This window comes from Coregonus clupeaformis, chromosome 19 (genome assembly GCF_020615455.1).
Source record: "Coregonus clupeaformis isolate EN_2021a chromosome 19, ASM2061545v1, whole genome shotgun sequence".
In the NCBI taxonomy this organism is placed as follows: domain Eukaryota; kingdom Metazoa; phylum Chordata; class Actinopteri; order Salmoniformes; family Salmonidae; genus Coregonus; species Coregonus clupeaformis.
In genome coordinates, this window is record NC_059210.1 from 18,872,715 (window position 1) to 19,016,893 (window position 144,179).

The following is a 144,179-nucleotide window of genomic DNA, read 5'->3' on the forward strand; positions in this document are numbered from 1 at the left end:
TGAAATCAAACTGTCCACTTAGGAAGCAACACTGATTGACAATACATTTCACATGCTGTTGTGCAAATGGAATAGACAACAGGTGGAAATTATAGGCAATTAGCAAGACACCCCCAATAAAGGACTGGTTTTGCAGTTGGTGACCACAGACCACTTCTCAGTTCCTATGCTTCCTGGCTAATGTTTTGGTCACTTTTGAATGCTGGCGGTGCTTTCACTCTAGTGGTAGCATGAGACGGAGTCTACAACCCACACAAGTGGCTCAGGTAGTGCAGCTCATCCAGGATGGCACATCAATGCAAGCTGTGGCAAGAAGGTTTGCTGTGTCTGTCAGCGTAGTGTCCAGAGCATGGAGGCGCTACCAGGAGACAGGCCAGTACATCAGGAGACGTGGAGGAGGCCGTAGGAGGGCAACAACCCAGCAGCAGGACTGCCACCTCCGCCTTTGTGCAAGGAGGAGCAGGAGGAGCACTGCCAGAGCCCTGCAAAATGACCTCCAGCAGGCCACAAATGTGCATGTGTCTGCTCAAATGGTCAGAAACAGACTCCATGAGGGTGGTATGAGGGCCCGACGTCCACAGGTGGGGGTTGTTCTTACAGCCCAACACCGTGCAGGACGTTTGGCATTTGCCAGAGAACACCAAGATTGGCAAATTTGCCACTGGCGCCCTGTGCTCTTCACAGATGAAAGCAGGTTCACACTGAGCACGTGACAGACGTGACAGAGTCTGGAGACGCCGTGGAGAATGTTCTGCTGCCTGCATCATCCTCCAGCATGACCGGTTTGGCGGTGGGTCAGTCATGGTGTGGGGTGGCATTTCTTTGGGGGGCCGCACAGCCCTCCATGTGCTCGCCAGAGGTAGCCTGACTGCCATTAGGTACTGAGATGAGATCCTCAGACCCCTTGTGAGACCACATGCTGGTGCGGTTGGCCCTGGGTTCCTCCTAATGCAAGACAATGCTAGACCTCATGTGGCTGGAGTGTGTCAGCAGTTCCTGCAAGAGGAAGGCATTGATGCTATGGACTGGCCCGCCCGTTCCCCAGACCTGAATCCAATTGAGCACATCTGGGACATCATGTCTCGCTCCATCCACCAACGCCACGTTGCACCACAGACTGTCCAGGAGTTGGCGGATGCTTTAGTCCAGGTCTGGGAGGAGATCCCTCAGGAGACCATCCGCCACCTCATCAGGAGCATGCCCAGGCGTTGTAGGGAGGTCATACAGGCACCTGGAGGCCACACACACACTACTGAGCCTCATTTTGACTTGTTTTAAGGACATTACATCAAAGTTGGATCAGCCTGTAGTGTGGTTTTCCACTTTAATTTTGAGGGTGACTCCAAATCCAGACCTCCATGGGTTGATACATTTGATTTCCATTGATAATTTTTGTGTGATTTTGTTGTCAGCACATTCAACTATGTAAAGAAAAAAGTATTTAATAAGATTATTTCATTCATTCAGATCTAGGATGTGTTATTTTAGTGTTCCCTTATTTTTTTGAGCAGTGTACTAACCACAACCATTGAGGAGTATTTCTGTCTGTAATAAAGCCATTTTCTGGGGGAAAACTCATTCTGATTGGGTGGGCCTATGCCCTCCCAGGCCCACCCATGGCGGCACCCCTGCGCAGTCATGTGAAATCCATAGATTAGGGCCTAATGAATTTATTTCAATTGACTGATTTCCTTATATGAAATGTAACTCAAATCTTTGAAATTGTTGCATGTTGCGTTTATGTTTTTGTTCAGTATAAATACTTTGAGTTCAAGCCTATGGAGCTTTTTTATTAATTATTAAAATACGGGGCCCATAAAGCTGCCAGGAGGGCAGCACAGGGGAGAGGTAGCTACCGGATAGATGTCCTCATGGTCTGCTAGAACCGAGGGGCTCGGTGTTCTACCCCAGAGGAGACGGTAACCCGGAAGATGTCTCCTTCAGGAGACCTCTTTTCTTTTCTTTTTCTTTATTGTTTTAAATAAACACCCTTTGAAACTGAGGTATCAAACTTGTGTCTGATCTGTGTAAACGTTTAGATCAAACCCCCTGGTCTGCCACAGTATGTATGGTTTAGAAAAACTTGATAGTAGTGATAGTGTCTGCAGTAGTAATGGTTGTGACTAGTTATAGTTTGAAAAGTTATAATAGCCTGAACGTATTTTTTACATTGTTGTATCTAGCTTGAATGATTTAAGAGTTACTGTTAGTGGGTTATATTATGCAAATGTAGGCATATATACAGTGGGGAAAAAAAGTATTTAGTCAGCCACCAATTGTGCAAGTTCTCCCACTTAAAAAGATGAGAGAGGCCTGTAATTTTCATCATAGGTACACGTCAACTATGACAGACAAAATTATTTTAAAAAATCCAGAAAATCACATTGTAGGATTTTTTATGAATTTATTTGCAAATGATGGTGGAAAATAAGTATTTGGTCAATAACAAAAGTTTCTCAATACTTTGTTATATACCCTTTTTTGGGAATGACACAGGTCAAACGTTTTCTGTCTTCACAAGGTTTTCACACACTGTTGCTGGTATTTTGGCCCATTCCTCCATGCAGATCTCCTCTAGAGCAGTGATGTTTTGGGGCTGTCGCTGGGCAACACGGACTTTCAACTCCCTCCAAAGATTTTCTATGGGGTTGAGATCTGGAGACTGGATAGGCCACTCCAGGACCTTGAAATGCTTCTTACGAAGCCACTCCTTCGTTGCCCGGGCGGTGTGTTTGGGATCATTGTCATGCTGAAAGACCCAGCCACGTTTCATCTTCAATGCCCTTGCTGATGGAAGGAGGTTTTCACTCAAAATCTCACGATACATGGCCCCATTCATTCTTTCCTTTACACGGATCAGTCGTCCTGGTCCCTTTGCAGAAAAACAGCCCCAAAGCATGATGTTTCCACCCCCATGCTTCACAGTAGGTATGGTGTTCTTTGGATGCAACTCAGCATTCTTTGTCCTCCAAACACGACGAGTTGAGTTTTTACCAAAAAGTTATATTTTGGTTTCATCTGACCATATGACATTCTCCCAAATCTCTTCTGGATCATCCAAATGCATTCTAGCAAACTTCAGACGGGCCTGGACATGTACTGGCCTAAGCAGGGGGAAACGTCTGGCACTGCAGGATTTGAGTCCCTGGCGGCGTAGTGTGTTACTGATGGTAGGCTTTGTTACTTTGGTCCCAGCTCTCTGCAGGTCATTCACTAGGTCCCCCCGTGCGGTCTGGGATTTTTGCTCACCGTTCTTGTGATCATTTTGACCCCACGGGTGAGATCTTGCGTGGAGCCCCAGATCGAGGGAGATTATCAGTGGTCTTGTATGTCTTCCATTTCCAAATAATTGCTCCCACAGTTGATTTCTTCAAACCAAGCTGCTTACCTATTGCAGATTCAGTCTTCCCAGCCTGGTGCAGGTCTACAATTTTGTTTCTGCTGTCCTTTGACAGCTCTTTGGTCTTGGCCATAGTGGAGTTTGGAGTGTGACTGTTTGAGGTTGTGGACAGGTGTCTTTTATACTGATAACAAGTTCAAACAGGTGCCATTAATACAGGTAACGAGTGGAGGACAGAGGAGCCTCTTCAAGAATAAGTTACAGGTCTGTGAGAGCCAGAAATCTTGCTTGTTTGTAGGTGACCAAATACTTATTTTCCACCATAATTTGCAAATAAATTCATTAAAAATCCTACAATGTGATTTTCTGGATTTTTTTTTCTCAATTTGTCTGTCATAGTTGACGTGTACCTATGATGAAAATTACAGGCCTCTCTCATCTTTTTAAGTGGGAGAACTTGCACAATTGGTGGCTGACTAAATACTTTTTTTCCCCACTGTATATAGTTATTAGTTCATAAAATGTTAATGTTTGGTGTATCTAGCTTGAATGGTTCAAGAGTTCCAATTATTATTGGTAGTAATTATATGCTAATTTTGCACATTTAAGTAGATATAATTTATAGCGCAGACCAGAGCTGGACCAGAGCTAGTGCAGACCAGAGCATTAGATGTGGTCACAGTAGTGATCAGCAGTTGTGTAATTGTGGTGGTGATTAGAAGTGTGGTCAGTAGTTGTGTGGTCAGAAGATCTGTGGTTGTGGTCACTAGATGTGGTCAGCTGTTGTGGTCATCAGTTGTGTGTTTGTGGTCAGTAGTTTTGTGTTTGTGGTCAGACGTGTAGTTGTGATCAGTAGATGTGGTCAGTAGTTGTGTGGTTAGTAGTTGTGTTGTGGTCAGTAGTTGTGGTCATAAGTTGTGTGGTTGTTGTCAGTAGTTGTTTGGTTGTGGTTATAAGTTATGTGGTTGTGGTCAGTAGTTGTGGTTGTGGTCAGTAATTGTGGTGGTCAGTAGTTATAGTGATTTAGATGTGATCATTAGTTGTAGGGACAGAAGTTGTGTGGTTGTGGACAGTAGTTGTGTGGTTGTGGTCACTAGATGTGGTCAGCAGTTGTGTGGTTGTGATCAGTAGTTGTGGTCAGTAGTTGAGTGGTCAGTAGTTGTGTGGTTGTGGTCAGAAGTTATGTGGTTTTGGTCAGTAGTTGTTTGATTGTGGTCCCCAAATGTGGACGGTAATTGTGGCCAGTAGTTGTGTGGTCAGCAGTTGTGTGGTCAAAAGTTGTGTGGTTGCTGTCAGTAGTTTTGTGGTTGCTGTCAGAAGTTGTGTACTTGTGGTCAGTAGTTGTGTGGTTGTGGTCAGTAGTTTGGTCAAAAGTTGTGTGGTTGTGGTCAAAAGTAATAAATCATGGGAATTTGAAGAGCTATGAAGACATTCTCTCCTGCGAGTCAAGCGTTGCTAGGCAACAGTAGCCTTGGCAACATTACTCCCTTTTGGCTAAAGAAAGCGTGAGAAACATGCTAACATACTGTACGTTTGTGCCTTAATATTAACTAAATAGTGCACTCTGACCCACAAAACTTATTTGCTAGATTCATGAGTGTTAGACAAAGCATGGAAAATGAAATTCTAAACGTGATAGGCCGTCATTGTAAATAAGAATTTGTTCTTAACTGACTTGCCTAGTTAAATAAAGGTTAAATAAAATAAAACAATTAATAGTTTTATTCGAATTTGAAGCTGTTGGTTAAAAAATATATCTGCTAGCTTATGACATGATTTACTGCAGCTGGTAGATGCTATTCATAATCTGTTTTCGGATTTGACAAGCAGAGAAGTAGGGGACGATTTCATACCCTCTATGTTTTTGTCTGTCATGTTTGGAAAAAGTTGGGGGAAAATGTGGTAATGCAGTTACTAAAACAACTGTATTGTTAGATCCGTAATGGACGTTTTGGATCTGCTAACATTTGAATAGCAGAGAAGTAGAGGAAGATTTTGTACTCTTTTTTTTTGTCTAACTTGTTGGGGTAGTGGTCAAAAATGGCAGTTGTTTGCAAAAAAAGTTACAGAAAATGTTCTTGATGCGGTTACTAAAACAGCTGTAACTTTTATCAGAATACAATGTTTTGTTCAAATGCCATATTTGAGTAGCAGAGAAGTAGACTAATATGGAAACGCTTTAACGTTTTATCTAAGTTTTTGCAAAGTGGAATAAGTTGCTTATTTGTGTGAAAAGTTGCATTATTGCATTTACAGTTAATGGAAGTTGGAAGTGATGATGTCACAATGGCGCCTTTTAGAATCTTCAGGAAATCCCATGTAAGCGGATGGAGGACAAAAAGGAGTCAAAAAATGTTTATAGCTTCAAAAGTATAAAATATATCAAAAAGTTGTATACAAGCACACTATTCCAGACCGATCTTCACGTTTTAAAGTTTGAACGGCGTTTCTAGCTTAAACTGTGTATGAGGAGTAATATTAACTAGATTGTAAATGTACAAGTAAAGTTGTGGGGCTTGCTTTAACATTTAACATTTACATTTAAGTTATTTAGAAGACACTCTTATCCAGAGCGACTTACAAATTGGTGCATTCAACTTAGGATAGCCAGTGGGACAACCACCACTGGGGGAGGATGTAGAAGGATTACTGTTAGACTATTCCTTTAAAAATATTTGTGTGGTAGTTGAAGAAGTTGAAAATGTTTTTCTTAAGTGAACCAGTAAAATATAGTCATAGTTACATTTAGTAAAATAATTGGTCTGATTACTTTGATAGACTACTATATCAACCTTATTACTTTGGACTGTGCGGCAATTAGATCACACCTTTCATCAGACATAACTACACTTAGACTACTACCCTTTTATGCACTTTATCCTACTACAATACCACAGTAAATGCAAATTGTTATACATTTACATTTACGTCATTTAGCAGACGCTCTTATCCAGAGCGACTTACAAATTGGTGCATTCACCTTATAGCCAGTGGGATAACTACTTTACAAAATGTATTTTTTTTTTCTCTCTTTCTTTGGGGTGGGGTAAGGGGGGGTAGAAGGATTACTTCATCCTATCCCAGGTATTCCTTAAAGAGGTGGGGTTTCAAGTGTCTCCGGAAGGTGGTGAGTGACTCCGCTGGCGTCGTGAGGGAGCTTGTTCCACCATTGGGGTGCCAGAGCAGCGAACAGTTTTGACTGGGCTGAGCGGGAACTGTGCTTCCGCAGAGGAAGGGGAGCCAGCAGGCCAGAGGTGGATGAACGCAATGCCCTCGTTTGGGTGTAGGGACTGATCAGAGCCTGAAGGTACGGAGGTGCCGTTCCCCTCACTGCTCCATAGGCAAGCACCATGGTCTTGTAACGGATGCGAGCTTCAACTGGAAGCCAGTGGAGTGTGCGGAGGAGGGGGGTGACGTGAGAGAACTTGGGAAGGTTGAACACCAGACGGGCTGCGGCATTCTGGATGAGTTGTAGGGGTTTAATGGCACAGGCAGGGAGCCCAGCCAACAGCGAGTTGCAGTAATCCAGACGGGAGATGACAAGTGCCTGGATTAGGACATGTGCCGCTTCCTGTGTAAGGCAGGGTCGTTATCTCCAAATGTTGTAAAGCATGAAACTACAGGATCGTGTCACCGCCTTGATGTTAGCGGAGACCGACAGGGTGTTGTCCAGGGACACGCCAAGGCTCTTTGCACTCTGGGAGGAGGACACAACGGAGTTGTCAACCGTGATGGTGAGATCATGGAACGGGCAGTCCTTCCCCGGGAGGAAGAGCAGCTCCGTCTTGCCGAGGTTCAGCTTGAGGTAGTGATCCATCATCCACACTGATATGTCTGCCAGACATGCAGAGATGCGATTCGCCACCTGGTTATCAGAAGGGGGAAAGGAGAAGATTAGTTGTGTGTCGTCTGCGTAGCAATGATAGGAGAGGCCATGTGAGGATATGACAGAGCCAAGTGACTTGGTGTATAGCGAGAATAGGAGAGGGCCTAGAACTGAGCCCTGGGGGACACCAGTGGTGAGAGCACGTGGTGCGGAGACAGATTCTCGTCACGCCACTAGGTAGGAGCAACCTGTCAGATAGGACGCAATCCAAGAGTGAGCCGCACCGGAGATGCCCAACTCGGAGAGGGTGGAGAGGAGGATCTGATGGTTCACAGTATCAAAGGCAGAGGAGAGAGAGTTAGCTTTAGCAGTGCGGAGAGCCTCCGTGACACAGAGAAGAGCAGTCTCAGTTGAATGACCAGTCTTGAAACCTGACTGGTTTGGATCAAGAAGGTCATTCTGAGAGAGATAGCAAGAGAGTTGGCTAAAGACGGCACGCTCAAGAGTTTTGGAGAGAAAATAAAGAAGGGATACTGGTCTGTAGTTGCTGACATCGGAGGGATCGAGTGTAGGTGTTTTGAAAAGGGGTGCAACTCTCGCTCTCTTGAAGATGGAAGGGACATAGCCAACGGTCAAGGATGAGTTGATGAGCGAGGTGAGGTAAGGGAGAAGGTCTCCGGAAATGGTCTGGAGAAGAGAGGAGGGGATAGGGTAAAGCGGGCAGGTTGTTGGGCGGCCGGCCGTCACAAGTCGCAAGATTTCATCTGGAGAGAGAGGGGAGAAAGAAGTCAAAGCATAGGGTAGGGCAGTGTGAGCAGGACCAGCAGTGTGATTTGACTTAACAAACGAGGATCGGATGTCGTCAACCTTCTTTTCAATATGGTTGACGAAGTCATCCAAAGAGAGGGAGGAGGGGGGAGGGGGAGGAGGATTCAGCAGGGAGGAGAAGGTGGCAAAGAGCTTCCTAGGGTTAGAGGCAGATGCTTGGAATTTAGAGTGGTAGAAAGTGGCTTTAGCAGCAGAAACAGAGGAAGAAAATGTAGAGAGGAGGGAGTGAAAAGATGCCAGGTCCGCAGGGAGTCTAGTTTTCCTCCATTTCCGCTCGGCTGCACTGAGCTCTGTTCTGTGAGCTCGCAATGAGTCGTCAAGCCACGGAGCAGGAGGGGAGGACCGAGCCGGCCAGGAGGATAGGGGACATAGAGAGTCAAAGGATGCAGAAAGGGAGGAGAGGAGGGTTGAGGAGGCAGAATCAGGAGATTGGAGGGAGAAGGATTGAGCAGAGGGAAGAGATGATAGGATGGAAAAGGAGAGAGTAGCGGGAGAGAGAGAGCGAAGGTTGCGACGGCGCATTACCATCTGAGTAGGGGCAGAGTGAGTAGTGTTGGAGGAGAGCGAGCGCGAAAAGGATACAAAGTAGTGGTCGGAGACAGAGGGGAGTTGCAGTGAGATTAGTAGAAGAACAGCATCTAGTAAAGATGAGGTCAAGCCTATTGCCTGCCTTGTGAGTAGGCGGGGACGGTGAAGTCAAAAGAGGAGAGGAGTGGAAAGAAGGAGGCAGAGAGAAATTAGTCAAAGGTAGACGTAGGGAGGTTAAAGTCACCCAGAACTGTGAGGGGTGAGCCATCCTCAGGAAAGGAACTTATCAAGGCGTCAAGCTCATTGATTAACTTTCCAAGGGAACCTGGAGGGCGATAAATGATAAGGATGTTAAGCTTGAATGGGCTAGTGACTGTGACAGCATGGAATTCAAATGAGGAGATAGACAGATGGGTCAGGGGAGAAAGAGAGAATGTCCACTTGGGAGAGAGGAGGATTCCTGTGCCACCACCCCGCTGACCAGATGCTCTCGGGGTATACGAGGAGAAAGCAGTAGGAGTAGCAGTGTTTTCAGTGGTAATCCATGTTTCAGTCAGCGCCAAGAAGTCGAGGGACTGGAGGGTAGCATAGGAATAGAGTATAATAGAGTAAAGAAGACTAAATAAACGTTATTCTTTCACACCGGATGTGGATTACAGCAGGAGGTTCATGAAGTCCTCTCTGGGCTGGAGGGGGATCGGTGGGAAGAAAGAACCACTGGCCAGAGAAGGCAAAACCCATTCCCTCTGAGCACCTCTGCCCCCAGGGGGATAAACAAGTCAACAGAGCATAGCATACATCGGAGTTACATTATTTCAAATGCATTTGATGTTATTCTGCTTTCTCAATGTACCTGGACTTTAGTTTTTGTACACTTACATGGAGAGGACGTTTAGCTAATGTAAGCAGTGAAATGTTATGAATGTTTTGGTCAAGATTCATACCTGAGAGATTTCTGAAATAAAAATCCAGTTGGGTTGTGATAGCTGTAGCACGTCTGAATGGACTTTGTGGTCGAGAAATGAACACTGCATCCAGCAAGGTATTTTTGTTGTTGTATTTTTGTGTTTAATTTTTACCCTCTTTTTCACCCCAATTCCGTGATTACGATCTTGTCTCATCGCTGCAACTCCCCAGCGGTTTCGAGAGAGGCGAAGGTCGAGTCATAGGTCCTCCGAAATATGCGCGATGAGCCAAGTAAAGCCCACCCGGCCAAACCCTCCCCTAACCCAGACGATGCTGGGCCAATTGTGCGCCGCCCTATGGGACTCCTGGTCACGGCCGGTAATGACACAGCCTGGGATTGAACCCGCAACACTGCGATGCAGTGCCTTAGACCGCTGCGCCACTCGGGAGGCCAAGGTATTATTTTCTGTGGTAGCAGCTTGTATCAACTACACGTACCCTTTCTCGTGAATCAACATTAAGATGGGTTTGATTGACCTGGACAGCAGATCCTCATTGAAGTCACCACAGACGATGATCGGATGATGATTTACGATAGCCAGAGAGTCCAGGAGGTTCACAAGATTTGGGCAATGCAGTAGTTCGGTGGTCTGTAGACAGCGACGATCAATGCATCGACTGGGACTGTGAGCTTGACTACCATGAATTCCAAGTTAGTCACATTCTGTATGTACTGAATGTTGTTACATTTACATTTGCATCATTTAGCAGACAATCTTATCCAGAGCGACTTACAGGAGCAATTAGGGTTAAGTGCCTTGCTCAAGGGCACATCGACAGATTTTTCACCTAGTCAGCTCGGGGATTAGAACCAGCAACCTTTTGGTTACTGGCACAACGCTCTTAACCACTAAGCTACCTGCCGCCCTTTAAGGGAGTTTTTCACGTAAATTGCATATCCACCTCCATGTCTGTTGGACAGATGTGTGTAGTTTGTGTAAGATGCTTGTCTGTTCCGTTTAAACATGCGGTAGACTCCGAACTGTGACGAGTACTGAGGATACGAAGAGGCAGGAAGCAGTTGCAGGAATCAACAATGTAAAGGTTTGCTTAACATTGAGCAAGAGAACAACAAAGCGCGAGTACAAGACATGACACTAACAATCACACACAACACAACACTGAACAGTCCAGGGTTATATAGGGTTGGTGATGAGATGATGAGGTGCAGGTGCGCTGGAGGTGATTAGGGTGCATTGGGTTTCCATTCCGGTGTTGCCGAGGTGGTGCGCTCAGACCAGTGGCTCAGTAGACTGGCGAATCAGAGCGCCGGAGGGGAGCAGCAGGAGGAGATGTGACACTAACTGTAGATTGTCCAGAACCCCCCCCAAAAAAAAGAGCCAAACAGTTTAGTTTCTGTGAAACACAAAATGGCCGCAAGAAACAACTCATGGTGCAAAATGATGTCATCGATGTGTGCAGACAATTCCTCCACGTTGTGGTGAATAATTGTGAGCGTTGGGTGTAGAGTCGTTTGTGGCATTGCATTGTCAAATGTAGCTTTTCTCATGTTATCAAATGAGGTACATATTTCCAGGTCAGAATATATTTTCTTCTCGTCAAATTCGGTGATGCATAATCCACAGAGCGAGGTAGTTCGACTGAGTGCGACGTATGTCATGCCTGGTTCGAAAATACGCTTGAGTGAAACCACTGCAGATTCCATCGTCATGCTTTGAACCTTATGTGTCGTGCAAGCAAAGGCCAGTTTTCTAGGGAACTGACAATGAGCTACTCCCTTCCTGTTCAGATTTTCCTAAATTCTCTGTATGTACACCAGGTTTTCAGGTCCACAGTGATTCTGGCCTGCAAGTGGATTGTCGAACTCAAGACCAAGCATGTGTACTGATGAAATGTCGTCCTGCGGGTAACTATCTTCACAATCTTGCCAAACAAGCCATTTACCAGTCTGTCATCCGTGTCAATATCTATTGTGAGCATGACGCGAGCGCCCTCTGCGGCTTGTAGTTTGTTGGGCAATTCTTGTGTGGTACCTTTAAAAGGAACGGCTTGCCTCTTCATCTGCCCTGTTTGGGGATCCTTTTTGTAGTCATCTGCTTCAATGTTTATGATATTGGAATGGAGTGCCAAAAATGTGTAACACGTCAGTTGGACAATCAGATGGGTCGGTCACTGCCTGGCCAAGCAAAGCTTTCTCGCCGTCAGATAAGGCTTCCCCTTTCCATTTGACGCGAAGCAAGTTCAGCAGTTATGCAAAGTCAATGTCCTCTTTCTGTCGCATGACTCAGTTGGGGTTACCATCTGAAAGTTGTCTTGCCAAAAGTCCAACACATGTTCTTCAAACACGCACAGGGGTTTAGCATGTCCCATCTCCCATAACTAACACAGATATTCCTCCAAAAGGTTTCTTGCTACCTTTAACTTGCTGCAGTCTCCAGTTTACATAGGCAAGGATTGATTTTGAGACCATTGACACCTCATCAATGATGATAATCTGAACATTCAATAGTTTTGCTCATCAGGATCTACTGCCTGACGTTCCATAGCGCTTTCTAACTGGACCAACTTTGATGTGGGTGCCAATGTTGTCCATGCATCCTCGGAGGGTCCGTTTTGTTCGAATGCCTCGATGGCCTTATCTACTGCCGTGTTGTGTTTCTCATAAGCACTCTTGTTAAGCATAACGATGTCAAATACCAAACAAAGTAAATCAGTTCCCGGTAGTTTCACACAGGCACTGGTGGAAAATTCTTGGTAGGTGGGGAAATTATCAGATTTCAGCTGCGAATCTGCTCGGTAAGGGAGGTAGAGTTTCAGCAATGTACCGTAGAATTTCTCTGGATGTGTTTCTTACGAAAAGCGTGCAAATGTGATGATTACAGGTTTCCCTCTTGTACGCTTTTGGATGTGTCCAATGTCGTTCAGAAGTGGCAAGACATTTAAACAATGTATCTGGTTACAGAATATCTGGTCACCAAATGATAGCATCTCCTGTCCGATGTCTGCTGGTTGTAAGCATGTGTCTAGGGCAATACCAGTAATCTGCTCATTGCTGGCCTGTTCTAAATCCTCAGGTGACTGATAAGCTTTGGCGTTGTTTTCACCAGAATGTGGCACATATGTGTTTTGCTGCTCTGAGGTCTCAATTTCATCCATTCTTTGGTCTCCTGTGTCAGTGCTTTCATCAACGTCCATCAGGTCAGTTGCATCGTGTGAGATCGTCAATAGTTTGGTCACGAGCTGAGGCCTCATCTCTGTGATATATTTTTATACTCAGAGTGGACCTCTTTCAGTTTTGTTAAGGCGGTCAGTACTTTAGACATGTTGAGTGTTTGAAACTGGTTGTGGCCTTTGTAAGTCGTCTTTTCAGCTTCACCTCAGCTGAGATTCGCTGTTGGTTCTTGGTAAAGAATTCACTGTTATCTCCATCTCAGACATTACAAATATCACTGGGCCATTCACAGCATGTTGCCATCCTTTGGGAAGTGCAATAATCTTAGCAAATGCTATGTACTTGGCAATGATGTGTCTCAAGTATATTGAGATCGCTAAATTCTGAGGGAATTGGAGACAAATGCAATTTGCTGACCACAGAAATAAGCGGGCATGCTTCCTCTCATCAGATTATCATGGCAGCTGTGACAGATCCACTCGTTTCTCTTCTCAGCAACAGTACATTGCTCGACATCTGTACATTCATCAGTGCAAACATAAACATAAGATCCTGTCAAGCAAGTGGAAAGAAGATCTGGATTTTTTTGGTAGCGTGCAAGTTTGCATGATTTTACTTGATTTGGAAACAGTGTCCTGTGGCAGATTGTGCAGACCGATGTGGGTCCACTTTGTATCTTTAGTTTGAAAGAGGCTATGGCTATCTGGATTAAGTGGTTTGTCATTCCAACTGTATGTCATTGCTCTGGATCGTTTTACATTCTTTCCTGATGTAAAAAGTTGTGTTTAATGTATTTTCTTTGAATGTGCAGGGCACAGCGCATCTTGTGAAGCATCCTAAAAGCGGGTTCACTTGCATATCTGTTCTTCATACGTTGTAAAATGCATTGTTTGTGACAGAGTCTCAAAGATGTCACTTAGTTATTTTACTTCCAGCGGAAGATGGGGTTACAAGCATATTGTGATGGCGCCGAAGAAGATGGCAGCCGTTTTACAGCCCTCTAACCAATTGTACTATTATGTGAATTTTTTCGCGTTATTTGTAATTTATTCTGTACATAATGTTTCTGCCACCGTCTCTTATGACCAAAAAAAGCTGGATATCAGGAGAGCGATTACTCACCTCGTATTGGACAAATATTTTTTCTTCAATGAGTCAGACACAAAGGATATCCTACAGACACCCGACAAGGCCCAAATCCCCGTCATTCACATGAGAAAGAGACAGAGATATTGTGGACGTAGGTCGGGGTGCCTTGTAATGATCCGACAGCGAGCGAGTAAACTGCCTCTTCCATCAATCCTATTAGCCAATGTTCAATCATTTGAAAATAAATTAGACGACCTACGATTACGGTTATCCTACCAACGGGACATTAAAAGCTGTAATAGATATACGCTACATCGGCAGGATTGAACGGCTGACTCCACTACGACAAGGGGTGGCGGTCTGTGTATATTTGTGACCAACAGCTGGTGCATAAAATCTAATACTAAGGAAGTCTCGAGGTTTTGCTCGCCTGAGGTAGAGTATCTCATGATAAGCTGTAGACCACACTATTTACCAAGAGAGTTTTCATCTATATTTTTCGTAGCTGTCTATTTACCACCACAAACCGATGCAGGCACTAAGATTGCACTCAATGAGCTGTATAAGGCCATAAGTAAACAGGAAAACGCTCATGCAGAGGCAGCGCTCCTAGTGGCCGGGGACTTCAATGCAGGGAAACTTAAATCCATTCTATCTAATTTTTACGAGCATGTTAAATGTACAACCAGAGGGAAAAATCTGACCATAACTCTATCCTCCTTATTCCTGCTTATAAGCAAAAACTAAAGCAGAAAGCACCAGTGACTCGGTTAATAAGGAAGTGGTCAGATGACGCAGATGCTAAGCTACATGACTGTTTTACTAGCACAGACTGGAATATGTTCCGGGATTCTTCCGATAGCATTGAGGAGTACACCACATCAGTCACTGGCTTCATCAATAAATGCATCGATGACGTCGTCCCCACAGTGACCGTACGTACATACCCCAACCAGAAGCCATGGATTACAGGCAACATCCGCACTGAGCTAATGGGTATAGCTGCCGCTTTCAAGGAGCGGGACTCTAACCAGGACGCTTATAAGAAATCCCGCTATGCCCTCCGACGAACCATCAAACAAGCAAAGAGTCAATACAGGACTAAGATTGAATCGTACTACACCGGCTCTGACGCTCGTTGGATGTGGCAGGGCTTGAAAACTATTACAGACTACAAAGGGAAGCACAGCCGCGAGCTGCCCAGTGACACAAGCCTACCAGACAAGCTAAATCACTTCTATGCTCGCTTCGAGGCAAGCAACACTGAAGCATGCATGAGAGCATCTGCTGTTCCTGATGACTACAGTGAGGGGAAAAAAGTATTTGATCCCCTGCTGATTTTGTACGTTTGCCCACTGACAAAGAAATGATCAGTCTATCATTTGAATGGTAGTTTTATTTGAACAGTGAGAGACAGAATAACAACAACAAAATCCAGAAAAACACATGTCAAAAATGTTATAAATTGATTTGCATTTTAATGAGGGAAATAAGTATTTGACCCCCCTCTCAATCAGAAAGATTTCTGGCTCCCAGGTGTCTTTTTATACAGATAAGGAGCTGAGATTAGGAGCACACTCTTAAAGGGAGTGATCCTAATCTTAGCTTGTTACCTGTATAAAAGACACCTGTCCACAGAAGCAATCAATCAATCAGATTCCAAACTATCCACCATGGCCAAGACCAAAGAGCTCTCCAAGGATGTCAGGGACATGATTGTAGACCTACACAAGGCTGGAATGGGCTACAAGACCATCGCCAAGCAGCTTGGTGAGAAGGTGACAACAGTTGGTGCGATTATTCGCAAATGGAAGAAACACAAAAGAACTGTCAATCTCCCTCGGCCTGGGGCTCCATGCAAGATCTCACCTCGTGGAGTTGCAATGATCATGAGAACGGTGAGGAATCAGCCCAGAACTACACGGGAGGATCTTGTCAATGATCTCAAGGCAGCTGGGACCATAGTCACCAAGAAAACAATTGGTAACACATTACGCCGTGAAGGACTGAAATCCTGCAGCGCCCGCAAGGTCCCCCTGCTCAAGAAAGCACATATACAGGGCCGTCTGAAGTTTGCCAATGATCATCTGAATGATTCAGAGGAGAACTGGGTGAAAGTGTTGTGGTCAGATGAGACCATAATCGAGGTCTTTGGCATCAACTCAACTCGCCGTGTTTGGAGGAGGAGGAATGCTGCCTATGACCCCAAGAACACCATCCCCACTGTCAAACATGGAGGTGGAAACATTATGCTTTGGGGGTGTTTTTCTGCTAAGGGGACAGGACAACTTCACCGCATCAAAGGGACAATGGACGGGGCCATGTACCATCAAATCTTGGGTGAGAACCTCCTTCCCTCAGCCAGGGCATTGAAAATGGGTCGTGGATGGGTATTCCAGCATGACAATGACCTAAAACACTCGGCCAAGGCAACAAAGGAGTGGCTCAAGAAGAAGCACATTAAGGTCCTGGAGTGGCCTAGGCAGTCTCCAGACCTTAATCCTATAGAAAATCTGTGGAGGGAGCTGAAGGTTCGAGTTGCCAAACATCAGACTCGAAACCTTAATGACTTGGAGAAGATCTGCAAAGGGGAGTGGGACAAAATCCCTCCTGGATGTGTGCTAAGCTGGTGGCCAACTACAAGAAACGTCTGACCTCTGTGATTGCCAACAAGGGTTTTGCCACCAAATACTAAGTCATGTTTTACAGAGGGGTCAAACACTTATTTCCCTCGTTAAAATGCAAATCAATTTATAACATTTTTGACATGTTTTTCTGGATATTTTTTTTGTTATTCTGTCTCTCACTGTTCAAATACACCTACCATTAAAATTATAGACTGAACATGTCTTTGTCAGTGGGCAAATGTACAAAATCAGCAGGGGATCAAATACTTTTTCCCTCACTGTATATGATCAAGCTCTCTGTAGCCGATGTGACTAAGACTTTTAAGCAGGTCAACATTCACAAGGCCGCATGGTCAGACGGATTACGAGGGCGTGTACTCCGAGCATGCGCTGACCAACTGGCAAGTGTCTTCACTGACATTTTCAACATGTCCCTGACGGAGTCTGTAATACCAACATGTTTCAAGCAGACCCCCATAGCCCCTGTGCCCAAGAACACTAAGATGACCTGCCCTGCCTAAATGACCACCGACCCATAGCTCTCACGTCTGTAGCCATGAAGTGCTTTGAAAGGCTGGTCATGGCTCACATCAACACTATTATCCCAGAAACCCTAGATCCAATTTGCATACCGCCCCAATAGATCCACAGATGATGCAATCTCTATTGCACTCCACACTGCCCTTTCCCACCTGGACAAGAGGAACACGTATGTGAGAATGCTATTCATTGACTACAGCTCAGCATTCAACACCATAGTGCCCTCAAAGCTCATCACTAAACTAAGGACCCTGTGACTAAACACCTCCCTCTGCAACTGGATCCTGACGGGCTGCCCCCAGGTGGTAAGGGTAGGTAACAACACATCTGCCACGCTGATCCTCAACACGGGGTGGTGCTCAGTCCCCTCCTGTACTCCCTGTTCACCCATGACTGCATGGCCAGGCACGACTCCAACACCATCATTAAGTTTGCCGACGACACAACAGTGGTAGGCCTGATCACCGACAACGATGAGACAGCCTATAGGGAGGAGGTCAGAGACCTGGCCGTGTGGTGCCAGGATAACAACCTCTCCCTCAACGTGATGAAGACAAAGGAGATGATTGTGGACTACAGGGGGAAAAAAGAGGACTGAGCATGCCCCCATTCTCATCGACGGGGCTGTAGTGAAACAGGTTGAGAGCTTCAAGTTCCTTGGTGTCCACATCACCAACAAACCATCATGGTCCAAACACACCAAGACAGTCTTGAAGAGGGCACGACAAAGCCTATTCCCCCTCAGGAGACTGAGAAGATTTGGCATGGGTCCTCAGATCCTCAAAATGTTCTTCAGCTACACCATCTAGAGCATCCTGTCTTGTTGCATCACCGCCTGAAATGGCAACTGCTCGGCCTCCGACTGCAAGGCACTACAGAGGGTAGTGCGTACGGCCCAGTACATTACTGGGCCCAAGCTTCCTGCCATCCAGGACCTCTATACCAGGCGGTGTCAGAGGAAGGCCCTAAAAATTGTCAGACTCCAGCCACCCTAGTCATAGACTGTTCTCTCTGCTACCGCATGGCAAGCGGTACCGGAGCGCCAAGTCTAGGTCCAAAAGGCTTCTTAACAGCTTCTACCCCCAAGCCATAAGACTCCGCAACAGCTAATCATGGCTACCTGGACTATTTGCATTGTCCCCCCATCCCCACCCCCTCTTTTACGCTGCTGCTACTCTGTTTATTATCTATTCATAGTCACTTTAACTCCACCCACATGTACATATTACCTCGACTAACCGGTGCCCCCGTACATCAACTCTGTACCGGTACCCCCTGTATATAGCCTTCCTACTGTAATTTTATTTTACTGCTGCTCTTTAATTATTAGCCTTTTTTTTGTTTATTCTTAACTGCATTGTTGGTTAATGGCTTGTAAATAAGCATTTCACTGTAAGGTCTAAACCTGTTGTATTCGGTGCATGGGGCAAATAAAATTTGATTTGGAATGTCAAATATTCTGGCTTGTTGAACTTGGGATGGTCTAGCAGTGATAGTGGTTACTCTCCTTCACTCGTTGTTTATTTATGCCTGTCCATTTGGTGATGGTAAATCACTGCTTAAATATATTGGCAATGGACACTGTCCAACTGAGCATATAACAACTTGACACTGGCAATACATTATACAGTGGGGGAAAAAAGTATTTAGTCAGCCACCAATTGTGCAAGTTCTCCCACTTCAAAAGATGAGATAGGCCTGTAATTTTCATCATAGGTACACGTCAACTATGACAGACAAAATGAGAATTTCTTTTTCCAGAAAATGACATTTTTAATGAATTTATTTGCAAAAATATGGTGGAAAATAAGTATTTGGTCAAAAACAAAAGTTTCTCAATACTTTGTTATATACCCTTTGTTGGCAATGACACAGGTCAAACGTTTTCTGTAAGTCTTCACAAGGTTTTCACACACTGTTGCTGGTATTTTGGCCCATTCCTCCATGCAGATCTCCTCTAGAGCAGTGATGTTTTGGGGCTGTCGCTGGGCAACACAGACTTTCAACTCCCTCCAAAGATTTTCTATGGGGTTGAGATCTGGAGACTGGCTAGGCCACTTCAGGACCTTGAAATGCCCGGGCGGTGTGTTTGTGATCATTGTCATGCTGAAAGACCCAGCCACGTTTCATCTTCAATGCCCTTCCTAATGGAAGGAGGTTTTCACTCAAAATCTCACGATACATGGCCCCATTCATTTTTTCCTTTACACGGATCAGTCGTCCTGGTCCCTTTGCAGAAAAACAGCCCCAAATCATGATGTTTCCACCCCCATGCTTCACAGTAGGTATGGTGTTCTTTGGATGCAACTCAGCATTCTTTGTCCTCCAAGCACGACGAGTTGAGTTTTTACCAAAAAGTTATATTTTGGTTTCATCTGACCATATGACATTCTCCCAATCCTCTTCTGGATCATCCAAATGCACTCTAGCAAACTTCAGACGGGCCTGGACATGTACTGGCTTAAGCAGGGGGACACGTCTGGCACTGCAGGATTTGAGTCCCTGGCGGCGTAGTGTGTTACTGATGGTAGGCTTTGTTACTTTGGTCCCAGCTCTCTGCAGGTCATTCACTAGGTCCCCCCGTGTGGTTCTGGGATTTTTGCTCACCGTTCTTGTGATCATTTTGACCCCACGGGGTGAGATCTTGCGTGGAGCCCCAGATCGAGGGAGATTATCAGTGGTCTTGTATGTCTTCCATTTCCTAATAATTGCTCCCACAGTTGATTTCTTCAAACCAAGCTGCTTACCTATTGCAGATTCAGCCTTCCCAGCCTGGTGTAGGTCTACAATTTTGTTTCTGGTGTCCTTTGACAGCTCTTTGGTCTTGGCCATAGTGGAGTTTGGAGTGTGACTGTTTGAGGTTGTGGACAGGTGTCTTTTATACTGATAACAAGTTCAAACAGGTGCCATTAATACAGGTAACAAGTGGAGGACAGAGGAGCCTCTTAAAGAAGAAGTTACAGGTCTGTGAGAGCCAGAAATCTTGCTTGTTTGTAGGTGACCAAATACTTATTTTCCACCATAATTAGCAAATACATTCATTAAAAATCCTACAATGTGATTTTCTGGGAAAAAAAATCTCATTTTGTCTGTCATAGTTGACGTGTACCTATGATGAAAATTACAGGCCTCTCTCATCTTTTTAAGTGGGAGAACTTGCACAATTGGTGGCTGACTAAATACTTTTTTTCCCCACTGTATGTGTGATGGTCACTGTCCCATTAAAAATATATTGGCAATGGGTATTTTACTCAGTGTTTCCTCTCCCTCACACACACCTAGGTTAATTTCAGCATGTCCATTTCGTGATGGAAAATCCCTATTCATATATATTGGCAATGGACACTGTCCAATTGCAGTATAGCATGTTGAAACTGGCAATATATATGTGTAATGTACACTGTCCATTAGCAATATATTACAATGAGCATTTACTATCACGAATTGGACATGCCATTAAAGGGCTTAAACTAATACAGTCCACTACTGGGACACTACTGTACAAATACAATTCAAATGTGCTGTCCTTTGACTGTTTATGATGATGTTAAGCAATGAGATGGGTTACTTGATTGCTGTCCAATTGCAATATGGTACAATGGCATTGGCCATATTATATATTCCAAGTTCATACTTCCCTTTTAGGATATGAAGGGGACAATGAACTCTCATCATATCGATATCTGGAGGGGTACCGGTGGCCCTGAACACGTGGCAAAATGAATTTTGCAAATTGCATGCAATGAAGCAGAGTTAGGGCATAACCTGTAAACCAATGTAATCCTATGGGAACAAAGATTCTCTTTTTTTATATTTAACTCTCTACATTCGGGTACATGTTGTCTGACTAGTACACCCTACTACCTGTCTGGCCATATTCTCTTTCAGTTGGCTTTAGTTCTGTGTTGATTGAATACATCTTTATCATTGAATTTCGTTTTTCATACAGTAAATGAAATGTTCAGTGTCCTAGTGTCCCTATGTGTCTGCTATGAGGTCGCTGAGCTGCTGGTGAGAGACGGGGCGTCGGTCAACGCAGCTGACCTGTGGAATTTCACCCCGCTCTTTGAGGCTGCAGCCAAGAGATCTGCTGATGCTCAAGGTTAGTCTTCCTTCCTGTGCCTTTCATATTGGCTCGTCAAAACTAATTGCGTTTGATTGACTGAAGGCTACAATATATGTATTAGCGTGGATATCATCAGTCTTTGGGCAAGTCATGAGGTTGTTAAATCATGTCCTCTCCTCTCTCACTCCTCTCCTTTCTCTTCTGCCCTCTGTCACTTCTCTCCTCTACAGCACATGCACATTGCAGCCCTTCTGATCAAGTTTAATGTGAATGTCACAGACAAGCGAGCCATCAACCCTCTCCACAAGGGAGCTCAGAAGGTAATGTGTTGTAGCTCTCTTTTTGCACAAGTGCTTGATTTACAATAACGTAATCTAGTCACTATGATTCCCATCCAATATACCTACTCATTCAAGGGTTTTTCTTTAGTTGTACTATTTTCTACATTGTAAAACAATAGTGACAACATCAAAACCATGAAATAACACATATGGGATCATGTAGTAACCAAAAAAATGTTAAACAAATCAAAATATTTTATATTTGAGCTTCTTCAAATAGCCACCCTTTGCCTTGATGACAGCTTTGCACACTCTTGGCTTTCTCTCAACCTGCTTCACCTGGAACGCTTTTCCAACAGTCTTGAAGGAGTTCCCACATATGCTGAGCACTTGTTGGCTGCTTTTCCTTCACTCTGTCGTCCGACTCATCCCAAACCATCTCAATTGGGTTGAGGTCGGGTGATTTGTGGAGGCCAGGTCATCTGATGCAGCACTCCATCACTCTCCTTCTTGGTAAAATAGCCCTTACACAGCCTGGAGGTGTGTTGGGTCATTCTCCTGTTGAAAAACAAATGATAGTCCCACTAAACCCAAACCTGATGGGATGGCGTATCGCTGCAGAATGCTGTGGTAGCCATGCTGGTTAAGTGTGCCTTGAATTCTAAATAAATCACAGACAGTGTCACCAGCAAAGCACCCCCACACCATAACACCTCCTCCATGCTTTACGGTGGGAAATACACATGCGGAGATCATCTGTTCACCCACACTTCGTCTCACAAAGACACGGCGGTTGGAACCAAAAATCTTCAATTTGGACTCCAGACCAAAGGACAGATTTCCACCGGTCTAATGTCCATTGCTCGTGTTTCTTGGCCCAAGCAAGTGTCTTCTTCTTATTGGTGTCCTTTAGTAGTGGTTTCTTTGCAGTAATTCGACCATGAAGGCTTGATTCACAGTCCCCTCTGAACAGTTGACGTTGATGTGTCTGTTACTTGAGCTCTGTGAAGCTTTAATTTGGGCTGCAATTTCTGAGGCTGGTAACTCCTAATGAACTTATCCTCTGCAGCAGAGGTAACTCTGGGTCTTCCATTCCTGTGGTGTTTCCCATGAGAGCCAGTTTCATCATAGCGCTTGATGGTTTTTGCGACTGCACTTGAAGAAACTTTAAAAGTTCTTGACATTTTCCGTATTGACTGACCTTAAAGTAATGATGGACTGTCGTTTCTCTTTGCTTATTTGAGCTGTTCTTGCCATAATATGGACTTTGTCTTTTCCCAGAAAGGGCTATCTTCAGAAGTAGGCATTTGCTTTACAAACTAAGTTTTTCCCAGCGATTTTATTTATACATTTGTAAAAGGCAGACTGCTGCAACAAACCATAGAAATGTCATCCATAGACCCATGAGTTTAACACTCACATTGCCAGGGTAAGAGGTTCCAAAACCCTTCTATGGATGAAATGTCCATGGCCACAACTCATTTTGCGCATGCTGACCAAATTGCGCCTTTCACGACTGTAAACAACCGGTAACTGCCAAAATAAAGGAAACAATTGAGTAAATGAAGGATGCAAAGTTTTATTGTGTGTGTGTGGGGGGTTCTCATTGTCATACAGTTGTGCCATCTCCCTCAATTGGTCGGACTTCAGTTGCAGTTCCTCTGACTGATGCCATTCTCTTTCAGACTACTGCAACCCCCTTCTGTTTCTCTCCAGCTATCCCCGCATGTCAGTCGCTTCCTGTCCGGGTTTTTTCTGCACCCTATGGTACTGGATTGTCATTCATCTTAGCTGGCGACCATAGTTCAGTGCTCGAGTGGCCTATTTTGAAGGGCGGCAGTTGCTATGTTTGCTGTTTTGTTCCTTATTGTTTAATTCTCCAAGACTTTAAATTCTTCTGCATAGTTGGGATTAATAATCTTTGAATAGTTAGTGAATTAACTTCTCTGTAAAAGAGGGTTCTTTCCATAGAACAGCCATCATTTCCTGTCATAAACTCCTGTCACGAACTCGGATTTCCTGCTGCCAGCTAGCTAGCTAGGTTGCAATGGAGCCTGCTTCGCCTGGAATAGCTAACGAATGTTTTAAGCGTTGACAATCTTGACAATCCGGAGTTCCAATGCGGCAATTGTTTGTTAGCGAAGGATTACAGGAATGAGGTGGCTATCCTTAGCAAGAACATTTCAATTCTGTGCAAACTTACGGGGAAAATACAAATTGGAACTTTCTCGTTCTCAACTCCTGTGGCTGAACGTCGCTCGGGCTTGATGGATGTATCCGCGCCTTGTCATCTGCCCCTATCCGAATGGCTTGTGCTACCTGGAACTTGCTTGCCAAGGAAGTCGTCTCCATCTGCTTCTTCTCCTCCATCTTGTAGTGGAGTAGACGGAGAACAGCGAGAGGATAATTCCAATCAACGCTGGTCCCATGTCACAAGTCGTGGAAACCGAAGGCAGCGGCATGCTGCTAAACAGACTGGAGTGCCTGCGAGACATCCGCAGCCTGATCTACCTGCGCCTTCATCGCTGGGACTGCCTGTCTGCGACGGCTGTGCTGACTCCAACAACGGAATGGGCAGATTTCCCCTTCTCTGTATTGGGCAGTTCAATGGTGAGAAATGTCTCAGTCCCTGAAGCGAAAACGTTGTGCTATCCAGGAGCAAGAGTACAGGACATCAATAAACTGCTTCCAAACATTACAAACCTGCATCAGGAAATTGAGTCTGTCATAGTTCATGTGGGATTCAATGACATTCAAAGGGCAGCTCAGAACAGCTGAAGATGGATTTTAAAGAACTGATTGGGTCTCTGCTTGATGCCAGGAAATGCCCCATAATATCTGGCCCTGTGCCCTCACTAAATCGTGGCATTGATGTCACGGTTTTCTAAGCCAGAACCCAGAAGCAGACCAGGACGAGGTGAGTTGAACGAAGGTGAGTATTTATTAACAGATTCAGAAAACGATGCAGAATAATCCAGGGGACAGAGCGGGCGGCGGAGATGAGTTGGTGGAGGTGAAGTGGCAGATCCAATGATGGCTCGGCAGCCGCCGACAACCAGGCAGGGGTTGGGTGAAGGTTCCGGGAGAATGACTGTAGATAGAAACAAACGGAGGTAAGTACACGGCAAGCCAACAAGGTGCAAAACAACAAAACTAACGCTAGTAACTCAGAGGCTGATACGCTGACAAACATACTGTTCATGGCTAACGATCCGGCAGGGAATGGATGTCAGGTCAGAGCTTATGAAGGGTGATGATCAGGACCAGGTGTGCAGATAGCTGATGAGATGCAGGTAATCGGGAGATCTCCCGCCTAGCAACGTCGCCCGGCAACCAGGCAGGGAGCGTTCAAGAACCTTCAGGAAACAGGAGATTCAGAGCAGAAAAATGGCAACACAGGCAGGAACCGACTCAGGACGCAGGGTTCATGACAGTACCCCCCCTCTGACGAACGCCACCGGGCGGACTACCCGGAGCGCCAGGATGGAGGCGGTAGAAGTCACGAAGGAGGTCAGCATCAAGGATCTGACGCCGAGGAATCCAACTCCTCTCTTCAGGACCATACCCCTCCCAGTCCACGAGATTCTGGAAACCCCGGCCCCGCCGTCTGGAATCCATAATGCGGCGCACCGTGTAGGCAGGACCACCTCCGATCATCCGAGGGGGAGGAGACATGAAAGGTGGGATGGACTGAGCGTTCTAGGTAACTTGAGTCGAACCGCAACAGTATTGATCACTTTCTCCACCACAAACGGACCAATTAACTTCGGTGACAGTTTCTTAGACTCAGTCCGCAGAGGAAGATCCCGTGTAGCCAACCAGACCCTATCTCCGATGGTATAGGTGGGGGCGGGAATCCGGCGGCGATTCGCCTGGAGCTGATACCGGTCAGAAACTCTAAGGAGGGCCTTTCTGGCCCGATGCCAGGTCCGGTGGCAACGACGAATGTGGGCCTGAACAGAGGGCACTGAGAGATCCTTCTCCTGAGAAGGAAACAAGGGAGGTTGGTAGCCATACAGGCACTGGAAGGGAGACATCCCAGTGGCAGATGTAGGGAGAGTATTGTGGGCATACTCAACCCAAGGCAACTGAGAGACCCAGGAGGTGGGGTTGGAGGAGACAAGGCAGCGTAGCGTGGATTCCATCTTCTGGTTGGCTCTCTCCGCCTGACCATTAGATTGGGGGTGAAAACCAGATGTTAGACTGACTGTAGCTCCAATGGCCAAACAGAAGGACTTCCAGACAGCAGAGGTAAACTGAGGACCACGGTCGGAAACTATGTCACTGGGCAACCCGTGGACCCTGAAAACCTCCCTAACCAGGATCTCGGACGTCTCAGAGGCAGAGGGAAGCTTGGAAATGAGTACAAAGTGGGCGAACTTGCTGAATCTGTCCACGATAGTCAGAATGACCGTGTTCCCCTCAGAAGATGGCAACCCAGTGACAAAGTCCAAGGCCAGATGCGACCATGGTCGCCGGGCAATAGGGAGGGTGTGAAGAAGTCCAGAGCTGGGCCGATTGGCACTCTTATTCTGCGCACACACTGGACAGGCAGCAACAAACCTCTGAGTATCTTCTCCCATGGCAGGCCACCAAAATCGTCTGCGAAGTAACGCCATCGTCCGAGCCACGCCAGGGTGACAAGCCATCTTGCTGGCGTGGGACCATTGGAGGACAGCAGAACGAACCGACTCAGGCACAAACAACTGACCGGGTGGACCGTTACCGGGACCGGGCTGCGTCCGAAGGGCCGCCATAACCTCCTCCTCAATCCTCCACATAACTGCTCCCACGACACAGTTCCGGGGAAGAATCGTCTCGGTCTTGGCCCCACTCTCCTCCGTCTTGGAGAACATCCGGGACAAGGCGTCCGCCTTGCCGTTCTTAGACCCAGGTCGGAACGTCAGGGAAAAATTAAAATGTCCGAAAAACAAAGCCCACCTGACCTGACGGGAGTTGAGACGTCTAGCCGATTGCACGTAAGCAAGATTCTTGTGGTCAGTCCAGACAATAAACGGTTGCTCCGCCCCCTCCAACCAGTGGCGCCACTCCTCCAAGGCAAGCTTCACCGCGAGAAGCTCCCGGTTACCCACATCGTAGTTCCTCTCCGCAGACGAAAGACGACGATAGTAGTAGGCGCAGGGATGGAGTTTACCGTCAGTGGAGCATCGCTGGGACAGGATGGCGCCAACCCCCACATCAGACGCATCCACTTCAACGACGAACTGACGGGCCGTGTCAGGTTGAGAGAGAATCGGTGCATTGGTGAATCGCCTCTTCAAATCCAGGAAAGCTCGGTCCGCCTCAGGATTCCAACTGAAGGTCCTGGTACTGGAAGTCAGGGCAGTTAAAGGAGCGGCCACACGGCTGTAATCCCGGATGAATCTGCGATAGAAATTCGCAAACCCCAGAAACCTCTGGAGCTGCAATCTCGTACCGAGCTGGGCCCAATCCAGAACCGCCCTAACCTTCTCCTGGTCCATCCTAATCTCTCCCCTGGAGATGATGTACCCGAGGAAGGATGTAGTGTGGGCGTGAAATTCACACTTCTCGGCCTTCACAAACAGGCGATTCTCCAGCAATCGCTGCAGAACCTGCTTGACATGCTGGACGTGGCTGGAAGGTTCCTTCGAGAAGATAAGAATGTCATCCAGGTAAACAAACACAAAAAGACCGATCATATCTCTCAGGACGTCATTCACCATACTCTGGAACACTGCTGGAGCATTGGTCAGTCCAAACGGCATCACCTGATACTCAAGTGACCCATCGGTGTATTGAAACCCGTCAACCACTCGTCCCCCTCTCTGATCCGGACCAGATGATACGCATTGCGTAGGTCCAGCTTGGTGAACACAGTAGCACCCTGTAAGGAGTCGAAAGCAGAGCTCATCAAGGGCAGGGGATACTTGTTCTTGACCGTGATATCATTCAACCCCCGATAATCAATACACGGTCGAAGAGAGCCATCCTTCTTACCCACAAAGAAGAATCCTGCCCCCAGGGGTGATGACGAGGGACGAATGAGACCAGCAGCTAGGGACTCCTTGATGTAGGTCTCCAAAGCTTCACGTTCAGGTCGGGAGATGCTGTATAACCGTCCCTTGGGATAGGCAACCCCAGGGAACAGGTTTATGGCACAATCATATGGTCGGTGGGGAGGGAGTGACAGAGCCCTCTGCTTACTGAACACTTCCCCCAACTCGTGATATGTTTCGGGAACCAGGGACAAATCTGAGGGGTTAGCCTCAATGACCTGACTTGGAACAGAATGGGAACAGGCAGTCTTGAGGCAGTTAGCATGACAATCAATGCTCCAACTAGTTACCTTGCCAGTCACCCAATCGAACGAGGGATTGTGTTCCTTCAGCCAGGGGTATCCAAGGACCAGAGGAACATGGGGAGAAGGCAGAATGAAGAATGAGATAACCTCAGAATGATTCCCTGACAACAGCATCCTAACCGGTTCAGTCCTCATCGTGATACGTGCCAGACTACTGCCGTTCAGAGTGGTAGCTTCAATGGCTTCCGGTAATCGCTCCTTGGAAAGCCCCAGCTGTTCCACCACGTCGGCATCAATAAAGCTGCCATCGGCACCTGAATCGACGAAAGCGTTAATCGCTAAACTCTGATTCCCGTTCATGAGGGTAGCCGGGAAATGGGGTCTGACAGGGGTATTGAGAGGTTGTAACTGGCTCGCTAAAAGTCCTCCCAAACTTAGCGAGCCGGGCAGTTTGACGGCCGCTGGGAACAAGTGGAGATGTAATGTCCCGAACTACCACAGTAGAGGCAGCGGTTGGTCTCACGTTTACGTTGGTGCTCCTCCTTGGTTAACCCGTGCCGCCCCACTTGCATGGGTTCAGAATCTGGAGGGAGGACCTCTCCACTAATCCCGTGTGATGGACAATGATCGACGCGTTCTGGTCCACCTCCTGACCCGAATGGAAACCGAGAAGCTGATTGATTGGACTGCTCCCATTGCTTCTCCCTCCTTCTCTCTCGAACTCTGTTATCCACCCGAATAGACAAAGCTACCAAACTGTCCAGGTCACTAGGCTCCGGATAGGAGATCAGCTCATCCTTGAGTTGCTCCGACAACCCCTGATAGAAAGCCGCTTGCAGTGACTCTTCATTCCACCCACTCTCCACAGCCAGTGTCCTGAATTCGATAACGAAGTCGGCAACTCTGCGAGCTCCTTGGCGAAGAGAAAACAGGCGTTTAGCTGCGTCCTTACCTCGGACTGGATGGTCAAACAGCCTCCTCATCTCTGCCGTGAACTCCTGGTATGACGCCATGCAGGTGTCCTGTCGTTCCCATACGGCTGAAGCCCACTCCAGGGCTCTACCACGCAGCAATTCAATAACAACGTCTATCCTAGCCTTGTCTGTGGCGTAAGAGTGGGGCTGTAGATCGAACACTAATCCACACTGCATAAGAAAGGAACGGCATCTTCCCAAATCCCCTTTATACTCATCAGGCGTCGGAACCTTGGGCTCACGGAAGGGCACAGCCCCAGAAGCGGCAGGCGAGAGGGGTGAAACCGGTGGTGGATTCTCCACTGGCAAACTGAGCTGAGCCTGGATCTTCGTCAGACTGGTAGAAAAGTTCCGAACCGACAACGCTATCTCCTGTAGCGCCGTGCTGTGTTGTCCCAACATCTTCTCCTGATGGGTAATGGCATGGCGAACAGAGTCCAGGTCCGCTGGGTTCATTTCTGGCTGGATCGTTCTGTCACGGTTTTCTAAGCCAGAACCCAGAAGCAGACCAGGACGAGGTGAGTTGAATGAAGGTGAGTATTTATTAACAGATTCAGAAAACGATGCAGAATAATCCAGGGGACAGAGCGGGCGGCGGAGATGAGTTGGTGGAGGTGAAGTGGCAGATCCAATGATGGCTCGGCAGCTGCCGACAACCAGGCAGGGGTTGGGTGAAGGTTCCGGGAGAATGACTTTAGATAGAAACAAACGGAGGTAAGTACACGGCAAGCCAACAAGGTGCAAAACAACAAAACTAACGCCAGTAACTCAGAGGCTGATACGCTGACAAACATACTGTTCATGGCTAACGATCCGGCAGGGAATGGATGTCAGGTCAGAGCTTATGAAGGGTGATGATCAGGACCAGGTGTGCAGATAGCTGATGAGATGCAGGTGCGGGTAATCGGGAGATCTCCCGCTTAGCAACGTCGCCCGGCAACCAGGCAGGGAGCGTTCAAGAACCTTCAGGAAACAGGAGATTCAGAGCAGAAAAACGGCAACACAGGCAGGAACCGACTCAGGACGCAGGGTTCATGACAATTGAAGGTTTCAGCAGACTTTTAGACCTCCATAACTGGCTACGTGACTATTGCAGCTCTGTGGGTGTAACATTTATTGACAATTTTGATTGTTTCTGGAAACAACCCTCATTTTATAAGTAGGAAAGGATCCACACAAATCATTTGGGTTCCTGGATCCTTTCACAGCCTTATAAGGCTGCATTGGGACAATGACTTATTAATGGCCCAGCTCAGTTAATCCCTACCTTTTGTGTCGCTGAGTTGTCATAATGATTCTGCAAATGTACGTTATCCCAGGGGCGTTGGAAGACACAATCTATGTAACCTAATTTATGTCCGTCTAACTGCCCTGAATGCCTCTGCTGATCCTACAGCTATTGTATGCAGTAATCATGTGCCTATGAACCAGAGTTCTACTGTTAGCACTGATGCAGTGTGCCCTAGTAGGAAGTCTACTGTGTGCAGCTCAACCTGCACTAACATAAATAACATGAGCATGTCTACTTCTGCAAAGCTTCCCAGTAAAGCAATGAAAACAATCAAGCATCCCAGAAAGTGCTAAAAAAATTGCCCACGTTAATGTATGTAGTTTAAGAAACCAGGTTCATTAAATACATTATTTGCTAGTAACCGATTTACTTTCATATTCTGACAATCTCTGAAACTCACTTAGATAACACCTTTGACACAGTAGTAGCAATACATGGTTATAACATCTACAGGAAAGACAGAAATGCCATAGGTGAAGGTGTTGCCGTTTATATTCAGAACCACTTTCCTGTAAAGCTTAGAGACGATCTCATGTTAAATACTGTTGAAGTAATATGGCTACAGGTTCATCTGTATGTAATGTATGTGATATCAAGAGGTATATTTTCTGGGTGATTTTAAATATTGACTGGATTTCATCAAGCTGCCCACTCAAGAAAAAGCTTCAAACTGTAACAACCTGGTTCAGGTAATCAGTCAACCTACCAGGGTAGTTACAAACAGCACAGGAATGAAATCATCAACATGTATTGATCACATCTTTACTAATCCTGCAGAAATGTGCTTTAAAGCAGTATTCAAATCCATCGGATGTAGTCATCACAATATAGTAGCCATATCTAGGAAACTAAAGTTTCAAAGGCTGGGCCTAATATAGGGTATGAGGTCATACAATACGTTTTGTAGTGATTCCTATGTTGTTGATGTAAAGAATATTTGTTGGTCTGTGGTGTGTAATAAGGAGCAACCAGACGCTGCACTTGACAAATTTATAAAATTGCTCATTCCAGTTACTAATAAGCATGCACCCATTAAGAAAATGACTGTAAAAACTGTTGAATCCTCGTGGATTGATGAGGAACTGAAAAATTGTATGGCTGAGATAGATGAGGCGAAAGGAATGGCAAATAAGTCTGCCTGCACAACCCATTGGCAAATGTACTGCAAATTGAGAAATCATGTGACTAAACTGAATAAAAATAAGAAACTATACTATGAAACAAAGACATTACAGTGGGGAAAAAAGTATTTAGTCAGCCACCAATTGTGCAAGTTCTCCCACTTAAAAAGATGAGAGAGGCCTGTAATTTTCATCATAGGTACACGTCAACTATGACAGACAAATTGAGAAAAAAATTTCCAGAAAATCGCATTGTAGGAATTTTAATGAATTTATTTGCAAATTATGGTGGAAAATAAGTATTTGGTCACCTACAAACAAGCAAGATTTCTGGCTCTCACAGACCTGTAACTTCTTCTTTAATAGGCTCCTCTGTCCTCCACTCTTTACCTGTATAAATGGCACCTGTTTGAACTTGTTATCAGTATAAAGACACCTGTCCACAACCTCAAACAGTCACACTCCAAACTCCACTATGGCCAAGACCAAAGAGCTGTCAAAGGACACCAGAAACAAAATTGTAGACCTGCACCAGGCTGGGAAGACTGAATCTGCAATAGGTAAGCAGCTTGGTTTGAAGAAATCAACTGTGGGAGCAATTATTAGGAAATGGAAGACATACAAGACCACTGATATTCTCCCTCGATCTGGGGCTCCACGCAAGATCTCACCCCGTGGGGTCAAAATGATCACAAGAACGGTGAGCAAAAATCCCAGAACCACACGGGGGGACCTAGTGAATGACCTGCAGAGAGCTGGGACCAAAGTAACAAAGCCTACCATCAGTAACACACTACGCCGCCAGGGACTCAAATCCTGCAGTGCCAGACGTGTCCCCCTGCTTAAGCCAGTACATGTCCAGGCCCGTCTGAAGTTTGCTAGAGTGCATTTGGATCATCCAGAAGAGGATTGGGAGAATGTCATTTGGTCAGATGAAACCAAAATATAACTTTTTGGTAAAAACTAAACTCGTCGTGTTTGGAGGACAAAGAATGCTGAGTTGCATCCAAAGAACACCATACCTACTGTGAAGCATGGGGGTGGAAACATCATGCTTTGGGGCTATTTTTCTGCAAAGGGACCAGGACGACTGATCCGTGTAAAGGAAAGAATGAATAGGGCCATGTATCGTGAGATTTTGAGTGAAAACCTCCTTCCATCAGCAAGGGCATGGAAGATGAAACGTGGCTGGGTCTTTCAGCGTGACAATGATCCCAAACACACCGCCCGGGCAACGAAGGAGTGGCTTCGTAAGAAGCATTTCAAGGTCCTGGAGTGGCCTAGCCAGTCTCCAGATCTCAACCCCATAGAAAATCTTTGGAGGGAGTTGAAAGTCTGTGTTGCCCAGCGACAGCCCCAAAACATCACTGCTCTAGTGGAGATCTGCATGGAGGAATGGGCCAAAATACCAGCAACAGTGTGTGAAAACCTTGTGAAGACTTACAGAAAACGTTTGACCTGTGTCATTGCCAACAAAGGGTATATAAGAAAGTATTGAGAAACTTTTGTTATTGACCAAATACTTATTTTCCACCATAATTTGCAAATAAATTCATTAAAAATCCTACAATGTGACTTTCCCTTTGCAGAAAAACAGCCCCAAATCATGATGTTTCCACCCCCATGCTTCACAGTAGGTATGGTGTTCTTTGGATGCAACTCAGCATTCTTTGTCCTCCAAGCACGACGAGTTGAGTTTTTACCAAAAAGTTATATTTTGGTTTTATCTGACCATATGACATTCTCCCAATCCTCTTCTGGATCATCCAAATGCACTCTAGCAAACTTCAGACGGGCCTGGACATGTACTGGCTTAAGCAGGGGGACACGTCTGGCACTGCAGGATTTGAGTCCCTGGCGGCGTAGTGTGTTACTGATGGTAGGCTTTGTTACTTTGGTCCCAGCTCTCTGCAGGTCATTCACTAGGTCCCCCCGTGTGGTTCTGGGATTTTTGCTCACCATTCTTGTGATCATTTTGACCCCACGGGGTGAGATCTTGCGTGGAGCCCCAGATCGAGGGAGATTATCAGTGGTCTTGTATGTCTTCCATTTCCTAATAATTGCTCCCACAGTTGATTTCTTCAAACCAAGCTGCTTACCTATTGCAGATTCAGCCTTCCCAGCCTGGTGTAGGTCTACAATTTTGTTTCTGGTGTCCTTTGACAGCTCTTTGGTCTTGGCCATAGTGGGAGTTTGGAGTGTGACTGTTTGAGGTTGTGGACAGGTGTCTTTTATACTGATAACAAGTTCAAACAGGTGCCATTAATACAGGTAACAAGTGGAGGACAGAGGATCCTCTTAAAGAAGAAGTTACAGGTCTGTGAGAGCCAGAAATCTTGCTTGTTTGTAGGTGACCAAATACTTATTTTCCACCATAATTAGCAAATCAATTCATTAAAAATCCTACAATGTGATTTTCTGGAGAAAAAAAATCTCATTTTGTCTGTCATAGTTGACGTGTACCTATGATGAAAATTACAGGCCTCTCTCATCTTTTTAAGTGGGAGAACTTGCACAATTGGTGGCTGACTAAATACTTTTTTTCCCCACTGTATATAAAGAATGATAGTAAAAAGCTTTGGTGCACCTTAAATGAAGTCTTGGACCAAAAGGCAAACCCAGCTCCATCATTAATTGAATCAGATGGCTCATTCATCACAAAACCCACTGATGTTGCCAATTACTTTAATGATTTTTCATTGGCAAGATTAGCAAACAAGTATAACTGATCAAATTATGAAAGACAAGCATTGTAATTTTGAATTCTGTAAAGTGATTGTGGAAGAGGTGGACATTTTTGTTGTCTATCAACAATGACAAGCCACGGGGTCTGACAACTTGGATGGAAAATTACTGAGGAGAATAGCCGACAATATTGCCACTCCTATTTGCCATATCTTCAATTTAAGCCTACTAGAAAGTCTGTGCCCTCAGGCCTGGAGGGAAGCAAAAGTATTTCCGCTACCCAAGAATAGTAAAGCCCCCTTTATGGGCCAAATATCCAACCAATCAGCCTGTTACCAACCCTTAGTAAACTTTTGGAGAAAAAAATTGGTTGACCAGATACAATGCTATTTTACTGTAAACAAATTGACAACAGACTTTCAGCACGCTTATATGGGAGGAGATTCAACAAGCACAGCACTTACACAAATGACTGATCGGCTGAGAGAAATCGATGATAAAAAGATTGTGGTAGCTGTTTTGTTAGACCTCAATTCGGCTTTTGAGATTATCTATCATAGTCTGCTGATGGAAAAACATATGTGTTATGGCTTTACATCCCCTGCTATAATGTGGATAAAGAGTTACCTGTCTAACAGAACACAGAGGGTGTTCTTTAATGGAACCCTCTCCAACATCCCAGATAGAATCAAGAATTCCCCAGGGCAGCTGTCTAGGCCCCTTACTTTTTTCAATCTTTACTTATGACATGCCATTGGCCTTGAGTAAGCCAGTGTGTCTATGTACGCGGATGACTCAACACTATGCATGTCAGCTACTACAGCGAGTGAAATCACTGCAACACTTAACAAAGAGCTGCAGTTAGTTTCAGAATGGGTGGCAAGGAATGAGTTAGTCCTAAACATTTCAAAAACTTAAAGCATTGTATTTGGGACAAATCATTCACTAAACCCTAAACCTCAACTAAATGTTGTAATTAATAATGTGTTAATTTAGCAAGTATTGTAAACTTTCATGGTCAATACATGTTGATACAACAGTAGCTAAAATGGGGAGAAGTCTGTCCATAATAAAGCGTAGCTCTGCCTTTTTAACAACACTATCAACAAGGCAGGTCCTACAGGCTCTAGCTTTATCGCACCTAGACTACTGTTCAGTTGTGTGGTCAGGTGCCAAAGACCAACCTCGGAAATGTACAATTGGCTCAGGACAGGGCAGCATGGCTGGCCCTTAAATGTACACGAGGAGCTAACATTAATATGCATGTAAATCTCTCATGGCTCAAAGTGGAGGAGAGCTTAACTTCATAAATACTTGTTTTTATAAGAAGTGTTGACATGCTGAATACACCATGGTGTCTGTTTTTAAAGTACCAACACACAGCATGTACACATGGATTTTGAATTGTAGATATGTGAAAGTAGAGAAAGTGGCCTGAGGGAACACACTTAATGTGTTTTTAAAAGTATTATGAAATGTCATGTAATATTTTAAATTGTATAGGACTGCCTTAATGTTGCTGGACCCCAGGAAGAGTGGGATCCTTAATAAATACAAATCTCAGGCATCTTTTCTGAAAGTTTAGCCAGGATTCTCACTTTAGGTAAAGTTTTTAATACAAATGTGGAACTAAAAGATGGGCAAACGCCTTAAAGGGGTGTCCTCTTATTGTACTAAGGCCTTGTTAGAAATTGATGAGGCGGTATACCAACAGTGGATGACTGACTTTTGTAAATTACAGTATTAGCAATAGGCCTGCAGAAATTAGTTTGAAAAGTGTTGATCAATGGGATTATTAATGAGCAAAGCTGTTTGAATCCACCAGCTGGTGATGTTATTTCTTTAACGTTGTTCACTAAATGTCTTACTTAAAGTTGATCACAGTAGGTTCTTTACATTTACATTTTAGTCATTTAGCAGATGCTCTTATCCAGAGCGACTTACATGAGCAATTAGGGTTAAGTGCCTTGCTTAAGGGCACATCGACAGATTTTTCACCTAGTCTTTATTTACATTTTAGTCATTTATCCATCTTATCCAGAGCGACTTACAGTTGGTGAGTGCATACATTTTTTTCATACTGGCCCCCCATGGGAATCGAACCCACAACCCTGGCGTTGCAAGCCCCATATTCTACCAACTGAGCTACAGGAGGCCTTTATATCAAAGGGGTTAATTGGATTGTTTACAATTATGTCAACTGGCAATGAGAAATACTTTGCGTTGATTAATACTTGGCCGTTGATCAATAACTAAGAACAGACTTCTTTTTAAAAAGTAGTTTAAAATGATTTACTGTATCAAAGGTACTTTGGAGTGACATGGTTAACTGTTTGGAAGTGATTAAAGTATCCGATAGTGTTGATGAATAATCAATGATCAAGCAATAAATGTAAAGTAATTAATTAACAATTAACCATCTATGAATCAACAATGAAAGAGTAATGGATCAACAATAACAGTTAAACAGTGATTGATCATTAATCAACACAGGATCACTGTTTAGAGTCAGTGTCCAAACAAGTTGCACTATTTAATTAATTGTTTTGTGAATTTGTAGAAATGGGCAAAAATGATTAAACTGTGATCAAATTGGTGGCTTAATCATTTAAGTAATGTACCACAATTGCAATGCTGATTGAGTGTGGAGGGAAGTGTGTTGGAAGCACAACATTGTCTTGAGGTGCTATCAACTTTTCGCCACCAGAGGGAGGACACGAGCTGTCCAAGTGGGGTATATTGCTGCGACGCACAGGGGATTATGTCATTTGCGCAACACAAAGGGTATACCCGGAAGAGTCGAAATCACATGAGATTTCGTTAAGGATGGGGCTTCTGTCGTGATAGAGTGTCTCTTTAAAAAAAAATTAAAAACACTCTGGCTAATTATTTAGGCTCTGAGAGAGCTCAGAATATGAGAACAGGAAAAATATGCCAAGGCTCTATTCCTTTGCTAACACAGTAAGCGTGAGCTCGTTATGGCATTTTCAGACCTCATGGCGGCGGCAATACTGTTATTTTATAGCTCAATGGCTATACATATACACACAGCCTCCTGTCTCTCATACTGTGTATCTCTGTGCCAAGCCAAAGAGGGCGTATCATGCTTATCTAGCTTTGGGTTGAAATGGAGAAGACACGTCCCCTTTTCCTTAAGTTTAACACCTTCACATCAACCTTCATTTACCTTTATGCAATTCGTTTGAGACACGGACAATAAAATTATTCAAATTCCAGTGTCATGCACTTCCTATCGATCACCCAAGAGAGAATAGAGGTTTCCAGATGATGACATCTCACGTTCAACATTTTGACCAAAAAAATATTTTTTTACATTGGAACATGCACTAAAAAAAAGAATCATAATATTCCAGTAGTTATCAGTAACCGAAGGAAGGTAGCCTATCGGTTAAGAGCATTGAGCCAGTAACCGAAGGAAGGTAGCCTAGCGGTTAAGAGCATTGAGCCACTAACCAAAATATTTCTGGTTTGAATCCCTGAGCAAGGTGGAAAAATCTGCCCTTGAGCAAGGCAGTTAACCCCCAACAACGACTGCTGATGACGTAGATATCCACTAAGGCAGGCCCCCCATCTCTCTGATTCAGAGGGGTTGGGTTAAATGCGGAAGACACGTTTCGGTTGAATGCATTCAGTTGTGCAACTGACTAGGTATCCCAATCTACCCGTTATATCAACAATAGTCTTAATCAAGAGTCAATTGACCATATTCTCATTCTCAATGGTCATCGAGCTCGGGAACTTCAAGAACCTAATCGCTTGTAAATGAACTCAAATCCACAAATACTTAATTCAAGGTTTTATTTACTAGACTAAATAATTTGGAAAAATTACGTAGTTAACAGATACAATAGTAAGGCCCTGTGTAGCTCAGTTGGTAGAGCATGGCGCTTGCAACACCAGGGTTGTGGGTTCGTTTCCCACGGGGGGCCAGTATGAAAATGTATGCACTCACTAACTGTAAGTCGCTCTGTATAAGAGCGTCTGCTAAATGACTAAAATGTAAAATGTAAGGCAGGGTATACAGTGGGGAAAAAAAGTATTTAGTCAGCCACCAATTGTGCAAGTTCTCCCACTTAAAAAGATGAGAGAGGCCTGTAATTTTCATCATAGGTACATGTCAACTATGACAGACAAATTGAGAAAAAAATTTCAGAAAATCACATTGTAGGATTTTTAATGAATTTATTTGCAAATTATGGTGGAAAATAAGTATTTGGTCACCTACAAACAAGCAAGATTTCTGGCTCTCACAGACCTGTAACTTCTTCTTTAAGAGGCTCCTCTGTCCTCCACTCGTTACCTGTATTAATGGCACCTGTTTGAACTTGTTATCAGTATAAAAGACACCTGTCCACAACCTCAAACAGTCACACTCCAAATTCCACTATGGCCAAGACCAAAGAGCTGTGAAAGGACACCAGAAACAAAATTGTAGACCTGCACCAGGCTGGGAAGACTGAATCTGCAATAGGTAAGCAGCTTGGTTTGAAGAAATCAACTGTGGGAGCAATTATTAGGAAATGGAAGACATACAAGACCACTGATAATCTCCCTCGATCTGGGGCTCCACGCAAGATCTCACCTCTTGGGGTCAAAATGATCACAAGAACGGTGAGCAAAAATCCCAGAACCACACGGGGGGACCTAGTGAATGACCTGCAGAGAGCTGGGACCAAAGTAACAAAGCCTACCATCAGTAACACACTATGCCGCCAGGGACTCAAATCCTGCAGTGCCAGACGTGTCCCCCTGCTTAAGCCAGTACATGTCCAGGCCCATCTGAAGTTTGCTAGAGTGCATTTGGATGATCCAGAAGAGGATTGGGAGAATGTCATATGGTCAGATGAAACCAAAATATAACTTTTTTGGTAAAAACTCAACTCGTCGTGTTTGGAGGACAAAGAATGCTGAGTTGCATCCAAAGAACACCATACCTACTGTGAAGCATGGGGGTGGAAACATCATGCTTTGGGGCTGTTTTTCTGCAAAGGGACCAGGACGACTGATCCGTGTAAAGGAAAGAATGAATGGGGCCATGTATCGTGAGATTTTGAGTGAAAACCTCCTTCCATCAGCAAGGGCATTGAAGATGAAACGTGGCTGGGTCTTTCAGCATGACAATGATCACAAACACACCGCCCGGGCAACGAAGGAGTGGCTTCGTAAGAAGCATTTCAAGGTCCTGGAGTGGCCTAGCCAGTCTCCAGATCTCAACCCCATAGAAAATCTTTGGAGGGAGTTTAAAGTCTGTGTTTCCCAGCGACAGCCCCAAAACATCACTGCTCTAGAGGAGATCTGCATGGAGGAATGGGCCAAAATACCAGCAACAGTGTGTGAAAACCTTGTGAAGACTTACAGAAAACGTTTGACCTGTGTCATTGCCAACAAACGGTATATAACAAAGTATTGAGAAACTTTTGTTATTGACCAAATACTTATTTTCCACCATAATTTGCTAATAAATTCATAAAAAATCCTACAATGTGATTTTCTGGAAAAGAAATTCTCATTTTGTCTGTCATAGTTGACGTGTACCTATGATGAAAATTACAGGCCTCTCTCATCTTTTTAAGTGGGAGAACTTGCACAATTGGTGGCTGACTAAATACTTTTTTTCCCCACTGTAGGTTAATGGAATACAACACAGTTATTGAGGTGAGAATCTCCACTGGTCAATATAAATTAGCTTCCGTACTCAACTCAGCACATACAACTGTACATTCACAAGACTTTTGAGGATGAGATGGTCTAATCAACTGAGAGGGAAAATATGAGGCTCCACCAACACCTGCTTTCACAACCGTGAAATTATAGTTTAATCAACCAGGAATCGCCAGTGGGGCTAGGCTATCAGTTCGCATCCGAATGTGGACAATGCAGAGACGGTATTAATCATGATATGTGATTAAGACTAAGTCTTACAATAATCAGTTACTGGTACCACTTTTACTCAGACACAGTGTCACACAAAGGGAAATTCAATGCAATTAAATATTTACATATTTTTTGCTGAGTGTTGTCTGGTTCAGTTGGGTTTCCGTTATGACGGAATGGTAAACGGGGAAAGGTTCAGTGGTACTGGCGTCGGAGCTCACAAGCATAGGAACTCTTATTTCGCTCAGTTCAGTTCTCAATTCATTCAATCCAAAGAGATATAAAGTTTGTCGAGGCACAAAAAAAATGTACTAGGGTGCAATACAATGTTCGGGTCCGCTTTTGGGAGAGATAAAACTCAGCGGTTCGTCATGAGTGAGCAGAGTGTGTTCGGCAAAGTTCCTCTCAGGTGATTATTCTGTCTAAACTGGATAAAGCTTCCTTGTTCTGTCTTTGGTTCCACAGAGATAGGATCATTCAACCCATGGGCGTGGCCTCGCCTTATTTGATTCGGAGAACAAAACACATTTCATGCTCATATGAGAGAAACCTGAGATTTCCTCATAAGTGTTCACAGAATGTTAATGTGTTTTTAATAAGAAAAACAATCTCTAGGATGAAGTACGTAGTCTGTAGAGTCCAAACGTGACCATGGTAAAATCCATACATTTTATGTTACAGAGAAATCCACATTATATCTCTTATGACATAGGAAAATCAGAATAAATATATCACATTGTTCTTCAGGTTATGTCAACATTTCATGAGTTCCAACAGTTTAATACATTGATAAGAAACCGTGTTTAAATGTCCTTTTTCACTCTTGGCGCCATTTTCTCTTTGTTACAAAGAGTAACAATTCCTGACTCTCCTCTTGGGATACACATGCAGATCGCGAGGTGGTCTTCTGACTTGCAAAGGGTCTGGTTTCTGTCTCTTGACCTGCTCAGGGCCATTCAGATTCGTGAAGCGAGAAGGGGAGAGCAGTTTATTGGTCTTGTAATGGGTTGAAAGGGGACGCTGTCAATTACAGAACTGTGGTCCTCTGTAGCTCAATTGGTAGAGCATGGCGCTTGTAACGCCAGGGTAGTGGGTTTGATCCCCGGGACCATCCATACGTAAAAATGTATGCACACATGACTGTAAGTCGCTTTGGATAAAAGCGTCTACTAAATGGCATATTATTATTATTATTATTAAATCTTGGCCTGGAATGTGGTACTCTGTCCACTCGTGGGCTTACATTACAACGCTGGCAATTTGTCTCTGCGTGAGGTGTAGGGCTTGCTCTCTGAGAATATTCTGGGAAGTCCGCCTTCCTGTTGCGCTCTCGTCACTCTTTTCTACTCAAACCGTGCCATCCCTCCCAGACTCCTGTCTCACTGTGGCAGTTGGGATCACCATCTCAGTTGGCTCTGTTCTGGTTTTTCTGCAGCGAGGCTTTAGTAATTTGGGAAGAAAGTGTCTATAAAATTCCATTGGGAATCCATCAATACCTGGATATTTCCCATTTTGTAGATTATTGATGGCCTCCAACAGTTCACCTGGGGTAATGTAGATCAACATTGAGCTGTGTCACTTGATCTCTATTTGTGCACAGTTATCCTGTCACTTCTTGTATGGTCAGCGCCATTAAATCGAACAAGCATTTTTTAAGAATCTCGAACCATTGGTTACAAAAAGAAGGGTTGTCAAACCAAGAGCAGTTGCTTTATGTATCTGTAATTATTTTATTCCTTAGATAATCACTTAAGGTGACTGCATGATAATATTGTTTTGTCTCACGGATCCGTTGATTCTTGAGAGATGTGATAACTGAGTCTGCATTGCAGTCTGTCGTTGGGCCAGTTTCATCAAAAAGCGAGTCCTTCTTCATTATGATCTGGGAATAATCATCCTCTGAGAACTCAAATGACTTGCTTTGGCACGCCATTTGAGAGTCTGCTAGTTCAGCCATAATGTCAAAAGACAGGTAGACTTGTGAAAAGGGAGTCTCAAAAAAGGAGTGCTGTATGGTAGAGAGTTCATGTACAAAGACTGAAGAACATACTCACATCCAGGTACTTTCAGGTTACTGTTCATTTTTTACAAGCTGGACATCCTATTAGTTCTCTGAGATACATTGGAGTAGAAATGGTCAAGATGTCACGCAGGGCAGGGGACATTGAGAGGAAACTTCTTCAAAGGGAATCTTTCTGGATCCACAGGCTCAACACTGTCTCCTCATGGCCTTAAAGAGGAGTTCGACTTAAAACCGTTTTTATAGTTCCAAAATGTCAGAATAATTGTTTTTTTATCATAATTGAATATTGTCTGTATATATATATATATATATATATATATATATATATATATATATATATATATAAAACTGTAAATATTGATCACATTCCTTGTGCATGATCATATATTTTTTTAACATTGAATGTTAATATTGTGAACCTGTTATATATTTTTACCTCCTGTTTCAGGAAGTGATGTCACTGAGTACTGCCCCTATATACTGTATAGGACCTTCCACCCCCACCTGGGATATGGATGCCTGATGAAGACCTAAGGGTTGAAACGTTGTTATAAATAAAATTACCTGGGAGCATGAGCAGCCGTGTGAGGCGTTTTACTTTCTGTATTCCATGAGTTTGCCTACAACTCCAGCACCTGTGGAAAGTACCTGGATGTTGATAGGAGTGATGCCATATCCAAGCTGGCTTCCCTTGGCTTCTTTTGGTGCGCCAGGACCATTCACAGTTGCGCTTGCTCAGTTTAGCTCAACGCTGATTGGCTAATGGTTAGGGAGGCCAGACACTCGCTGGATTTCCTTGCCTTCGATGCTACAATGCTACGGGCGGCAACAACCGCATCAGATAGGTGGCCTACGCGTAGAGAGACAGAGGGGCGCTGTTTTGCTTGCTCGGATGCTTTCTCCTGTTAGATACAGTCAGCCTCTTGTGAATTGAAGGAAAATGATTACACACAGAGGGACAAAATAAATAATCCAATTTTTTTACATTTTTCTTGGTGAATTTAAAAAAAGCCTGGCTTCCCTTGGCATGCATGAATGCACTCCAATGTTGAAAACGCAATGTTAAAAGCACTGTGTGTGTTTATCTCTAACCTTGCCAACAGGCAAAGAGCTATGACTGGATCAGTGGTTCACCAATCAGGGCCTTGCTTGGCAACAGTAACAATACGTAATGAAATGCTTTTTGGACACATTAATGTTCTTGAAACATGTCTAAAACATTAATATATATTATATTCTGAGAACATGGCAACCATGTTCTCTGTATGTTTGGTGGGATGTTGATGGAATATTATCCTAACCCACAGAAAACTGGACGCATGAATGTTCTTGCAACGTTCTCATTTAATGTGTCTAGAACATTATTATCTCACGTTCTGGGTAAGTTCTATTTGACATTAAACAAATGGTCTCTTGGAAACATTCCTTGCACATCACGGGATGAGACTCTTAAGGGAACGTTCTCTAAAGTTGTGGGAACCTTTGTTGTTAGCTGTGTATCCACCCATTCACACCCCTCTTAATTCATAATTTTACTCTACCTAAATGGCATATACTGTATATGCTATATACTGTTACCTTTATTGAATTTTCATTTTACTGTCTACTAGGGTGTCAACCCAGACCTCATCCCAGCCTGCAATAATATTACTGATATAAGAGTAATTTAAACCGTGCTGGAGTCTGGCTCAGTGGTAATGCGCCCGACCCTGGACCACATTATGCCCCTACAGCGATGGAGGTTTGAGACTGCTCGGCTGTGCCCTTACTTACTGTACTTCCTCCCCCCGATCTTGATTCTAACACTGTTCTGTCAGAAAAACCAATACAATATGTGAAGGATCTTTGATAATCTAATCTCCTTTTGAAAAAAATATAAATTCATTTTCTAAGAGTTTCCTCGAATTAATTTACGGTGGATGAGATGTAAATGTGCAGGAGGCAGCTCTGCAGTGGTCACTAGCCAGCACAGCCAAAAGTCATAAAATCAGATTTTAAACCTAACCCTGATCTTAACCACACTGCTAACCCTAATGCCTTAACCTAACCTTAAATGAAGACCATAAAGCACATTTTAGTTTTCAATAACTTTTACAATATAGCCAATTTAGACTTTACAGCTGGCCTTCTAAGGAGAAATCGCTCAGTTCTGCATCCTAAGCCTTTTTCACACTGCAGGCCTTAATGCTCAAATCTGTTTTGTTTTTCAAATCCGTTTTGGAATATTGACTGTCCAAACAGCAAGTTACAAGTGACCAAATCGGAGGTGTGTGTGTTCAGACAGCAGTCATTTGCTGACATAGCAATACTGGTTGTCATAGTAACGATGGGTGTGTGGGCAGTGGTGTCTAAGGTGACCACAATGTCTGCCATGGATGTTTCCAAATTGCTTTGAATGCTCAAAATCATATTGTAAAAACACCTTTAAAGCCTCAAAGGATAAGATTATCCAACTTTCAAAACAAGCCATTTTTGGCTAGCCACAGCAGTCAACGAGCTAGCTAAGTAGCAGTTTTTAGCTTTCTAGCACATTCACTAATTTGTTTTTAAAAAATTAACAAGCTAGTTAGCTACCACATGTTCTTGTCAAACTGTCAACAGAGTAGCTAGCAAGCAACAAGATATGCCAAATGACAGTAATAAGTCTAAAAAACACGAGGGCAAATAAATCAGATTTGACTACTCAGACACAGGTCGTATGGCCAGGATTCAGATTTGTATCTGACTTTAAACCACTGACGAAGGTGGTTTGAACTGTGGCTTGAAATATCAGATTCCATGTGCTTTATGGCAGTTCAGACTGCAGGAAAAATAACAAATTAAGAGTCGAAAATGCTAAGAAATCACTTCAAAATACCAACAATACAAAATATGACTACCGGTATTATGTACCCAAATAAGCAAAATACTATTTCCTGTTCCATGCAACTGCCTTACATTGTTTTATTTATCACATTGGCACTTACAGTGCATTCGGAAAGTATTCAGACCCCTTGACTTTTTCCACGTTTTCTTAAATTACAGCCTTATTCTAAAATGAATTTAAAAAAAAATTTCCCTCATCAATCTACACACAATATCCCATACGGACAAAGCAAAAACAGTTTTTTAGACATTTTTGCAAATGTATTAAAAACAGAAAACTTAAATATCACATTTACATAAATATTCAGACCCTTTACTCATTACTTTGTTGAAGCACCTTTGGCAGCGATTACAGCCTCGATTCTTCTTGGGTATGACGCTACAAGCTTGGCACACCTGTATTTGGGGAGTTTCTCCTATTCTTCTCTTGAACTCCTCTCAAGGATGGGGAGCGTCGCTGCACAGCTATTTTTAGGTCTCTCCAAAGATATTCGATCGGGTTCAAGTCCGGGCTCTGGCTGGGCCACTCAAGGACATTCAGAGACTTGTCCAGAAGCCACTCCTGCGTTGTCTTGGCTGTGTGCTTACAGTCATTGTCCTGTTGGAAGGTGAACCTTCGCCCCAGTCTGAGGTTCTGAGAGCTCTGGAGCAGGTTTTCATCAAGGATCTCTCTGTACTTTGCTCCGTTCATATTTGCCTCGATCCTGACTAGTGTTCCAGTCCCTGCCGCTGAAAAACATCCCCACAGCCTGATGCTGCCACCACCATGCTTCACCGTAGGGATAGTGCCAGGTTTCCTCCAGACGTGATGCCTGGCATTCAGGCCAAAGAGTTCAATCTTGGTTTCATCAGACCAGAGAATCTTGTTTCTCATGGTCTGAGAGTCCTTTAGGTGCCTTTTGGCAAACTCCAAGCGGGCTGTCATGTGCCTTTTACTGAGGAGTGGCTTCCGTCTGGCCACTCTACCATAAAGGCCTGATTGGTGGAGTGCTGCAGAGATGGTTGTCCTTCTGGAAGGTTCTCCCATCTCCACAGAGGAACTCTGGAGCTCTGTCAGAGTGATCATCGGGTTCTTGGTCACCTCCCTGACCAAGGCCCTTTCCCCCGATTGCTCAGTTTGGCTGGGCAGCCAGCTCTAGGAAGAATCTTGGTGGTTCCAAACTTCTTCCATTTAAGAGTGATGGAGGCCACTGTGTTCTTGGGGACCTTCAATGCTGCAGACATTTGTTGGTACCCTTCACCAAATCTGTGCCTCGAAATAATCCTGTCTCGGAGCTCTACGTACAATTTCTTCGATCTCATGGCTTGGTTTTTGCTCTGACTTTATACAGACAGGTGTGTGCCTTTCCAAATCATGTCCAATCAATTGAATTTAGCACAGGTGGACTCCAATCAAGTTGTAGAAACATCTCAAGGATGATCAATGGAAACAGGATGCTCCTGAGCTCAATTTCGAGTCTCATAGCAAAGGGTCTGAATACTTATGGAAATAAGTCATTTCTGTTAATTTTTTATAAATTTGCAAAAATGTCTAAACCTGTTTTTGCTTTGTCATTATGGGGTATTGTGTGTAGATTGATGAGGAAAAAACATTTATTTAATCCATTTAAGAATAAGGCTTTAACGTAACAAAATGTGGAAAAAGTCAAGGGGTCTGAATACTTTCCGAATACACTGTATGTTGAAAAAAGTTAGCTCCGCCCAACCTTTCATAAGCCAATCAAATTAATGATCTGCCCTGGGAACACTTTTGAGTAAGTAAAACTGCAATGAGCCCACAATGTACTGTACAATGTAAAAATGTAACTTCACATTCAAAGAGTGTTTGACATTTGCTTTTATTGTGTTAAAAAGCTTTGGTATTTCAGCTGCTTGTCCTTTTACACGTATCTTTAAATTAGAGACAAACATGTACAGCTAGCTTCATCATCAAAACCAGGCAGAGGTGTAAACGGGTCTACCGTGAGAGAAGTTGTACGACAACTACAATAGATTGTTTTCCACGTACGCAATAACAAAGTCAGCGATAACAAAGTCAGCGATAACAAAGTAATGTCAAAAACTTTTTTTTTTTAATCATAAAATAAAATGTTGTCCATGTCACTTCCTAAATGAGCAAATAATGTATCTTGGTTACAAGTTAGCCTACTCATGAGCCAACCTTGGCAAACCTACAGTTTTTTAAAGTCTTTCCTATGTAGCATTGTCTATTCCTATGTATCTTGCATCTGTGTACTGCTCCACTATTGTCAAAAAATGTTTACATTCAACACACTGCAAGTCTCTCGAGACACTGTATTCATGTTGGTGAAATATAACAGTCGACCAATCACTTCACTTAACAAAATGATCTACAACAAACGGAACTACAACACAGTCGGTCGATATTATTATGATATACATCATGACAGTTCACCCCTGGATGAAAATTCCCTTTATAAGCAGATATAGTCAGATTGTCTGTGGTCTGAGACCTGGGTCGTGTTCATTATACACAAAACTGAAGAAAACAGTCCGAAACGGTAGGGAGGGGAGGGGTGGGTTCTGAGCCTGTCCAATAAGAAATGCTTGTTATCGCTTTCTGGCTAAAGGATACAAAGGCAGTTAGGCTAGTGTGATCTGAAGGGCCAGTCCTATAGAGCGCTGCCAAACAATGAATGCAGTGACCGCCCCTAACCCATCAACAGCTGCACAGAGGGGCTTCAATATTTAACATGCAATGCAGGGCCATGTTCAGTAGGAAAACATTTAGGAATGTCATGAATAGATTTGACGTGATTCCTCTTTTTACGTGTTAGAGAGGCATGTTTGTTCTACGTTCCACAACATTGTGCCATGCTGAACTTGGCCCAGGCGAGATTACTCCAAAACGATACCATATCGTCCTTCTACTAAAACACAAATATCCATGCTTACTACACATTACTATCTGCTGTGTGGCGTAGTGTTCTGTATTCTAAATCGCTTTCTTACCCCTCGACAATCATTATGGTAATTACTCAATCGAGCCCTTGGATAGGCTAAGTGGAAATTTCACCATAGATTTAAATATTTTCAGATCTACAGAAGATCTAGAAGGTAGAGGCTAGAGTTCCATTTGGAATTCAGCAGTAGTAGTGCATCCCAAAACCTTACTGTACACGGCAAACCTGTAATGCTGCGGCAAACTGAACCCTAAAACTAGGCCAAGTTATAAACCTGAGTATGAAAATGACAACACAACAAAATACACAACTTTATCACTAGTCATAAAAACGTAGCAGCTAAAAGAAGGAAAAACTGTCAGTACACACGAGAAATAACACAAGATAGATCTAGGATCAGTTTACCCTACTTACATATTACCTTCATCATTAACAAAATGCAAAACTGAAATTAGATCAGTGTCTAGGGGCAACATGAAAGTACTCCCACTCACTGTCCTCCCTCATGGCCTCTACATTAGTGGGTCACTAAGGCACTGGTGCATACAGTCTGGCAGAGAAACTGTCATTTTTTAACTGTGCGCTACATACAGTTAAAACAACCCCATCACAAGAATAAAACAAAAAAGAAACAAAATGAAATGTGACAAATATATTTTTCCATACTTAATTATACATTTTCATAACATTAATTCACTTAGAATAAAAACTCAACAATTTCAATGTAAAAGCTTCGGGAAGAGCATGCCTTTCTGTTAAAAAATATTAAAATTGTTTGTTTTATCTTCTTCAAACTAGGAGAGAAAAATCACTTGATGGCTTTCTTGTTGAAGTCAAACAGACCCTTAAGGTCCAGCATGGCCTGTTTAATGTTACCCATGAAGCGGTGGGAGTCCTAGAGCGAGAGAGAGAGAGAGCGAGAGAGAGAATGATATTTAGAGGGATAGAAAGAGGTAGGAGAGAGAGGTATGAGAAACCGGTAGAAGAGAGGTGTGAGAGAGAGAGCACTGTAAAATGAACACTGTAAAACCAAAATTGCAGACATAGCAAAATAGCATAACTGAGTGGAATTGTATCACATGTAAACATACGGTCTCTGGGCTAGAGTGTTTGCTGGAGATGTGGAAGTTGATGAGGTCCTCTCCAAGAATGATGTAAGACACTCCGTAACCGTCGTCAGCCACCTAGAGGAGACAACCATAGATAAGCTGGGTCTCTTTAATTAGGCACCAAACTACCTGGACATGGATGACATTTAGAAGGATTCAGCAGTGAGAGAAGAGAAGAGAAGAGAATACTCACCGGGCCGAAGCCTCCTCCGGAGGTGACAAAATCAGGGTGTTTGGCCAGGTCAAAAAGTTCCACCTGCTGCAGTGGAGTCTGACTGGTGGACAGCCTCCAGGGCTCTGACAGAACCTGCAGGACACAGAAACACAGACAGTTTAAAGGGACAGTTCAACCAAATTACACATTTGTATCATTATCTTGTAAGCAGTCTAACGGGCAGTTTTCCTGAACTGAAAAGCAAGATGGAGAATCTTCATCAAAAATTATTTTTAGTCCAGGACTCAAATCTGTGTCCGGGAAACCAGCACTATGGGTTTAATAAAGTCAAGTCAAGACTCGACTTCTACTTTATTTTTTTACTTTTCAGTGTCCGTAGCAACCATCACTCACCTCATGGAGGAAGGGAGAGTCCACTCCCAGGTACTTGGAGATTACGTAAAGGCAGAAGAGGTGACGGTCGATGCCCTTCCCTGTCATGGCCTCACGATACATGTTCTGATGCTTCTCTGATGCCTCCTTCAGTAGTCTCATACGCTCCTCTCTCTGAGGACAGAGAGAGAGAGATGAGGTGAGGTAGAACCATAAAGATAAAGGGAAAGAAGGAGGTACAAAGGCATCTTGACAATATAGCCAAAATGTTGGGCATTGGCTTCTGTTTCTCTTTGTTTAACCTTGTTATTTTTAATTAAATTAACCCATAAGAGTCTAAGCTCTGTATAAGCCGGGGGAGGGGGGGTTCTACTAAACTACTGTATATGGAATTGTTTTAAGAAGGTCATACCAAGGATCCTTTAGCTATTTGATTTTGAATTTTAAGACCCCTTGAAGTATAAAAAAATATATTAAACAATTCTTAGAAAAAGTATTTTTGGCCTTACTGCTATTAGCCCATACAAACACATTAAATAACAGATTCACTGCATGGAACAACAAAAGGAAGTTTGTTCTGAAGTGTCTGTCCTATATCAGAGATATAAGAAAGATCAGGAAACATTTATTTTTTTACATGTACTGTATACTGAACAAAAATATAAACGCAAAATGTAAAGTGATGGTCCCATGGTTCATGAAATAAAAGATCCCAGACATTTTCCATACGCACAAAAAGTTTATTTCTCTAAAAAAAAAACACACACATTTGTTAAAATCCCTGTTAGTGAGCCTTTCTCCTTTGCCAAGATAATCCATCCACCTGACAGGTGTGGCATATCAAGAAGCTGTTTAAACAGCATGATCATTACACAGGTGTACCTTGTGAAGTTTTGTCACACAACACAATGCCACAGATGTCTCAAGTGTTGAAGGAGTGTGCAATTGGCATGCAGGAATGTCCACCAGAGCTGTTGCCAGATAATTTAATGTTCATTTTTTCTACCATAAGCCACCTCCGTCGTTTTAGAGAATTTGGCAGTACGTCCAACCGGCCTCACAACCGCAGACCTGGTGTAACCACGCCAGCTCAGGACCTCCACATCCGGCTTCTTCACCTGATCGTCTGAGGAGGGGAGGGGGGTGCTGAGGAGTATTTCTGTCTGTAATAAAGCCCTTCTGTGGGGAAAAACTCACTCTCATTGGCTGGGCCTGGCTCCCAAGTGGATGGGCCTATACCCTACCTGCGCCCCTGCCTAGTCATGTGAAATCCATAGATTACGGCCTAATTAATTACTTTCAATTGACTGATTTCCTTTTATGAACTGTAACTCCAGTACAATCTTAGAAATTGTTGCATGTTGCACTTATATTTTTGTTCACTATATTTAACCCCTTATTTCTGACACTAAACAGTCTCCTTTAATACTTCCATTAATTATTTCAACTGGTACCGGGGGACCTTCAGACGAGTCTTGTGAGCCCTGTGCGTGTCTTAAAGCAAAATAACTGGCATGTACGTGAGAGTCTCATCTTTGCACAGAGGGGTCATATTAGTGTGTAGCCCAAACTGTTCGGACGCTACAGACAGAAGTTGGCAGATCGGCTGTACCAACTTCCGATGAGTCCCAATATGCTTGTGGGGATCGTAGTGCAAAACGGAGATCACCATCGTGTTAGTGAGAGTCTCATCTTACATAATAGTTTGTAGGCCGACGATTTTGTGAGAAGACAGATTTTCGGGATGTCTCATGGTCTGACAAACACCGCTCTAGCTCTGTCACCTTTCACCGCAGATGCGGAAGTGCAACATAGGCGGATGCGTTGCATCGAGACGCATTCCAATGCAAAAAAAGACATATCTCTAGCTTAAACCGATGGATTTTGATGGGGATTTTTATTATTATGTTAATTAGATTTCCGCAGGAGCACAGACATCAACCTTAGGCGGTTAAAGAATATCGTACAATTCTTCCTGGAGTGTGGTAGTCATTTCCTTTTAGTGGACAGCACCCCACAATAACATTGTTTAAGTATTTTGGATGTATGATTGACAACACACAAACCACACTGATTTAAAAAGGAGAATGGAGGATATAAGCAGGAGTGAGGTGAGGGGTCATTGTGAACTCTGACCCTTACCGTCTCGTCTCTGATCATGGAGCGGACGAAGGCGCAGGTCTCCATGGTGCAGGAGCGCACCGTCTCCGTACGGCCCTCTCTGAACAAACGTGTCATCGATGCCTCGTACGTTAGACAGAACTTTCCCTTATCCTGCAGAGAACATACAAGTACGTAATAATAAACATGCCGTCAGCTGTTACACATCATGGCTTAATTATTGCCTTGTACTTCTAGGGGCAGTTTCCCTGACAGTTTAAAGTGCCATCCACACCTAGGGCGATAACTATAACGAAAACTATAACGTTAACAGAAATCGTTCGAATTCAAGTGAACATCAGCCTTCACACTACAACAGTGGAGAACAACAACGATAGCTATAGTTGGGATCACTTTCAGAGCAAATGTTTCCATGTCCCCTCAACGATACAACCATAACAACCAATCAAAAACACGTTCTAGCCTCTGGTCTAAGCTGTAAAGTACAATGAATGTCTTTTTAATAACTGCTCAACAGCTCTGCATAGAACATGGACATTCTACTGCAAGATGAATGAAAATAAAATTATGCTGACGCCATCTATGCTGCTAATTTTCTCATTGATGAAACATCTGATCTCAATACATTTTTCTGTTCACAAAACTACAACATGTTATGAACACAGTGCACTACGCTTTGTAGACTTGACGTTTGCCGAAGTTTTAAAAAAAACTGCGTTGTTTAGAAGGAGTGCAAGGCCGAATTTAGTTTGTGCACACGCACACTTCACAGATGAGGCGTTCCCTAATGGAAATATACAAACACATGCTACAACGCACCAATAAGATCTCGCTAGCTCGTGCTTGACTTTGCCCACCTCCTTGCTTGTTCTTCCCCGATACAGATTAACTATCTTGGGTTAGTTATAAATATCTTTGTTAACATCTGTAGCCCACCTGATGCTGCATAATAGCTAAATACAAAGGCTGAAGCATGGTGTTGACAATATGCATACCCCATTGGGCTAATCATTAGCTAGATCCCAAACTCTAAAAATGATCTTGTTAAAAGATAGCAACATATTGATGACTTTAATATCCCCCCAAAAACACAGTGACTATAATGTAGGCCTACTCCCTGTTACAATTGACCCGTGTTACATTTAGACCCTATGCACTCATGGTGAATAGTGGAGCGCTTACGTTTACTAAAACAGTGCAGATCGTTCATTTTTAAGAGTTGAGAAATAAATGTAGTAGCAATAGAAAGCTGTTGACAGAGGAAAAGTAAATGTGGACAGTTCTAGCATCTTCAAAGCGCACATTGACCAATATTTTTTTTTTTATATGTTCAATATATTTTTGGCGGCAACAATTTAGCAGCGGCGTAGCGGCGCTGCTAAATTAATACAGGGGAAACATTGGAGTTTACACATCGCATCCGGAGGATTATTTTATTTTTTTAACTTGTTCACTCTGACAAGTTCAATCTATATTCTGCTTGTCCGGCTATTTGCGTGAAGGTCGAGCCCTGAATAATCGTTAAATATATTTTGAAATCCCTTCACCCTGAAGTGTGCGAGCTGCAGGGCAATCTGGATGAAAGCATCGGGGCTGGTGCGGCACTTCTTGATCAGGCCCTTGCCAAAGTCCTTGAAGGGGAAGATGTGCGAGTCCACGTCATCCGCCAGGGCCTGGGCCAACTTCAGAGAGCTCTGGATTGTACTCTGGCACTGAGGATCACAAGATAACGTAGAACACATGTCAATCAACTGGTGGCCCACGGGCCAAATCCGGCCCCACAAGCCAATTAGATGTGGCCTAAGGCTTAATGTAGTTGCAAGCCCCTGACTTAGCCAATAGTATAATAATAATATGCCATTTAGCAGACGCTTTTATCCAAAGCGACTTACAGTCATGTGTGCATACATTTTTACGTATGGGTGGTCCCGGGGATCGAACCCACTTCCCTGGCGTTACAAGCGCCATGCTCTACCAATTGAGCTACAGAGGACCACTAGTAGTGTTAGCAGTAGCTCTGGCGAAAGTCAAATAAAATAAAATATCATTTTAGATCACTGGACACCAACTGGAATCCAGGGTCATATTCACAGAACGCAAACAAAGACGTCTTATTCACTAGACACCACGGAAGAAAACGTACCAAAACAGGGAGGGACTACCTGATCTTGTACAATAAGAAACGCTTGTTTTCATTGGTGCAAACGTTAGCAAATTGTTATGCAATGGAAAATGTTTTGGTCTTCACTAATGAATACGATCCAGCATTCAAAGGGCCATCAGTACCTGGCCATGAAACAAAGGTTGGACATTTGGCGGTTTTGGAATACAAATATAAATGTAACCAATTCTCCTTTCACCTCTGCAGGGATGTCCCACTGCAGCCTCTGGGGTCCGGGCAGGTTGGGGTGGGGCTCCCCGTTGCAGTGGCCCTCCTCAGTGTAGCCCAGCTCCAGAGGGTCCATGTACAAGACTTGCTGAGAGATGGAGGGGAGAGAAAATCAGTAACTGACAATACAATGACAGAGCTCAACTCTTTAGATTGAAAATCTTTCACAATATGTTAAAAGGACAGACCTGCCGAAATTCGCTCAATTCACAAATAAGCCGATTGGCTGTTGTATGGGACATACCTCCCAGAGATGGCCTATGATTGGTGCGTCGGCCCAGGCGTGCTCGGCATTCAGGCCCATGGTTCCGTTCTTGAAGACGATGAGGTTGAAGGACTTGTCAAACCACCTGGAGAAACACAGCACCATGTAAAATGTATCTTAAAGGGGCAATCTGCAGTTACTAAACAGCTGAGGGATGGGACTGGAGAAATGAAACCACTCTCAAACTCATGGACAGAGCTATGGATACAGGGACTGACCATCCATGATATCAATATTATATTTTTAACCATGTTTTGAGGCTATAAATTGTTTGTTTACAAACTAAGAAGTAAAACAAGCTTATATGTTGGGTTCTGATGGGGTATGACAGTTGAACTAAACTCATGAGGCATCTATAAGTTATATTGTTCAATAATCAATGGAGGAGGCTATATAACATTAATTTAAAAGTCTAAAAATGGATGTAACAACTGCAGCGAGATTATGGTAACTGGCCTACAGAAACAGTAGCTTAGTCCCAGATCTGTTTGTGCTGTCTTGCCAAGTTTGTCGTGACAATGACCATAGGAGTTGGCAAGAACGCACAAACAGATTTTGGACCAAGGTATACTGTAGAAACAGCACAATGTGACATAACCCACTGGGCATACACTGGTTGAATCAACGTTATTTCCACCAAATGACGTTGAACCAATGTGGAATAGATGTTGAATTGACGTCTGTGCCTAGTGGGAATTGTTCTAATTCCTCAGTGGATTGATAGCCTGAGCTGCCCTCCTTGGCTGTCATTGGTTGGAACTTGCTCAATCACAACCTTTGACTGGTTTCAGCCACTCACCTGTCGTAGCATTTGCCGTGGAGGAGGGACTTGGCGTAGCTGTCTAATGATTTCACCGGGTTGTCAGCCTCGTATTTCTGTTCTGAGTCGTCGAGGGTTACGAAGAAGGCAGCCTTCTCAATGGCATCCAGTGACTGCTTGTTCTTGCCGCTTCTGAAGTAGGTCTCACGTGCATTGGCCCATGGTGTCCTGGTGAGCAGGGTTAGAGGTCAAATAGGAGTAGTGGAGCGGACATTAGAGGTTGACACGGAAGTGAAGATTCCTGTCCTGTCTTGTCCTGTCAATTTTTTTCACACAACAGTTCTATAACCCCGGAACGTTCCTGTCCCGTCCTGATAAAAATCCTGCCCATCCCAAGCTCATTTTTACGCGTAGACAGAATAAATAACTTCCTCCATTAGCAGCTCGATGCAGAAAAAGCTTTTGATAGACTAGAATTGTCATACTGTATCTCTGGTCTGTCTTGGAACATATGGGAATTGGCTTAAATTTCATTAAAATGATTAAAATGCTACACTGCTCAAAAAAATAAAGGGAACACTCCAAGTCAATCACACTTCTGTGAAATCAAACTGTCCACTTAGGAAGCAACACTGATTGACAATAAATTTCACATGCTGTTGTGCAAATGGAATAGACAACAGGTGGAAATTATAGACAATTAGCAAGACACCCCCCAATAAAGGACTGGTTTTGCAGGTGGTGACCACAGACCACTTCTCAGTTCCTATGCTTCCTGGCTGATGATTTGGTCACTTTTGAATGCTGGCGGTGCTTTCACTCTACTGGTAGCATGAGACGGAGTCTACAACCCACACAAGTGGCTCAGGTAGTGCAGCTCATCCAGGATGGCACATCAATGCGAGCTGTGGCAAGAAGGTTTGCTGTGTCTGTCAGCGTAGTGTCTAGAGCATGGAGGCGCTACCAGGAGACAGGCCAGTACATCAGGAGCATGGAGGCGCTACCAGGAGACAGGCCAGTACATCAGGAGACGTGGAGGAGGCCGTAGGAGGGCAACAACCCAGCAGCAGGACTGCTACCTCCGCCTTTGTGCAAGGAGGAGCAGGAGGAGCACTGCCAGAGCCCTGCAAAATGACCTCCAGCAGGCCACAAATGTGCATGTGTCTGCTCAAACGGTCAGAAACAGACTCCATGAGGGTGGTATGAGGGCCCGACGTCCACAGGTGGGGGTTGTGCTTACAGCAGAACACTGTGCAGGACGTTTGGCATTTGCCAGAGAACACCAAGATTGGCAAATTCGCCACTGGCGCCCTGTGCTCTTCACAGATGAAAGCAGGTTCACACTGAGCACATGTGACAGACGTGACAGAGTCTGGAGACGCCGTGGAGAACGTTCTGCTGTCTGCAACATCCTCCAGCATGACCGGTTTGGCGGTGGGTCAGTCATGGTGTGGGGTGGCATTTCTTTGGGGGCCGCACAGCCCTCCATGTGCTCGCCAGAGGTAGCCTGACTGCCATTAGGTACCGAGATGAGATCCTCAGACCCCTTGTGAGACCATATGCTGGTGCGGTTGGCCCTGGGTTCCTCCTAATGCAAGACAATGCTAGACCTCATGTGGCTGGAGTGTGTCAGCAGTTCCTGCAAGAGGAAGGCATTGATGCTATGGACTGGCCCGCCCGTTCCCCAGACCTGAATCCAATTGAGCACATCTGGGACATCATGTCTCGCTCCATCCACCAACGCCACGTTGCACCACAGACTGTCCAGGAGTTGGCGGATGCTTTAGTCCAGGTCTGGGAGGAGATCCCTCAGGAGACCATCCGCCACCTCATCAGGAGCATGCCCAGGCGTTGTAGAGAGGTCATACAGGCACGTGGAGGCCACACACACTACTGAGCCTCATTTTGACTTGTTTTAAGGACATTACATCAAAATTGGATCAGCCTGTAGTGTGGATTTCCACTTTAATTTTGAGGGTGACTCCAAATCCAGACCTCCATGGGTTGAAAATCTTGATTTCCATTGATAATTTTTGTGTGATTTTGTTGTCAGCACATTCAACTATGTAAAGAAAAAAGTATTTAATACGATTATTTCATTCATTCAGATCTAGGATGTGTTATTTTAGTGTTCCCTTAATTTTTTTGAGCAGTGTATTTGCCAATCCCTCAGCCATAGTTATAACAGGCAATATCCGCAATATTTGCTATATTTATTACGCATGGAACTCCTGGCCCAGGCAATTCGTCAATCGAAATAAATAACAAAAATTGCTGCAGAATCTCATTATATGCAGACAATATTTTACTATACAGTGCATTCGGAAAGTATTCAGACCCCTTTGTTTTTTCCACATTTTGTTACGTTACAGCCTTATTCTAAAATTGGTTAAATTGTTCATTTATCTACACACAATAACCGATAATGACAAAGCGATTACAGTCTTGTGTCTTCTTGGGTATGAACCTACAAGCTTGGCACACCTATATTTGGGGAGTTTCTCCCATTCTTCTCTGCAGATCCTCTTAAGCTCTGTCAGGTTGGATGGGAAGCGTCGCTGCACAGCTATTTTCAGGTCTCTCCAGAGATGTTAAATCGGGTTCAAGTCCGAGCTCTGGCTGGGCCACTCAAGGACATTCACAGACTTGTCCTGAAGCCACTCCTGCATTGTCTTGGCTGTGTGCTTAGGGTCATTGTCCTGTTGGAAGGTGAACCTTCGCCCCAGTCTGAGGTCCTGAGCAGGTTTTCATCAAGGATCTTTCTGTACTTTGCGCCGTTAATATTTCCCTCGATCCTGACTAGTGTCCCAGTCCCTGCCTCTGAAGAACATCCACACAGCATGATGCTGCCACCCCCATGCTTCACTGTAAGGATGGTGCCTGGTTTCCTCCAGACGTGACGCTTGGCATTCAGGCCAAAGAGTTCAATCTTGGTTTCATCAGACCAGAGAATCTTGTTTCTCATGGTCTGAGAGTCTTTAGGTGCCTTTTGGCAAACTCCAAGCGGGCTGTCATGTGCCTTTTACTGAGAAGTGGCTTCCATCTGGCCACTCTACCATAAAGGCCTGATTGGTGGAGTACTGCAGAGATGGTTGTCCTTCTGGAAGGTTCTCCCATCTCTACAGAGGAACTCTGGAGCTCTGTCAGAGTGACCATTGGGTTCTTGGTCACCTCCCTGACCAAGGCCCTTCTCCCAGGCGGCCAGCTCTAGGAAGAGTCTTGGTGGTTCCAAACTGCTTCCATTTAAGAATTATGGAGGCCACCGTTTTCTTGGGGACCTTCAATGCTGCAGAAATGTTTTGGTACTCTTCCCCAGATCTGTGCCTCGACACAATCCTGTCTCAGGTGTGTGCCTTTCCAAATCATGTTGAATTTACCACAGGTGGACTCCAATCAAGTTGTAGAAACATCTCAAGGATGATCAATGGAAACAGGATGCACCCGAGCTCAATTTCGAGTCTCTTAGATTTACATTACATTTACATTTACATTTTAGTCATTTAGCAGACGCTCTTATCCAGAGCGACTTACAGTTAGTGAATACATTTTTTTTATTTTTTATACTGGCCCCCCATGGGAAACGAACCCACAACCCTGGCGTTGCAAACGCCATGCTCTATCAACTGAGCTACATCCCTGCCGGCCATTCCCTCCCCTACCCTGGACGACGCTGGGCCAATTGTGCGCCGCCCATGAGTCTCCCGGTCGCGGCCGGCTGCGACAGAGCCTGGATTCGAACCAGGATCTCTAGTAGCACAGTTAGCACTGCGATGCAGTGCCTTAGACCACTGCGCCACTCAGGTGTGAATAGTTATCTAAATATGGTATTTCTGTTTTTAATTTTTAATTTGCAAACACTTCTAAAAACCTGTTTTCACTTTGTCATTATGGGGTATTGTGTGCAGATTGATGAGGATGTTTTGAAAAATCTATTTTAGAATAAGACTGTAACATAACAAAATGTGGAAAAAGTGAAGGGGTCTGAATACTTTCCGAATGCACTGTATACAGTGTAGACAATGTACAGTGCCTTCCGAAAGTATTCACACCCCTTGACATTTTCCACTTTGTTGTGTTACCTTTGTTCATCAATGATCTACACAAAATACTATAATGTCAAAGTGGAAGAAAAATTCTAACATTTGTAAATAAAAAAACAAAAAATAATAATAATATATCTGGATTTGATAAGTACTCAACCCCCTGAGTCAATGCATGTTAGAATCACCTTGGCAGCAATTACAGCTGTGAGTCTTTCTGGGTAACTCTCTAAGAGCTTTGCACACCTGGACTGTACAATATTTGCACATTATTCTTTCTAAAATTCTTCAAGCTCAATATGGTTGTTGATCAATGCGAGACAGCCATTTAAGTCTTGCCGTAGATTTTCAAGCCGATTTAAGTAAAAACTGTAACTAGGCCGTCTTATGACGGCTTCAATGTCGTCTTGGTAAGCAACTCCAGTGTATATTTAGCGTTGTATATTGTCCTGCTGAAAGGTGCATTTGTCTCCCAGTGTCTGTTGGAAATTAGACTGAACCAGGTTTTCCTCTAGGATTTTGCCTGTGCTTTGCTCTATTCCGTTTCTTTATCACAAAAAAACTCCCTAGTCCTTGCTGATGACAAGCATACCCATAACATGACGCAGCCACCACCATGCTTGAAAAAATGAAAAGTGATGTGTTGTGTTGGATTTGCCCCAAACATAATGCTTTGTATTCAGGACATAAAGTTCATTTCTTTGCCACATTTTTTGCAGTTTTACTTTAGTGTCTTATTGCAAACAGGATGCATGTTTTGGAATATTTTTGTTCTGTACAGGCTTCCTTCTTTTCACTCTGTAAATTCGTACTGTGGAGTAACTACAATTTTGTTGATCCGCCCTCAGTTTTCTCCTATCACAGCCATTAAACTCTGTAACTGTTTTAAAGTCACTATTGACCTCATGGTGAAATCCCTGAGCGGTTTCCTTCCTCTCCGGAAACTGAGTTAGGAAGGACGCCTGTATCTTTGTAGTGACTGGGTGTATTAATATTCCATCCAAAATGTAATTATATTTATATTACTATACTTCACCATGCCCAAAGGGATAGTCAATATCAGCATTTTTTTTTACCCACCTACCAATAGGTGCCCTTCTTTGCGAGGCATTGGAAAACCTCCCTGGTCTTTGTGGTTGAATCTATGTTTGAAATTCACTACTCGACTGAGTGATCTTACAGATAATTGTATGTCTGGGGTACAGAGATGAGGTAGTCATTTAACATCATGTTCACTCTTATTGCACACAGAGTGAGTCCATGCAACTGATTATGTGACATTTTTACTCCTGAAATTTAGGCTTGCCATACCAAAGGGGTTGAATACTTATTGAATGAAGACATTTCAGCTTTTCATTTTTAATTCATTTGTAAAAATTTTGAAAAACATATTTCCACTTTGACATTATGGGGTAGTGCAGGGTTTCCCAAACTTGGTCTTCGGGACCTCAAGGGGTGCACGTTTTGGTTGTTGCCCTAGCACTACACAGCTGATTCAAATTATAAACTAATCATCAAGCTTTGATAATTTGAATCAACTGTGCAAAAACCAAAACATGCACCCTTTGGAGTCCCGAGGACTGAGTTTGGGAAACGCTGGGGTAGTGTGTAGGCCAGTGACAAAAAATATCAATTTAATCAATTTTACAACATTGCTGCCCTGAATTTAGCAGGCGCTATCGACAAAGATCAGTGGGGAAAAGTTGTGATGGACTACTTTCTGCACACGGTCAGTGTGAACCGGAGTGACTTGACAAAACGGGCCAAACAAACTTTAGCTAGCTACAAACAAAATGGAAAAGACACAAGACGTCTTACTTAGTCAAAGTGGTTCCATTCTGGCATGTAGCGTTCATCCATGTATACGGGTAAGAGAGTCTAGCTACATTTTCAGATATGATATGTTTCAAATGTTGTCAGAAAGTTGTTTTCATTGCAAGTTAAAGCGTACTGTTAGCTAGCTAGCAAACATTGAACCTAATTGGTTAGCTTTAGCTACCTGCAGAATCATACTACAGCATTTCATGCATGGTGGCTAGCTATGACAATCCGTTTGTACTGTAGCTATGGGTTGGGATTATGGTTCATGTCTAAACAAAAGACTCCACTTTGCCAGATGTGTCTGGGTGTGATTATGGCCATCTATTGTATTTTATGATTTTTTACCTTTATTTAACTAGGCAAGTCAGTTAAGAACAAATTCTTATTTACAATGACGGCCTACCCGGCCAAACCCGGACGACGCTGTGCGCCGCCCTATGGGACTCCCAATCACGGCCAGTTGTGATACAGCCTGGAATCGAACCAGGGGGTCTGTAGTGACGCCTCAAGCACTGAGATGCAGTGCCTTAGACCGCTGCGCCACTCGGGAGCCCTACATGTGTGCATATCTAGACAATAGTGACCCATCCACTTAGCTAGATGTGGCTGGGGGGTGGTTTTAGCATTTATTTCACATGACCCATCAATTTAGACAAGTGTGTGTGGGTAAGCATCATCTAATGATTATAAAATGTTTATACAATATTTTTTTCTGGACACATTCTGTTTTTCATATTGCTACTATGCAAATATGCAAGTAACCATTTTATTCTACCGTTTACACCTTCTGTATCCTGTGCATGTGACAAATAAACTTTGATTTTATTTGATATAGCGTGTGTTTACCAGAGACTGTAATGTGAAGAATAACATGACCTGCACCAAAGTCAGATTAGGATATAGGCCAAGGACTAGATAAAGTGTATTTTTTCTACTACTTTTTGCTACTACTTTCACCTCTTTTAGTCTTGAAATCTTTGGTTGTTTACTACACTACCTTACTCACTCTGTTTAGCACATGGCCTCACGTGAATCCTTAAAGAGATGGGTGGGGCTATGGCTTAAGAGAGTGTGAACGCTGCTGAATGGGTGTAGACAAAGAAGAGCTCTCCAGTAGGTGTACCAAAACATTCAGTCTGTACTTTTATCCAATGTAAAAAACACAATTTAAAATGTTGCTACATAAGACCGAATTGAGGTGGTGGGTCACATATTATCCCTTCACACAGTTCAATTCTTTATGAAATGCTCCACACATTACACATTGCACTGTGCACTACTGACTAGGGTCATGTTCATTTGGCCCCAAACGGAAGACAATGGACTGAAAAAGGGAGGGACTACCTAAACATTTCCAATAACAAAAAATAATAATTGCAAAACGTTTTAACTGTAACTTTTCCTTTGCATGCCGTAAAACGGAATCTTAATACATCTGAGTTGGTCTGAGAGCCCCAGATCCTGACAGCAATTTATACTGGCACAATTAGTTGTCCCTTGTGGTGCACACAAATGTAGAGTGATAGCAGGTCGGGCCAGTTCAAGATTCACCAGGGGAATCAGGTACAAAGGCATCCGGCTCGTGGTCAAACTGCTCCGAACTTGAATTCACATACAGTGGGGAGAAAAAGTATTTAGTCAGCCACCAATTGTGCAAGTTCTCCCACTTAAAAAGATGAGAGAGGCCTGTAATTTTCATCATAGGTACACGTCAACTATGACAGACAAATTGAGGAAGAAAAATCCAGAAAATCACATTGTAGGATTTTTAATGAATTTATTTGCAAATTATGGTGGAAAATAAGTATTTGGTCACCTACAAACAAGCAAGATTTCTGGCTCTCACAGACCTGTAACTTCTTCTTTAAGAGGCTCCTCTGTCCTCCACTCGTTACCTGTATTAATGGCACCTGTTTGAACTTGTTATCAGTATAAAAGACACCTGTCCACAACCTCAAACAGTCACACTCCAAACTCCACTATGGCCAAGACCAAAGAGCTGTCAAAGGACACCAGAAACAAAATTGTAGACCTGCACCAGGCTGGGAAGACTGAATCTGCAATTGGTAAGCAGCTTGGTTTGAAGAAATCAACTGTGGGAGCAATTATTAGGAAATGGAAGACATACAAGACCACTGATAATCTCCCTCGATCTGGGGCTCCATGCAAGATCTCACCCCGTGGGGTCAAAATGATCACAAGAACGGTGAGCAAAAATCCCAGAACCACATGGGGGGACCTAGTGAATGACCTGCAGAGAGCTGGGACCAAAGTAACAAAGCCTACCATCAGTAACACACTACGCCGCCAGGGACTCAAATCCTGCAGTGCCAGACGTGTCCCCCTGCTTAAGCCAGTACATGTCCAGGCCCGTCTGAAGTTTGCTAGAGTTCATTTGGATGATCCAGAAGAGAATTGGGAGAATGTCATATGGTCAGATGAAACCAAAATAGAACTTTTTGGTAAAAACTCAACTCGTCGTGTTTGGAGGACAAAGAATGCTGAGTTGCATCCAAAGAACACCATACCTACTGTGAAGCATGGGGGTGGAAACATCATGCTTTGGGGCTGTTTTTCTGCAAAGGAACCAGGACGACTGATCCGTGTAAAGGAAAGAATGAATGGGGCCATGTATCGTGAGATTTTGAGTGAAAACCTCCTTCCATCAGCAAGGGCATTGAAGATGAAACGTGGCTGGGTCTTTCAGCATGACAATGAACCCAAACACACCGCCCGGGCAACGAAGGAGTGGCTTCGTAAGAAGCAATTCAAGGTCCTGGAGTGGCCTAGCCAGTCTCCAGATCTCAACCCCATAGAAAATCTTTGGAGGGAGTTGAAAGTCCGTGTTGCCCAGCGACAGCCCCAAAACATCACTGCTCTAGAGGAGATGTGCATGGAGGAATGGGCCAAAATACCAGCAACAGTGTGTGAAAACCTTGTGAAGACTTACAGAAAACGTTTGACCTGTGTCATTGCCAACAAAGGGTATATAACAAAGTATTGAGAAACTTTTGTTATTGACCAAATACTTATTTTCCACCATAATTTGCAAATAAATTCATTAAAAATCCTACAATGTGATTTTCTGGATTTTTTTTCTCATTTTGTCTGTCATAGTTGACGTGTACCTATGATGAAAATTACAGGCCTCTCTCATCTTTTTAAGTGGGAGAACTTGCACAATTGGTGACTGACTAAATACTTTTTTTCCCCACTGTATAAGCAATAGTACTTAATCGTCCCATGTCAGGGCAACATAAATGCACCTTAACATAGGAGCTACATTGGGGCATCGGGAAACAGTAGGTTTTTTAACTGCTACACTGGCAAAAGTTATGTGTCTAGTGTAGCAAGCCAGTAAGTATGCCGTAATGACATCACTTCCTGTCAGCAGCCCCACCCACCTCTCCCCTGCGGTGAGCGCAGCCAGGTGCTCCTCCCCTTCCTGGGGTTTGCTCTTATCAGCCAGGATCCTCTCCATCTGCTGCTCGATCTCCCGCGGCAACAGCAGGCGCCCATCATAGAACACCCACACCTTGAAGAAGCGCCCCTTGTTGAACACGGCGATGTGCTTGCTCTCGTCCACATGTTGAATAGTATCTGGATATACTCAAAGAGGGAGGGAAAGAGGAAAGAGAGGAAAGAGGGAGAGTTGTGGGAGAGGGTGCAAGGATAGGCAGAACAGCTGATTTCAGAGTTTTCTCAACCAAATTCCCTTCCCAGCGGGCAAAGCTGGTTGACATGATGTCATTACAACAAGTTTACAACAAAGTAACTGGTTGTTATCTAGTTGTAATAACGTCATGATTTTTGGGTTCCTTGTATGTATCATTTTTGGGTAAACAGTGTACTGTAAACGCTGGTCCTAGTCAGAGATAATGTAATGATGATTAGGATGGCTGTGCTGGCTTAGCTCTCTGATCTCAGAGGGATGTGGAGAGAAGGGTAAAGAAGAGCCAGGCATTTCACATAGCTTTATCTGCTAAAGACTTAAAGATATAATAATCCAATAAAGTTGTATAGGGAGTTTGTAGGTGGTGGATTTTGTGGAATTGGACAATATTGATAAGCCAATTGAAGTATGTGTCAAAATATCCACAACAAAAGGAAAACAATGATGGTGGTAGTCCCATTCTGTGAAATACCAAAACACCATAAGTATCATACCGGAGGGTCGATAACCATAGTCATCTATGTTGTGAGACAGTTTTTCTTATTCAAGTGAACATCTATGCACTATTCAAAGGATATTAATTTTGAATTAGAAAACGTGAAGGGGACTGGTTTATTCGATCTACAAACTAAAGCAGTGTGACTAGGGAGTGGGGGGATGGAATGGGGGCAATGATTTTGGGTGGGGGTCCAAACGATTGTTGGTGGAATACCACACATAATTAATACATCTTCTCTTTTTGAAGAAAGGTGTTGGCGGTGTTCAGTGCTTTCAAACAAGCGTTTGCCCAGTTAGGGGAATGGAGGTAGGGGAAAGGGGTCTACGGGATGCTAGGAACACTTTTCCATGGAGCTTTGTTCCCGAAAACAACAACCTCGCACCCAGGTAACATCTAGGCTATCTGCTTAGTTTAATTGCACCTTGAGTAATTGTATCTTTACTTGGGTGTTTATGGATTGGATGTAGGCTGAGTGCCAGACCTTCTGCATTATACAACATTATCTCATTGCTTAGCCAAACAACTACAAAAAAACTACTAAACACTACTAAAATAGTACTCTACTAAAATACTATTAAATGTTACTAAAAACACTACTTAAATATTGTTTTGGAAGACAACGGAAAAGGAGATGGAGTCAGAAACAGACTTGCACCCATGGGAAATGCACCTCTGTTTTAAAAGCTATCCCTATTGACATTGTTTTCAATTATGGTGATCCATGACTGAATACAAATAATATTTTGTGACATTTCTGCTTTTATCATATTTTTGGAATTTCATTTCTTCAGGAGTTTCCTCTGTTCATCTCTACAGAGCCGCACACAAACATTCACTGTGTCATACATTACATTATATTACACTATATTTACACATTAAATATTATACATAATTGCAACATCTAGACTATGATTTATTCTAAAGCATGATTGGTTTGTTAATTGAGCACTCCAAACGAGTTAGAGTGATATCAAAGTCTTCATCAATCCACCGATTAAAACAACTCCGAAATTGAGTTCACGCAACATACATTGATAGATTACTTATGCCGGATATTAGGTTTGTTTCTTAAGGTGGGTCATATATCATTTATAAATGTATCTCCCATAAAAAACTGGTTTGAAATGTTATTTTACAATCTTCGTATCTGAATTCACTTACTGTGATTTCCTCTGGAAAAGAGTGTCTGCTATTTGACTACAATTGAAAGTGAATCATTAATGAGATTCATGGGGTGACAGAAGTGGGTCGTGTTCATTAGGCACCAAACGGAGGAAAATGAATTGAAACAGGGAGGGATTACCTGGACTCATTTTCGTTTTCCGTTGCAAAACATTTAAAAAAAGTTTTCCTAATGAACACAATCCAGACAGAGACTAGGTCAGTGAGTGTGTTTTTTCCTTATTGGACTGAACATTTAGGGGAAAACCCAGTTTATCGCACCCGACTTGAGGTCATTTCCTTAAAGCTGTCCAATGAGACCTTGCCATCTTGGAGATCAACAATTAATCAAAGGTTAAACTGGTAAGTGATGACTTAAAGGGATAGTTCACCCAAATTACAATTGACATGAAACACGAAAAATGCTAATACAGTGCTCCAGACATTTTCCCCAGGTGACGCTGGTGCCACTAATTTTTTCACCCCATGATTTGGTGGCACCCCCCCAATAGAATAGATTTGAGTCATCATCTTATAAAGTCATTAAAGTAATTCACAATGCTTTATTAAGAATTATAAACTGGCTGGTTCGAGCCCTGAATGCTGATTGGCTGAAAGCAGTGGTATATGAGACCGTATACCACTGGTATGAGAAAACATTTATTTTTACTGTTCTAATTACATTTGTAACCAGTTTGTAATAGCAATAAGGCACCTCGGGAGTTTGTGGTACAGTATATGGCTGTAAGAAGAGCCCTTAGCCATGGTATATTGGCCATATACCAAACCCCCTCGTGCCTTATTGCTTTGGTGTAACAGACTACTGAGATGGTATTCAATAAAAAAGTTGTTACAGCTAACATGTCCAAGCAGGAATGCATGATTGAACATATTTTGATATGCAACCTAATCCAGTGATTGGCATGAATTTTGGGTTGACAATTAGACCATTTTTGTTATATTTTGCTTTCATAATAGGACTCCAGAATTTACCTTTTTTTTTTTTATAGAGATTAATTTGCCTTCATCGTTATGTGCACTTATATAGGCTAAGGGTGTGAACATTAAATTAAATTGAACCCTTAACATTAAGAAAAAATCCCTAACCAAAAATGTGTTATTTCCTCCACAAAAGTTAAATCACAGTGCAGTTATCACAAAACTACCATTAACTGGTCCCATCATAAAGGGACATTTTTTAAAGAAACAGGCCTACCTGATGCAACAATGCTGTAATGTTAGTAAGAGGGGATATGAATCTTTCAAATTATTTGCCACGGATATAAAGCGCTCCGCACTTCATCGTCGTTAACAGTTGGAAAAAAGCGCTGATTACAGAAATTATTGCAAATGATATGCAGCCATTGTCAATGGCTTCCTTGAGTTGTGTGGTAATTTGCTAAATGAAGGACTGCGAGCACCATTTGAGCTGCAACTCGCACTACTGGAATAGGTGCGTCTTTCTCATCAATGTCACTGTTCACCGTTTACTCCTAGTTTCAACAGGGTGTTATTCCCTTAATAACGGAAGTTGAGACATACAGTTAACAGCATTAGAAAGCTACAATTGTTCCCTTTTAACCCAGTAGGGCCCCGTGTAGCTCAGTTGGTAGAGCATGGCGCTTGCAACGCCAGGGTTGTGGGTTCGTTTCCCACGGGGGGGGCAGTATGAAAATGTATGCACTCGCTAACTGTAAGTCGCTCTGGATAAGAGCGTCTGCTAAATGACTAAAATGTAGATACCTGCATTTGGTGCGTTTTTCTTTTGCCCTGTGTTTGATTTGTGAGCTTATACTTGGTGGGCGGGCTTTTGTTAATCATGAAACAAAGTAGGCCCCTAAACTAATGAATATGCAATTTGCCTTCATCAAAAAAAAATTGTTGTTGTTGCATATTTCAATCTAGAACGTGCCTAGGTTTAGTGGGGGGTGTAACCTATTCTAAATGGCACACTATAGCAGTTAGCTAAAAGCCTAAAATAGACAAGATGCATTTTTTATTCCAAAACTGCAGCTCGTGGTTGGAACACATATTTCCCTAATTTAATCAACCACTTTGATTAAGCTGTCCTGATTTGCTAAGGAATGTAGCTTGCCTACAGTTTTGTTTGTGTATTCTATCAGTTAGACTTTTTTATAGGCAATAATTTATGTAGGCCTAATGGGAGCTTGGGTGAACAGCATGAGTGTGTGTAGGGAGCGGTCAGATCGAAATTGAGTGACAGACGTGTAACGGAGAGAAAAGAGAATGTAGGGAGAAGAACTGTGATCACTTGGCTAGGTATATTTTTTGTTACGAGTCACTAATGCACATAACAAGTGGAAGTAACACTAGAGTCAACGTGAATTTATGGTTGTCTTCGGGACAAAAATGTCACCTGCCCGAAGCGGATTCCAAATTTGTATTATATTTACTTATCGTTTTAAAGGAAAACCAATGAAAAAAATTGCTGTTTAAATATTACGAAAATGTTTCTATTTGTCACATCCCTAATATAGGCCTAATTCAATTGGTGCCAATTCACCAGCTGAGGAAGTGGACAATCAAAACACATTAGCTAGATCGCTAACTCTAAATATAACACCTACTGCTAGTAACCATGTATTAATCTAACAGTAAATGTAATGTCCAAAATTCTTTTCGCAAATGAGGCCTAGTGCACTTGCGATGGCGATGCACAATTTTGCGCACTCCGTATTTTAAAGCCATATCAGATATCTTGATTGTAAAACATTGTGCTTTGAGCTCAATAATGATCATTGAGATGTTTTGATTGAGGTAACCAGGTAGAATGTGCAGCTCGCACAAGTGCGACCAATTAAAAATGTTACTAAATGGTTGCAGTCTGGAGCCCTGTAATATAGGGGATAGCATTAGCATTTGGAGACAACAACCAGATAAACCAACCCAAATTATCGATTGCTGTCTTACACTGCTTAAAGGGTAAGGAAACCAATGTGTAATTTTGTAATTTGTGTGTACAATCCCTTTAAGACTGAGCAAGGCTGTCCACTTACAGCTCTCCAATTTAATTTAATTCCAAGTTAAGTTTGTAAAGTACAAGTACAATACAATAATTAATCTATCAATCTACTTTCATTCACTTTCTCATAAGATCATTTGAAGTCAACATATGTAGCCTACAGTTTAAATAAAAATGGTGGGTGCTGATATTTGTCCTGTTTGTACAAGTGTGTAATGGAAATGTGTTTCTTGCATATCACAACTCCCCCTGAGACACCCGCGGAGAGTGGGGTCAAGGCCAGGGTCACCACTTTCCAGCTCTCTTGGTGCAATTGGGGTTAATTGCCTGCATTTATTTGGATTATTTAAATAACCTACATCATGCTATTTCAAGTTATCCATTTGGAGCGCAATATCACGTTGTAAAATAATTAGGCAAATGAAGGCATCTAGGGTTTCATGTTAACTTTGATTGTGTTCGATGAAAATGATACTGTAGACCTTTCAAACGTTTTATGCAACATTATCAGCAAGTGCCTCCTCTGCCAAAGCGATTTAAAGTTGTTGAACGGGAGTGACGAGTGTGTTGATATAATGGTAATATTATAAAAATCACGCTTTTAACAACCTTCATAATTGGTTAAAAAAAATGTTACGCATGCCAACATATCAGGCAAGAATTAAGAGTAGATCTAGGCAAAATGATCGTGTCAGGCGAATATTATCTCAAATGTTTTACCATTGCAACATTATACAGTATACAGTATGTACAGTCATATTCACTGTGGTTGTTGGAAGCGGGCAATAGATTTCACAGCTGGCGATGCCTCATCGCGATTAGTTATTCCCTATAATTTGCCCCTGAAAAACATGAACAAAGGCTCCAAAAACACCCAAATACGTCCTTTTAGAAATGGCAAGTATAGTGATGCAGTATAGTGATGCAAGTCTTTAGATGTTCTATAACGGTCGGTTAGCACTAAACCCAATGCCGCTCATAGAATAATAAGGTAGGGCACATGAAATTGTGTCATTCTGAACTTTATCCGCAACGTTATATTCCATTTTGTTGTGACTCGAGCGATACCTCTCCATACATTCTACAGGTAACTGCCAAAATAAAGGAAACACTTGAGTAAATGAAGGATACAAAGTATATTGAAAGCATGGGGTTCTTCTGCACAGGAGGTTCCAGACACTTATATATTCTATGCCAAGGCGCATTGAAGCTGTTCTGGCGGCTCGTGGTGGCCCAACACTCTATTACACAGTTGCAGTGCATGGGTAAAATCACCGGGGAAGCCAAGCCAGGAAAAAAAAGCCATATTACAACGTATGTGTTGTGATAATTACAATATTTGCTCTATAATCTGTTAGTTCATATGCGTTGACACCATGATATATAGGCCTAAGACCGAGACAATAAAAAGACACAGTGGCAGAATAAATTCAACCACACCTTTGTCTCATCACAAAACCAGAGAGTAACATCTGTCCACAAAACATGAAGTCCACAAAACATATTGCATGTAACAAACAGTTACATGACCTACAGCATGGTCAAGCAAGTTAATGTTTCCAATATTTTCGGACTACTAAACAACTATTGATTTAGAACCACAGACTTACTGCAAATCGCAAAGAAAACAGGCGCTGCCTCCACTATTCCGGCACCATTTCAACTTCAACATTTCAACATCATCTAATCACCTATGCATAGTCTAATACAGTGACAACTAAAAGATACCAAAAACGATTTAGTCCAATCAACGTAAGCTAAATATGATGTGGCTGTCCATGGTACTGATTTATTAGTGTGTGTGTGTGTGTGCGCGTGTGTGTGCGAGCGTGCAAGTAAAAAAGAGAAACGCCAATGCCATCCTCCTCTTTCATGTTGCCTAAACGGTCTATGACTGTCATACAGTACACACTTGCAGTGTTTGTTGGCACCGCTTAATAAAGGCCTATAAATCATATTAAATTGAGGCTTCACAAAGCATTTATTACCCTGTCATGCATCTTTGTAGAGCATTGCAACGATTCCCGGGACCACCCATATGTAAAAATTTATTCACGCATGACTGTAGGTCACTTTGGATAAAAGCGTCTGCAAAATTGTATATATTATATTACTCTAAAACATACTGGACTCGACCTCAACTTCCCCCAAAATGCTGCACAGCAAAAAACAGTTGGTAGGGTTTTTTTCTCCAAAATGTTGTTTTCTTGGTTTTGTTTTCCAGTTTCGGATTTCCAAATGTTTTTTCTCACTCTTTTTATAGAAAAGAAAACACAAAACGGGATTTTCTGACTTCACAACAATGCCTAAACCACATCAGGGGATGACATTTGAGGTCTGGGAAAATTCTAAGAAACGTTAATTTTTTAGTGTAGCTGCCCTTTAATTCAGTGAGCATGCCCTGCACTGTTGTTTGATTAGCAGGTTTTCTGTAGTGCAGTAAGCGCACATGTGATGCGATTCGGCCGCCAATGGAATGGGCCGAGTAAAAGGCCAGCAACACTCTGTATTATTCAGTGCCCCATGAAATGACACCATATGTGACTCGTTTTAGGAAACTAGGCGTGTGTCACGGGTCACTACTTCACAGGAGAGCCATTTGAACGTAACATTTCTGTCTTTTATCAAAATGCGTTTTTTGGCAGAAATGCCTTCTGGAACATGTAAACTTAATGTGTCTTAATAACAAACTTGTATGCCATCTGTAAATACGAATAACATTGTTAAATTACAAGCCTAGTTGGTTTAGCCACAAAAAAAGACAGCAACCTTCCCACTAGCATAAGTTTTGCTCTCTACTTTCTGGAGGACCGAGTTTTGAAATCAGTGGAATTAGAGTATGATAGCTAAGGAGATGGAGAAAACACCTGTCTCCAGATTACATCTTCAAACTAAGGGCAACCATGGCATCTGTGAGGGAGACGCGTCCATCCATGATGTATACGGGTAAGATAGTCTAGCTAGCTACATTTTCAGATATTACACGTTTCTAATTTTGACAGAAAGTGGTTTCATTTAAAATTAAAGTGTACTGTTAGCTAGCTAGCTAACGTTAGCTGTATGATCTTAATATTCGTATCTCAGACCCATTTGCTTTGCTTGTTATAGCCTAATGTTAGCTAGCTAACATTGAACCTGGTTTGTTAGCTACCTGCAGATTCATGCAGGGTAGTAACGTCATGAGTTGGGATTATGGTTCATTGTTTAGCTGGCTAGCTAGCTACATGTCTTAACAAAAGACTCCACTATGCAAGTATCCATTTCAATAGAATGTCACTGCGACAACTGTTGATAGACGTAGCTGGTAAATTCGCTCTGGCTATCTACTCCGATTTCAGAGCACGGGTAAGATAGTCTAGCTAGCTACATTTTCAGATATTACACGTTTCTAATTTTGACAGAAAGTGGTTTCATTTCAAGTTAAAGTGTACTGTTAGCTAGCTAACGTTAGCTGGCTGGCTCGCTAGCTAATGTTATGTGTTAGCTACATGTCTTAACAAAAGACTCCACTATGCAAGTAACCATTTCAAGTGCGTTCGTAAATTCAATCCGAGTATGCCAGAGCGCAGAATAACTGGTGAATTTACGAACGCTCAACACCCGTCGAATATGGCCGCTGTAAGTAAACGTCGGCAAGAAAGCGTAATTAAATTGTTGCCAGCAGCACAGTTACAGTCACCAACACTCTAGATAACATGAAAACAGCCTAACCAGCTTAGCTATAGAGAGTAAAATGGTCAGTGGGGTGTTCTCTCATTTGTGTCTGGAAGTAGCTAGCAAGCTAGCCAATGTTAGCCAGTTAGCTTGGGTGCTTGACTGCCGTTGTCAGGTCAGAACGCTCGGATCAACCCTACTCATCGGCCAGTGTCCAGGGTGCGCTCTGAATGCTCCGAGAGCGAAACGAGATGGGTGGGGCTAAAGCTTAAGAGGGTGTGAACGATGCTGAATGGGTGTAGAAAAAGAAGAGTTCTTCAGTAGGTACCAAAACATTCAAAGGCCATTTTCTCAAAAGTGAGATTACAAGATTATCAATTTTCAAAGCAGAATTACTTTCCCATTGTTCCTCAAATGCAGTGTATGATATACCTTTTTGTAGCTCTGTGTCTCTGCTTTTATCCAATGTAAAAAACACAATTTCAAATTTTGCTACATAAGACCGAATCAAGGCGGTCGGTCACATATATACATTCTACAGACCCTACGGAGTATTCCCTACAATACTGTTACTGCAGCACCCAGAATAGTGCATTTATTTGAAATTGGAACATGTTTTTAAACCCAAATGTCACTTAAATATGAACAAATATGAATCATTGTTAATGTTTCGACAATTATTTTTTATATATCATGAATGGTTTTTGATATTTTTCTACTATTACGTGGAGTACTTTTATTTTGAATTTCCAAAATTATGTGACCCGGAATTACTTTTTTAGGTTTTCTGACGAGACGCTGATCATGTGATGACTTCGCAAATCAAATGCCCACTTGTGCTGCCACTGGACAGCAAAAAACAAGTAAGTTAACCTTTTTTATTGTAATTTAAAATAGTTTGTAGTAGTTAAATGTTGAGTTAGATTACATACTATAGCTACCTCAATCGTTATTTCAAATAATTTCAGTGACTTCATAGCAATTGCTAGCTAGCCAAAATTTTACTAGGTAGCAGGCTCAGCTAAATACAAATCCCCTTAGATACAGCCACGTCTCATAGTCACATCATGAGATGTGTAAATGAAAGAGGAATATAATAATATGAATTGAATGGAGTTTCCCATCTTCCCATTTAGAGTTTCTGGTGCAGCACAGAAATGCCCTTATCCAGATGGTGTGACAAAGACATTTCCTAACAGACCTGCTAACTTTCTTTGTTGTTACTTTTAAGGTTGGAACCAACATGCAGTACCTCCAGCAGGAAGACAGGCAAGAACCATTCATCCACCAGCTCAGGGACAAGCTACACTAATCACCGCCCTGTGTAATGTTCAATGTAATTGCATTGCTGGACTTTTTGAAACTTTATGTATTTGTATTGTTTAACAAAATGTACAAATAAAAGGAAATGCATGGATTAAACATTGTGTTTGTGTGTGTGTGTGTCAGAACCAAGATGATTTGGAGTAGTCCAACCTGAGACTACCGCACCAGGTATTCCTCTTCTGTTCCCATGCTGGAGACATTTTTTGGCTGACCTTTCAGCGGTGGAGTGGGTGAATATGTCAAAGACCTGACTGGGCCCAGCACCGCGCGGTATGGCTCGTTTTTGTTGTGTGTGTGTTTGTGTACTGAGGAACATGTAATTTGGTTCCAGAAGAAACACACTTTTAATTTCTTTAGGTTGGGGGCTTTCATCAAGGTAAGTGTTTATTGGTGTAACGTCGTCCCCAGGCTATTGCACACACAGCACATATACAGTGGGGAAAGAAAGTATTTAGTCAGCCACCAATTGTGCAAGTTCTCCCACTTAAAAAGATGAGAGAGGCCTGTAATTTTCATCATAGGTACACGTCAACTATGACAGACAAATTGAGAAAAAAAAATCCAGAAAATCACATTGTAGGATTTTTAATGAATTTATTTGCAAATTATGGTGGAAAATAAGTATTTGGTCACCTACAAACAAGCAAGATTTCTGGCTCTCACAGACCTGTAACTTCTTGTTTAAGAGGCTCCTCTGTCTGTAGGTAAGCAGCTTGGTTTGAAGAAATCAACTGTGGGAGCAATTATTAGGAAATGGAAGACATACAAGACCACTGATAATCTCCCTCGATCTGGGGCTCCACGCAAGATCTCACCCTGTGGGGTCAAAATGATCACAAGAACGGTGAGCAAAAATCCCAGAACAACACGGGGGGACCTAGTGAATGTCCTGCAGAGAGCTGGGACCAAAGTAACAAAGCCTACCATCAGTAACACACTATGCCGCCAGGGACTCAAATCCTGCAGTGCAAGACGTGTCCCCCTGCTTAAGCCAGTACATGTCCAGGCCCTTCTGAAGTTTGCTAGAGTGCATTTGGATTATCCAGAAGAGGATTGGGAGAATGTCATATGGTCAGATGAAACCAAAATAGAACTTTTTGGTAAAAACTCAACTTGTCGTGTTTGGAGGACAAAGAATGCTGAGTTGCATCCAAAGAACACCATAACTACTGTGGAGCTTTGGGGCTGTTTTTCTGCAAAGGGACCAGGACGACTGATCCGTGTAAAGGAAAGAATGAATGGGGCCATGTATCGTGAGATTTTGAGTGAAAACCTCCTTCCATCAGCAAGGGCATTGAAGATGAAACGTGGCTGGGTCTTTCAGCATGACAATGATCTCAAACACACCGCCCGGGAAACGAAGGAGTGGCTTCGTAAGAAGCATTTCAAGGTCCTGGAGTGGCCTAGCCAGTCTCCAGATCTCAACCCCATAGAAAATCTTTGGAGGGAGTTGAAAGTCTGTGTTGCCCAGCGACAGCCCCAAAACATCACTGCTCTAGAGGAGATCTGCATGGAGGAATGGGCCAAAATACTAGCAACAGTGTGTGAAAACCTTGTGAAGACTTACAGAAAACGTTTGACCTGTGTCATTGCCAACAAAGGGTATATAACAAAGTATTGAGAAACTTTTGTTATTGACCAAATACTTATTTTCCACCATCATTTGCAAATAAATTCATTAAAAATCCTACAATGTGATTTTCTGGATTTTTTTTCCTCATTTTGTCTGTCATAGTTGACGTGTACCTATGATGAAAATTACAGGCCTCTCTCATCTTTTTAAGTGGGAGAACTTGCACAATTGGTGGCTGACTAAATACTTTTTTCCCCCACTGTAAGCCTGGGATATCAGCCATTCAATGTTGGCCTTAGTGGGAGTGACCATATAATTCTATAGGAGTGACCTTACTGAATAAAGTATTTGTCATCGTCACTACTTAACACAGTCAAAAAGTCATAAATATTGCTAAACCCTGCCCATTTCCACAACTTATCTTCTTAAAATGTGATTTTAAACCTAACCCTAACTAATGAAGGCCAAGTTTGATGCTTTGGTCTACCAAACCTTCTGCGCATTTGGGCGGAAGTGTCTGGGAACGAGATTAGGTGTAATGTGACTAACATGACATCCCTTTATAGCGTATGCCATCGTTCAGCACAACATGTTACCCTTTATAAAGCACATGTTTATTTAATATTCAACATATTGGGTTATGTCACATTTGACAGTGGTGATTGTCACACAGTTATGCCACATTTATGAACCCTTTATAAAGCAGGACATATGATTATACATTCTTTGTAACACTTATGAAGGCATTATGAAAGCTTTATGAAGCTTTTATAAGCTGAACATAATTTAAAGCGGGCCCGTTTGTTGTCCTAGGCTACCTGGCTAAAATGTTTGCTCGTTAGCCTAACTTCCTGTCATGGGCAACAATGCACCAGGCCAGCTAGTTAACATTAGCCTACTACAACTAGCTACATGTTGAACTACCATCCTCTCAGGCCAGAGGCACAATGTATGAATTTATGGTTGGATCAGAATCTCCGTTATAATCATTGGCCAGTACGGAGAATTAAGTAAAACCACTAGTCCAAATCCGTCTCTCCATCCATGACTAATTTAGGAAAGGGACGATTTTAGCTAGCTTGCTAGCCACCGGCGGACAACGACACAACGAGATGCAACAAATCAAGTTTTCTGTCAACGATGTTTGGCTTTTGATGTGATTGGTGTGAAGCCAAATCCAAACTGGCTTCCCTTGACACTTTTTAAAGAATGTTTTGTTCGCTCGGATGCTTTCTCCGGTGAGATTCATTCAGACTCTTGCGAATTGAAGGAAATGTATGAAACACAGAGAGACTAATTATTAATTATTTTGTATGTTTTTTTTTCCTTGGTAATTTTTTTGGGGAAGCCTGGCTTCCCTTGGCATCCATGAATACACACCACTGCTATTACGAGACTTTATGTTGGTGTTTCCTTTATTTTGGTAGTAACTTGTAGCAGAAGGCTACACTGAGAATGGAACAGCTGGATAGAGGAAACGGCTCGAGTCACACAAAAGAGAATATAACGTTACAGATAAAGTTTGGAATGACGCAATTTCATGTGTTCAACATCTAAAGATCTGCTTCGCTATACTGAGAGCTTTGCCGTATAATTTGTATAATGTGGGTGTTTTTGGAGTCTTTTTTCAGGGGCCCCTTACTACTCAATGAGGAAGTGATTGCCGTTTGGGGTAAGTGAAATCACAAAAAAGGTGTCTGGACCCTTCTACCCATCACATTTACATAAAAAATTTAGATTTGTTAGTAAAAAATTAAACATATCCTTTAACAACATCCTAAAACTTACTCTGCGCTTGGAGTTTTTTTCTTCTTCTTAAAACATGTTTTAACAGGATTCCTATGACCTGTTCTGAGACGCTTTGTGGATACGGCCCCTGTACTGACTGATTACTGATGAGTGATGGCTACAGGTACCAATCATAGCGCAATGTGCAGGGACAATTCTACCACCATAACTCACACACTGCCAGGAAGCTATTAACATGCACAGAAGACTTCCCCATATAAATAAAAAAAGTAGCATGCAGAATTATTATTAATTACGCATCCGATTAATCTAAATTAATAGGTGCAAAAATGTGAGGAGTAGAAGTAAGAATAGGAGTAGTGTTGGGAGTGGGAGATGCAGCAACACTTAGACTCTACCTGTGTCTACACCTGGGACACGACTGGTGTTGAACATACGCTCGTATTGGGATGAGCACATGGGAATAGTGTTTAGGAGCATGAGCTGAAAAGCAAGAGGGTGAAAGTCAAGAAACAGAGAGAGATGGCACTCCTAAACTAAATGAAAACCCCACAGATAACAGAGGGACCTATGAGAGAGGAGGATGATGAGAAGGAGGGATGAAGATTGGGCTGATGAGGCAGCAGGAAGGGCTTTGGAGGGCTGCTAGGCTTGAAGGCGTGAACGGGGAGTCCAGAAATCAGCGGCCCCACTATCTGTGTCACCAGCACAACCCAAAGAAGTTTGTTGTCAACCCTAACATATTCCCTAGTACCACTCCAAATCTGGAGTGTTCATGCGGGGGGGAATACTTTTTTGCCAATGCTGAATTTAGAATTTAGTTCACCAGTATGGAAATGAAGCAGTATTACATCACATCGCTCAAATGTGTATGGGACACCTTCTGTCTTCTACAGTGACTTCAGGTCAAACAGTTTCAAATATAAGAGCCAATTAATGAGTGACACTTCATCGTCATCTTTGAGAGGAGCCAATAAGAATTCCTTCTACTCAGGGAGGATGTGCTGGTTTAACACTGAGAACAGGGGTCAGGGGTTTTGTTTCCTGCGCCTGTTGCCATCGCGACAGCAGACTGTGGGTCACCACAGGCGTCGGAGGGCAGAGGGCAGAGCTGCAGTCAGTGCCCTCCTCTTACCTGTCTCCTGGCCGGGGATGCGGGTGGTGTTAAACATGCGCTCCCACTGGGCAGAGCACAGAGGAACCTTGTTCGCCAGCAAGTAAATCTAATGCGGCAGTGTCCAACAGTGGGAGGGAGGGACAGAACATCAGAACAGAAACAAAACATTTACCCGGTGTGTTTGTGTGTGTGTGCATTTATATATATATATATATATATATATATATATATATATATATATATATATGAATATATATAAAAACGCACACTGACACATTTAAACATACTACACATATCATATATACAGTACCAGTCAAAAGTTTGGACACACCTACTAATTCCAGGGTTTTTCTTTAGTTTTACTATTTTCTACATTGTAGAATAATAGTGAAGACATCAAAACTATGAAATAAGACATATGGAATCATGTAGTAACCAAATAAGTGTTAAACAAATCAAAATATATTTTATATTTGAGATTCTTCAAATAGCCACCCTTTGCCTTGATCACAGCTTTGCACACTCTTGGCATTCTGTCAACCAGCTTCACCTGTAATGCTTTTCCAACAGTCTTGAAGGAGTTCCCACATATGCTGAGCACTTGTTGGCTGCTTTTCCTTCACTCTGAGGTCCGACTCATCCCAAATCATCTCAATTGGGATGAGGTCGGGGGATTCTGGAGGCCAGGTCATCTAATGCAGCAATCCATCACTCTCCTTCTTGGTAAAATAGCCCTTAAACAGCCTGGAGGTGTGTTGGGTCATTCTCCTGTTGAAAAACAAATGATAGTCCCACTAAGCCCAAACCAGATGGGATGGCGTATCGCTACAGAATGCTGTGGTAGCCATGCTGGTTAAGTATGCCTTGAATTCTAAATAAATCACAGACAGTGTCACCAGCAAAGCACCCCCACACCATAACACCTCCTCCTCCATGCTTTACGGTGGGAAATACACATGCGGAGATCATCCGTTCACCCACACCGCGTCTCACAAAGACACGGCGGTTGGAACCAAAAATCTCCAATTTGGACTCCAGACCAAAGGACACATTTCCACCGGTCTAATGTCTATTGCTCGTGTTTCTTGACCCAAGCAAGTCTCTTCTTCTTATTGGTGTCCTTTGGTAGTGGTTTCTTTGCAGCAATTCGACCATGAAGGCCTGATTCACACAGTCTCCTCTGAAAAGTTGATGTTGAGATGTGTCTGTTACTTGAACTCTGTGAAGCATTTATTTGGGCTGGTAACTCTAATGAACTTATCCTCTGCAGCAGAGGTAACTCTGAGTCTTCCATTCCTGTGGCGGTCCTCATGAGAGCCTGTTTCATCATAGCGCTTGATGGTTTTTGCAACTGCAACCGCCGTGTCTTTGTGAGACACAGAGTAGGTGAACGGATGATCTCTGCATGTGTGGTTCCCACCGTGGAGCATGGAGTAGGAGGTGTGATGGTATGGGGGTGCTTTGCTGGTGACACTGTCAGTGATTTATTTAGAATTCAAGGCACACTTAACCAGCATGGCTACCACAGCATTCTGCAGCGATACGCCATCCCATCTGGTTTGCACTTAGTGGGACTATCATTTGTTTTTCAACAGGACAATGACCCAAAACACACCTCCAGGCTGTGTAAGGGCTATTTGACCAAGAAGGAGAGTGATGGAGTGCTGCATCAGATGACCTGTTCTCCACAATCACACAACCTCAACCCAATTGAGATGGTTTGGGATGAGTTGGACCGCAGAGTGAAGGAAAAGCAGCCAACAAGTGCTCTGCATATGTGGGAACTCCTTCAAGACTGTTGGAAAAGCATTCCTCATGAAGCTGGTAGACAGAATGCCGAGAGTGTGCAAAGCTGTCATCAAGGCAAAGGGTGGCTACTTTGAAGAATCTCAAATCTCAAATATATTTTGATTTGTTTAACACTTTTCTGGTTACTACATGATTCCATATGTGTTGTTTCATAGTGTTGATGACTTCACTATTATTCTACAATGTAGAAAATAGTAAAACTAAAGAAAAACCCTGGAATGAATAGGTGTGTCCAAACTTTTGACTGGTACTGTATATATATATATATATATATATATATATATATATATATATATGTGTGTGTGTGTGTGTGTATGGTGTTGAAAAGTGAACGTGCATTGAAGCATCATGCGGGATGAGGAGAGAGAGAGAGTCAAGAGGTGAAACAGTCTTTTTCAGCATATCATACAGTTGGCCTGCATTAAACAACTGTGATCTCAGGTTGGAATGGGTGCTGGTCACTGTTGTTCATGCAGTAGAACGAGCATAAAGCACAGTGTCACACACTGCAGAAAAGTTCACAGAAAGCCATTTACCTCACACCAGTAACAATTGCTGTGGCTTGGCTACATAATCAACTACATTATGTATTACAAACATGCTTGGCAGCAGTAGAATGACGAAACATAAAAAAGCCCTCCATTTTAGAACTAATCACACACACAGACAAGGGGATGAAAAGAAAACTCACTGGTTTGAGCTGGGCTCTGTCCAGTTTCCTCCTGTAGAGCATAATGGCATGGATGACATTGCCCGCCCTCGCCGCCTGAATATGAGAGGGGAAGGCATAGAGAAAGTCCTGCAGAGAGGAAGAGAGGAGAGAGAGAGAGATTTCGATTATTACATTATTGTGTATTGCTGCTTTGGCAATACAAATGTTTTTTTTTGTCATGCCAATGTTATGTATTTTTTGTCATGCGAATAACATATAAATCATTTTGAATTGAGAGAGAGAGAGAGAGAGAGAGAGAGAGAGAGAGAGAGAGAGAGAGAGAGAGAGAGAGAGAGAGAGAGAGAGAGAGAGAGAGAGAGAGAGAGAGAGAGAGAGAGAGAGAGAGAGAGAGAGAGAGAGAGAGAGAGAGAGAGAGAGAGAGAAAGAAAGAAAGAAAGAAAGAAAGAAAGAAAGAAAGAAAGAAAGAAAGAAAGAAAGAAAGAAAGAAAGAAAGAAAGAAAGAAAGAAAGAAAATAAAGAGTGTTTCGAAAGAGAGAGAACAAGAGAGAGAAGGAAGGAATATAATCAAATTTAACACAATATAATCAACTCAGTTCCAGTCATTCTAAATCTTCAGAAAACGCTTGACATAGTTACTTAACTCAAGGCCCAAGCCTAAACTCCTAGTAACTACCCAGCAAACATGCCCACATTGGCACGATGTGGGCCCAAAGCAGGCTAAAATATTATCTGCCCACATTGGGCCGATGCGACTTTGCTCATCGGCTTCACATTCGCCACAAGGAAGGTGGGCCAAATGGCAGCCCTTACTTCACCTGAAAAAAACAAAAAATTTGGATCGGCTGCCCTTATTGGGCCCATTTGGGTCCCAATATGATCTCATGGTATTGGCCCTATGTGTATTGCCCACCCTATGCCAATTTATTCATTTGATCTATTATTTCATAGGAATGTATTTATTTATTTATTACAATTTAACTGCATAAATTGTATAATTTTTAAGCCTTAAAAGGTATTAAGCAAACGTGTTACATTGTATCAGAAAGACAAGTTGTTACTATCATACATATACTGATCAAAAATATAAACGCAACATGTAAAGTGTTGGTCCCATGTTTCATGAGCTGAAATAAAATATCCCAGAAATGATCCATCTGCACAAAAAGCTTATTTCGCTCCAATTTTGTGCAGAAATGTGTTTACATCCCTGTTATTGAGCATTTCTCCTTTTTCAAGATAATCCATCCACCTGACAGGTGTGGCATTTATTTCTTATTGAACAAGTCCAGGTAGTACATTCCTGTTTTACTGGGTTTTCATCAGTTTGGCACATACTCTATACACAAAAGAGGGTTGTATTTTGGAGATATTAATAACCCCAGGCCCATAACCATGCCGACTGAAGTGGCAATGTATTCCCAAGGAAATATGAAAGGTGGTTATAATGAGCCCCACTATGGTACCCATGGTGAAGTAGTCCCTCGTCATAAAGTGCTTAGAAGCCTTAAAGGAATAGTTCACCCCAAATCATTCTTTAATTTTTCTTATTCGTCCCCTCTTAATACAGTCCCAAAATGTTTTGCATGTCAGCAGTCAAGTTTCCAAGATAAAACTTGCCACCTATGATGCAAAACACATCATCATGATGATGTGGCAAGTTACACATCGCTTTTAGAAAATCCTATATCTTGAAAACTTGACTGCTGCATTGCAAAACATTTTGAGACTGCATCAACAGTGGACTTTTTTAATTTTTTTATTTAACCTTTATTTAACCAGGTAAGCCAGTTGAGAACAAGTTCTCATTTACAACTGCGACCTGGCCAAGATAAAGCAAAGCAGTGCGATAAAAACAACAACACAGAGTTACATATGGGGTAAACAAAACATAAAGTCAAAAATACAACAGAAAATATATATACAGTGTGTGCGAATGTAGTAAGTTATGGAGGTAAGGCAATAAATACGCCATAGTGCAAAATAGTTACAATTTCGTATTAACACTGGAATGATAGATGTGCAAAAGATGATGTGCAAATAGAGATACTGGGGTGCAAATTAGCAAAATAAATAACAATATGGGGATGAGGTAGTTTGGTGGGCTAATTTCAGAATGGCTGTGTACAGGTGCAGTGATCGGTAAGCTGCTCTGACAACTGACGCTTAAAGTTAGTGAGGGAGATAAGAGTCTCCAGCTTCAGAGATTTTTGCAGTTCGTTCCAGTCATTGGCAGCAGAGAACTGGAAGGAATGGCGGCCAAAGGAGGTGTTGGCTTTGGGGATGACCAGTGAGATATACCTGCTGGAGCGCATACTACGGGTGGGTGTTGCTATGGTGACCAGTGAGCTAAGATAAGACAGGGATTTGCCTAGCAGTGATTTATAGATGACCTGGAGCCAGTGGGTTTGGCGACGAATATAAAGTGAGGGCCAGCCAACAAGAGCGTACAGGTCACAATGGTGGTTAGTATATGGGGCTTTGGTGACAAAACGGATGGCACTGTGATAGACTACATCCAATTTGCTGAGTAGAGTGTTGGAGGCTATTTTGTAAATGACATCGCCGAAGTCAAGGATCGGTAGGATAGTCAGTTTTACGAGGGCATGTTTGGCAGCATGAGTGAAGGAGGCTTTGTTGTGAAATAGGAAGCCGATTCTAGATCTAACTTTTGATTGGAGATGCTTAATGTGAGTCTGGAAGGAGAGTTTACTAATGAAAAAAATACAAAAATATCGTTTTTGAGTTGATTATTCCTTTCATCTGGGCTTTTTCTTGAGGAACAAGTCTTGTTTTTCATTTCAAGCTAGAAAAGACTTTGTTGCAGACACTTTTTTTCCTTTGTTGGACTATGAATGCCCCAGGGTCTTGCCTGCACACACTAGACACACTTTACCACACTGCACTAAGATTTGTAACAAACAAAAGACCTCTTACACATCACTGTACCTTATATCAGTTAGCAGGATGGTCATAGTTGTTTCTACTTGTCACCCGATGTCACTAGTTTGCGTTGCCTTATGTAAGGAAGCATGTTGTTTTACTTCACACACATGCCTGCTCACACATATACATATCCACTGTTTGTTTGCTCTTGTATTTGTGCTGTTGCCAGTGTTTTCTGTCTGTGTTGTCCGTTTTGTCTTACATTGTTTTTTGTGTGTTTTTTTATCCCCCATCCTCAAAGGAGGCCTTTTGCCTCTTGCTAGGCCCTCAAATAAAGGTTAAATAAAGGTTAAATAAAATATTTTAAAAAATACTTAACTGCAAGGGACATGTTTGGCTACAAGGCCATTTTAGGGCAGCTGCCAATATATTTAAGCACTTTACTCACCCTACAGAGTCAGGGACATTACAGTATGAGATCACAGAGCTGTATTTTATATAACGTTCCCAATACAAGAAGTGAGTGTTGTAAGAGTGCTTTGAGCTTTGCTGCCACATTCTTGGAACACTCAGAATAATTAATTTACTCTGAATGATAATTTTAAATCCCAGATATGAGGGCTGCTGACCACAGATTGCACATGTTTTAAACCTGCTCTTTTAAGCTCTCTTATGCACTTGCACTGTTTTAACTTCTATCCATTTTTATGTTTTATGTAGTGTTGTGTCTCATGTAACTACACTGAACAAAAATATAAACCCAACATGCAGCAATTTCAAAGATTTTACTGAGTTACAGTTCATATAAGGAAATCAGTCAATTGAAATAAATTAATTAGGCCCTAATCTATGGATTTCACATCACTGGGAATACAGATATGCATCTGTTGGTCACAGATACCTTTAAAAAAAAAGTAGGTGCGTGGATCAGAAAACAAGTCAGTATCTGGTGTGACCACCATTTGCCACATGCAGCGCGACAAATCACCTTCGCATTGAGTTTATCAGGCTGTTGATTGTGGCCTGTGGAACCTTGTCCCACTCCTCTTCAATGGCTGTGCGAAGTTGCTGGATATTGGCAGAAACTAGAACACGCTGTCGTAAACGTCGATCCAGAGCATCCCAAACATGCTCAATGGGTGTATGCAGGCTATGGAAGAACTGGGACATTTTCCGCTTCCAGGAATTGTGTACAGATCCTTGCAACATGGGGCCGTGCATTATCATGCTGAAACATGAGGGGATGGCGGAGGATGAATGGCACGACAATGGACCTCAGGATCTCATCACGGTATCTCTGTGCATTCAAATTGCTATAGATTAAATGCAATTGTGTTCGTTGTCCGTAGCTTATGGCTGCCCATACCTTAACCCCACCGCCACCATGGGGCACTCCGTTCACAATGTTGACATCAGCAAACCGCTCGCCCACACGACGCCATACAGTTGAAACTGGGATTCATCCGTGAAGAGCACATTTCTCCAGCGTGCCAGTGACCATCAAAGGTGAACATTTGCACACTGAAGTCGGTTAAGACGCTGAACACCAGTCAGGTCAAGACCCTGGTGAGGATGACGAGCACGCAGTTGAGCTTCCCTGAGACGGTTTCTGACAGTTTTTGAAGAAATTCTTCGGTTGTGCAAACCCAGTTTCGTCAGCTGTCCGCAAACGAGGTCAAGAAGCCGGATGTGGAATTCCTGGTCTGGCGTGGTTACACGTGGTCTGCGGTTGTGAGGCCGGTTCGACGTACTGCCAAATTCTCTAAAATGACGTTGGAGGCGGCTTATAGTAGAGAAATTAACATTAAATTATCTGGCAACAGCTCTGGTGGACATTCCTGCAGTCAGCATGCCAATTGCACACTCCCTCAAAACTTTAGACATCTGTGGCATTGTGTTGTGAGACAAAACTGCACATTTTAGAGTGGCCTTTTATTGTCCCCAGCACAAGGTGCACCTTTGTAAAGTTTAATCAGCTTCTTGATATGCCACACCTGTCAGGTGGATGGATTATCGTGGTAAAGAAGAAATGCTCACTAACAGGGATGTAAACAATTTTGTCACAACATTTGAGAGAAATAAGCTTTTTGTGCGTATGGAACATTTCTGGGTCTTTCAGCTCATGAAACATGGGACCAACACTTTACATCTTGCGTTTATATTTTGGTTCAGTATTATATTTTGGTTCAGTATTATATTTTGGTTCAGTATATATATGTATGCTGCTTTCTTGGCCAGGGCTCACTTGAAAAAAAAGATGTAAATCTCAATGTGAGTTCTCTGGTTAAATAAAGGAAAAAAATTAAAATAAAATGGTTCTCTATAAAGAAATATATGGGCCATGAGAGACTACAATCCACACTTTTTAGCCACTGCCACCTTTACATTGAGCTGATTTGTGCATGAATATAAGACTGCGCTACCTGGGTTGTGTTCATTAAGGCACACCATAGCAAAACATTTTAAAGCGTTGTGCAACGGAAAAAGAAAATTAGCATTTTTTACTGAACAAGTCCAGATAGTCTCTCCCTGTTTCTTCATTTTCATGCTTACTGAACTGTTTGTTTTTTTGTCATCAACACTATGAATAGTGGCTGTGGCACTATGTATACAAACCAGGGGAGTATGGATCACAATCTCTCCTAGCCCATGAAATCTGGAACCATAACATAAAACATTGTAATTTAGATGAGGAATCCCTTTAAGCATACGTGTTAGATCAGTTATTGGGTCAAAGTTTGCGGCAGACTTACGGGACATAATCTTGTTTACAGTTGCCCACTGGAATAGAGTTCAGACATGCTAATCAAATAATAGACAGACGTCTGAACACCCTAACCTAGCCGCAGTCCATCAGTTAATCTCTTCCTCAGACACAGTAATCAAAACAACAAACACATTGGAAATGTCTCTAAGCTCAGTGATAGAGCTTATGTTTGGGGAGAATACCAAGTGAATAACCAAAAAATACTAAAGAATGGCAAAATAATATATTAAAAATGACTAAACGTATAACAAAAAAATGCTTTACAACAGATCTAAGAACGAACATAGGCACGGCCCTGTGAAAAAGGTTAGGTTAGGGCAACAATCTGGAGACGGGAACTCGAGAGGCACAAACCATTCATCCATTACATTGCATAAGACAGAGACTGCCTTGTGATGAGCATGTGAAACGTTATGCACAACAGATATAGAACAGTGGACAAGGCTCCATACAAATACCTACAGCTCTGTCGTGTCTGTCTATACTCACAACTACAGTACAGAGTTACAGCATACTCACATTCAGACATGTTCAATATAGTCAATACACACATTTACTTGGGTAAATTCACCCTTAACAACACTTTTGGAAGGGAATCTCACACAACCCACTGCTAGGTGAGAGATGTCTTACCATGGCGTAGTAGTTACTGTTGACCATGATGGGCCCACGACCCCGAAGGTAGATGTACTCTTCCCACCAATCACTGACCTGAGAGAGAGAGAACGAAAGAGAGAGAGAGACAAAGACAGACAGAGAGAGAAAGAGGGAGAGAGTGAGAGAGAGAGATAGAGAGAGACATAAAGAGAGAGATGAAATATGAAAAAGGGGGAAAGAAAGAAATAAAGCCCTGTGTCATGATGATTACAGCCTGCGCTAGGCTAAAGAATATTCTATATATTCTTAATATAGATTATTCAGTGAGTCATGAACCTACATTAAACAGCATTAGAATGTATATAACCCATATATCAAACAAGGAGGTGCAGACAGACTCACATAGTTGGAGGCCCACCAGGACTTGAGCTTGAGGTACCACTGTAGTCTTGGGCCCAGGTTCTTCTCAAATTCCTTGGCCAGACCCTCCATCCTCACATACTGCTCGTCATCCATCAATGGACGAGCTGACTCCAAGTACTGGAGGACACACACAGAGAAAGGAAGGAGATAAGGTTAGGGTGCAATATTTAAACTCAACCACGTCATTATTATTATGTTTTCTGTTGTTTTTTGAAATTGAAATATGACAATAAATATATTGTTAAAAAAAATACTAATTTAAACCACATTGTATTTGTGTACCACATTTTACAATACACATGTAAGGGGATGAACAAAGAGGGGTTGTAGAGTTCTATGTAAATAACACACAGTGCGGGGGGGTGATGCGGACGAAGGAGGAGGGTGGTATGGTTGCCAGTTAAACAATTACTTCCTGGGGCAACACGGTCTCAGGAAAGGGAAAGGAAGGGGATACCTAGTCAGTTGCACAACTGAATGCATTCAACCAGGAAGAGAAGGGAACGACGGCTGGATGCAAAGGCTCTTTTCCTCTCCTTTTTCCACAACCGCCTTTTTGTGTAACCTAAACCTAGTGTCAAGTATCATCCCCATAACGGGCCATAATCATTGCATTTGCTTGTAAAGCCAATAACCCATCGTTGGAGTCTGGTCAGCTGTGACTGGGGGCTTGGGGTGGATGTTTTAAAGGGATAGTTCACTCAAAAAACTATATTTTTAGTATTTTGTTCATTAGTCCACTGGTAATACAATCCCAAAATCAAATTTGCATCATATGCAAAACACATCATCAACCCTATACTGAAAGTGGTCTATCTTGAAAACGTGACTGCTGACAAACAACAAAACAAAGGAATTGAATTAACAGTGGACTAATGAAGAAAATACTAAAGGATTGTTATTGAGTGAACTATCCTTTCAAAGGTAAGTGGCGCTTTATTACATATTGACTGAGATGCAAAGAGAGAATCTTATTGAGACCTCTGAGGTGTCAGCCTATGATTACAGATTACTTGATGGAAATTCCTTTCATTTATGTGAATCTGTGATTAACAATTTTCCCAAAATATCTGACTATCAATTTAGCTTCAGAGTAACAGCAACTCCTCTGAATGGACTGTGGTGGTGTCCTCAGAGAGGCCAGTAATCTAAGCAACTGATATGACATCGCAGGATATGATATCAGAGGATATGAAATCATCATAGGATGAACTCACCCTTCTGCAGGTGTCCTTGACCGGGGGGACGGGCAGCCTTGGCAGCGAACTCTGGAAGCTGTACAGCATTGGCTTCCTGCCAGAGAACAACTTGACAAATAACTGTGAACGACAGCATAGCAGAGCAGAAGAGAGGAGGGGTGAAAGGAGTGGAGGGGGAAGAGTAAAATTAACCTTCGTGATTTACCTCCCAACCTGGATACTGTATGTAAGGCAAAGTGCACAAGAACAATCTACAAGAAAATAGTGGTTTTAAAGGCATAATTTGTGATCTTTACAGCCATTTTCTATCATTTAAAAATGATTAAAGGGCTATATACTAATGAATTCAAAGGCTATATACTAATGAATTCAAAGGCTATACTAATGAATTTGAGAGCGGTTACATTTCTCCAGCCTCATCACTCTTTGTTTTATAGCAAACCAAGTTCCAGGGCTGCCGTTTTTTTTATTTATTATGGATTGGCTCTTTACTACTGCTCTAGCAGAAAACGTTACATTGCATCTCTAGGCATGTGTGGTTTGATGTTAGACTGTTGAGACTAACACCAATGCACGTTAGAACACATTTAGCTACAGGAGAAGAAAAGAAAGGTTAAACGGTGTGTTTGGACCGCATAGAAAGTACATACTCAGAAGTGTGTGAAGACAAGCTAGTAAATAAAGGGGCACTTCACCACTTTATAAGCTCATATTCATATGTAGATACTTATGGTGCTAGAGATAATTAATATGAGGTTAAAAAGTGGCGAAGCGGTCTCCCGAGTGGCGCAGCGGTCTAAGGCACTGCATCGCAGTACTTGAGGCGTCACAACAGACCCGGGTTCGATCCCAGGCTGTGTCACAACCGGCCGTGACCGGGAATCCCAAAGGGCGACGCACAATTGGCCCAGGTTAGGGGAGGGTTTGGCCGGTGGGGCTTTACTTGGCTCATTGCGCTCTAGCGACTCCTTGTGGCAGGCCGGGCGCCTGCAGGCAGACTTTGGTTGTCAGTTGAACAGTGTTTCCTCCGACACATTGGTGCAGCTGGCTTCTGGGTTAAGCGGGCGGGTGTTAAGAAGCGCGGTTTGGCGGGTCATTGTTTCGGAGGACACATGACTCGACCTTCGCCTCTCCCGAGCCCGTTGGGGAGTTGCAGTGATGAGACAAGATCGAAATTGGGGAGAAAAAGAGGGTAAAATACACCAACAAAAAAAAAGTGGCAAAGTGCCGATTTTAAAACAGCAGAAGCTAGTTGGGTTCTTGATGTGATCTATTCTAACAGCAAACCTTCCTAGTTCTCAAGAATCAAAACAACTAAGATTTAGAAGGAATGTCAACATTGTAACAAAGGTTTACTGCACAGAGATGGGATAAAATGGAACATAGTGAAGGTAGATGTTACTATAAACCTTGTATTTATTTGGTATCTAAGGTATCTACACCTGACTCAAACGTAACTAGACTTATTGTTATGAAACACCTCAACAAGTAAGAATTATGTGCCTAGCGTAGTTCTGAACTCACTATCCAGAGTTGCGTGCCCCAGGAGACAGATCCGTGGCGGTTGTACATCCAGCCGTGCCACGACAGCAGGCACTTAAGGGCGTTCCTCATGATGAAGATGATGGTGACCCACAGGCCCGTGCCCACCAGCACCCCACCCACCACCCGCTGGCTGTCTTCCAACATGTACGGACTGCACAGGGAGAGAGAGAGAGAGAAAGAGACATCATTACTGTGTTGTCCTGTTAATCACTATTGTTCATTGAGTATTATTTTTCTTATTATGTATTTCCGTCACCACTGATTTAATGTTTCTATATGCTTGCTTTTGCAATGTATGTGGTAACATTTTCCATACCAATAAAGCCCTTTGAATTGAATTATATTGAATTGAGACAGGGTCAGAAACTGCCTGACAGGGATACTGGTTCTGTACAACCAGGGCCGTGTTCAGTAGGCATGAAACGGAAGAAAATGGTCAGAAACATAGTGAAACAGGGAGGCACTCCAATAAGAGTTGTCCAATAAGAAACACTCATTTTTGTTTTCCGCTGCAAAACGTTTTGCTACGTGAATTCTAATGAACACGACCCTGTATACCCACTAAAGAGAGAGAGAAAGAGAAAGTGAGTAAAAGAGAGAAGGAGAAAGAGAGCGAGAGCGCGAGCGAGAGAGAGAGAGAGAGAGAGAGAGAGAGAGAGAGAGAGAGAGAGAGCGAGAGAAAGAGAGAGAGAGAGAGAGCGAGAGAGCGAGAGAGATAGTCCAATATCAAAGCACTAATGCATGTGATAAGTTGTCCTCTGCACGTGACAAGGACACAGGGATTCAGGAAGAGGGGTAATGGAACCTGGACGTGGAACCCTTAACATCCATTGGTTGGAGGGCATTGCTAAGTGTGTATTTGAATTGATGGTCAAAATAAACATGTACCTGCAGACATGACAACATCAGGCAATATGTAGGCTATGAAACAACCTAAAAATGATCATGTTAAAAACCTGGCAGACTCAAAACCTCATTTTAAAAATATGATTGATGAAGATGATACATTTTATCTGTAGTGGGATAAATTATGCTTGAGTTTTTGCTTCCCTATAACAGCTAGGAGTTTTATGGGGTAACTGTTGTTGATAAGGAGTTGGAGGGAGATTTTGGTACACAGAATATCTAGATGACCTGCTAAATCCTTTGAAGTTTTACAATAGGCGGTTGGTTATACACAATAAAATGAAATTCACTGCAATCAATCAAAATACCAACCAGTGCTAAACCAGAAAACATTTCCACGGAATCTATAACAATGGGCGCACCATGGGCCCATGTACAGTGTGAATTGTTATTATATGCATTATAACAAGACAATGTCTACATGGAATTTTGTCTCAACAAAAGCTTGCGCTATGCACAACTTATCTCAATGCTGCCCTATAGACCTATCTTTAAGGAGGCTAACCATCTTATAGATAATATATGATAATATTGATCAGAACAAGAGCAGCAAGCCACATACATGCAAGCGTTGAAAAAAAAAATGCACAATGTAATGTTGTCAAAATAGATGACACTGAGTATCACGGTATTTATATCACGGCAAGGAAACAAAAAATGAAGCGGATTGAAGCAAAACAGTCCTAATGTTGAAAACTAACAGCCTTATGCTGTCACCCAAATTGATTTGTTTACTTTCTAAGCTATAGCACAAAATATTTGGTATAAAACAGGTTCTCAAAGGACCATAGAGTTCAATCTGCTTCTTGTTTTCTTTTTTTGTCATGGAAAATCGAGTATTGTGATACTGTACTGTGACAACACTAGCACAATGTTATGCAAACACAAATATTAGGGCCTGAAGGAATACATGTTCAGTGTGTGACTATGTATGTCAAATCTATGGGTGAACCATATCGGTGGTTTTACAATATTTCTGGACCACTGGACTCAACTCTGACACTAGGGTGATGTCACAAAGAGGGGAACTGGGTGAGTACATGCCCTCTTGGTTGTGAAAATGGTGAGACAGGTGAATATCTCTCTGACACAATGGTCCCCAACCATACTCCTGGATAGATTTTGGGCTAGTTCAGCACTAACTAACACACCTGTTTCTTGATGATTAGTTTATTTGTTAAATTGTGTGTGTGTGTTAGTATATATTCAGTATGTGGCCCATGTGGGAATCAAACACACAAATGTAGTGTTCTAAGTACCATGTTTCAACCAACTGAGCCATCAGAGCCATAATGCTGGATTAAAATGTAAAAACCTGCACTCTAAATACCAGGGTTGTTCGGAAAAGACTTCCAACCCATTCCAAAGCTTTCCAGAGAACCATTCCAGAATGAATGTGCCTGTTAATCCATGTCAGTTTAGGTAATGGCATGAAGAGCAGGTGGAGGGAGCCCTGAGTGACCTCCCTCTCTGATTTAAATCTACTGCTTGCAACACAGTTACTGTATATCACGTGTCCAACTCATTCCATGGAGGGCCGAGTGTCTGCGGGTATTTTCACTCCTCCCTTGTACTTGATTGATTAAGGTCACTAATTAATAAGGAACTCCCCTCAACCGGTTGTCTAGGTCTTAATTGAAAGGAAAAACCAAAAACCAGCAGACACTAGGCCCTCCATGGAATGAGTTTGACAACCCTGCTGTACATGGATCCATTGAAAATATGGTTTAAGCCCTGTAGACACCTTATAAACCAAGGGGTTCCACTTCCTTCAACAACCTGTGTATAATGCATTTATACTAGTGTTTCTTGAACAGTGCATAGAAATGAATAAACACATTTATTAATGCATACTTAATGCATAATAACACATAGGTGGTTCATAGAGTTCATTGTCCCAGCGGGCAAAAATTGTTGAAATTACATCATAATAACGTCATTTGAACTAGTTTCTGGTTGTAACAACATCATTTCACCCAGTTTTGACCGCTGGGGTGGTTTAGAAAGTGTTACCCAAAGACATCTGTCCTTGTAAACAGACCTGGTGGACAGGGTTATTATTAGATGGCAGTGCCCTACTACTACCATTGACTGTAAGTCGCTTTGGATAAAAGTGTCTGCTAAATGGAATATTATATTATATTATAATTACCTGATGGGTATGTGGGTGCCCAGTTTGGTGATGAGTCCCAGGGAGGGGTCTAGCTGGGCATATTTAGTGCCCGACATGTAACTCACCACCACCACCAAAAACCCAGATGGGCTGCCTGGGTACACGCCAGTCATGACCCCGTTCTATGGAGGGAAGGAATATATGCAGGATTAAAAGGGCATTACGGTTGGGGAGAACAATGAGCATTACAACAACCCATTTAATTGGCAATAAGATCACATTTACATTGGGGTCCGAGGGAACTACTGTATAAGCATATCCTGGTGAAAAGAAGCCTTGTCCCAGATCTGTTTGTGCTGTATGTAGTCAACTACTATGGTTGTTGTTGGCATGAGGTTTGGCAAACAGATCTGGGACCAGGCTAGGTAAAAATGGGCCACATAAATACAATTCAGCACTTTCACATTCAACATTACACAGCAAACGTTGTAGGCTGCTATGTAGAGAGTGGGTTTTTAATGACTCAAGAGTGTCACACCCTTATCGGTTTCACCTGTCTTTGTGCTTGTCTCCACCCCCCTCCAGGTGTCGCCCATCTTCCCCATTATCCCCTGTGCATTTATACCTGTGTTCTCTGTTTGTCTGTTGCCAGTTCGTCTTGTCTTTTCAGGTCTTACCAGCGTGCTTTCCCGTCTTCCTGTTTTCTCAAGTTCTGTTTCCTAGCTTCCCCGGTTCTGACCATTCTGCCTGCCCTGACCCCGAGCCTGCCTGCCGTTCTGTACCTGCCTGACTCTGACCCAATTACGAACCTGCCTGCCCTGACCCCGAGCCTGCCTGCCGTTCTGTACCTTACTGACTCTGCCCTGGATTACGGACCTCTGCCTGCCCCTGACCTGTCTTTTGCCTGCCCCCTGTTTGGTCAATAAACATCTGTGATTCTAGCTGTCTGCATCTGGGTCTTATCCTGAGTTCTGATACAAGAGTGTGCTTTGCAAACAGATAAGGTGAAACGCACGCATACTGTATAGAATGGGAACAGTCACTAACACTGACATGTGCTTATGTGTGGGTCATATGGGTTCAGTAGTAACTTGACAAAGATAACTATTGTTGTATCTCAAACTAATAAAGATCAAACTAAGGGGCAGCAAACAGTGAATTTACATCCACACATTTTAGCTAATCACTTCACTCAAAACGTTCTATTTTTTGAGCGGGTAAAACCGTGATTTGAGCAAACTATTAAGTGCAATATCCAGATTCTTGCAATGAAAGTGTCTGCCCTGTCTCTTTGCCTGTTTCACTGGCAAGCGAGCCACTCTCACTTCCTCTCGCAGGTAGCCAAGTGATTAGGAGCGTTGGGCCAGCAACCGAAAGGACGCTGGTTCGAATTCCCGAGCCAGCAAGGTGGAAAGATCTGCTGTTCTGCCCTTGAGCAAGGCAGTTAACCCCCAAAAACGTCTCCCTTGGCACTGATGACGTGGACGTTGATTAAGGCAGCCCTCCCGCACCTCTCAGATTCAGAGGGGTTGGGTTAAATGTGGAAGACACATTTTGGTTGAATGCATTCATTTGTGCAACTGACTAGGTATCCCCTTTCCCCAATATTGAATGCAATGGCCTCCTAGAATGCGGACTTATTCGGCAAAAAGTCCTTAGGTTTATCTGTTTCCCCCCAGAAATGAGTTTTTTCAGGAACAGGTAAGCCTAGGGTTGCAAAGGGAGGGTATATTACTGGAAACTTTTGAATTTTACCAGTAAACTACCAGAATTTTGGTAACTTTCAAGTATTTTATGTAATTTATCAGAAGACATCTAGTGGCCCTTTTGGGTACTTCAGATTATCACAGGTGTCTGTAATTATCTCTTGCCCTCTGTGTGGCCTTATCACATGTAAAATATATAAAATGATCAAATAATTATAAACCATCAACTTAGTGAATACCATTGGCGTTTAATACAGTATGAGGATTTCATCATGAAATATCCTTTATATATTTTTTTTACTGTTTCTTTGTTGTAAATGTTTTAGCGCCAAACTAGTGGCAGTTGTGAAAAATGTCAATAGTTGGAAGAGTTGCAGAGTTAATTTAAAATAATGCCATTGTTGATTAGATGCTTTTTTCATGAATGAGTCTATTTTCTCTTAAACGATATGGTCTATTCACTGGAAACTCATGGTCAATTTATTTTGTGTTATTCAAGTATCAATTATCAAAGTTACCATAGATTACATTTTCTTCTCAACACTCAATATTGAGTGTTTTAGCACCATTTTAAACCGAAGTGGTAGCTTATGGCTTTGAGATATACGGAGCGCGGGAAGCGCGCATCTGCAATTCGCGGTGATTGCATAGGCCTATATAGACATCATTGGGTGGTGTTCTGCCAAGTTTTTTAGGACATTACATTTACTGTTAAATGAATCAATTACATTGCTAGCTAGTAGCATATTATATTTAGCAATCTAGCTAATGCGTTTTAAGTTTCCACTTCCTCAGATGGTGAATTAGCCCCAAATTAGCCTATGTGATATCAATACACAAAAAATATATATATCTCTACTGAACAAAATATCTCTGAAATTCATGGGTCATATTTTGAGAGTAAAATATAGCAACAAAATACTAATTGTCAACCCAATATTCATGACAATCACTAGTTTAGGTTGCACATCAAAATATATTGTGTCATGCATTGCTGCTTGGACATGTTTGATGATTATATATATATATATATTTTTTTTTGAATCATACTAGCACTGTGATTACTTCATAAGATTATTACAAATGTTTTCTATTGCGTGACGCCGTGACAACATTTTTGTAAAAATGTTAGTGGCATCAGTGCCAACTGGGGAAAAAGTTAGTCTTGAGCCCTGATTAGCCTTAATTGACTAATTAGTTAATTGCATCCCCTCACCTTGAAGCGTATGAACCTCTTCTTCCAGGAGTGCTTGCCTGAGAGGTAGATCTGGCGCAGGGCCTCGTGGCACAGCTGCATGTCAATGCCATCGGGCCCAACGGTGAATTGGAAGGCCACGGCCTGGTGAGCTTCTGCCATGGTGGCTGCTGCTGCACGGGGTCACTGAGGAGAGAGGGAGGAGGGGACATGACACATCGATAGGATTAGTTTCTTTCCCTCTTTATTTAACCTGGAAGTCCCATTGAGGTTAGAAGACCTCTTTTACAAGGGAGACCTTTGTTACTGAGGTCAGAACATGATCAGGGAAAGATCATCTCGAGGTCAGTCTCTCATCTCTTTACTTGTAGCCAGCTTAGCGTAAAGACAAGTGCAGTTTCATTTGATGCGCTTAAGTTGGAAATTGATTTAAAAAACACTAAAACTTTATCTAAAAGTAAAGACACCTAGATAAAGACTTCATAACACATTCATAACCCATGTGCATTCATAAGCAGTACATAAGCATTTCATAAACGTAATAATCTCCAGCTAATGATAATTGGTCCAACAGCGCTCTGCAACCAGGGGTGGGGAATAACAGAAAATACAAATCTACAGGGTCATGTTCATTAGGGCATACAACGGAAAAGTATTTCAAATATTTCCTATATAATATACTACAGGGATCATCAGCTAGACTCAGCCGCGGGACAATTTTTCTTGAGTGGATGGTCAGGAGGCTGAAAGATAATTACAAATAATTTGTAGACTGCAACTTGACCACAAGAAGCCCAACTTGATATAATATTTGTCTAAAACATAATCATTTCAAACCTTGCTTACATTTGTATACCATCACATCTATAGTGCCCTTTGTAATTATTGGGACATTGACAAGTTTATTGTTGTTTTGGCCCCTAAAATGGGGGGACTATGTACAAAAAGTGCTGTAATGTCTACAGTTCACCCAATATGGATGAAAATACCCTCAAATTAAAGCTGAAAGTCTGCACTTTAACCCCATAGTCATTGCATTCTTGCAAATCCAAAGTGCTGGAGTACAGAGCCAAAACAACAACAAATGTGTCACTGTCCCAATAATTACAGAGGGCACTCTCTATTATGCGTGGGAATACTTTGGAACAGATTTCCAAAATGTAAATCACTTGGAGCTGATTTGCCCATGGATGGAATCTCAGTCTCAGTCAGTTGGGGAACCCTGATGTACTACATTTGACCCTGTGGGCCCTGGTCAAAAGAAGGACACAATAAGGAATAGTGTGCCATTTTGAGACACAGCCTCACTCTTTTTAATCCCCAACAAGAAGTGGAATCTCAGTCTAGTAGACTATTGTGAGAGCAGTGAACTGAAGGCGCATCTCATTTCACTAGATAGAACTCCATCTCATTTTATAGAGTAGGTCTACGCCTTAACCCGAGGCAGTTTCAACCTACTACTAGCTTACTCAGTGGTACGATTATGAGGAGAAGTAGGCCTAATAAAGCTAGGTATGCCAGATTATCTTCAGTCTGGTTGGTAAATGATTGAATAGTTGTAACATGGTGCTACCATCACATTTCCTTATAGGTTCACTCAAGGCCCAGGTATTTCATGATTACCTGTGAATTGCATAGATCATTACCCAGGTAGGGCCTGAGGTTCTACAGAGTTACTATGCTACGCTGTACATTATCTTTCAGTTAACATGGCCATGAAACTTTGATCCAAAAATGTATTGGTGGAGTATGTTTTACAATATTATCTACAAAGACAGATCGGTGGGTTTGTCATATATAGCCTATTTTCTAAGGCAAACCTCAACCAGCATCCATGGCTGCCTGGCATGTCACCCCTAAACCACTCAACAAACCCAATTGAAGGTAGGCCTAATACTTTTTAGACAAGGGACAACATGACTAGGTGAGGAGGGGTGCATCTCTAGGTGACAACATATTGCATTCTTTTTGCATTCCAAAGGATCATTAGGCATAGATCAACATTGGCAAATGTTGGCCGATGTAGTAACAGAAAATGAAAATACAACGCGGCTCTCTATACACACACACACACTGACCAAAAAGTTATTTTGATAGCACTTACGTATGTCCCCATTACCAGTAAAACATCATAAAAACCTATTTCTTTCACGTACTTGCTGTGCTGTTTTGTTGTGAATTTGTTCAGTCGTTCCATTCTCAACCAGGATTTCATCATACATGTCAAGCAGTGAAGTTTCAGCTCTGTCTGTCCATGGCCTCTTCTGTCGTGGGTCCTCTTCCTTGGTGCGCACTGTCACTGTGTCCATTTCCATCTTGTCCAGCTGTGTCTGTAGCATTTCACGTAAACCCTGTTTCTTGTCTGCATCGAAGTAGCGGTACTTGTACCTGGCATCGAGCGTGGTGGCGGCACAGTAAAGAGGCTCAGAGAGAATGCCACCGAATCGCTTGTTCACAGCCTCGAGTAGAGTACTTTTGCAAGTTTTAACCCCACGGTCTGTGTCGGCAGTTTTGTTGAGCAGGCGTTTCAATGCCATGACAGAGGGTATCACGTCTGCTGCAGACGCAGTTGATGAGATTATTTCTCGAGTCAGTTGTTCGAATGGAGCTAGGAGTGTGTTCATCTTTTCAATGAGAGTCCACTGGTTTGTACTGATTGTTGCAGGTAACTCATAGTCGGCTGCGTACACGCCAAGCACTCGTTATTGTTCCTGTATTGCTTGCAGGCGGCTGTATGCTAGCTGTGAGTGTTTAAAATGACCCACTATCTTCCTACCTGTTGCCACTGGCGTGTGTGCCATGCATGGCAAACTGGCAACTCCGCATTCTTCCAAAGCCTTTGTCATGTTATGTGCATTATCACGTAGCACAGCATGCACTGTGTTCTTGGGGATTGTCCACGTTTCAAACATGTTCTCAAATGCCATTGAAATGGCAGCAGCGGTATGAGAACCAGCACATTCTTGAGCATACAATACAGCTTTCCTCAGTACGAAATCCTTGTCGACCCACTGTGCTGGCAGACTCAGCATGCTCATGGGGCTGACATCGCAGGTCCAAATGTCAGTCGTGAAGCTAATAGCAGTGACGCCCATAGCAAGTAGCTCATGGATGTACGTTTCAACAATACTGTGTAATTCCGGTAGGGCAACATCTGCAAAGTACCGCTTACTTGGTAGTGTGTACCGGGGCTCGAGGTGCTCGACCAGTCGGCGAAAGCCAACATCATCCACGACAGAGAACGGTAGAATGTCAAGGGCAATGAATTCCATTATCTTGGCGTTAATGGATTGCGCCTTTGAGTTGTCTCGCCAGAATTTTCTTACTCTTTCAAATGACTGCTCGACTTGAACTTGTTTAGTTGTTGGAAGTGTGAGCTTAGTTTTTTTCTGCTTTAGTTGTAAATAGTCGCTGAACGTCTGGGGTGATGCACTTTCAAATGAGTAATTAGGTTTGTGGTATTGAAAGATTTCACTTTCTCCCCTCCTTGGGAAATAATAGCAGCACAAACGATGCATTTGGACTTTTTGTTATCTTCCTTTGACACCAGACACCAGATATTGTGGGCTAGGTTAGAAATGCTGTGTTGCACGTGTAGCGCTGTATTTTTCGTGGCGTCATTACGTCATCTACCTACGTTATACAGGTATGCACGTCAGCTTTGACATCGGTTTTGCACATCGGCGTTAAACTATACATAGAGCCGATGCCGATGTTGGCATTTTTAGCTAATATCGGCCGATTCCGATATGCTTACCAATATATTGTGCATCCCTAGTCGTCTGTTCTTTCGACCAATCGATTGGTCAAAAGATTTTGCAGCGTATTTTCCATATATAAAACACACCCCATGTGTTTTAATAAGACAAATACCTCAAGAGGCGCAAGAGATCTAGAAAAACATTTTAACCTGACCCAACTATTCTTCTCCCGCTCCTGCTGGCTTTAGCAGATTCTGCCATTACTCTCCTGAAGTTGCTGGTAATAGGCTACACAAGGAGTCGGCCACCTTTCTCATGTGGAATGCCAATTTATCTTACCATTTCTAGCGATCTGCGTGCCAGTTATGGTTTTCGAGGACGCATGGCTCTCGACCTTCGCCTTGCAGTGATGGGACAAGACTGTAACTACCATATTTACATATAAATATTTAAAAGATAATCCAAAATGTGACCAGAGGTCAATATTCAGAAAGTATGTCAAGACCCACACAAAGTAGGCTATTTGATTGACAAAGATTCTTACTTCTGTAACAATGTAAAAATGCAAACAACTATTCAGAGACTATTTCAAAATGTAGATAACCTCTCTCAATAAGATTTAGTACAGACTAGGCATGACACAAAATGTAGAAATAGTATCCTACTTGAAAACAATTCAGTGAATTGGACGTGGTGGCTGACAGGTTGGTGTTAAACACCAGATCTGAAAATAATAACAGACTCCTTCCACTTTTAAAAACAACTCCATAACCCCACTGTCACTTTAGGCTGTGTGGTACAAGGGTGAATAGTGGGACTTGGGGCAGACACACTCCATGGAAATGTAGGCTGCCCTCTCGGTTGTGCTCTTCATATCCCTCTGCTTGTCCTCTCCCTCTTCCTTTCCATGTTCCTCTCCCTCCACTCTCCTCTTCCTCTCCCCCTCCACTCTCCTCTCACTCCACTTCTCCCTACTCTTCCTCCTAGCTCCACATCTCTATCCCTCCTATCATCTCTTACTCCTCTTCCCCCCTGCCTTCTGCTGCTGAGCCCTGACTCTCCACATCACTTCCCTCGCTTTCACTGGCCTAGAGGAACAGACTAACAGAGAGAGAGAGGGAGAGAGAGGAGCAGGCCAACAAATAGGATACAATTGGTCAGGAACATCATCTCTCTCTCTCCCGCTCACACTGTCTCTCTCTTCCTTCCTCTCTTTTTCTCAACCATATACATACTCTTTTCCTAATAATCCACTCTTACAGTTACACGCCTCCCATTCCACACACACACACACACACACACACACACACACACACACACACACACACACAGTATCATCATAATGCTATACAGCGCTTTCAATCAATCAAAATTATTTTATGAAGCCCTTAGTGGCCAGATTATTTCTCAGTTCATGGTGTGCATATGTACAGTGCATTCAGAAAGTATTCAGACCCCTTGACATTTTCCACATTTTGTTACATTACAGCCTTATTCTACAATGTATTTTAAAAAATGATCCCTCATCAATCTACATACAATACCTTCTAATGACTAAGCAAAAACGGTTTTTTAGACATTTTTGTAAATGTATTACAAATAAAAAACAGAAATAGCTTATTTACATAAGCATTCAGACCATTTGCTATGAGACTCAAAATGTAACTCATGTGCATCCTGTTTCCATTGATCTATCCTTGAGATGTTTCTGCAACTTGATTGGAGTCCACCTGTGGTAAATTGAATTGAGTAGACATGATTTGGAAAGGCATACACCTGTCTATATAAGGTCCCACAGTTGACAGTGTATGTCAGAGCAAAAACCAAGCCATGCGGTCGAAGGAATTGTCCGTAGAGCTCCGAGACAGGATTGTGTCGAGGCACAGATCTGGAGAAGGGTACCAAAAAATGTCTGCAGCATTGAAGGTCCCCAAGAACACAGTGGCCACCATCATTCTTAAATGGAAGAAGTTTGGAACCACCAAGACTCTTCCTAGAACTGGCCGCCCGGCCAAACTGAGCAATCGGGGGAGAAGGGCCTTGGTCAGGGAGGTGACCAAGAACCTGATGGTCACTCTGACAGAGCTCCAGAGTTCCTCTGTGGAGATGGGAGAACCTTCCAGAAGGACAACCATCTCTGCAACACTCCACCAATCAGGTCTTTATGGTAGAGTGGCCAGACGGAAGCCACTCCTCAGAAAAAAGGCACATGACAGCCTGCTTGGAGTTTGCCAAAAGGCACCTAAAGGACTCAGACCACTAGAAACAAGATTCTCTGGTCTGATGAAACCAAGATTGAACTCTTTGGCCTAAATGCCAAGCGTCACGTCTGGAAGAAACCTGGCACCATCCTTACGGTGAAGCATGTTGGTGGCAGCATCATGCTGTGGGGATGTTTTTCAGCGGCAGGGACTGGGAGACTAGTCAGGAAAGAGGGAAAGACGAACGGAGCAAAGTACAGAGAGATCCATGATGAAAACCTGCTCTGAGCGCTCAGGACCTCAGACTGGAGTGAATGTTCACCTTCCAACAGGACAACGACCCTTAGCACAAAGCCAAGACAACGCAGGAGTGGCTTCGGGACAAGTCTCTGAATGGCCTTGAGTGGCCCAGCCAGAGCCCGGACTTGAATCCGATCTAACATCTCTGGAGAGACCTGAATATAGCTGTGCAGCAACGCTCCCCATCCAACCTGACAGAGCTTGAGAGGATCTTATGTAAATGTGATATTTCAGTTGTTGTTTTTTTATACATTTGCAAATGTTTCTAAAACCCTGTTTTTGCTTTGTCATTATAGGGTATTGTGTGTAGATAGATGAGGGGCAAAAAACAATGTAATCTATTTTACAATAAGGCTGTAACGTAACAAAATGTGGAAAAAGTCAAGGGGTCTGAATACTTTCCGAATGTACTGTATGTCAGACTGATGGATAATCAGACAGGATAGAGTACATGAAAGATGTTCATGAACATGCTCATAGATGGATCAGATTATAACCATAAAGGCTATATACGGTACACACACTTCAAGACCCATGGTCAGATTACTTTTTATAGACGGTAAGAAGTCAAATTACTGTATGTGGCACAACGGTTTACAGATTCAACGCATCATCATCTATTGTTTATTTATTTAGGATGTTGAAAGTAAAAGATTACAAAGATGACATTATACTCAATTTAGCCAAACAGGTTTCAAATAATTATTCATCTATTTCGATAGGCATAGTTATCTGGTTGTCTTTCTAGGGAGGGAGTGAGACAATCAAGTGACAGTGTTGCCTCCAACACTTGTTTTCTTGCCTGACAGACTAACTACAGAGTTCGCCAATGTTAGCTGATTAGTTAAGAAGCTGGGACAGTTTCCAAATGAATTGCATCGGTAGAAACGGGACAAAACAAGCAACTTGTTAGCTGGCTATGTAAACAAATATCACTGCAACTCAATATCATATCTCCACTGCGCATCTACCCTAACACGACAGCTAAGCTGTCAAATAATAGGAAACAGGGCAATGTATAGCCTATGAATATCTGTACCTAGCAAACATGACAAACCATGACTTAAACCCAACAGATAAACACAAATTACTCTAATCTCCAATTCGGTGGCTAGTTAGCTGGTTGTCTGTACGGCAAGCTAGTGAAAGTGACAGCTGAGGTTGACGCTTCGCAAGCGCAGCCCAAATTTACTGCCACACACAACTTTTCTTGCCTGACAGACTAGCTAGCTTGCTAGCTATAGCAAGCGGTTTGGAATGTTTTCATATGAATTACATCGGTAGAAACAAGACAAAACAACATATATATATACAGCTGAACACTGCAACTATTTCCATGAGACAGAGAGCAATCATTGGAGCTCCTGCTCCACCACTGATGTGCTCGCCTGTACCAACCAAGTGATCATGACAATCTGAGAGCTATTCCCCAAGTTTCACAGAATCAAACATCAACAACACCAAACATACACTACCAGTCAAAAGTTTGGACACACCTACTCATTCAAGGGTTTTTCTTTATTTTTACTATTTTCTACATTGTATAATAATAGTGTAGACATCAAAACTATGAAATTACACATATGGAATGATGTAGTAAACAAAAAAGACTTAAACAAATCAAAATATATTTTATATTTGAGATTCTTCAAATAGCCACCCTTTGCCTTGATGACAGCTTTGCACACTCTTGACATTCTCTCAACCAGCTTCACCCGGAATGCTTTTCCAACAGTCTTGAAGGAGTTCCCACATATGCTGAGCACTTGTTGGCTGCTTTTCCTTCACTCTGCCGTCTGTCTCATCCCAAACCATCTCAATTTGGTTGAGGTCGGGGGATTGTGGAGGCCAGGTCATCTGATGCAGCACTCCATCACTCTCCTTCTTGGTAAAATAGCCCTTACACAGCCTGGAGGTGTGTTTTGGGTCATTATCCTGTTGAAAAACAAATGATAGTCCCACTAAGCCCAAACCAGATGGGATGGCGTATCACTGCAGAATGCTGTGGTAGCCATGCTGGTTAAGTGTGTCTTGAATTCTAAATAAATCACAGACAGTGTCACCAGCAAAGCACCCCCACACCATAACACCTCCTCCTCCATGCTTTACGGTGGGAACCACACATGCGGAGATCATCCGTTCACCCACACCGCGTCTCACAAAGACACAAAGGTTAGAACCAAAAATCTCCAATTTGGACTCCAGACCAAAGGACAAATTTCCACCGGTCTAATGTCCATTGCTCGTGTTTCTTGGCCCAAGCAGGTCTCTCTTCTTATTGGTGTCCTTTAGTAGTGGTTTCTTTGCAGCAATTCGACCATGATGGCCTGATTCACACAGTCCCCTCTGAACAGTTGATGTTGAGATGTGTCTGTTACTTGAACTCTGTGAAGCATTTATTTGGGCTGCAATTTGAGGCTGGTACCTCTAATGAACTTTTCCTCTGCAGCAGTGTGCTCTTCACAGATGAATCTCGGTTTCAACTGTACAAGCAGATGGCGTCGTGTGGGCGAGCGGTTCGCTGATGTCAACGTTGTAAACAGAGTGCCCCATGGTGGCGATGGGGTTATGGTATGGGCAGGCATAAGCTACGGACAATGAACACAATTGTATTTTATCGATGGCAATTTGAATGCACAGAGATACCGTGACGAGATCCTGAGGCCTATTGTCGTGCCATTCATCCGCCGCCATCACCTCATGTTTCAGCATGATAATGCATGGCCCCATGTCACAAGGATCTGTACACAATTCCTGGAAGCTGAAAATGTCCTAGTTCTTCCATGGCCTGCATACTCAGCAGACTTGTCACCCATTGAGCAAGTTTGGGATGCTCTGGGTCAACGTGTACGACAGCATGTTCCAGTTCCCGCCAATATCCATCAACTTCACACAGCCATTGAAGAGGAGTGGGCCACAATTAACAGCCTGATCAACTCTATGCGAAGGAGATGTGTCGCGATGCATGAGGCAAATGGTGGTCACACCAGATACTGACTGGTTTTCTGACCCACGCCCCTACCTTTTATTTTAAGGTATCTGTAACCAGCAGATGCATATCTGTATTCCCAGTCGTGAAATCCATGGATTAGAGCCTAATGAATTTATTTCAATTGACTGATTTCCTTATATGAACTGTAACTCAGTAAAACCTTTGAAATCGTTGCATGTTGCATTTACATTTTTGTTCAGTGTAGTTTCCTGCCATTCTACACATTTTGCCATGGCTTATGCCATGTTCCTATGCTATCTGAGTGACTCAAACATTATAACAAAATCAATGGGGGAATTTTTGATTCTCCCTGACTGTCTAGTTTTTATTCTTGTGATTTTTCATTTTCAAAGATGAGCTTATTTTAAAATACTGTATATAGCTCCATTACCTTTTCTACATACTTTATATCTGGTTTTAGTCGTTTAAGTTTACAATCCAGAACATTTTAATTTGCATCATACTTTTTGGAGAGGCGTCCAGCCACTGCTAAATGCATATAGGGGAAACACTGGGCCTACAGGCTGTAACCATACAAATTGGCATCTGTTTTATTTTCTATTTACAGTATTTGATACTCATGTCTCATAGCGCATGAGCAAGACCTTTCACCAAGGTTTATTTTTTCTATAGACTCAATTTACACGTTTTGTGTTCCGTTACTGTAAGGCTAGGGTAAGGAATGATAATTCATGGACATTGCGACTTCAGATATAGACTCCAAGGTTTAATAAGAGAAACCACACATCTTCAGGGGACGAATAAAATAAGGATAAATCATATGAGCAGAGAGCTGGCACCTGCTATGGCTGAAGCTATCCCAGCAACCCCTGCTCTTTATAGTCAGAGCCACAGCATCCGCTATCAAAATAAAAGTCCTTCAGTTACGGTCCCACATTACAATAACAACTGGTCTCGTTCCTGAAACCTGACACTCACAAGCTCTCCTGAAAGGCATGCAGTTAGGAGAAGCTAACAATGAAGGGTTGAAAGATGCAGACTACCCTAAACTGTCTGAACTGATTTGTGAATTGTATGCCACATCTTACAATACAACAAGCTAATATTTGAACAGAGGTCACAGAGAAAAGGGTTGAAAGATGCAGACTACCCTAAACTGTCTGAACTGATTTGTGAATTGTATGCCACATCTTACAATACAACAAGCTAATATTTGAACAGAGGTCACAGAGAAAAGGGTTGAAAGATGCAGACTACCCTAAACTGTCTGAACTGATTTGTGAATTGTATGCCACATCTTACAATACAACAAGCTAATATTTGAACAGAGGTCACAGAGAAAAGTATTTACTTGCCAGCAGCCATCATTCTTCACTTCAATTGATATGGAGCAAGCATACTACAGAAATCCATTTGAAGTGGGTGTACTGGTCTGACATGTTACACATAACATGGCTGTGTAGGCATGTTAGTGTGTCTGGGATTCAGAGAATGAATTTTCCATATCTCTACAAAGTGGCATCGCATGTGACTGAATATTACCATTGCCAATTATCAATGAGGCAAAACAAAAACAGGTCATGACATTATGTTGTTGCCAGGCTAATAACGAACACCACTACCATGTGTTCCTATTATTTGTTAGAACATGGCCCACCCCACTGACCTCTAATAGGTCAGCCATTTTCTTTTTTGGGTTAGCTGAGAACGTAACGAAAACGATACGCACGCTTCAATGGGGCAGAAGGATGTGTGTTGTTGTGATTCTGGATGGCCAGATAGCTAGCAACAGTGACAAGAAACTCCTGAGTGGCGCAGTGGTCTAAGGCACTGCATCACAGTGCTAACTGTGCCACTAGAGATCCTGGTTCGAATCCAGGCTCTGTCGCCGCTGGCCGCGACCAGGAGACTCATGGGCGGCGCACAATTGGCCCAGGGTAGGGGAGGGAATGGCTGGCAGGGATGTAGCTCAGTTGATAGAGCATGGCGTTTGCAACGCCAGGGTTGTGGGTTCGATTCCCACGGGGGGGCAGTATAAAAAAAAAATGTATTCACTAACTGTGAGTCGCTCTGGATAAGAGCGTCTGCTAAATGACTAAAATGTAATTGTACGTGGCTCGTTATATCTTGTTCTTGATACCATGTCTTGTTTTGACTGATGACACGTCTATACTAATATGACTAAAATCCTCTAGCTAGCTAACCAACAACTGTAATGATGTATTTCAGAGACAACAAGTGCTCATTGTGCAAATGTATTTATGTTTTCAATAAACATTGGAAACAAAATATAGTTTACATGTGAACAATCTAAGCCAACCCGTCTGTTTTGCCCCATAGTTGTGCACACATCAGTTGTTGCTAAACATCCATTAAAGCAATCCAGTATTGAACAAAGCTTGTCTATTATATTGACAAGATAGTCAAGTGACCGCTCTAACAATGGAAATACATGTCCTCAAAGATGGAAGGCAGGCGGGAGGAGGCGAGATCAGGTGGGACCATTCTAGCTAATGAGAGGGCAGATACTTGCGTGAACAACAGGCCATAGAGATAGAAGGAAGACTCATCTTTGTATCTGTGCCATTCTTGCGTCTGTGACAGCGTGGGTAAGGCCATTGAGTCTATCTCCATTTTAAAGTAGTAAATGTTCTTCTTCATTGGCTGATTGTGCCCAACTCATAGGAATCCCCACCCAGTTGACTACTTTAAAATGCTGGAAGCCTTCAATGGCAATGTCCATGCTAAAACGGGTTATAGCCATGATGAGTCCTCAATCTATATCTATAACAACAGGCACAACTCCGATATGAAGTTGTTTTTTTCAGTGGCCTAAATGCCACGTGTGTCCACTTATATCAGTGCATTCAAAACAACCCATCCATTATGAAACTTCTATTAGATCAAATAAGCCTCACATAGCAAATTAGCAATTTTATTTTGACCAAATTCAACACTCTCATTGACCTCCATACAAAAATTCCTCACTTATTGGGCTTATTTTCGTGGACAGATTTTGGGCGGAGTAAAACCTTGTTCACATTACCCATAAGTGGAATCGCAACGCCCCCTTGCGGTTAAAGGCTCTGTTGCGAGACGGATGCTGCATACTTTGAAATTGTTCAAACTTTGCGTCTTCTTCTTTCCAGCCAGAGTCCATCAAAGAACATGAAGTTACCAAACCACAGAAGATGAAAATATGTTGTTTTCGGTGATGACTTTATGGGATAGCTAGCAACTTATAAACAATTACCCATTCCTATAAGTGAGTACTATTTTAATAGTAATGTTAAATAATACACATTGGCTGTTAAGCCAATTATATTATATGACTGTTGCCTCCCGTTTAAGTTTATTGTGATGGTAATTAAATGTTTTTAATTATAATTTTTAGGTGGAGGTTACTAGCTAGTGGTATCTTCAACCTAGCCCAGCTTTTAGCTAGCTAGCTATAGCTGCTCTGCAGTGCAAGCTAGCTTGACCTACTTTAAAATTAGAGAAACAAGTTGAGGAAAAAGTAACTTAACAAAACATGTTCTATTATCACTTGAAACAATATATGTATCATGTCTTTAATGAAAAATAAGAGACAAGCACTCCTCTATCAGTACAGCGTAATGAAATACATCACGATGTGTATGGGCATGACATGCAAACCTGGTTGCGTGTGCGAGCATTGCTATATAAATTTAGACGTTATTCAATTATTTCACCCATACGCTCACGCGCGTGAACGAGCGTATGCGTAGCCAGGCGCTAAAATAGAACTTGGTTGGTTCTAGTTGAGCAGCTACACGCGCTTCAAGTCACCTCCTTATTGAATGTCAGGAAGATACAAACCCACTGGAGGCCTGAAAGATAAATTAGGAAAGATTAATTTAAGATAACTAACTAAAAACGAACTAGGTTTCCCTTTTTATCTGTGGATTAATCGTCGGAGTAGAGATACACGATTTTGTATGACTCGGGGTAACATACATAACAACCCAATGTTCATCTCCCAGGACATAGAGGCTAGCAATAGCAAGCTAGCTTAATGGCCATTAATGTTCAATATGTGTTTCGACATGCCCCCAAATTAGTATAGTTGGTTTCAATATTTTAACCTGCGTGTCATGATCGCCTCTGGGGTCGATGGACAAAATCAACATGCGCGCGTTGGCGGTGTAGTAAGCATATGAAGGATGTAAAAATATGTAAAAATGTATGCACGCATGACTGTAAGTCGCTTTGGATAAAAGCGTCTGCTAAATGGCATATTATTATATTATATTAAGGACACATTTCTGGCCACCCATGGCAGCCGGCAGCGACGCAGTTGTGTTTCCATTCAGCTGTTTCACCAGCCACTTTCCCTTCCCCCAGATGGGTTCCCGTGATCACATGACTGTGCTACTGGAAACTAGGGGAAAGGTCGCCGAGCTGTAGCGCTCGAATTCTAGGCAAACGAGCAACGAATAACTCGCAACATTAGGCTATAATTGGGTATTTCAGAGTCAACCTAAATTAACTTTAGTCAATGTAAGAAGGCATGAAGCAAGATAATCTAATGCATTGCCTAATGATTCATCAATTATGCCTGATTAGGTTATGGCTTCATTGCCTTGCATAAGGCCCTCAAAGGACACACACCTGTACTGTACTCTCTCTGACCTTCCTCTGGTTTATTTGGAGGGCAGGTGTCCCCTTTGACATTGTAGCGACGTTTAGACAATAGCCTTGCAGCTCAAAATGTAAACAAACTTGGGGAATAATAAAGTATTTGCCAATGAGACTGATAGAGAATGAATGACCTCTTGTTTGGACCCCTGCCCAATAGCAGTGTTGTGATCCCAACAGTTCAGCGATTCATTGATGCTGGTTTTGTTGTGAAACAACGTTGCTGTCAAAATACTATGACATGAATGGTAGGCCTACTGTATTTACATCCAAATATTGTATTCTCAACACAGATTCCTTACACTGGAGAGATAGTCAAACACATATTTATTTGGCCATATATTTATTTAGCCTCCCGAGTGGCGCAGTGGTCTAAGGCACTGCATCTCAGTGCTTGAGGCTTCACTACAGACCCCCTGGTTCAATTCCAGGCTGTATCACAACCGGCCGTGATTGGGAGTCCTATAGGGCGCCGCACAATTTGTTAAACCTTTCTAAGGAGTCATGTTGAGACCACGGTCTCTTTCGCAGATGAGCCCTGCGTGACCACATCAATAAACAACATTGTTTTATTGAAGTGTCATATACGGTAGTTATGACACAGAGTAAGTGCAAAGAAAGGTCAAAATACTATATATAAGTATTTAATTTAAAACTTGTTTTATAAACACTTCAGTTTCATAAACACTTCTGGCTCATTGTGAATTTAGGTCTATAGGCGAGTGTCTTCTTTACAAACATATCATAGTAGTAAAATATTTCTGTATATCCACTTCACTACGCTGAAGACTGAACACAAAAAATGTAACGTCAGAGATTCCCCAGTACCGAGGTCGTCACTAGTTACCACATCCACAAAGTCATTATGGCAAAACCCCGCCTATTTCTACAATTTCTCTTAACCACACTGCTAAAGTTATGCCTAACCTTAAATTAAGACCAAAAAGCTAGTTTTTGTGTTTTTACGATATAGACAATTTTGACTTTAGGGTTTGACTGCAGCCACACTTCGAAAACTGCTATAATCGAACAAAACAAAACAGACTCAAACAAATTCTGATTTTACTCACCAGCCCTTTCTCCAAACGTGTATATTCGCAACGCAAAATGTAAAAGAGGACTTTTTTGAACGTGTCCAAGGTTGTGAGACTTGGCTAGACTTCCCTCGCCGTTGACTGTAGCAAGGCGCCGTATGAATGGAGAGTGAGGACTTTCAGAGACCGCCCAGTTTGAAACGTCACATTAGCTCTTATTTTTCTTCTTCTTGGGAGAGGCTATACGGACACTATTGATGGGAAGTTCGGCTCTTTTTACTGACTCTGATCTTTTCGACTCGTTCAGTCAAAAGAACGAATGTTTCGACTCGTTCATTGAACTTTCGTTCATTTGAGTCAGTAATGCCCAGAGCAGGCAGGACCCCTAATCGACGAGAGCTGAACTGAAAACTCAAAAGAGTCATGCTTCTACAAGCCTTTCGTTCACCATAAAGTACTTATTGGAGCTGTCATTTGTGACTGAGACTTAAGTGTGCTTTAAACAATGTACATTTGTTGATTGCTAGGCATACAAATATGATTATTTCTTGATACATTTGAAACAAGGTCTAGTTGTGGGCGCAACCGGACTAGATTGTGATCGACAAATATAGATTGCAACTTTTAAATACTCTGTAAATGTGCCTATATAGTTTCACAAACATATGTCATGGTCCAAAAGCAAAGGATTCATCATAAAAAAAAATACCTTATGATTAGCAAATAAATACAAGACTGGTTTTTTAAAAGAAAAAACCCTGCATTTCTATGTTGAATAATCAAAAATAAGTTGGTATATTCTTCCCCATATTCCACCCAGATCGCTTTATTGTTTATTATATATTACACTTGATCTTTCTTGAATAAGTTCCTCCATTTATTTTAGTTTTTCCTTTAACTTATTCTGTGCCTCTATGGTACAGTTTTTATTGCTGTCTATCTGTACTGTTAGTCCCTCTAATTCCTTTGTTAATATGAACACTTTAAAAAAAAACTAAATTGCTTTTGTTTTAAAGATAAGTATTGCATTGCATGGCCTCTAAAGGCACATTTAAAAGTGTCCCATACAGTAAGGGGATCTGATGTACCTATGTTATGTTGGAATAAGTCAGTTAGAAATTATTCTGTCCTAGTTATAAACAAGTTGTCATCCAATAGGCTTTGATTACATTTCCAATATCCTCGCCCACGTGGAAATTCTGTAAGAGTAATGTATATGCCAATTATTTGATGACTCGACCGCATTCTGTCCCCTATCAACACTTTTTTCACTTTTGGTGCCAGCGAGAATGACATAATAAAGTAGTCAGGGCGACTAGCTCGATTCAGCCTCCACCATGTATATCTCACTAGGTCAGGATATTTAAGCCTCCATATATCCACTAGTTCCAATATATCCATGATTTTCGTGATTTCCTTAAGTGCATGAGGGTGATAGTTTGTAGTGTGATTTCCTTTACGGTCCATTGAGGTATTGAAAACTGTATTATAATCTCCCACAATAATAATAGAGGCTTGTATTACTTGTAGGGTTGATAAAGTATTATATATATTTTCAAAGAAGCGTGGATCATCATTATTTGGACCGTATAGATTAATGAGACAAATCTGTTTATGGTCCAATAACATGTTCATTGTTAATTAATATAATCACCCCTTTTGAGTTTCTTTGCCCATGGGAGAAGTAAATTCCTTTCTTATTATCTGCTAAGCCATTACAATTATAACTGGCTATACTTATTTCACCATTTCCCATAATGAGATACAAGTTTCAATTCTATTTATCATAATATATTTTTCTAAACTTACCATTAAAAAGTACCATAATGATTGAGTGTTCATATAGCTGTACCATGATATTTGCATTGCTACTAAGTAATCCTTCAATTGTTCTCCACTATTCCACCCGCTAAAACCTCCCCCCATCCCAAGTTGGGTTGTCGTCCCAGTGACTGGCAGACCACCCCTGTCCACCTGGATTCTAGGGCCTTTGAGAGATTGGGACACATCCTTTAAAAAGAGCACACAGTGCCACCCACAGAACAGAAGCAGATTAACTGCCAAAAGCATTTCCAACGCCCTCGCCTCAATTATATTGTATACAGTTATTTAAAAAAATAATATACTGTATATTTTTGGCAAGCAATTATTATTTGGGCAAACAATTAGTGATTCATCCTATTTTGTCCCTAACATCATTACCCCATAGCAACAGATGTGGGATACACACACACACACACACACACACACACACTCCCCACCCTTCTCCCACAAACAACCACAAGCTCAGATGTTCAACAGTTGTTCCATCCCCGAGCCAAACTCAAGAGAAGACTTGATGTGTGAATGCACATACAGTTGTAGCTGTTTGAGAAGGCATGCCAAATTGAGCAAGAATGGGGAGATTTGATTAACCAATATCAAGTCCTAGCTGATGGAGCTCAGATTCACTCCCCTCCCCTGACACACAAACACATGCTGATTCCCCGTTGTGACCATTTCCCCAAGGATCTCTGTGCAGTCACACCTTTTCATTATTTTGTGCCACCAGGGCCACAATAAGTTTCCCCCTCTCTGATTGTCCAAGTGTGACCCCCTCCCCATGGGTTACTTCAGCTAGTGTTGCCAGCACTGCCACTACCTGGGTGGGGGCACCCCACCGGAATTCCCACCAGCTAGGTACAAGGTCGTCAAGGTTGTCATTAGCAGCATTGAGAAATTCCTTGTATATTATTCTCACCCATCAGGGGACTTTGGCTTTGTTGGACCAACCCTGCCAGGCAGGCTCAGACTTTTGAGGTGGCGGTGCTGCTTTAGTGGGTCTCTGACCTCATTTATCTTTCTGTCTTAGCTGCATATAGGCTACTTGCAGTAGGCCTATAAAACAGATAAGGACTTCTCCTTAGTGTATGGGTTTCTCAAGTGGGTGTCTAGGGGACAATCATGATAGGACAATAAATAAATAAACTATATTTATAATTTATTGAATGTATACCCCATATCTGTACAAAATTGAAAGCTCTCTCTGTCACAACTCCTGCTCGTAGACACACATGGGCTCTGGCATTTGCAACCATTTTCCTTTTTCACTCACTTTACTCCACACTTTTCCAAACACAAAAACACACCCCACCATCCAAATCAAATCAAATCAAATCAAATTTTATTGGTCACATGCGCCGAATACAACAGGTGCAGACATTACAGTGAAATGCTTACTTACAGCCCTTAACCAACAGTGCATTTATTTTAAACAAAAAAGTAAGAATAAAACAACAACAAAAAAGTGTTGAGAAAAAAAGAGCAGAAGTAAAAATAAAGTGACAGTAGGGAGGCTATATATACAATAGAATAAAGTGACAGTAGGGAGGCTATATATACAGGGGGGTACCCGTTGCATAGTCAATGTGCGGGGGCACCGGCTAGTTGAGGTAGTTGAGGTAATATGTACATGTGGGTAGAGTTAAAGTGACTATGCATAAATACTTAACAGAGTAGCAGCAGCGTAAAAAGTATGGGGTGGGGGGCAGTGCAAATAGTCCGGGTAGCCATGATTAGCTGTTCAGGAGTCTTATGGCTTGGGGGTAGAAGCTGTTGAGAAGTCTTTTGGACCTAGACTTGGCACTCCGGTACACGCTTGCCGTGCGGTAGCAGAGAGAACAGTCTATGACTAGGGTGACTGGAGTCTTTGACAATTTTGAGGGCCTTCCTCTGACACCACCTGGTATAGAGGTCCTGGATGGCAGGAGCTTTGCCCCTGTGATGTACTGGGCCGTACGCACTACCCTCTGTAGTGCCTTGCGGTCAGAGGCCAAGCAGTTGCCATACCAGGCGGTGATGCAACCAGTCAGGATGCTCTCGATGGTGCAGCTGTAGAATTTTTTTGAGGATCTGAGGACCCATGCCAAATCTTTTTAGTCTCCTGAGGGGGAATAGGCTTTGTCGTGCCCTCTTCACGACTGTCTTGGTGTGTTTGGACCATGATAGTTCGTTGGTGATGTGGACACCAAGGAACTTGAAGCTCTCAACCTGTTCCACTACAGCCCCGTCGATGAGAATGGGGGCGTGCTCAGTCCTCTTTTTTTTTCCTGTAGTCCACAATCATCTCCTTTGTCTTGGTCACGTTGAGGGAGAGGTTGTTGTCCTGGCACCACACGGCCAGATCTCTGACCTCCTCCCCTATAGGCTGTCTCATCGTTGTCGGTGATCAGGCCTACCACTGTTGTGTCGTCGGCAAACTTAATGATGGTGTTGGAGTCGTGCCTGGCCATGCAGTCATGGGTGAACAGAGAGTACAGGAGGGGACTGAGCACGCACCCCTGAGGGGCCCCCCGTGTTGAGGATCAGTGTGGCAGATGTGTTGTTACCTACCCTTACCACCTGGGGGCGGCCCGTCAGGAAGTCCAGGATCCAGTTGCAGAGGGAGGTGTTTAGTCCCAGGATCCTTAGCTTAGTGATGAGCTTTGAGGGCACTATGGTGTTGAATGCTGAGCTGTAGTCAATGAATAGCATTCTCACGTAGGTGTTCCTCTTGTCCAGGTGGGAAAGGGCAGTGTGGAGTGCGATAGAGATTGCATCATCTGTGGATCTGTTGGGGCGGTATGCAAATTGGAGTGGGTCTAGGGTTTCTGGGATTATGCTGTTGATGTGAGCCATGACCAGTCTTTCAAAGCACTTCATGGCTACAGACGTCAGTGCCACGGGTCGGTAGTCATTTAGGCAGGTTATCTTAGAGTTCTTGGGCACGGGGACTATGGTGGTCTGCTTGAAACATGTTGGTATTACAGACTCAGTCAGGGACATGTTGAAAATGTCAGTGAAGACACTTGCCAGTTGGTCAGCACATGCTCGGAGTACACGTCCTGGTAATCCGTCTGGCCCTGCGGCCTTGTGAATGTTGACCTGCTTAAAAGTCTTACTCACATCGGCTACGGAGAGCGTGATCACATAGTCGTCCGGAACAGCTGGTGCTCTCATGCATGCTTCAGTGTTGCTTGCCTCGAAGCGAGCATAGAAGTGGTTTAGCTCGTCCATCACAATACACCCGCACATACCCACATACTGTATTTGTATTTATTTATTTATTAAGGATCCCCATTAGCTGCTGCCTTGCTACTCTTCCTGGGGTCCAGCAACATTATGACAGATATATATAATTACAAATTTTACATGACATTACATTTCAAAGCACTTTACCCAATACATGTGTGTTCCCTCAGGCCACTACTCCACTATCACATATTTACAATACAACATCTATGTGTACGTGTGTGTAGATTGCGTGTCTTATCATGTGTATGTGTGTCTGTGCTTGTGTGTGTGTCTCTTAACACATTCAGCATGTCAACACGTCTTACAAAATCAAGTAGTGATGAAGTCAATCTCTCTTCCACTTTGAGCCATGAGAGATTTACATGCATATTATTAATGTTAGCTCCGTGTACATTTAAAGGCCAGCCCTGTTCTGAGCAAACTGTAATTTTACGAGGTCTCTCTTTGTGGTACCTGACCACACGACTGAACAGTAGTCCAGGTGCGACAAAACTAGAGCATATAGGACCTGCCTTGTTGATAATGTTGTTAAAAAGGCAGAGCTTTATTATGAACAGACTTCTCCCCATCTTAGATACTGTTGTATCAACATGTTTTGACCATGACCGTTTACAACCCAGGGTTACTCCAAGCAGTTTAGTCACCTCAATTTCCACATTATTTATTACAAGATTTAGGTGAGGTTTATGGTTTAGTGAATGATTTGTCCCAAATACAATGCTTTTAGTTTTTGAAATATTTAGGACTAACTAATTCCTTCCTTGCCACCCATTCTGAAACTAACTGCAGCTCTTTGTTAAGTGTTGCAGTGATTTCACTCACTGTAGTAGCTGTATAGTCTTGAGTCATCCGCATACATAGAAACACTGTCTTTACTCAAGACCAGTGGCATGTCATTAGTAAAGACTGAACAAAGTAAGGGGCCTAGACAGCTGCCCTGGGGAATTCCTGATTCTACCTGGGTTATGTTAGAGAGGCTTCCATTAAAGTACACCCTCTGTGTTCTGTTAGACAGGTAACTCTTTATCCACAAAATAGCAGGGGGTGTAAAGCCATAACACATACGTTTTCCCATCAGCAGACTATGATCGATAATGTCAAAAGCTGCACTGAAGTCTAACAAAACAGCTCCCACAATATTTTTATCATCAATTTCTCTCAGCCAATCATCAGTCATTTGTGTAAGTGCCATGCTTGTTGAATGTCCTTCCCTATAAGCGTGCTGAAAGTCTGTTGTCAATTTGTTTACAGTAAAATAGCATTGTATCTGGTCAAACACAATTTTTTCAAAATGTTTACTAAGGTTTGGTAACAGGCTGATTGGTAGGTTATTTGAGCCAGTAAAGGGGGCCTTACTATTCTTCGGTAGCAGAATGACTTTTGCTTCCCTCCAGGCCTGAGGCCACATACTTTCTAGTAGGTTTAGATCGAAGATATGGCAAATAGGAGTGGCAATATCATCCGCTATTATCCTCAATAATTTTCCATCCAAGTTGTCAGACCCCAGTGGCTTGTCATTTTTGATAGACAACAATGATATTTTCACTTCTTCCACTCAATTTACAGAATTCAAACTTACAATGCTTGTCTTTCTTAATTTGATCAATTATACTTGGATGTGAAGTGTCAGAGTTTGTTGCTGGCATGTCATGCCTATGTTTGCTAATCTTACCAATGAAAAAATCATAAAAGTAATTGGCAATATCAGTAGGTTTTGTGATGAATGAGCTGTCTGATTCAATGAATGATGGAGCTGAGTTTGCCTTTTTGCCCAAAATTTCATTTAAGGTGCTCCAAAGCTTTTTACTATCATTCTTTGTCATTTATCTTTGTTTCATAGTATAGTTTTTTTCTTATTTTTATTCAGTTTAGTCACATCTTTTCTCAATTTGCAGTACATCTGCCAATCGGTTGTACAGCCAGACTTATTTGCCATTCCTTTTTCCTCATCCCTCTTAACCATACCATTTTTCAATTCCTCATCAATCCACAAGGATTTAACAGTTTTTACAGTCATTTTCTTAATGGGTGCATGCTTATTAGTAACTGGAGTAAGCAATTTCATAAATGTGTCAAGTGCAGTGTCTGGTTGCTCCTCCTTACACACCACAGACCAACAAATATTCTTTACATCAACAATATAGGAATCACTACAAAACGTATTGTATGACCTCTAATGCGCTATATTAGGCCCAGCCTTTGGAACTTTGGTTTTCCTACATATGCCTACTGTATTGTGATCACTACATCCAATGGATTTGGATACTGCTTTAAAGCACATTTCTGCAGCATTAGTAAAGATGTGATCAATACATGTTGATTATTTAATTCCTGTGCTGTTTGTATACCCTGGTAGGTTGACTGATAACCTGAATCAGGTTGCAGGCACTAGTTACAGTTTGAAGCTTTCTCTTGAGTGGGCAGCCTGATGAAAGCCAGTCAATATTTAAATCACCCAGAAAATATACCTCTGTTGATATCACATATATTATCAAGTATTTAACATGTTATCCAGATACTGACTGTTATCCAGATACTGGTCTATAGCAGCTTCCCACCAGAATGGGCTTTAGGTGAGGCAGATTAACCTGTAGCCATATTACTTCAACAGTATTTAATATGAGATCCTCTCTACGCTTTACAGGAATGTGGTTCTGAATTTAAACGGCAACACCTCCACCTTTGGCATTCGTTTTTTCTGTAGATTTTATAACCATGTGTTGCTACCACTGTATCATCAATGGTATTATCTAAGTGAGTTTCAGAGATTGTCAGAATATGAATGTCATCTGTTACTAGCCAATTATTGATTTCATGAACCTTGTTTCTTAAGCTACATATTTACATTTTACATTTTAGTCATTTAGCAGACGCTCTTATCCAGAGCGACTTACAGTTAGTGAGTGCATACATTTTAAAAATGTTTTCATACCATGACCATAGGAGTTGGCGAGACAGCACAAACAAATATGGAACTAGGCTAATGATGTTCCACTCTCCTGAGTTTAATGCCACGATTTAGCGAGTGCACGGGGCCAGATATATACTGTGCCTTCTATGTCCTCTGTTTGCTGTGTTTTTATCCCTACCATGTTGATTCCTACCTATTTTCAGGTTTTTTAGTACTTCTGTGTTCCAGTTCCTTATATTTGAAGATGTATTATTTCAATAATTATCCTTTCTTCTGTCTTTTATCTATTTATAAATACTATAAATAGAAAGTCAAATACTCATTATTTTACAACATTCCCTATCTTGAATGGTATAGTGTATTTGTAGTTTATTTCTTTATTAATTGTTGTATTTGATTGTTTTCCTGTTATTTTTATTACAATCCCTACCATGGATAGTATTGGGTGTTCCATTATTCGACTCCTCTATGGGAACTTTGTATTATTTAGAATAGCCATGGACTAGTCTTGGTGTCTCGGAACAGTTGGTTTTCAATGTACAGGTTATTGACTATGAGAGCTACACATTTCCCGTTTAGTCTATTCACCTTGAAGAGTGGGTACAGAACTTTGCACCGTTCTGCAATTTCCTTCGGGAACTGATCATTCATGCCTATTTTTGTGCCAGGGAGTCTTTTGCCCATGCTTTTAACCATTATTTTATCTTTAAAGAATGCACATTTGGGAACGATTGGGCGTTCGTATCGCTGTCCGAAACGGTGTACACATTCGAGTTTGATTTTGTTGACAGTATCGCCAGGGATCTGTAGCGCTTTAAGAAATAATTATTTCACCACACTCTCAGGATCTTTACCCTCATTTTCTCGCATAGATCTAGTCTGTATTTCAAGTAAGGCTTCTCTCAGAAACATGTTTTCCATTTTAAGTTCTTTAACATCCGTTTCAATAGTATTGACTGTACCTTTTAGCTTGTTTGTTTCTTTCTCCATTGTCACAGCTTTTTCGTCACTCATCTCGAGGCTAGCCTTAAACTCCTTTATATCTTTACTGACTAGTTAAAGTATGCCCAATTTATAATTTCTCGACTTTAGCAAGGCGGTTTCTACACTTACCGTTCCCTGTGGGGAAAAGCATAAATTGTCTGTGTCCATCGAAGAGTCTCGTTTTCTTTTGGGGATTGGTTCTCCATGCTTACTCTCCGACATGTTTGGGTGTTGATTGTATTGGTGATATTGGTTGATACATTTCTCTAGCCTTAAATTTGTTTTGTGTTGTTATCCAGATTTAAGGTTATTGCCCACAAGTAAGTGGAATGAAGTGCTAATATTTAGTCAAATTTACAGATATTGAATATTACATTTTTATCTTGAGGCATTCTGCACCACTGTCTTACGTCCGCCATTTCCTCTTGGCATCTTGGCCAATTCCACATCGCCAGGATGTCACGGTTTACTAAGCCAGAACCCAGAAGCAGACCAGGACAAGGTGAGTTGAAACGAAGGTGAGTATTTATTTAACAGATTCAAAAAACAATGTAGAATAATCCAGGGGACAGAGCGGACGGCGGAGATGAGTTGGTGGAGGTGCAGTGGTAGATCCAAGAATGGCTCGGCAGCCGCCGACAACCAGGCAGGGGTTGGGTGAAGGTTCCGGGAGATTGACTGCAGATAGAAACAAAACGGAGGTAAGTACACGGCAAGCCAACAAGGTGCAAAACAACAAAACTAACGCTAGAAACTCCAAGGCTGATACACTGACAAACATACTGTTCATGGCTAACGATCCGGCAGGGAATGGATGTCAGGTCAGGGCTTAAGAAGGGTGAAGATCAGGACCAGGTGTGCAGACCGCTGATGAGATGCAGGTGCGGTTAATCGGGAGATCTCCCGCCTAGCAACATCGCCCGGCAACCAGGCCGGGAGCGTTCACGAACCCTCAGGAAACTGGAGATTCCGAGCAGAAAAATGTCAACACAGGCAGGAACCGACTCAGGATGCAGGGTTCATGACAGTACCCCCCCTCCGACGAACGCCACCGGGCGGACTACCTGGAGCGCCAGGATGGAGGCGGTAGAAGTCACGAAGGAGGTCAGCATCAAGAATCTGGCGCCGAGGAATCCAACTCCTCTCTTCAGGACCATACCCCTCCCAGTCCACGAGATACTGGAAACCCCGGCCCCGCCGTCTGGAATCCATAATGCGGCGCACCGTGTAGGCAGGACAACCTCCGATCATCCGAGGGGGAGGAGGAGGAGTCGGAGGGGGTAACAGAGGACTGAGGAGAACAGGCTTGAGGCAGGAGACATGAAAGGTGGGATGGACTCTGAGCGTTCTAGGTAACTTGAGTCGAACTGCAACAGGATTGATCAACTTCTCCACCACAAACGGACCAATGAACTTCGGTGACAGTTTCTTAGACTCAGTCCGCAGAGGAAGATCCCGTGTGGCCAACCAGACCCTATCTCCGATGGTATAGGTGGGGGCGGGAATCCGGCGACGATTCGCCTGGAGCTGATACCGGTCAGAAACTCTAAGGAGGGCCTTTCTGGCCCGATGCCAGGTCCGGTGGCAACGACGAATGTGGCCCTGAACAGAGGGCACTGAGAGATCCTTCTCCTGAGAAGGAAACAAGGGAGGTTGGTAGCCATACAGGCACTGGAAGGGAGACATCCCAGTGGCAGAGTTAGGGAGAGTATTGTGGGCATACTCAACCCAAGGCAACTGAGAGACCCAGGAGGTGGGGTTGGAGGAGACAAGGCAGCGTAGCGTGGATTCCATCTTCTGGTTGGCGCTCTCCGCCTGACCATTAGATTGGGGGTGAAAACCAGATGTGAGACTGACTGTAGCTCCAATGGCCAAACAGAAAGACTTCCAGACAGCAGAGGTAAACTGAGGGCCACGGTCGGAAACTATGTCACTGGGCAACCCGTGGACCCTGAAAACCTCCCTAACCAGGATCTCGGACGTCTCAGAGGCCGAGGGAAGCTTGGAAATGAGCACAAAGTGGGCGAACTTGCTGAATCTGTCCACGATAGTCAGAATGACCGTGTTCCCCTCAAAAGAGGGCAACCCAGTGACAAAGTCCAGGGCCAGATGCGACCATGGTCGCCGGGGAATAGGGAGGGGGTGAAGTAGTCCAGAGCTGGGCCGGTTGGCACTCTTATTCTGCGCACACACTGGACAGGCAGCAACAAACCTCCGAGTATCTTCTCCCATGGCCGGCCACCAAAATCGTCTGCGAAGTAACGCCATCGTCCGGGCCAAGCCAGGGTGACAAGCCATCTTGCTGGCGTGGGACCATTGGAGGACAGCAGAACGAACCGACTCAGGCACAAACAAAACGACCGGGTGGACCGTTACCGGGACCGGGCTGCGTCCGAAGGGCCGCCATAACCTCCTCCTCAATCCTCCACATAACTGCTCCCACGACACAGTTCCGGGGAAGAATCGTCTCGGTCTTGGCCCCACTCTCCTCCGTCTTGGAGAACATCCGGGACAAGGCGTCCGCCTTGCCGTTCTTAGACCCAGGTCGGAACGTCAGGGAAAAATTAAAGCGTCCGAAAAACAAAGCCCACCTGGCCTGGCGGGGAGTTGAGGCGTCTAGCCGATTGCACGTAAGCAAGATTCTTGTGGTTGGTCCAGACAATAAACGGTTGCTCCGCCCCCCAACCAGTGGCGCCATTCCTCCAAGGCAAGCTTCACCGCGAGAAGCTCCCGGTTACCCACATCGTAGTTCCTCTCCGCAGACGAAAGACGACGAGAGTAGTAGGCGCAGGGATGGAGTTTCCCGTCAGTGGAGCATCGCTGGGACAGGATGGCGCCAACCCCCACATCAGACGCATCCACTTCCACGACGAACTGACGGGCCGTGTCAGGTTGAGAGAGAATCGGTGCGTTGGTGAATCGCCTCTTCAAATCCAGGAACGCTCGGTCCGCCTCAGGGTTCCAACTGAAGGTCCTGGTACTGGAAGTCAGGGCAGTTAAAGGAGCGGCCACACGGCTGTAATCCCGGATGAATCTGCGATAGAAATTCGCAAACCCCAGAAACCTCTGGAGCTGCAATCTCGTACCGGGCTGGGCCCATTCCAGAACCGCCCTAACCTTCTCCTGGTCCATCCTAATCTCTCCCCTGGAGATGATGTACCCGAGGAAGGATGTAGTGTGGGCGTGAAATTCGCACTTCTCGGCCTTCACGAACAGGCGATTCTCCAACAATCGCTGCAGAACCTGCCTGACATGCTGGATGTGGCTGGAAGGTTCCTTCGAGAAGATAAGAATGTCATCCAGGTAAACAAACACAAAGAGACCGATCATATCTCTCAGGACGTCATTCACCATACTCTGGAACACTGCTGGAGCATTGGTCAGTCCAAACGGCATCACCTGATACTCGAAATGACCCATCGGTGTATTGAAACCCGTCAACCACTCGTCCCCCTCTCTGATCCGGACCAGGTGATACGCATTGCGTAGGTCTAGCTTGGTGAACACAGTAGCACCCTGTAAGGAGTCGAAGGCAGAGCTCATCAAGGGCAGGGGATACTTGTTCTTGACCGTGATATCATTCAACCCCCGATAATCAATACACGGTCGAAGAGAGCCATCCTTCTTACCCACAAAGTAGAATCCTGCCCCCAGGGGTGATGATGAGGGACGAATGAGACCAGCCGCTAGGGACTCCTTGATGTAGGTCTCCAAAGCCTCACGTTCAGGTCGGGAGATGCTGTATAACCGTCCCTTGGGATATACAGCTCCAGGGAACAGGTTTATGGCACAGTCATATGGTCGGTGGGGAGGGAGTGACAGAGCCCTCTGCTTACTGAACACTTCCCCCAAATCGTGATATGTCTCGGGAACAAGGGACAAATCTGGGGGTCTAGCCTCAATCACCTGACTGGGAACAGAATGGGAACAGGCAGTCTTGAGGCAGTTAGCATGACAATCAATGCTCCAACTAGTTACCTTGCCAGTCACCCAATCGAACGTGGGATTGTGTTCTTTCAGCCAGGGGTATCCAAGGACCAGAGGAACATGGGAAGAAGGCAGAATGAAGAATGAGATCACCTCAGAATGATTCCCTGACAACAGCATCTTAACCGGTTCAGTCCTCATCGTGATACGTGCCAGACTACTGCCGTTCAGAGTGGTAGCTTCAATGGCTTCCGGTAATCGCTCCTTGGAAAGCCCCAGCTGTTCCACCACTTCGGCATCCATAAAGCTTCCATCGGCACCTGAATCGACGAAAGCGTTAATCGCTAGACTCTGATTCCTGTTCATGAGGGTAGCCGGGAAACGGGGTCTGACAGAGGTATTGAGAGGTTGAAACTGGCTCGCTAAAAGTCCTCCCAACTTTAGCGAGCCGAGCAGTTTGACGACCGCCGGGAACAAGTGGACGGGCCCCATTGCTTCTCCCTCCTTCTCTCTCGAACTCGGTTATCCACCCAAATAGACAAGGCTACCAAGCTGTCCAGGTCACTAGGCTCCGGATAGGAGATCAACTCATCCTTGAGCTGCTCCGACAGCCCCTGGTAAAAGGCCGCTTGCAGAGACTCCTCATTCCACCCACTCTCCACAGCCAAAGTCCTGAACTCGATCACGAAGTCGGCAACGCTACGAGTTCCTTGGCGAAGCGAAAACAGGCGCCTAGCTGCGTCCATACCTCGGACGGGATGGTCAAATAGCTTCCTCATCTCGGCCGTGAACTCCTGGTATTAGGCCATGCAGGTGTCCTGTTGTTCCCAAACGGCTGAAGCCCACTCCAGAGCTCGACCACGCAGCAACTCAATGACAAAGGCTATCCTAGCCTTGTCTGTGGCATAAGAGTGGGGCTGTAGATCGAACACTAATCCACACTGCATAAGGAAAGAACAGCATCTTCCCAACTCCCCCTCATATTTATCAGGCGTCGGAACCTTGGGCTCACGGAAGGGCACAGCTCCAGAAGCGGCAGGCGAGATGGGTGAAACCGGTCGTGGATTCTCCACCGGCAAACTGAGCTGAGCCTGGATCTTCGTCAGACTGGTAGAAAAGTTCTGAACGGACAAAGCTATCTCCTGTAGCGCCGTGCTATGTTGTCCCAACATCTTCTCCTGATGGGTAATGGCATGGCGAACAGAGTCCAGGATCGCTGGGTTCATTTCTGGCCGGATCGTTCTGTCACGGTTTACTAAGCCAGAACCCAGAAGCAGACCAGGACAAGGTGAGTTGAAACGAAGGTGAGTATTTATTTAACAGATTCAAAAAACGATGTAGAATAATCCAGGGGACAGAGCGGACGGCGGAGATGAGTTGGTGGAGGTGCAGTGGTAGATCCAAGAATGGCTCGGCAGCCGCCGACAACCAGGCAGGGGTTGGGTGAAGGTTCCGGGAGATTGACTGCAGATAGAAACAAAACGGAGGTAAGTACACGGCAAGCCAACAAGGTGCAAAACAACAAAACTAACGCTAGAAACTCCAAGGCTGATACACTGACAAACATACTGTTCATGGCTAACGATCCGGCAGAGAATGGATGTCAGGTCAGGGCTTAAGAAGGGTGAAGATCAGGACCAGGTGTGCAGACCGCTGATGAGATGCAGGTGCGGTTAATCGGGAGATCTCCCGCCTAGCAACGTCGCCCGGCAACCAGGCCGGGAGCGTTCACAAACCCTCAGGAAACTGGAGATTCCGAGCAGAAAAATGGCAACACAGGCAGGAACCGACTCAGAATGCAGGGTTCATGACACAGGATGCGCTATCTCAGGTGGGAGGCTCGATAGGAAATGGCCTAGCTAGCTTTAGTTCATCAATGTGAATTCTTACAACAATGAATAATGTTTTTTGCTAGGCTAGCTACAATGATAGTCAAATAGTGGCAATGATGATAGAAATGTTTGCATACAGCTTCAAATGTCTTATAGTGAGATTACCATTTTTCTCTTCACAAGAGGCACGACTTGGTGTAAATCTCCATCTGGAAGAAGTCATTTTCAGGAAGCGCATCTTTGGACACTCCTGGTAAGTATAAGATACTCCTGAGTATGTGTAGGTAGTTATGTGTGTGACCCCCGGGCCCTGTGTATTTGTGTTTGGCAGCAGTGAAGAAGGAGCGTCAGCAGGACCAGGTGAAGAGTGATAACAGTAGTTTTAGCGAGGACATCATCCTAGAAGATGCTGAACGCTGAACTGGCTGTCGACACCAAGACTGAAGCCTACATGGAGGCCAGGCAGCGCAGGCAACTCTGTTAGTATGTCCAACAAACCTCTGTCGCTGTCTACCGTATGTTTATGTTACTGTAGTCTCTGTTACCGTAGTTTATGTTACCGTAGTTTGTGTCTTTTTTATTCTCTATCAGACTTTTAAATGTCAGTGAAATAAGAAACATGTCCTCCCCTATGACAGACATCTGAGACACCAGCTCGGTCATCAAAGAAAGTAACAAAAGTCAAAATAATTATATGAAATTGGGTGGTATGTGTGGAGCTTTAGCTCAGATTGTTCTTTACAGAGTCAAGTATATTTGTCCAGGCCTCAATTGTTTCTTGTATAACTTCTAATAGTAACTGGATCCACTGGTTAAATGGGAGAGAGTGAGGTGGTTGCAATCTTTGAGCCAAAAATAAATTTGCGGTGATGCTGCCTGCCAGCAGTAATCTTCTCTGATTTATTGAGAGATTCAAGGGGCTATCATTGTTAAGTAACATAATAGATACAAAGCATTGGATATTTAAATTCATGCACTTCTAAATTAATTGTGTAACTTTGCCACAAAATCATTTAACTGCAGGGCACTCCCACATCATATGAAGGAAACTGCCTACCTGATTTAGGGGACACAGTGAACAGTTGGGTGTTGGGGCCAACTTTATCGTAAAACTTTTCCTTGGTGTTAAATACACTCTGTGAACAAACTTAAAATGTATAAGTTGATGGTTCGTATTACAGGATGCCAAGGTAATATTTTTCCATATTCTGTTCTAGTTAAAGGGTTATTCAGATTAAATTACATCTGTGGACCATACTTCTTTAATGGCTAGCTCAGAATATGAGCTTTCCAAAAGTTGTTTACTGTATATATTATAGAGATAAGTCCTTTCGGGAGCCCAGATAATGTATTTTCATTTTTGAAGACATTTATTTTCATTGTTAGAGTGGCCACTAGAGTATCTGGTCAATATAATGGATAATCTGTGAGTCAAGTCATTTCTACAAAGTACTCCTCTGCCTGAAGTACTAAACTCAGCAAAAAAAGAAATGTCCTCTCACTGTCAACTGCATTTATTTTCAGCAAACTTAACGTGTAAATATTTGTATGAACATAACAAGATTCAACAACTGAGACATAAACTGAACAAGTTCCACAGACATGTGACTAACAGAAATTGAATAATGTGTCCCTGAACAAAGGGGGGTTCAAAATCTAAAATAACAGTCAGTATCTGGTGTGGCCACCAGCTGCATTAAGTACTGCAATGCATCTCCTCCTCATGGACTGCACCAGATTTGCCGGTTCTTGCTGTGAGATGTTACCCCACTCTTCCCCCATGGCACCTGCAAGTTCCCATACATTTCTGGGGGGAATGGCCCAAGCTCTCACCCTCCGATCCAACAGGTCCCAGACGTGCTCAATGGGATTGAGATCCGGGCTCTTCGCTGGCCATGGCAGAACACTGACATTCCTGTCTTGCAGGAAATCACGCACAGAACGAGCAGTATGGCTGGTGGCATTGTCATGCTGGAGGGTCATGTCAGGATGAGCCTGCAGGAAGGGTACCACATGAGGGAGGAGGATGTCTTCCCTGTAACGCACAGCGTTGAGATTGCCTGCAATGATAACAAGCTCAGTCCGATGATGCTGTGACACACCGCCCCAGACCATGACGGACCCTCCACCTCCAAATCGATCCCGCTCCAGAGTACAGGCCTCGGTGTAACGCTCATTCCTATACGATAAACGCGAATCCGACCATTACCCCTGGTGAGACAAAACCGCGACTCGTCAGTGAAGAGCACTTTTTGCCAGTCCTGTCGGGTCCAGCGATGGTGGGTTTGTGCCCATAGGCGAAGTTGTTGCCGGTGATTTCTGGTGAGGAACTGCCTTACAACAGGCCTACAAGCCCTCAGTCCAGCCTCTCTCAGCCTATTGCGGACAGTCTGAGCACTGATGGAGGGATTGTGCGTTCCTGGTGTAACTCGGGCAGTTGTTGTTGCCATCCTGTACCTGTCCCGCAGGTGTGATGTTAGGATGTACCGATACTGTGCAGGTGTTGTTACATGTGGTCTGCCACTGCGAGGACGATCAGCTGTCCATCCAGTCTCCCTGTAGGCGTCTCACAGTACGGACATTGCAATTTATTGCCCTGGCCACATCTGCAGTCCTCATGCCTCCTTGCAGCATGCCTAAGGCATGTTCACGCAGATGTGCAGAGACCCTGGGTATCTTTCTTTTGGTGTTTTTCAGAGTCAGTAGAAAGGCCTCTTTAGTGTCCTAAGTTTTTCATAACTGTGACCTAATTGCGTACCGTCTGTAAGCTGTTAGTGTCTTGACGACCGTTCCACAGGTGCATGTTCATTAATTGTTTATGGTTCATTGAACAAGCATGGGAAACAGTGTTTAAACCCTTTTCAATGAAGATCTGTGAAGTTATTTGGATTTTTACGAATTATCTTTGAAAGACAGTGTCACGGAATCTGCCGAGGCTGCTCCTCCTCCTTGCTCGGGCAGGTTTCGGCGGTCGTCATCCCCGGAATACTAGCTTCCACCGTTGTATGTTTCTATGTTCATTTGCTTTTGTCTGATTGTTGTACACCTGTGGTTAGTTAGTGTTGATTATGTGTCCTATAAGTTCTTGTTTTGTTAGTCATGTGCTGTGTGTTATTGAGCTTCCTGTCTTCGTGTCTGTATTGGTTTTCCCTCCTTGTGTTTTAGGAGAGGTTTTCGCACTTGTTGTGCGCGTTAGTATTTTTCCTGTTCGTTTACGCCTGTGAGCGTATCGCTCGTCTCCGGGCACTTTTGCTCGTATTGATTCACTAAAGACTGTTGAACGAAGCTTCTGTGTCCTGCGCCTGATTCCCGCACCTTCCACATACAGCACTCCTGACAGACAGGGTCCTGAAAAAGGGACGTTTCTTTTTTTGCTGAGTTTAGAATAAAACAAAAATGATCTACTTGCATTACAACTGCATTGTGGTATTGTCTTCACATTCCATATTGAGTATCAAAAATAAAGGTCTCAAGTTCAAAAAGATATCTCCTTACATCTACACATTCAAAATCAAACCAATGATTTATATACTGTATACACTGGATGACTGATAGGGGGCGCTGTGTGGAAGTCATCGTGACTCCATCTTGGCACTCCCTGACCATTCTAGAAAATATTTTTGAAGCTATAGAAATGCATGTATTAAACATAAAAAATAAAAATGAAAAAATCTATAAAAACATTTTCCTTAAAGTAGAATTTGTGAAATTACTAATGTTACAACAATTACCCACTACAACAACAACAAATACATATCATTTTGTCCTTGAAACATTTAATTGAAATACTGTAGAATTCCATTCATTCCTATGGAGGACTGCTCCAACTGGGGAGTGCCAGTATGGGCGACCGGTGGCTTCAAAGCCTCTCAATGGCCAATACATAGCATCAGCAATCCAGGGTTTATATACATTAATGATTCAAACATATTCCCCTATTACCTTTCAGTAATAGTCAAATGAATAGTGCATATAACCGGAGGATATCCAATCAGTTGTCTTTAGCATCTACCAACACAAACAATTTGGCATGTAGAACCATCAAATTTACCATAAAAGGCTACATTACATTATATGACCCTCACGGTCCCGCTTTAAATGACGTTCAACTTATAAAGGCTTCATAAAGCCTTCATAATGCCTTAATAAGCACTACATAAATATGTTACAAAGTATCTATAACCGTATGTCATGCTTTATAAAGGGTTCATAATTATGGCATAGCTGTGTGACAATGACCAATGTAAAATGTGACATAACCCACTATGTCGAATATGATATAAACATGTGCTTTTAAAGGGTCACATGTTGGGTCGAAGGATTGGAATACGCTCTAAAGTGAAGTAATGTTAGTCACATTACACCTAATCTCGTTCCAAGACACATCTGCCCATTTGTGCAGAAGGCCTTCATTAGTTAGGGATAGATTTAAAATCACATTTTAAGAAGATAAATTGTGGAAATGGGCAGGGTTTAGCCATATATATATAGTTTTTAATGTGTTAACTAGGGACAATGACAAATACTTTACTCAGTAAGGTCACTCAGTAAGGTTACATGTTCCTCAGTACACAAACACGCACACAACAAAAAGGAGCCATACCTGCGGTGTTGTGCCCATCAGGTCTTTGACACATTCACCCACTCCCCTGCTGAAAGATCAGCCACACAATGTTGGCTCCATTGTAACAGGTTGTAATCAAGCCCTAGTTCTCCAGCATGGGAACAGAAGAGGAATACCTGGTGTGGTAGTCTCAGGTTGGACTACTCCAAATCATCTTGGTTCTGACACACACAGACACACACGCACACACAGACACACACACAAATGCAAGCTTTGCAGGTCCATCAACCCATTTAAATAGCTCTCACACCTTACAGTAACCTGTGGATCATGAGAGAACCTTCATAAATCAGCAGAATTGTAATAACCTATTTATTGACACTTGATGTAGTGTCCTGTAATATTTAGTTTGAAGTGAGACACCTTCGGTCATTCATAACACATCCATACAGACTCTAATTCGCATGACGCTGTACTTCATTTAAAGTCAGACCCCTTTGGTAATTTATAACACATGCATAAATGTCTTGTATTATATGATGCTGTACTTACTATAAAGTCAGACACCTTTGGTCATTCAAAACACATACATAAAGGCTTAATAATGATGTAAACACAAATGTATTAACACTTAGGGAATTGTCACTAACAGCTAAAACAAATAAACATTAAAAGACATGTTTCCTTTTATTTGATTTTTTTTTTAAACAATACAAATACAATACATTACGTTTAAAAAAGTCCAGCAATGCAATTACATTGAACATTACACAGGACCATGAATAGTGTAGCTTGTCCCTGAGCTGGTGGATGAATGGTTCTTGCCTCTCTGCCTGCTGGAGGACACTGCATGTTGGTTCCAACCTTAAAAGTAACAACAAAGAAAGTTAGCAGGTCTGTTAGGAAATGTCTTTGTCACACCATCTGGAAAAGGGCAATTCTGTGCTGCACCAGAAACTCAAGATGGGAAGATGGAAAACTCCATTCAATTCGTATTATTATATTCCTCTTTCATTTACAAATCTCATGACGTGACTATGGGATTTTTATTTACCTGAGCCTGCTAGTTAGCTACATTTCAGCTAGCTAGCAATTGTTGTGAAGTCACCAAAATTATTTGAAATAACGACTGAGGTACCTACAGTATGTAATCCAACTTAACACTTAACTAGCTACTACAAACTAATTTAAATTACAATAAATAAAGGTTAACTTTCTTGTTTTTCGCTGTCCGGTGTCACCACAATTGGGCATTTGATTTGCGAACTCGTCACATGATCAGCGTCTCATCAGCAAAACTAAAAAAGTACTTCGGGGTCACAGAATTTCAAAATGTTTCTAAATAACAGTCCCCCACGTAATAGTATAAAGGTGTCAATAACCTGTATTTATTAATGATATATGAAAAGTAATTGTCTAAACATTAACAATGATTCATATTTGTTCCTATTTAAGTGTCATTTGCATTACATTTGGGGTTTAAAACATGTTCCAAGGTCATATAAATGCCCCCAATGCAAATCACTGTATATGGAATACATATTGGCTTATTGAGCAAAAACTATTCTGGGTGCTGCAGTAAAAGTATTGTAGGGAGTACTCAGTAGAGTTTGTAGAATGTATATATGGTGTCATTTCATGGGGCTCTGAATAATATGGAGTGCTGCTGGCATTTTACTCCACCAATTCCATTGGCGGCCACAATGCGAATCACTGTATATGGAATACATAATCATCACATGTGCGATTACTGCGCTACAGAAAACCCTCAAACAAAACCACAGTGCAGGGCATGCACAGAATTAAAGGGCAACTACACAAAAAAATCTAAGTTTCTCAAAGACCTCAAAAGTCATCCCCTGATGTGGTGTAAGCATTGTTGTGAACACAGAGAATCAAATGTTGTTGTTTTTCTATTAAAAAGGTGTGAAAAAAATGGGGGGAAACCAGAAAAATTGGGGAAATCGACACCTGGAAAAACAAAAGTGAGAATTGGAATTTGAAGAAAAAAAAGTAGGCAAAAAAATTCAAATTGACATTTTTGATTTGAATTGATTGACCAAAGTATTTGTTGCTGTGCAGGACTGCATTTTAGAATGTGTGTCATCCTGCAGCATAGCATTTTGGGGTAAGTTGAGGTCAGGTCCAATATTGACTATGCACCCAAGAAAGAAAGAAGTTGGGCCATTCTAGAAATGTTTTAGAGTAATATAATATATACAATTTAGCAGACGATTTTATCCAAAGCGACTTAGTATTGTGTGAATAAATGTTTACGTATGGGTGGTCCCAGGAATCGAACTCACTATCATGGTGTTGCAATGTTCTACCAAGATGCATGACAAGGTTATAAATACTTTTTGAAACCTTAATTTAATATGATTTATAAGGCCTTTATTAAAGCGGTGCTTATGCAACCCTTTTATGAAGCACAGGTTTATGTCATATTTGACAGTGGGTTATGTCACATTTGACATTGGTGGTTATCTCACACAGTTACACCACATTTATTAACCCTTTATAAAGCATGACATACGGTTATAGATGATTTGTAACACATTTATGTAGTGTTTATGAAGGCTTTATGAAGGCTTTACGAAGCCTTTATAAGCTGCACGTAATTTAAATTGGGACCGAACTCACTGTATTAGTAGTGTCAATTTCCATAAAGCTACAAATGAATGAAGGCCTGTGCTAAGCAATACTACAAAAATGACATTCTAAACCATCAACACGTGAGCTAACAATAGCTGCAATCCAATAGCCTACAGCTAGCTAGCGCTTAGCAAAGCTAAATCCCGGTTAGCATAAAGCTAGCAAACTGGTCAATGCTATTTTCTTACAAATATAAACACTTTCAACACATTCCTTGCATATATACCTATATTACCTGAAGTAAACGTAGCTAATAGCAAAAGAAATAGGAGTACCAGTACTGAGTAAATGTGGGTACGAGGTAGATGAGGTTATTGAGGTAATATGTACATGTACAGTGCATTCAGAAAATATTCAGACCCTTTCCACTTTTCCACATTTTGTTAGGTTTCAGCCTTCTTCTAAAATGGATTACATTTTTTACAAATCCTCATTAATCTATACACAATTTCCCCATAATGACAAAGTGAAAACAGGTTTGTAGAAATATTTGCAAGTGTATTCAAAATAAAAAACAGAAATACCTTATTTACATAAGTATTCAGACCCTTTGCTATGAGACTTGAAATCCTTGATGTTTCAACAACTTGATTGGAGTCCACCTGTGTTAAATTCAATTGATTTGGAAAGGAACACACCTGTCTATATAAGGTCCCACAATTGACAGTGCATGTCAGAGAAAAAACCAAGCCATGAGGTCGAAGGAATTGTCCATAGAGCTCCGAGACAGGATTGTGTCGAGGCACAGATATGTGGAATGGTACCAAAAATGTCTGCTGCATTGAAGGTCCCCAAGAACACAATGGAAGAAGTTCGGAACCCACCAAAAATTTGAATATTATCTGCCATGACTACAAGGTCCGATTAGGAATTCAAGGTCCGATTAGGAATTCAAGGACCTCAGTGAGGAACTCTGTATACGGACCAGGAGGCCTGTAAACAGTAGCTATAAAAAGTGATTGAGTAGGCTGCATAGATTTCATGACTAGAAGCTCAAAAGACGAAAATGAAGTCATTTTTTTTGGGGGGGGCATTTGCTATCGTAAATGTTAGCAACACCTCCGCCTTTGCAGGATGCATGGGGGATATGGTCACTAGTGTAACCAGGAGGAGAGGCCTCATTTAACACAGTAAATCCATCAGGCTTAAGCCATGTTTCAGTCAGGCCAATCACATCAAGATTATGATCAGTGATTATTTCATTGACCATAACTGCCTTGGAAGTGAGGGATCTAACATTACGTAGCCCTATTTTGAGATGTGAGATATCACATTCTCTTTCAATAATGACAGGAATGGAGGGGGTCTTTATTCCAGTGAGATTGCTAAGGTGAACACCGCCATGTTTTGTTTTGCTCAACCTAGATCGAGGCACAGACACGGTCTCAATGGGGATAGCTGTGCTTACTACACTGACTGTGCTAGTGGCAGACTAAGCTGGCAGGCTGGCTAAAAGCCTGCTGCCTGGCCTGCACCCTATCTCATTGTGGAGCTAGAGGAGTTAGAGCCCTGTCTATGTTGGTAGATAAGATGAGAGCACCCCTCCAGCTAGGATGGAGTCTGTCACTCCTCAGCAGGCCAGGCTTGGTCCTGTTTGTGGGTGAGTCCCAGAAAAAGGGCCAATCATCTACAAATTCTATCTTTTGGAAGGGGCAGAAAACAGTTTAACCAGCGATTGAGTTGTGAGACTGCTGTAGAGCTCGTCACTCACCCTAACTGGGAGGTGGCCAGAGACGATTACTCGATGCCGACACATCTTTCTAGCTAATTTACATGCTGAAGCTATGTTGCGCTTGGTGACCTCTGACTGTTTCATCCTAACATTGTTGGTGCCGACGTGGATAACAATATCCCTATACTCTCTACACTCGCCAGTTTTTGCCTTAGCCAGCACCATCTTCAGATTAGCCTTTACGTCGGTAGCCCTGCCCCCTGATAAACAGTGTATGATCGATGGATGATTATTTTAAGTCTAATATTGCGGGTAATGGAGTCGCCAATGACTAGGGTTTTCAATTTGTCAGAGCTAATGGTGGGAGTCTTCAGTGGCTCAGACCCCGTAAAGGTTGGAGGAGAGACCCGAGAAGGCTCGGCCTCTGACTCGTTGCTTAATGGGGAGAACGGGTTGAAAGTGAAAATGTATGCACTCACTAACTGTAAGTCGCTCTGGATAAGAGCGTCTGCTAAATGACTAAAATGTAAAATAATGTATACTATATCTGCCGTTTCCATTACACGTCGCACATTTTTTGCGACACTGCTTTCGTCAAATAAACCTGGGTCACTGTAAACCTGCCTACAGATATGTCGTTACTGATGTAAATGTAAATGACGTAAATGTTACTAGTTACTACAGTCCCAAAGTCAAAAGGCCTGCCTATTCGACCAATCAGATAAGAGCGAGTGATGACACTTTTGCCAACCGGCTTGCAGGGACAGACGAGACATGCATTTCTTTTAACTATTGATCCATCAGTGATTTGGTTATTTATTAAATATAGTAAAGCTAACCGTTATAAATGCAGTGTTAATCGGATATCTTATTCAAACTCAGCTTGCAAGCTTATCATGATGTTTGCCCTTACTCATAGTTACTTGTCTTAACCCAAAATAGGTTTACTCCAATATCTGCATTGTTTTTAAAATGGCATGTAGACAAACAAATTGACACATTTTGATTTTAGATTATTATTTCTTTATCTACAAGTAAACGGTACACAGTTTAACAGAAATGTTCACATAAATCTCCATTTTTGAAATTGGCTGATTTTAAGATGAAAACTTCAACCCTGTTACTTTTTTTTGGCACACAGGTGTCTGTAATCATGGCCGGGTGTGGCTTGATATCATTGGTTAATTTACAGATATAAATAGATTATATAAATGGATAGCACACGATCATAGATACAATTTGGCTACATAGGCCTACACACATTTACAATGAATAGCAAAATCACAATAATCACAAGAATGGCTTCAGATCAAAGTCTACGTTGAGACCGGAGGGAGCAAGGGTCTTTAAATTAAAGATCCAGGCAGCCTCCACTAGAGAGCACTGTTGGCTTGAGTTACCAGAAGTGATTCAAGGAAGCCCAATGACTAAAAGCACAGTGACAAGAGCATAGAGAGTGGTCTAGGGCAGAATCATTAAAATCCATCAACATTGAGCTGTTGCTATATGGTAGAACAAAGATGTTAGGGCAAGTTAGGTAATATATAGATCATGTATTTACTAGGTTCTGTAGCCATAAGGTAACTTATGGATCATGGATGCAAAGGGCAAGTACTTTAGCTCAGGGAGCCCTCACACGATGTACCAGGGCTGATCTGAGGCCTGCTGAGAGGGGCGTGTCAGGACAGCTGTCTGTGTGTGTGTGTGTGTCGTGTGTGTGGGGGAAAGGAATGGCTGAGGGATTACAAGGAACCTTCTTCAGCTAAACACACTGGCTTCAACACATGCCTGGCATTCAAAGGAGATAAGCTTTGCCTGCAACTCCTGCTGACCACACACACCCTGAGGATGCTCCCTAATATCAGTGGTACATTTTACACACACTGATGTGATGAGTTTGAGTCTCCCTCTTATCTTACACGCTCAGGGCCACCGTATCTCTGTCATAGAGATATGAGAATAACTCATGGATATTGGGTCATGTCACTCTGAGTCAAGGGATTCTATGGAAACCGTGTCCACATTGCTATCAACATCATCACTCAAGAAATAAGCATTTGTTTTAAAGCCTCTGGCTTTCTTTTATTATCCATGTAAACTGTATTTGATCAAATCTATGCAAAAAATAATATAAACCTTTAACCTTGTAATATGGCAGAGTGATTTCATTTTAAACGCTTCTTCAACAGTGTGCGGTATAAAGAGGTAACTACATTTACATTTTAGTCATTTAGCAGACGCTCTTATCCAGAGCGACTTACAGTTAGTGAATACATTTTTTTTTTTATACTGGCCCCCCGTGGGAATCGAACCCTACTCATGCATGGCTCAATTTACTTAATTGTAGTTAAATAATTGTCTCCATTGAAGGCTCATTATTAAATAAACGTTTTTCAAATCCATGAAGAAACATTTTGTGACTTGCTTCAGCTCTTTAAACATACTTTTGTGGTATTCAAATAAGTGTAAATTTTTTGTACTTAAGTGAAGCAGTGAAATATAGTCAAAGTTAAATATATACTTGTCACGCCCTGACTCTGAGGACTCTTATATGTTGAGTCAGGGTGTGATTTTCCTTGTTGTGTTTGTTCTTTGTTGTAGAATCTAGTGTGTCTAGATCTAGGTTGGCCGGTGTGGTTCTCAATCAGAGGCAGCTGTGGCTCGTTGTCTCTGATTGGGGACAATACTTATGCAGCCTATTGGCACTAGTGGGTTGTGGGATCTTGTTCCGTAGGACGTAACGTATCGTTAATTTGTTATTTTGTCATGGTGTTTATTCAATAAATAAACATGAATGCATATCACGCTGCGCCTAGGTCCTTCTCGTTCGTCAACGATCGTGACAGAAGATCCCACCAGACCTGGACCAAGCAGTGTGCCGAGGAGGAGCAGAGAGGATGGACTTGGGAGGAGATGAGCGAGAGGCTGGCAAGAAGGAGGGAGGCCCTGATCACGGTGGAGAGACAATCCCCAAAAAATGTTGGGGGGGGTCACATGGTGTGGACGACGAGGCAGCAGGAGGCCGCGACAGGGCGGTTCCGCTGGTTAGCAGAGGAGGCCACCAGATTAGGGGGGCCACTGGTTCAGAGGGAGCAGAAGGAAAGTGTAGAGGCACGGCGAGAGGAGCTGGTTAGGCAGCAGGAGGCCGCGACAGGGCGGTTCCGCTGGTTAGCAGAGGAGGCCACCAGATTAGGACGGCCATTGGTTCAGAGGGAGCAGAAGGAAAGTGTAGAGGCACGGCGAGAGGAGCTGGTTAGGCAGCAGAAGGAGCGGGGGTTAATGAAGGAACCCAGTCCCGCTCCTCGCACCAATCAGGTGGTGCGTGTCGCCAGTCCGGTCCGGCCCGTTCCTGCTCCCTGCACTAAGCCAGTGGTGCGTGTTCCCAGTACAGCCCGACCCGTTCCTGCTCCCCGCACTAAGCCAGCGGTGCGCGTCGCCAGTCCGGTCCGGCCTGTTCCTGTCCCTCGCACCAAGCCAGTGGGTGCGCGTCGCCAGCCCGGTTCGGCCCGTTCCTGCACCAAGCTAGTGGTGCGCGTCGCCAGCCCAGTCCGGCCTGTTCCTGTCCCTCGCACCAAGCCAGTGGTGTGCGTCGCCTGCCCGGTCCGGCCCGTTCCTGCTCCCCGCACCAAGCCAGTGGTGCGCGTCGCCAGCCCGGTCCGGTCCGTTCCTGCTCCCCGCACCAAGCCAGTGGTGCATGTGTCCAGTCCGGCACGGCCCGTGCCTGTTCCAGGCACCGGTCAGCTGCTCCACTCCGGAGCCAGAGCAATCCGCTTCACCGGGGTCCAGTCCAGCTCCGGTCAGCGGCTCCACTCCGGAGCCAGAGCAGTCCGCTCCACCGGTGCCCGATCCAGCTCCGGTCAGCGGCTCCACTCCGGAGCCAGAGCAGTTCGATCCAGCGTCGTCGGGTCCAGCTCCAGTCAGCGGTTCCAGTCCAGACCCAGACGTCAGCCCCTCTCGAGGTTCGGGGTCTCCCACACCAGGGTCCAGACAGGGCTTGGTACTTCGTGGGAGGAAGGAGAGGGGAAGCAGCGCGCCGAGGTCCAGACCAGACCAGGGGCGCAACAGGGAGGTGGAGAGTAAGTGGTGGTCACGCCCGGAGCCGGATCCGCCTCCAAGGCGGAATGCCCACCCGGCCCCTACCCTGTTATGTTTATGTGGCGCGGTCGGAGTCCGCACCTTTGGGGGGTACTGTCACGCCCTGACTCTGATGAGTCTTATTTGTTGAGTCAGGGTGTGATTTTCCTTGTTGTGTTTGTTCATTGTTGTAGAATCTAGTATGTCTAGATCTAGGTTGGCCGGTGTGGTTCTCAATCAGAGGCAGCTGTCGCTCGTTGTCTCTGATTGGGGACCATCTCGATGCTGTGCGTTACAGGGAAGACATCCTCCTCCCTCATGTGGTACCCTTCCTGCAGGCTCATCCTCACATGACCCTCCAGCATGACAATGCCACCAGCCATACTGCTCGTTCTGTGCGTGATTTCCTGCAAGACAGGAATGTCAGTGTTCTGCCATGGCCAGCGAAGAGCCCGGATCTCAATCCCATTGAGCACGTCTGGGACCTGTTGGATCGGAGGGTGAGGGCTAGGGCCATTCCCCCAGAAATGTCTGGGAACTTGCAGGTGCCTTGGTGGAAGAGTGGGGTAACATCTCACAGCAAGAACTGGCAAATCTGGTGCAGTCCATGAGGAGGAGATGCACTGCAGTACTTAATGCAGCTGCCACACCAGATACTGACTGTTACTTCAGGGACACATTATTCAAATTCTGTTAGTCACATGTGTGTGGAACTTGTTCAGTTTATGTCTCAGTTCTTGAGTCTTATGTTCATACAAATATTTACACATGTTAAGTTTGCTGAAAATAAACGCAGTTGACAGTGAGAGGACGTTTTTTTTTTTGCTGAGTTTATATTTTTATTTCAGGTTTAAAAAGGAACAGAAAGGAACGATATAAACCGTTACTTTTTGGGGTTCAAACAGGTTTAGAACTTTATTTTGCTGGTCGGAACAGTGGAACGGAACAAAATAAATAATGGCTCTGTTCAGAACGAAACGATTGGAAAATAATTCTGGTTCCAACCCCTGACTCAGACTACTACACTTTTAATTTAAACGTTTTAGGCTATTATTTGTGGACAAAAAATTATGATGCATGTAGTGGAAGAAGTTTAGAAGTTTGTTCATGTTGTTAAGGCATCCGCATGCTTCCCATCTGAAACAGTTCGGAACAGTTCGTGCATATATTATGACAACATTTTGTGAAGTTTTGGTTTGTTTTGGTTTTCAGCAAGGGGTTTTTCGGCTGTTCGTGCACACATTGTTTCTCGAGGCAAGCCGAAGTTCAGTAGCTGAAGACTACGCCCCTTCGTCGGTGATTGATCAACTGTAGGGGTGACGCAAGTTTCTTCTTCTTCTCGATTCAGCCTGAAATTAAGTGTGGATTCAACACGGCGAATGACAACAACGACAACGTCGAGCATCACTTGGCCGAGGAGGTACAGAAGTACCTGCATCTCTACGATTCTAGCCATGCATTATATAAAGACCAGCGTGTAAAGGACAATTCATGGAGGGAGATTGCAGAGACGCTGGGTTCCGACCCAATCACTTGTTTGAAAAAGTGGGATAATGTTCACAACAAGTTAGTCAAGGCAATGAAAATAACCAAGGGACGTGGTGGAGATGCTACTCCAGAACCTTTGCTGCAGCTTCACTGGCTTGTTCAGCACATGAAGCATGGGAAGACGAAAAGCAGCATGCCATCTTCACTAGAGGATGAGGATGTTGTCGTATTTTCTATTGTAGTCTAAGAAAATAGTAGCCATGTTTGCTAACAATAACTAGCCAGCTAGCGCTAGCAGCATACTCGTGCAGAGAAAGCAAGCAAGCCAACCTTTTGATCAAACATAATTTTTGTCAGAGAAAGAAAATCAAAAGCTTCCCACATTAGGTTAATGAAGTCAAAGTTCGGAAGCAAGGTACAGCTAGCTAAAATGCCTACTCAAACATAGTCTATTGTAGTCTCGGTTAATGATATTTGATACAGTATGTTGTTGATGTTTTTTGTGTACTAAATAGCCCTCTACTTCGGCCCCCAGCCTATCTCCCGCGCAGAGCTGCAGTGTAAAATGGGAAACCATCTCCATGCAGGACCTGGGAAGCGCTATCCTGAGCCGACCTCCAAGACCTACTTAACTGGCTTGCACCTCACCAATGCCATAGAGCAGCAGCAGCAGTAGTAGCAGGGGTGTGAGAAGGGAGAAAAGTGCTGCAGACTCAGTCCTTGACACATCACTCACAAAAGCATTGCAAATGATTGAAGACAGATCTCAAGATCTGGAGAATGTCACGCTTGTCCCAGAGGTAAATATTTTTAGACTTTCCTCCTTTACTCTTATCCCCTTTCCTCTCTTCTGTTGTCCTCTTTCCTCCTCTCCTCACCATGCACACTGCTCTCCACAGACACTCCTCTAATGTTCCCCCTCTTCTCATCCTCTCCACACGGCTCTGGCACCTATAGCTAAGTTCATGGTAAACTATCGCCAACACTCCGGGAGGAATCCGATCACCAGCTGTATGAGTTTGTGCAGGACTTCAAGAAGAGGACATGGACCGAACGAATGGGACCACAGTGAATTGAACAACTTGCTCTGTTGTTGTATAGACATCTCAGGAGTCAGACACTAGACACTTGCATTTTATTCTAAACACTTTTGTTGTTTACACATCTGTTTTTCACAGAAACATTTGTTCAATTGTACAAATAATTGCATTTGCCTGACACCAATTATATTTCATTTACATGTGTTGTTTACATGTCTGTTCTGAGCAGACACTTTTGTATTGTAATGTGGCTTACTTTCAGAGCCCAGATGCAAGAATAAAGGTTTATTTCTGTTTGCTGAAAAAGCTCTGTTTCTTCATCTCAATATACTGTAAGGTGTTTCAATGCATTCCATTTGAACATCAAGCGCTTACAACGTTGAGAAGAGCTGTGTGCCACAAACCTCACAGGCTTTCTTCTACGTGTGTGGTGTAGTTCAATCTAATCTAAATTAATGCACTGACATCATAGAATCAAGTTCGATTTTATTAACAAGATTAAAACTCTACATTTTAGTTCACACAAAGAAGAACTGTGTGAGTCTGTGTGCATCCATCAATTGGTGTGTGTGTGAGCAGTCCAAACAAAAGCCTATTCTGCATTTTTGGTTGGACTGATCCTCTCCTAACCATGTCTTCCTGGCCTGGCACACGTCCAGGAGGGGAGAGGAAGACGTCCCAGAGCTTGTTTCTTGTTTCACTTGCAAACCTTGTCTTCCTGGCTCTTGGAGATTGTTGTTCCCTGCCACAGCCCTCCTCCAATCTCCAGGTTGGTAGTTGCCAGAAGGGAGTGGCGTGTCAGCAAAAGCGGGAGGCATGTATCTTGCGTTCAGCTCATGAGCTTTATCCGTGGAGGACACGTAGTTGTGGAGGACCCCACATGCCTTCACAATGTCCTTAGCCTTTTCATGGGAACACTTTATTGGCCGACCAAAAATCCTCATCTTGGGCCTCCCGAGTGGCGCAGCGGTCTAAGGCATTGCATCTCAGTGCCTGAGGCGTCACGACAGACCTGGGTTCGATCCCAGGCTGTGTCGCAGGCAGCGCACGATCCCAGGCGGCGCACAATTCGTCCGGGTTAGGGGAGGGTTTGGCCAGCCGGGATGTCCTCATCTCATCATGCTCCAGCGACTCCTTGTGGCGGCTGGGCGCATGCACGCTGACTTCAGTCGCCAGCTGTACGGTGTTTCCTCCAACACATTGGTGCGGCTGGCTTCCTGGTTAAGCGAGCAGTGTGGCGGGGTCGTGTTTCAGAGGACGCATGGCTCTCGACCTACACCTCTCGAGTCCATAAGGGAGTTGCAGCGATGGGACAAGACTAACTACTAATTGGGGAGAATGCATTCTCTATGAATCTCCGAAAATGAGTGGTGGTAGTTGTAGGTACGCCCAGGGAGGCTCACCTTTTTAAATATTTGTTTCCTTTATGTACAAAATATATTATTACTTTTTAACTATGTAATATGATCAAAATGATCAGTACTTTGTATTTATGTACCTTTTATTTGTAATGTTTTTTTGTGGCAGCTTACAGATGCATACAGTGGGGAGAACAAGTATTTGATACACTGCTGATTTTGCAGGTTTTTCTGCTTACAAAGCATGTAGAGGTCTGTATTTTGTATCATAGGTACACTTCAACTGTGAGAGACGGAATCTAAAACAAAAATCCAGAAAATCACATTGTATGATTTTTAAGTAATTAATTTGCATTTTATTGCATGACATAAGTATTTGATACATCAGAAAAGCAGAACTTAATATTTGGTACAGAAACCTTTGTTTGCAATTACAGAGATCATACGTTTCCTGTAGGTCTTGACCAGGTTTGCACACACTGCAGCAGGGATTTTGGCCCACTCCTTCACACAGACCTTCTCCAGATCCTTCAGGTTTCGGGGCTGTCGCTGGGCAATACGGACTTTCAGCTCCCTCCAAAGATTTTCTATTGGGTTCAGGTCTGGAGACTGGCTAGGCCACTCCAGGACCTTGAGATGCTTCTTACGGAGCCACTCCTTAGTTGCCCTGGCTGTGTGTTTCGGGTCGTTGTCATGCTGGAAGACCCAGCCACGACCCATCTTCAATGCTCTTACTGAGGGAAGGAGGTTGTTGGCCAAGATCTCGCGATACATGGCCCCCTCCATCCTCCACTCAATACGGTGCAGTCGTCCTGTCCCCTTTGCAGAAAAGCATCCCCAAAGAATGATGTTTCCACCTCTATGCTTCACGGTTGGGATGGTGTTCTTGGGGTTGTATTCATCCTTCTTCTTCCTCCAAACACGGCGAGTGGAGTTTAGACCAAAAAGCTCTATTTTTGTCTCATCAGACCACATGACTTTCTCACATTCCTCCTCTGGATCATCCAGATGGTCATTGGCAAACTTCAGATGGGCCTGGACATGCGCTAGCTTGAGCAGGGGGACCTTGCGTGCACTGCAGGATTTTAATCCATGACGGCGTAGTGTGTTACTAATGGTTTTCTTTGAGACTGTGGTCCCAGCTCTCTTCAGGTCATTGACCAGGTCCTGCCGTGTAGTTCTGGGCTGATCCCTCACCTTCCTCATGATCATTGATGCCCCACGAGGTGAGATCTTGCATGGAACCCCAGACCGAGGGTGATTGACCGTCATCTTGAACTTCTTCCATTTTCTAATAATTGCGCTAACAGTTGTTGCCTTCTCACCAAGCTGCTTGCCTATTGTCCTGTAGCCCATCCCAGCCTTGTGCAGGTCTACAATTGTATCCCTGATGTCCTTACACAGCTCTCTGGTCTTGGCCATTGTGGAGAGGTTGGAGTCTGTTTGATTGAGTGTGTGGACAGGTGTCTTTTATACAGGTAACGAGTTCAAACAGGTGCAGTTAATACAGGTAATGAGTGGAGAACAGGAGGGCTTCTTAAAGACAAACTAACAGGTCTGTGAGAGCCGGAATTCTTACTGGTTGGTAGGTGATCAAATACTTACGTCATGCAATAAAATGCAAATTAATACTTAAAAATCATACAATGTGATTTTCTGGATTTTTGTTTAGATTCCGTCTCTCACAGTTTAAGTGTACCTATGATAAAAACTACAGACCTCTACATGCTTTGTAAGTAGGATAACCTGCAAAATCGGCAGTGTATCAAATACTTGTTCTCCCCACTGTATATGTGGAAATAAGGAATAGAAAATAACGAATAGGATCTGAATATGAAATTATATTAATTTGTATATTGTACCTGTAATAGTAGCCTTCAGTGGGA

General features: G+C 43.1%; 1 protein-coding gene across 2 annotated transcripts; it reads right to left on the reverse strand.

The window, feature by feature from the left end:
• Window positions 1–46,180: 46,180 nt before the first annotated feature.
• On the reverse strand, window positions 46,181–110,898 carry cpt1ab (carnitine palmitoyltransferase 1Ab (liver)). Of its 2 annotated transcripts, none has more exons than XM_041837629.2 (19): window positions 110,773–110,898; window positions 95,910–96,074; window positions 93,027–93,169; window positions 89,948–90,119; window positions 88,442–88,543; window positions 87,204–87,341; window positions 86,838–86,915; window positions 80,573–80,680; window positions 77,354–77,438; window positions 63,742–63,937; window positions 54,516–54,704; window positions 53,696–53,801; window positions 53,423–53,539; window positions 52,610–52,774; window positions 51,084–51,215; window positions 48,963–49,115; window positions 48,588–48,701; window positions 48,377–48,469; window positions 46,181–48,180 (listed from the first exon to the last, which is right to left on the reverse strand). In XM_041837629.2, the coding sequence occupies exons 2-19, from the start codon at window positions 96,048–96,050 to the stop codon at window positions 48,094–48,096; spliced, it is 2,319 nt and encodes a 772-aa protein (XP_041693563.2). In that variant the 5' UTR covers window positions 96,051–96,074; window positions 110,773–110,898; the 3' UTR covers window positions 46,181–48,093. The 2 variants fall into 2 exon arrangements, with proteins under 2 accessions (XP_041693563.2, XP_041693562.2); XM_041837628.2 differs by lacking the exon at window positions 77,354–77,438 and adding an exon at window positions 78,091–78,178.
• Window positions 110,899–144,179: the final 33,281 nt, after the last annotated feature.

What these genes read in the sequence shown, in the direction of transcription:
- cpt1ab (XM_041837628.2), bottom strand. Translation starts at nt 96,050, where the DNA reads ATGGCAGAAGCTCACCAGGCCGTGGCCTTCCAATTCACCGTTGGGCCC. An exon ending in ACAGTAACTACTACGCCATG is followed by an intron (nt 80,681 to 86,837) that starts GTAAGACATCTC and finishes TCCTCTCTGCAG; the next exon opens with GACTTTCTCTATGCCTTCCC. An exon ending in CACGGCAAATGCTACGACAG is followed by an intron (nt 53,802 to 54,515) that starts GTGAGTGGCTGA and finishes GTGTTTCTCCAG; the next exon opens with GTGGTTTGACAAGTCCTTCA.